The 133024-nt window shown below is 47.4% G+C and overlaps 2 protein-coding genes across 3 annotated transcripts; one reads left to right on the forward strand and one right to left on the reverse strand.

The window, feature by feature from the left end:
- Nucleotides 1-27582: 27582 nt before the first annotated feature.
- BLK (BLK proto-oncogene, Src family tyrosine kinase) lies at nt 27583-72401 on the reverse strand. 2 transcript variants are annotated; one of them, XM_062638556.1, is made up of 13 exons: nt 71948-72401; nt 53947-54046; nt 51807-51855; nt 45951-46044; nt 44923-45021; nt 43606-43709; nt 37832-37981; nt 37201-37353; nt 36123-36302; nt 35469-35545; nt 31673-31823; nt 28703-28834; nt 27583-28337 (listed from the first exon to the last, which is right to left on the reverse strand). In XM_062638556.1, the coding sequence occupies exons 2-13, from the start codon at nt 54043-54045 to the stop codon at nt 28129-28131; spliced, it is 1497 nt and encodes a 498-aa protein (XP_062494540.1). In that variant the 5' UTR covers nt 54046; nt 71948-72401; the 3' UTR covers nt 27583-28128. The 2 variants fall into 2 exon arrangements, with proteins under 2 accessions (XP_062494540.1, XP_062494541.1); XM_062638557.1 differs by lacking the exon at nt 71948-72401 and adding an exon at nt 62031-62228.
- Nucleotides 72402-78235: 5834 nt separating this feature from the next.
- Nucleotides 78236-98056, forward strand: FAM167A (family with sequence similarity 167 member A). The gene is made up of 3 exons (XM_062638558.1): nt 78236-78689; nt 87118-87654; nt 96760-98056. Exons 2-3 carry the CDS (start codon nt 87280-87282, stop codon nt 97021-97023), a joined length of 639 nt encoding a protein of 212 aa, XP_062494542.1. The 5' UTR covers nt 78236-78689; nt 87118-87279; the 3' UTR covers nt 97024-98056.
- The last annotated feature ends 34968 nt before the right edge of the window (nt 98057-133024 follow it).

A 133024-nucleotide genomic window follows, 5' to 3' on the forward strand; every position in this document is an offset into this window, starting at 1 on the left:
AGGGAGGGAGGGCTGGCTGGGTGGTGGAAGGGGACTACCAGCCTGAGCTGAGCAGACCATGTGCAGGCAGCAATTTAATGAACATAATTTCTGCTCCTCCTCTCCACACAGTATTTTTAACTGGATCATAAAATGTTGATAAATGTCCTCTCTGGTTCCTTCTGCAAGCACCAGAAGGTGCAGACTTGGCTTTCTGAAGCTGGACTGGCCCACACGCTGCTGGCAAGGTGAGCATGGGTCATCCCTAGCAGCACTCTCCTGGGCAGCTTTTCACTGGATTATACCCTAGTTGAGCTCTCACTGTGTTTTTTCCCTCATTCCCCATCCCCCTCCCCCCCCATCTCTAGACATCTATTTTCACAAAAAAAAAATAAGCATCCCTAAGTGGCCAAAAGCTTAAAAAAATTCTTGGCTTGAAAGGGAAGGATAAATGAAGCTACCTGCATGAAGTACTAAAATAATTTGACCTCATGGGCTTTGCTTCCTGACATTTAAACCCTCAGGACCCATCTCCATCACAGCAACAGCGACAGTCACTTCAGCTGCTACATAGGAAGAGAAGCACATTGAACATATGTCAATACAGCAAAATGAGGTATATGGCCAGGTAGGATTAAGTGAGTTAGGTTTAGCCTATCCGGCAGGAGTAAGAGCAACAATGAGGTTATCATCAACCTCATTGATATCAATATCCATCTGGAGCCATACCTGAGCACCATCCTTGATTACTATGGCCTGATTTCACTTGTCTACTTCAGCCCACATGGCAGCATTCATGCACAACCATCCTTTGGCCAAAGTCAGCATCACCCGTATTTACAAACCCACTGTAACTCCCCCTTGGAGCAGTCTCTGGTGTAAGGGAGTGGACTGCTAAATCTCTGCTTCTTCCTTGATGGGATTTTGTGCTTACCCTGTCTGCCCAACCCTGTGCATGGGGGTAAGATCAGAAGATGTTTGCAGGCACATATTCCAGCTTGGGTTTCCACTGCTTATAATGAACTTGCTCATTTCCTATTTCACTTCACTCAAGCCCAGTAGGCTGGAAGCTGCAGCTGCAATACATCCTCATAAACTATGTACAGCCGCTTGTAGAAGCTGTACAACGATTAATGGGTTATTAATAAGAACCTGGTATGACTCATACTTTGGCTGTTTCACTATTGCCTCGCTCACGGAGTAACCAAGCAGAGGACAGCATTGATTTTAGACTTTGGGTTCAACTGCTGGGTGACTCACACCAGGCAAGGAGCTGCACTGCGTGGCTCTATATTGGTGTCTGTTGCACATCCATCACCCCAGCGGCTAGGCAGCTCTGGTGTCAGCTCAGCAGGCTTGTTTGATGGGGAAGGATAAGTAGTGTGTCCTACTATAGACCCACTTAATTGCTAGAGTCATATTCAAGGCTTTTCTGTGATACATAGAAAGAGTCAGCGGAGCTCCGAAAAGCCACTCAGGACCCATTTGCATCCCTTAGGAGTTTATCCTTAAGCCAAGAGGAACTTAGAGTGAACTGAACCCCCCGGCAAACTTTCTGCACACATGTGAGCATTATCCTCTGGGCTCTTGCCTAGGGTGTGACAGACACGGCTCTCCAGCTGAAGCAATACTCGCACACAGTGTGCTTTCCCCAGAGGATAAGCTGACTGGTATGTACATATGCATCATGCAGCAGTTTGCATTGAGGTCTGGTGTTGGAAATTACCTCATACATGGTAGAATGTCCTGTCTACCACTAATTCAGACACAAACAACAGTACTTTTCGTTCATACATAGCTGGCTTCAGCCTGGGACTTCGGCATTTGCCTACCAGTACTTTTGCATCTGTGTTTGCATACCCCAGATGTTTGCATGTTGACCCCTGGAGAAGTGTGAAGACCACAGCATGTTTTACTTGCAATGGAGAAACAAAAGCAGATATTTCTGAGAAGACCTTCAGAGTTAGCCTGATTTATTGCTCCTTTGTACAAGATGGCACCCATCAGATTAGTGGGAATCCCGGTGTGATGGGGACTTGACAAAACTGGGTTCGAAATGAGTGCTTATGTGGCAGTTCTGAAGTGCTGATGAAGGGAAATCAAGAGCAGAAACAGAAATCACAGCATCCAGAAAGAGTCATGGTAAGTGGTTACTGCCCATCCCCAGCCACGTCTATGGTCTGAATTTGCTGCTGCGTCCTCAGAACCCCAGATAAATACCTGGAAGCACTCATGAAATGGTGGTGCAGCAGTCCTGGAGGATTTTGGCTTGCAGAGGTCCTACCTGGGCCAGCCAGCTCATGCACCGATGCTGTTTGTGCCCTTGCTTCTTCCTCTTCACCCTCTGGCTGCCTGTGGTAGGGCTGGCTGCTCTCTCTGCCCATCAAATGGCTCCAGTTTCGTCTTAGTCATCATTTCTATTGTTATCTGCTCATTATCTGATCCTCTCCCAGGCCAGGCCAGGAAATATCCTTCTGTCTCTGTCTTCGACGGCGCTCCATCCTCTTCCTCCTTGGAGAAGACAAAAGCAAAACAAGCTCATAATGAATCAGTCGTTTCCCTTCTCACTTTGCCCCTTACTTCCCCCTCTCATTTTTTACACGGACCCATTCTGCCTTTTCCCTCCTGTTTGTTTGGGATGTGGCCTGCGCAGTTCCCCTGCGCTCAGCATCCCCAGGAGTCTGGCTGGCTCCTTTTGGTGTCAGCAGGAGTTCAGTGGCGGGTAAGGCTGATAGGGCTCCTCTGTCCCCCTCTGCCTCCTCAAACCTAACGTCTGCAAGAAGCTTGGCCTCATGACACCAGGGCATGGGATCAAACCCAGCAGCTGAACTCCAGCCCAGCTTGAGGTTCATGCACGTTCAGAGGAGTAACTAGTCAGTTGGGTGGAGAAAACAGTCTATCGAGGGCTGTTACACAGGAGATCAGCTCATCCAGCTCAGGATGTCACATGGCAGCAACTTGCTATATGGTGGCAGAGGCTGTTAGGGAAGCATTGCTCTGTCCTTGCCCTGATTTTGTATTCTTTCATTGGCATTGCTAAAGAAAAGGTGGGACACCAACTTTGCACTCTGGTGCAAAGCTCTGACCATGAAAAGCAGCACTCCTTGGCCTCTGGTGACCTTCTGTGTTTGCTGCATCCCAGAACAATGTAGGGTCTCACTTCCAACGCTCTGTGGGATGTGCATTTCTTCAAAGCCAGGATGGCCCTGGTCTGTCCTGGACCTAGTTCAGGTAGCTGTGTTGAGAGCCTGAAAATAAAGCCTTGCTGGTGAGGCCTTTTGGCTCACCTAATTCTTCCACACTAATCTCTATCTGAGCAACATCTCCTTCACCTTTCTCCACTACCCAACAACACTTTGGCTCCTCTGTTAATTAGCCACATCTTTTTGGGGGCCAGAGGCAACAGAAGAGCTGGAGACTCCTGCAGTCCAGGAGCAGCACTGCTGAGGGCAGGCAATGCCTGCTCACATAGGTCATGTCTTCCAGGTAGGACTTAGGTCTTGGGAAGCTCAACTGCTGCTTGGTCAAGGGCAAAGGCTATGGCAAAGACTTTGCTAACAGTCGTTTGGGTGACTGTAGGCCAGTGGCAATGGGTAATCCTGGCTCTATTTCCTTGACTGGTATAGCTACATGAAAAGAAAAAAGATCTGCAGGAACTGTTCTTACTTCTGAAACTTTCCCCTTTTTTTCAGGAAAGGTGAAAAGCAACAGTCCCCAGCCCCCAGATTTATGAGTTTCCCTAAATATAGGTTCTGTCATCCTATTTTTATTCTGATTTTTCACTGTAAACAGGGTGGAACAAATTAAAATATTGAAAAGGAGAGATGAAAACATCCTAATCACTTTACCTTTGTAAAACCTCCTGACTCTTTTCCTCTCATTGTGAACTAGGCCACACAGCTGAAAACAGAGACGTCTTCTCCCTGTGAATGCAGAGGTAGTCTGTTGCTAGACACTGCGAAAGCCACATCACTGCTTTAAAGAAGATAAAGAAAAATGAGAAAGGGCATGGAAGAAAGAGCTACAAAAATTACCTAAAGAGTGAAGAGAAAGCCTTAGCATGACAGGCTCAGAAAACTTACTGACTTATCAGAAAAGGAGATGGAGAGGTGACTGGAAAAGAATTGCTTGGGAAGCAAAATGCTTGATGCAAAAGGTCTCTTTAGTCTAGAGAAAAAATGGCCTTCCCACAGATCCAAAGAAGAGCCAAACCACCCAGGCTTATGGTTACTGCTGAGGGCAATTAGTCAGAAGGCTACCCAGGTTCTTCATCCCTGGATAACTTTAAATTAAGAGCAGATGCCTTTTGGGAAGGAATGTTTTAGCCAAGTGCAAACAACTGAGTTATGGGCTGTAGCTACATCTCAATATCATACTCATAGTGCTGAAATATAATCAGTTGAGTTATATGGAAGGTGAGACCATGGGGGCCTTGAATGCCATAATTCAGGAAAAGTGAAGGGAGATTTAGGAAAAGGATGTGGGCAAATTATCTTTTCTGATTTATTGTATTGATGCCCAGCTGATGTAAGGATTCCTGCTGGATTTGCCTATCCTGGAAGGGCTGTTGAGGAAGACTTGGCACCTACTTGCTGGCTGGTCTGGTAAATGCTTATGAGAGCTGTAAGATTCCCTCCTGGTTTGAGGGCACAGCCCTTACTCACAGTCATAGAGCTCCTGCTTGAGGTAACATTAACGGTTCATCAAATCAAGGTGATGGAGAAATTGGGGTAAAAATTTTCACCGGAAAAACTTGGAGTAATCCAGGAAATGTTTTCTTCTGCTTTTATACTGGTGTTATTACACTCCTGGTCTCACTGTGCTTGCAGGTCACAAGCAAACGGGAGGTCTCTGTGAGTTCGTACTTCATCTCTTCAAAATGGGCTTTCCCTTTCTCTATCACTCATTCTGCTCCTATTTTTTTACTTTTATTTCTTTTGTTCTTTAAAAGACATGTTTCGCTGCCAGCTGTTTCACTGTCAAGGTTCAGTTTTCTCACCGGGCAAGATCTCCAGGGCAAACTTTCACCAAATGATTCTCTGAGCTCTGCCTGCCATTCTGAGCAAAGCTCTTGATGGGTTTTCACTGGGAAGAGCTGCCAGCAGCTGAATAGGGTCTTAGACCACTTAGGCTATAGCCTGCAAGGTGTGGCCATCAGGAGGGCAGCTTCAGCAAATCTTGAGCAAATCTCCACCAAGGGAGGAATAAAAAGAGAACAAGACTGAAGGATGTTGTAACATATAGGAATCCTTGAAAAACTGAGCCAGTCCAAACACTCCTCCCTCAGCTGGATTAGGCCTCCATAACCTTTCTTCCTTGTGCAGCTTGTTCTCATAAACCGCTGGCGATGGAGACACTGTCCTTCTTCTCAAATGAGTCAAATGAAGTACGTATCACATTTACCCTATGTTTCACCTGTGAACTGAACACTCCATGTCCTTCGTCTGCTCCTCATTGTCTGTGTTTTCCACTCCCCTGCTCATGCTTGTTACTGTCTTCAGTATTCCCTCCACTTGCTCCTGTAGCCCTGTATGATGACCCAAGCTGAACCCTGCGCTGGGGTCCCCTCTGGACCTCCAGCTTCCCAGGTGATGCCCCAGTTTATACACCTCAGTGTGGAGTTAGCCTCCTTTGTACTGGCTGACTCACGCTCAGCTTCTGATCTGCAAAGCAGATCCTCTTCTGCTCCTGCTGATCTGTTGCTTTCCACCAATACTATCTCATTGTGTGCAGGATCACTTTACTAAAACCTTTTTTTCCCCCATATTCTCATAAATATCCAGGTTCCAGCACAGAGTTTCGATACAAAGAGCCCAATGGAAACACCGTGCTCTCTTCTTGCTAATTTTCAATACCCACAGAACCAGTGCTGACCCAGACCCTCTAGATGGCAGACTAACCACCTCCATATGAGATGGATGTGGGCTTGCAGCCCTGGGGGCATCAAGTACGGCATGTCTGTGTACACAGCCTTCAGCCTGGCAGGGAGGGGTTGTATGCTCTTGCATATAGACAGGCTGTGATGCCTTTCATTGCATGGCTGAAGAAAAGAAAGCACCTCCATCCATTTCTTTTGAGCAGGTTTTCCAGCCCCTCCCGTCTTGACCCTGATTGCTTATCAGCTGGAGTATGTTTATCCTAAATCTTTCTTTCCTCCTTTCCACCTCCACCTCTCTCTTTCCTGCTTTCTCTCCCCCTGTTCCTCTCTCTCAGCAGCCCAGATGCACACCTCCTTCTCAAGGCCAGCCCTGAGCTTGCAGAGGAGTGGCCCTTCAGACTAGGCTTTGATTTGCACGCTCCCTGTTTCAAGGGCATAAGGCGTTTGTTCTGCTGTTGTTCTCCACCGCAGAGCCGGAAGGTTCTGGTTTGTGCCACTGTCGATGGAGACAGCACCAGTGTAATTACAGCTTGTTCCCTCCCTCTGGAATTCAGCAGAGACCAGCTCCTTTTATAGCCTGTCCAGAGCCCCTTCGAGGGGACTGCTCCTGTGCCTCTGATAGTCTTTCCACACCCTGTGTCCCCAGGACTGATGTGGAAGCGCTGCAGTGTTGACCTCAAGCCCTGCAGGTCCTTTTGAGTGGTTCCTAGAAATCCCTCCTGGCACCTTGCCCATGGGGTATAGTCACCACTCTGCCCTGGGAATGCTGTGCCTGGCACTGGCCTGCACCTCTGCAATGTCCCTGCTGCTGCAGACACTATGCAGAGACCAGGTCCTTACAAACTGACATTACAGAGGATATAATGCGATCCCCCAAGTTGTGCACATCTCCAGGAGCTCTACATAGCTACCACTTCATAGATAAGTTGTGAGCCCTTTTCCTCAGTCTAGGTTTTACCCATCCAAGGATGCAGATCAGTCGTTAACCTCCTGGTGATTATCTCCTTCCAAAGCAATGGTGGTGGGTGTGAAGAGGCAAGTGGTGCAGTGAGGTAGGGGTTGTGCACTGCTGCTGTTTGAGAGATGCTTGTGCTGTGGGAAATCTGGGCCTCTCTGGCACCCTGGTACTCAACAGCAGTGGCTGGTCAGGCTGATGAAACAAGAAGGGAGAACACCACCCCAACCCACCAGCCTTTCCAAACGACTCTCAGCCCAACCCCCATGGAACTAACAAAGCGAAAATTAGCATCTTCTTCTCTCTGTGGTCCTCTGATTTGTTTTGTATTTTAATCCTCTTGCTGTCCCCATACCTACTTGTCTGCTGCTGTTTCTCCACATTCCCAACTATTGGACAGCATTAGCCCAAAGTCAAGGGAATGCAAGTCTTTCCCAATAGCTGTTTCACAAAGGGACTGAAGACTTCCCCAGGACCTTTCTATAATGTCTTTTTTTCTCTTTGTGTAAAGACACAGTCTGACTGCGAAGACATCCTGGAGTGTTTCTCCTAGTCTCACAGAAGCAGGATATTGCAAAATCCACAGAGGAACCAGGAGATTGATACTGGATGGAAACCAAGGAGTCTTGTTCTCCAGAACTGCTTGGATATTTTTATTTCCTTCAGGCCAGGGTCCATGGAGTGGGGACAAAGTATTTGCAGTGTATGTTGGGTCCTGTCCCTGCCTTCCCCAGCCAACCAGTTGGCCAAGTGAGACATTTAGTTACCCACTGGGTAGAGTGTTAGTTGGAAAGTGGGATAGGATTTAAACTCCCCTCCTTGCAGACTCTCATCATGTGTCTCTACGTGCAATATAGTGCAAGAGTGGGATGAAACAAGCTCAGCGTTATCATGACAAACAAGAACAAGTGGTTTTCTAGTCTTGGGAATGAGATGAGGATACAGCTCAAGTAATAAACAGCACCAAGCACAGATACTGGAACTTGATTGTCTATATTGTTAGCATGATGCTTGACACAGTTTTGGCCCCCACCAGCTACTGCCAACTTAAGCCATCCTAAATCTACTTTCACAGTCTAAGCATAGGGATGCTGCTTCACCCAGATGCTGTTCAGGTGGAGCACCCAGTCTCTTGGGGTGCCCCATCTGAACCCTCTCTGGGTGCAGCAAGCATGTGGCCACAGCACAGCTGAGCCTGTTGATGTATCACTCGTCTTGTCCTGCTTCTTAAACCCTTTACATAAACATTTGCTAGTGGCCAGGATTGGGAAAAAGCGCGTAAGCAGATAGAGCTCTGCTCTGACTCATTGCGGCTGCTCAGATGTTTTAGTCCTGCTTTTCATGTGGATGAGCACAGACCATGGCAGAGGTCAAACCAGCACGTGATAGCTTTAAAAAGCCCAGAACTGAACCAGATTGTTCTTCCAGAAACTGTTTCCTGGCAATTATTCTTTTCCCCCTCCTGACATACCCAGACCATGCCAGAGTTTCTGCTTGGAGCATGTAGAAAATGCAGCAACCACATATCAAAAAATGCAGAGGAAGAAAGAACAACAAAAGTAAAGGGCAGATGGCACAGGATAGTTCTTGTTTATCTCACACTGGGGCTTGCAAGGTTGCAGAGATCTTCAGGCTGAGCTTGCATGGGGAAGAGATGTCCATTAGCTCCATCACCTCCATTCCCCTCATAAAGCTTTCTCCCTCCTTTGCCACTCCAGTCCCCCCACAACTGCCCCTGGCCCCCATCCCATTAGGACCCAGCAGGCTGTCGGAAGCGTAATGGAAGAGAAAGCTTTCATCCATCATAGACCTTGAAGAGTTCAGCGAGGCAGAGCCATCACAGAGGAGAAACATTCCTCCGCGAATCCCCTCTTGTCTCTCGGGTGGGAAGGGGGAGGAGGAGGGAGAGATAAGGCCAAACTAATTTGTCTTTTTTAATTGGCTCAGAATACTTGAACGAAAGCTGGTTTGTTATCCTTGGCTTTGCTCTGGCAGGCGTCCAGGATGTAGGGCAGAGACAGAGGCTTCTGAAGAGTTAACCTCTTCTAAATATCCTATTAGGATCCTCTCCATTTAGTGTAAGGACGATGTAAGCAGAGGCATAGTGGGAGGGCCTCCTCGTCTTTCTTTTTTCCCCTTTTTCTATTAGAAACCCAGCCTTGGAAGGGACACAGGGACATGCAGAATAGCAAAGGCCCAAGGGTGAGTCTTCTGGTCAGATTTTGCCTTATGTGTTATAAACATCCATAGCTTAGCTGATCACTCCAAGCTCGCTTTGTAGTCACCGAAAAGAGACAGGGCACTTCTAAGGCTCAGTTTGTCTCAACCTAAAGCAGGCATCTCAAAGAGGTCAAATGATTCATGCCTGCCTGTTTGCAAGGGTCTGTAGTGACTGGAAAAGGAGCTTAGATGTTATTAGCTTGAATGGATCCATACATTTAGCTGCACACACATAGGCACATAGTGCCCTCCTAGATGTTCTAGGGTTTATCTTAGAGTCATAGAATGGTTTGGGTTGAAAGGGACCTCAATGATCGTCTAGCTCCAACCCAAAGACATTTTCATCTGAGGTGCTCACATTTATATGGTGTCACACAGCTATGACAACAGATCTGTGGGAGACCTATGCAGGTCTTGAAGAGCAGCTGGAGGGTGAAGACATCTAAAATGTCACTTGATACCTATTCATGGGCAACTGAATCAAGATGCTAAATTCAAAGCAGATGACTCGGGCTCTGGATGTCTGGCCCTCACTGACCGAATTTTGTGTATGTGTTTGGGAGGAAGTGGCTTCAAAGTCAAGCTTGAGACCAGATTGACTGGAAATCCATGGTTTGTGTTTCCATGCTGCAAGGGACCATTGACCGACACATTTGTTCTAGAAAAGAGGTCACCAAATGCTTTAAAACAAACTCAAAAGCATATTTACAAGATCATTTCAGCATGAACTGCTGCACTATATGTGTCCTTCATTAGTGTTTGTGGTCATGATCTCTGGCAAACAAAGCAGTCCAGTGTACTTCTTTGAAGGGTCCCAACTCTGTCTTTCATGGGAACAGATGATGTGTGCAAAGATGAGTCCAGGACCATGCAGGTGAGTCTTTAAACATTATAGGACTTTGCCAGGGCTCCTGACACAGGCTGCTGATGGTCCAGTGAAGAAGCAGTTATCAGGAAAACAGTGATGCTGCTTGCTTTTGTTTCCTCTCTTGCTCAAATGGGTGAATCCTTTGTCTGCAGATGGTTACAGTCCCAGGTCAAGGCCTGTGTCTTCCACATGTCTGGGAGCATCAGGATTTGCTTTGGTCTCTGACACCATTACTGCAAACTAATTTCTGTCTTTGGGCCATGAAACTCTAGTGGGCACAGAGGTGAGAGGCAATGCTCAGACATACAGTTTGCAAGGTCTAGGGTTAATTCTGAGCTCAGTTATAAATTTCCTTTTGTGGAGCTGCCAGGTCTAATTGATTTAGGAGCCAAATTCCCATTTCTCAAAGAAGACTTATCTGGACTTGTAAAAACTGGAGCTTGCTTTCAATCCCGAAGCAGGAGAGTTGATGTCCCTTCTAGACTGTCTGCCATCTTAAATCATCTTAATTAACAGTGTAATTTAATTCATATAAATGTCTGATTAGTTTTGGGTTGTTTTGGAAACCCACGTTCCTATCAAAGCCCATCATGTGGGCAGTTTAACTGCATTCCTCTGTCTCATGGAGAGTGCGAAATCCAGTTTGAAGGAGTTCTGTTTGTGCAAATAAAAGCCTACAAAGTGAGAAAGGGGAAGATATCCTGGAGAAATATGGCAAAGCTGGGAATGGTACAGCTAGGACTGTACTGGAAATCCCTTCCCCCTGTTTTCATTGACCAAGCCTGTTGGAGCTCACCCAGTGTGACTCAAGCAATGCCATCAAGACAGTCCCAGCCCCTGGGTTTTGCTTTTCTCAGATGTCTTAATCAGCTTGTTTGACAGATGCAGGCAGACAGAGGGTGGCCTCGCAGCCAGACACCGACATGGGCGCCTGCAGAGATGGGTCTCATTCCCTGCTCCACCCCATAAGTCCTGGGACGCCTGCGGCAAGTCACATTGTATGGCAGCTGCCACAGCCCTAGCCAGCAAGGGTCAGAGCACTGTGGGATTGGAAGGGGCTCTTTGAGGGCATCTCACCCATTGTCCTGCCTCAAGGCAGAGCCTACCTACTTATCCAATCAGAGGCTGTTGTGAAGGATGCTGAGTTTCCCAGGCAGTTTCTCCTTCCTAGGCTTCCCTGTCCTTGCCATTAGAAGTCCCTTCCCTCCCTTCTTCTACCTTTCATGAAGGAGCATCACTCCTTGAGTGTCTCTGCAGACAAACTAATTTCAGTGTTTCCTCCTTAATCTGCCATTTCTTTTCCTTTAGTCATTCTCTTTGCATTTTTGGGGCTGTCCCCAGTCTGACCCCTTTTTCCCTTAAAGCCCAGGGCACAGGAGGGGGTCCAGTGCTCCAGCTGAGACCTTCCCATCCCCAAGAAGATAACTTCATAGCTAACTTCAAAGATAATGTCATAACTCCACATTTCTCCCCAAAGGCTCAGACACTTTCCAGGAGTTGGAAAGAGTGGTTCCCATTACAAAAGGAGATTAGGGAAAGCTCTTGGTCTGCAGATATAAGACATCCATATTTTGATGCCCACAAATCCATCTGGCCAAGCCTAGATCTCTGTTGCTGAGTGAATCAAGTGGCTGTGGTTGCTCCAGTCAATACTGGGGTGGTATTTGGTCATCACATGGGTGTCTAAGGTCCTTATTGGGCAGAGATCCTGCTGCCATTCGGACTTGTGTGAGGCTTGTGCCAGATCTTCTGACCCTGTGTTGATATCTCAGGTGCTTTCAGGCATTCCCAGTGCCTCTGTTTGGCCAACTGAATCACGTTGAAGGGTACCATGGGGAATAAAGGGAATATAAAGGGAATTTGGACATCCAGCTCGCAGGGGACACTGGCCTGGAGAAATGTATTAGTTTAATCCATAACTGAGTCCTGACTTGGCATGACAAGTCTTACAGCCTTCCTTGCTCTGATTTCACATTAACCTTCTCAATTTCTGTCTCTTCTCCACATGCAAAGAGACTTCTCTTGCCCTGCTCAGTGGAGGCATTGCATGACCCCATCCCATCTACATCCCTGAGCATCCCCTGGGAGCAGGCACTGAAAGACCTGAGAGGGACCCCAACATTTGGGACTTGAGCACAGATGAAAGGGGTGGCAAAACACTTTCCCTCAACTCCACTAGCACTGTTGAGCCCTACATGAAGAAGGGCTGCCTCCTCCTGCATGGGGATGTGCTGGAGGCTGAGCAGAGCCCACCACTCTCTGGAAACCTCCTCCCCTTCCCCGTGCTTTGTAGAGCTGGGCACCCCCAGCCCCCGAGGGCTCTGACAGTAACCATGCCACAGTGGGCTGTCAGTCAATGCAACGTTGGGCAGTGTCAGCCACAGTTCGCTGTAATCTCCCTGTGGGGAGAGCGGTGCCAGAAGTGACAGCTACCTTTATCCACATCCTGGGGATATAAACAATATCATGCAATAATGACAGGGGGAGCATAAGCACCAATATCCTTCAGCTGCTTCAGCCCCCTCTCTCTGTCCCAGAGTACGTTCCTGAAAAGCCTCGTTTCCTAATACCTGGAGTTTCTTTGCTTATTAACCTTATCGGCTGGAGCAAAGTACCTTGGTGAAAGACATTTTTTTGGTGACGTTTTTTGGAATGTTTTCGTAATCCTTGCATTTATAGGCAAAGACAAGGAGATCAAAGCTGCCCAGGGTTTATAAAGCATGTCAGGCTGAAAGTTGGACATCAATTAAAGTGACATACACGTTGTCCGGATTTATGAGAAAACACTGATTTTGCCCCATCGCCTGCCTCCAAATCAGTGAGACTCTTTGCAGTGACTTGCATCTTTTTTTTCATGCTGCTGATGAGTGATTGGGGATCTGAGAGCAATGCAAAGGGGACCCAGTGCCTCATAGTTCTTCCTAGCTGCAAGTCATGGCCCTGCGTGCGCTGAGTTGGCTGGTCTCAGCTGCTTCCATTCACTCTACCCATGGCGTTGCAGCAGTCAGGCATTACTCACTTGAAATGTTTTTGGAAAGGAAAAGGGGGTACAAGACCAAGAATTCAGTTTTGATTCTTAATGTTTTTTTTGGGGGGGTTCTTCTTTTGCTTTCTTTTGTGGTAGAAAATGTTTTGTTATCACCAGAAGGAACACTGAAAACTGTAAAGCCTTCATATTTCGGCTGCAAATAGACAAATTCCCTCTTGAAAGGCTACTGAGGGTTTTTCTAGCAAGGGGGGGTTGGGCCTCCAGCCTCACCATGTTCACAAATAATGTTCCAGAGAGTGGATACCCTCTGTGTGACACGGCAGGAAAGGTAAAGGAGAGCCCCGTGGCTGGGCTGTTTAGGAAAGAAGATATTTCAGTTCATAGCCCCTCTCAGGCTCACGGAGACTGAAATCATCTGTTTCCCAGGGAAGAGCCATGACCTCCTCTCCAGCCTTCTTGCTGAATTTGGTCAACTCTATATCAAGAAATAAGTGACTGTTAGACCATGAAGGTAACGGAGGGGAGGGAAAGCTGGCTGTGTGTTTCATCTTTAGTGTGCTCCCCTGCACAGGTGGACTCTGCTGCTGTCTGTGCATTGGCATCAATGCACTGTGGGGATGGGAGCTGGAGTTTGATTTATAGGCACAGGCTCCCTTTCCCTATGGTCTTCTGAGTGTATTGCTGTTGTGCAGATTTCATCCACCTCTGGTTTCTGGCCATGCAGTACATGATGCAGGATCATTTTCCTGTGGGTGGCTGGAGTAAACATGAACAAAATCCTCAATATCTGAGAACTCAAAAAAAAGGTTCTGGATCTAAAAATGACCAAAAGGGAAAATGAGGGGTGTGTGTGAGGATAACAAATGCAAATTGGATAGCTCATCCCTAAATTAGGCCTTGCTTCCATCTCATTTCCCCTGCTGTGTTTCAGATATCCTCCAAGTGTTTCCTGGCAGTCCATCTGCATTTTTAACATCATCATTTTGTTCATTTACTCCAGCGTTCACTGCTCTTCCTGTGTCTTGTGACCAAGGGTTGATTCCAGTGAACATTATTCCTCAAGAACAAACCAGGAGCTGGTTGTCCCTTTAACCCTCCTGGAAACAAACTCATCCAAACAAAAAAATACTCCAAAAGCACCTGTGAAAACTAGGAATAGAGCTTGCTGGGTGGAAGGAACAAGCAGTGAAGGTACCACAAAAGGAATCAGAGCCTAGTTTCTGCTAGAGACATGGTCTAGGAAAGACCCCTTACTGCATCACAAGCTGATGAGCCTACACTTTCAGCTTCAAAAGTTTTTAGTCCTTAAGTGATGAGATGATAGCTGTAGTTTCCTCTCAAACCACTTCAGGTTTAGGGTTTAGGAACTGCTGAAGCATGTCTGGTGTTGTGAGGTGCTGCTCATGGTGGTGCTTAGGAGAATAAGCTGGGAGTGGTGTTGTGCTCTCCACCTTTGCTACAAACACAAGGAAAGGGAGCAGAGTGGTCTGTGATTCACAAATGAATGCCCACCACAGGAAGCCTGGCTTTTAGTCCCTTCATTGCCACTAGTTGCTCAGCTGCTCTGTGCCACAGCAGTGTAATGAACACAGCAGCTTCCATCAGCCACGGGGATTTTCCACTTCCTCTAAGCAAAACCCAGTGCTACGAGGAGCCTCCCAAATGTTAAGACACTGGGCTTCCTCCTACACATTTCAACACCTCCTCCAGATTAGACTCCAGACTAAGGATAAGATTTAATCATTTATTGCCTTTGCATTAAAACATATTGGAACAAAGCAGTTTCTCAGCTCCCCTTTGCTCATGATGGCTGTTTAATGTGTCCTATGACAGTCACTGGAGATGTTGTCCAGACAGTCAGCAGAGCCTGGAGGGGTTCAGCGCATGCTAAGGCTGACACCTTCATCCAGCTGAATTGCTCTCCAGGCCCCACTGACTGTATTGATCGTGATGAATTCAGATGCCTAAACATATGTGTTTAGCATTTTGTGGGATCCTTTGGATGTAATGCTGAGAGTCACATCCTGATGTAGCCGTTTGTCTGGGAAGGGGAGATGTGCAGTGGTATTTGATGAAGAACAGTCCCACAATCCCATGCATGCAACCCAACCTGTCTGACCATCTTTTGGAGGAGCGATCTGAAAATGCCTATAATACTGTGTGTTGATATGGCAGCTTTTGTGTCTCAGCATCAAGAGATTCATGACAATGGACCATAGTCAGCATTTATCTACCAAAAAACTGATGCGAGGATTTCCAGTACGGGTATCACAGGCTGAAAAAGACCCAGAATTCCCTATGGGAGCCCTCCTACTGCCCTTTGGCTAATATATGGAGCTATTTGGGACCTCAGGGTGCACAAGTTTTCTTGAAAGACAACCAGTAGTTTCTGCAGATACCGGGGATATTGTATATTATTCATGCAATTCTTGAAGGCAGAAGGGACCTGGTGTCAGAGTATCAGGCAGGCAGGAGACTGAAGGAGAGGACAACAGGAGCACACAAAGAAGCAAGCCATGGTGCATGAGCTACTTCACTTGGACATAACTGTATCTCCCAGTGGAGATTTCTTTGGTTTAATAGTGGCTGTGTCCACACAATTATCTACAAAAACTGGAGGGGAAGAGCTGTGGTCCCTGTCTAGAAGATCTGTGCTGGTAGGAGTAATTGCTGGTAGCTGCTATTTATACTGACACAGCTCGACTCTCTCTTGCTCAGCCTGTTTTGTTCAAAGGTTTAAGGTGTGCTTTAGCTGATATTTGATGGTTTGCAGTGCCTGTTTCCCAGTGTTGGGAAACCTAACATCCCCATCCAAGCAAACCTGGCATCCCCATCCAGGTAAACCTGATGGCATAACGGTGAGGAGAGCATGGGCTTCTGGCTTGGGGACAAATCCCTTTCTCCTTCCACAAAGAGTTCAGGTCGGTCTTTTCAGGCAAATGAAATGATACCAAATATTCCATTTGTTTTATTACTTAATCTCACAAGAAGTTGAATAAGGGAATCGTTGATTTATTTCAAGGCAAAGCCATTCCACAAAGAAGAAAAAGCATGAAATTTCATTTTGAAACAGAGGGCAAAATGCTTCACAGTTTTCTCCATTTTTCTTTTTTTCTTTTGGCTGAAACAGCTTGCCAAATTTGGCCTGAACTTTCAAGGAGACTTGATCTGCCAAAACCTGCATTTTTCAGTGAATTAATGATTGTCATGAAAAATTTCTGCCGGCTGAGACAAAATCCAGAGCTGTTTTGAAGTGATAAAGTTAAAATGGTGTAAAAGTCTTCCAGACAAGCCTTTATGGTTAACTTCTTAAAGGAATGCATGTACCTAACTCCCTCTCAAATGACGGAGAGTTAGTGCTTCATTCTTGGATGACATTGGCCCTTCATGCTTATATGGTGACGACTGTTTTAGACAGCAGAAAAGATTGAACCAATGGCCACTGAAAGCAAAGAGTTCACACTTGCTCCATCCCCCCTTGCACAAGGATTTTCACAGACTCTTACAGTGCTGTTTGAGCAGCATTTGGTAGCACACCAGTCAATGCTAAGCGATCTGCCCTTCTCCCTGGGAGCACATTTCTGCAGTTGGCAGGTTTCAAGCCCAGCTCTAGCTGTAAAATGCAGATTCTGTTGAAAAAACCCAGCGACCAGCTCTGCTCTTTGGCCTTGCTTCATTTTCAAATCAAAGAACAGCCTCAGCATCCTCCCTCATCCTCCCTTGTATTTACCTCTTGGCAAAAAGTAAATGCGTATATTTTTCCTAGGACACTGGTATCTCTGCCCAGAACATGCCATGATAGTATTTTTAACTCTGTTTTCTCATCCTTGTTTTTCTTTGTGGAAGAGCCTTGGAATCCCTTGTATTTTTTTTTTTTTTTTTCATCTGCACTCACATCTGCTTTGCCCTTCCCTTCCTCACTCCTCTTGATAAAAGACCCTGGTCTGATTCCAGCCGAGAGCCAAATGTACTGTGCACAGAGCTGGGCAGAAATACCTCGTCTGATTAAATCACCCTTTTTAAATAGCCTGAGCAGTTAATGTCAGCTCTCCCTGCCAAACCATTTCTTGCCTACCCATATCCGTTCAGCAGTGTGGTGGCCAACCTTTCTTGCTCTTGACTTGTGCTGGGAAAAGGCAGCTCACAAGGCAGATGACACATACATAGACGTCCCCTGAAACTATGGGAGGAGGTGTGAGCAAGCAGAAAGAAGCATTGTTGGGCACATCAGGCACTGCATTTCACTGAAACACTGTAGTTTCCTTGCTGAGTGTGGACCCAGTGCTGTGTGAAGAGCTTTAGAGGACTGACTGTTTAGTTGCAGTGTACTGGGGGCTGTACGTGAGTTTGGAGATTTGCTGTGTTGGGACTGTTATGGATAGATATAGGGGAATCTAATAGCCTTCTCCGTGGTGTCTCTGAGGAAAGGCAGAGGGGAACTTGGTGAGGTGGGAGCTACCTGAAGACTGGTGGTGAGGAGCGCAGGGCATAGGGCTTAGGTGGAAAACTTGCTGTTTGGAAGCCACAGGGCAGCGAGGTGTTTGTAGGGGATCAGATGTGTCTTGGTCACCACCAAGGTCCTGCCTTGCTGAGCTCTCAGGACCTTGCAGGTGCTGAATCCCAGAAGGAAGTTTGGAGAAGAAGAAGAGTTCCTCTGGGCTGGCTGTGGTCAGAGGATGACCAGGGAAGGAGAGGCTCTGGCTAAGAACCAGTTTTCTCTTCAGGATGGAAAAGTCTTTTTTTGATTTACCCCTGTTGATACTGATGAAGGATGCACCAGCTGGACTGCAGCAAAGGCTGAGGCATTGTCCTGTGCATGGTGTGTACAGGTTTAAGTGTACTTCTGCATCTGAACTGCAAGCATTGCAAGGCCTTAATGTTTCCTTGTCCTCCTTTGGGTGCAGGCCATTAGCACTAACAGGTGACTGAGCCTGTGGACCAGGGGAAATCCTTTCCCTAAGGTCACAGTGGGTTTACAATCCATATGAAAACAGAGTGGATGTTTATATGGATAGAAAGAGACCCGATTTTACAGCAACAAGACCTTAAAAAGTACACCAAGGCTTTGTAAGGGATACAATCCCTTATGTCTGAGGGAAGGAGATAAATGTGGTCTAGGAGAAATATCCCATGGGAGCTGCTCATCCTGCTGCTAAGGGTATCTGTCACCTTCCTTCAGCGGGTTGGCTCCACTCTCTGGTGAAACACCACCGTGGAGCCATCAGCTTGGAGAGGGGACTCTGGACCAGAGCATCCTGACCTGAGCCCCATTACTGCCCACTTGTCTGAAAGTTCAGCCCTTGCCTGTCTTTCCTGTTCCCAGGAAGAAGTCAAGGTCCCTGTGGCAGGAGAGCCTGACGCAGGCAGCTCCCCCCCCCTGCGATGCTCCTGTGCCTGGGTACAGAACATTCCCATGGGAGGCGAAGGGTGGCAGGGGGGCCATGGTGCAGATGAGAGCTGCCTGTTACCTTGAGCTCCGGGAACAGTTCCGTAGTGAGCAGGGATACAGTTGTTTTGCGCTAGGCTTGTTTTGCCTACTCCAAGCAAGAGGAGGAGGAGGAGGAGGAATGGAGCTGCTGGCAGGGATTGCATGGGAGTCTGCGTTGGAAATAGCCAGCACAGCTGGGCTCTGTCCCATGGCCTTCACCTTGCTGCTTTGCTAGGGGAAAAAGCAAAGGGGGAGACTTGGCTGGGGAGCCCTTTGATTTCTCCTACCTTTATACTTTGGTTTCTTCCCAGGTGGAAGGACTCTGATCCTGCAGCCAAGCAGAACATGATGGATTGGATCCATCCTATTAAGCTCTCTTCACCTTCAGAAAAGGATTCCCATACCCTTGGGAATGGTCCCTGGCTCGTGGTAATTCCTAAACCATGCCTGGGATGCATTTGAGCCAGTGCTAGCCAGACCAAACCAGACCTGTGCCAGACTAAGCAGGATGAACTGTTTGGAGGTTCAAAAGGGATTTTCCATGTTCCAGTGTGAGACAGAGTAATGTGGTGGTTTGCTCTCCCTCCATTCACCTTTGTGACCTCCTCCTGCTTCAGGGGGGACATTGGTTGGGCATTCCCTCTGTGCTGAACCATCCCAGCATCCCATCCTTTCGCATCCAATGGGGGCAAGACTGTGAGAAGCCCTCTGAGTAAAATACAGCCCCTTCCCAGGGCTCAGACCAAATGCATAAGAAAGAAACCAAGGCAGTGGTTTAGAAGCACTTCTTCTCTAGCACCACACACAAATCTGCGCATGTAGAGCACATGCATTAGTGCTTCCACCCCTTCAGTCTTCCCCACCCCACCGTAGCTGACACTCAACCACAAGCTGAGCCTCTCAGCAATTTTGGCTCCGAGCATGCCTCTTCTTCAGGCTGCCAATTCTGAGTAGGGGGATCGGGGGGAAGGGTGTAAATTGCTCACCGAGGATGCTATCACGTCAAGCCCACTGTTTACAAGCTGCTGCCAGGTTATTGAAGATCAGAGAGTCGCTGGGTCTAAACACAGCTACCTCTGGAGTGCAGCATGTCGAGGCTGGTTGATACATGTCCACCCACTGCCCTTGGGTTGACCTTTAAGACCTCGGAGTTATCAGAGGGAAGCGGCCATGCGGTGGGGCTGGAGGACCACCTACCGTGCGACGTGAGCTGTGTGGCGATCCTGCACAGCTCAAAAAGAGGAGATCTAGAGATACAGTCTACACTGGGGGCTCCTGGCCTATATAGATCCAGGGAGGGGAACCAATATGAGTAGCTAAACATGATCTAAATCATTACCAGTCCATAGGGCAGAGGTGCTTTTTGCCAGTCTATCAACTTGGGCTGATGAATCTCCTCTCTAGTGTTGGCCCATGTAGGGAGGTGGCTCTGTCTGCCAGATGAAAACCAGTGCTGGTTATTTCAGGCAAAATATGGCTTAGTGGATATATCTGTATTAGTAAACTCAACACAGCCAGGAATTTCATCATCAGCACTACTAACCTGTTGACATGCTCCCAGCATCAGCTTGGCCCAGCTCAACCATCATAGACCTAAACATTCCCTGGGCATGAGACTGGAGACAGCACACACCAGGGACCGTTCATAAAGCGTATTTTGGGTCTGTCCACCCTTTTCTGGAAGCTGAGAGAATTTAATAGTGTGGATATGGCCAGAGCAGGCTAGCTGGCCTCAGGATCAGAGAACAGGCCAGGGACTTCTTTTAGCTTACCAGCACAGCTGTAATGAGTAAGCTCAAAAGTTTAAGGTACTAAAGAGTCAACACCATCCAGAACAGCCCTACCAGTGTTAGTCTTGCAGAAGGGAGGCTCTTGAGGTCCTTGGTTGAATATGGCAAAGGCAAAGGTTGTTAGATGAAGATGCCAAAAGCATGGTGCTGGCAGAGAAGGACGGTCAGAGCACACCCTTGCTGTAGGGCAGAGTTCAATTGGAAGGACAGAAGGGCTTGTTGTGATATTAATTTCTGACCTCCTGGATGGGACAGGCTAGTCATTCTGAAGGTTTGATCTGGACAAGAAAGCCAGGGCAAAGGCTCTCACATTTGCCTGTTCTGAGTAACTATCAGCTGAACATCCCTCTGCTTGCAAGAGCACACGATGCAGTCAAGGTTTATCCCTATGGCTTGGAGGTTCTCTGTATTCTTCCTTTCTTCTTTGCAAGGGTGATGTCCTTTTAGCAATGGACACTGCCCTCATAGCTCTGGCTTCACCCTTCCTAATACATCTCTATGAGTGAGCTAGGGGCTTGGTTGAGACCCCTAGCTTGTGGAGCAGAGGAGAGCAGCACACCATGCGTGTAGGGATGATTGGGAAGAAAGTCTGTTGTTGCTCATATATCATTAGTATTTAGTAGAGGGGAACCTGTAGGCAAGGCCAGATCTTATTTCAGGGTTTCTTCCCAAATAAAACATGTGAGCTCAGCTCTGGGCTGGGTTCCTATATGCCACTCTCAACTTGGAAATACACTGAAATTCCTGCTCTGGAGTTCCTCTGTTTGCTCAGAGCTCCCCGGCAGGAACTCAAATTCCACAAAACCTGACTGCAGTCCCTATTAACATCATACACAAATGGATGCAGATATGTGAGCACCAAACGCCAGCAGAAGAAGATAGGTCCAAACTAGGTGCGCTCATTCCCAGACACCAAGATGACTGGTCAAGCTGGTCCACATGAACAGCCCCATTCTTACATGCACTGAAACTTCTTCACAGTGTGACCGTCTTACCATGTTAATTGTTTTTATCCTCCAAAGACTTCACTATGAGCTGGTAATATCATCCCACTTTCCTGTTATTGCCTGCTGACCCTTAATGGAGAAGTGATGACCATCACAATGTCTAAATCCAGAAGCAATAATGTTTCAGGCCCTCATGAGGCCAAGAGAGGTGTTTTGTTAATACCTGAGTTGATCATCAACATGAGAGCTAAGCAAGGTACCCCATGCTGAGGTCCACATTTGGCAGACTTGGCTGCCAAAAAGACTCAGCCCCTTGACTTTCTTCCAGGGAGTTTTCTTTTGCACATCACCCTGAAGAATTTCCTCAAGAGTGGCATCTTTGGGAAGGAAAAGCCAGAATGAAAGGCAAATCATCCATCCAAATCAGGTGTTTTAGGAAATGCGAGTGAATGAACTGTGTTCTCAATGTGGTGGGTCCTTGCAGTTGGATTATTTGTCGTCTAATGTGTCCTCCAATCTGAAGCATTTTCTGCATCTGGGACATTAGTAACATCTCTTTCAGCTCCTGTAATAAGGGCTGCGTTCATATTACAGACTTTCCCTGAGGAAAGGCATCCATGGGTTCCTTCTTTTCAGCTGCCCATTTCCTTGAAGTTCAAAGGAACATAATACCTCTGTGAACTTCACCCTTTTGGACAGAGGATTGGGGCTACAGCAAGAGACATTTTCCTCCCTCATGGGGTGGCCTGAAGCCAGCTTCTCTCAACCTCATCCTTTCCAGCCCTTCCCCTTTGTGTAGGAGAGTTGTAGCGCAGGAGTTTCACGACAGTGGCTATTCTCCAAGGCAGTAACCACTGGGCTGGGTATTTAGCATTCCAGTTATCCAGGGTTTGCCCCAGGAAGTCCACCAAACCTGTAGATTTTGTGTTATGAGTCTGTCCTACCCCTCCTTTGTGGCTGTTTGTTGATCCCAAGAGTGCCTGACAGCTTCAAGTGAGCATATTTGCTGTGAAAACGACTGGTATATCAGGGAAACAAGGAGTTTTCCTTGGGACCAAATTTTGGTGCATATGTTACAAAGAAACAAGCTACCTGAGCATCAGTGCTGCACAGGGCAGGGGATGCTTTCTTGGGCTATGTACCAAACTGGGATTGGGGCCCTGATTCCCTTTCCTGGTGGGCAGACCAAAGCATGCCCAGCCGATGATAAAGGACTGACCACAACAAAGCTCCCATCTCTCTGCTATGGCTGGCTTTCTGCTATCTCCACCCTGCGGCTTTAGCCAGCCCTGGAGAAAGAGAAAAGAAAGATAAGAAGGCCAAGGGGAGGGATCAGGTGAGGACGAGTTTAATATAGATTTGAAAGGCTGGGTGAACTCTTTTGCTGTCACAATTATGACCAGCAAAACATCTGGCTTGGGTACAATGGGGCATTCAGAAGCTGGTGGTGGGAACTGGGGGCTCCAGGGAGATGCTCCTCTTTCCCACTTTGCAGGTATAGAGCTGGAGCTCAAATTTAAGGCAGAAAGGGCGAGCTGGCTGCAATCCCTTTCCTTATTACTGTAAGGATATCAAGCACAGGATCCCTCACTTCCAAGGGGAGCTGGATTCCCTGACGCCATCTCCCAGGACCACGAGCAGGCCACGAGCTGTCCCTTCTCTCTAATGCTGAATAAGCTGCTAATTTTAACTGGGAGTGACCTTGAACATATCATCGGGGAAAGAAACTATGGAGAAAAAAAGTCTGGAGGCAGCCTAGAAAAGGAGCACCAATGCAGATCACAGCCCATCTCCAGTGATGGGCAATTGCAGATGTCATGGGCAGAAACAGGGGGTAGGTGCAGCAAGCGCCCTGGGAGAGCAGAGGAAGGAACTCAGCAGGGATGTTGTTGTAATACCTGGCTCAAATCACTGATGGGTGAGCAACTATCCAGACTGTTGCAGTCCTGATGCCTGCAGCCCAGCAAGACGGAAGGGACACATCCCACAAACCTCTCTGGAGCAGCCATGGGCCCTAAACATATAAAGAAAATGGTCCCCTTGAGCCTCATTATCCATGGAGGGATTCCCTGGCTTCTGGAAGAGATTGGATGTTGCACTGAGCGGCTGGTTGGGATGGAGAGATCTTTCCTTGGGCAGATTTGCTGAGGACTCTGCTTCACATCTCTGCTCTCTGGTACCCACTCAGCCTGTCTGTGACACATGGCCTCTCCTTCAGTCAGGGGGTGCTCAGGGATGTCCATCCACCCTTTCCAGACCCAGCCTGGAGCTTTACCAGCCCTTGGGGATGCTCTGAACCAAGACTTCTGTTTGGAAGAGCAAGCCAGATGTAGTCTGCCTCGGCTGTAAGCCAGCTGCCTGGCCAGGGATGGGGCCCTCCTGGTGCAGAAGTGGTGACTGTTTCCTTTGGTGGGGCAGCTCGGAGACCAGAGCTCAGCGTGGCAGGACACTGATGCCCTTGTTTGCTCTGCAGTATTTGCCAGGGGATATTTGCTCTGCTGTATGTGGGTGGAGGTAAAAGAGCAAGGTAAGGGCTCCTCACCACCTCCCTTCCCTGGGGGCCCTGCCTCGCTCTTTGGTGATAGCGTGGCAAGCTCCAGGCACCCTGTTCTGTAAGGAGCAATGGGGACACTGGGATCCTAACATCATCCTGGGAGAGGTGCTGAGCTCCTGGCAGTGGCAGCATGTACTGTTGGTGAGGCTGTGCCTGTTCTGCTCAGGACCAAACAACAGCCTACCATGGGATGGCTTTGAAAAAGCTTATTTCCCAGGCCATGGCTTTGATACATTGCCACTTTGCTTTACACCGTTGCCAGGGTCCCCTGCTAAAGTATGCAGACCTCTCTGTGATGGGCAGCCTTCTTCCCAGAAAGGAGAGCAGCTCCCCAGTTAGCCAGAGATCTGGGAGTGTAATGGACTTTTCATCTTTACCTCTGCCCTGGATGAGTCCTGCACACACAGGGTTGCAGTGTGAGCCGAAGTCACAGTCACTGGGTGTTAATATAGCATAGGGAGAAAGAACAGGGTAGAGGAGCCTTACTTGAGAAGCCCTTGGTCTTTATGCCATGGGTAAGACCGTACACTCACTTCTTCTCCCTTCTCTGCTCTTCCGTTTCAGCTAATCTTGTCCTGCTCTGATTTGAACCCAGATTCTGAAAGACATACAGGAAAGCCTATAGTGTATGCTATGCTTAGTATTCTATTAGACATGAGAAAATCCACTTTGCTATGACTGCCTGGGTTATGGGCAAAGCCTCAGCTGGAGCTCACACCCTACGAGACATCAGAGAAGCCTCCTGATTTCCTCAGTGCTGATGCTCCCGGCACCCTTGCCCTCTCACTGGTTTTCCTTTGCTTTCCCTCTCACTCCCACCTCTCACCCCTGAGCACCTGCTGATTTTTCCATGCCTGTCTCAGCCCGTGGCCGTGGCTCCAGGTTTCCAGGTGCACTCTCTGCTTTGCTAAGGTGTCACTGTGTGCAGCTAATGCCTGCAGAAGGTTTTGTGCTGCAGCCATGGGGCTATTTCTAAATCTGTAATGTGAAGAACTAAGAAATACCACAGAAACCTTCCCTCCAGAGCCTCAAACCATTTGCAAACAGGGTGTTACTGCAGATGAGCTCAACACCAACAGAACACCAGGCATTAGCTGCACAGCCGAAAGAGGATGGGGCATGCAAAAGCTGTAGCAAAGACTGATAACAGAGGCCTGTGTCTTTCTATATGAGAATTGGAAAGAGCGTTCCAGTGGTCTTTAGAGAGACCACCTGGCACCTGGAGGTGAAATGAAAGGAATGTCATGGTTGTTATGCAAGATCCGTATCATTAGGTATTACTTTTAATCCTGGTCTGGGCCATTCAGAGAGTTCATACTCTGTCTATGCCAGGAATTGCCTCTTAACTGTTTAAAACACCTTGCACAGCCCAATGCCTGCACAAAATAAACATCATGCTCTTTTTGGGTAGCTTCACAGAGTCCTTGTAGCTGAGCTGTTTGCATGAGTGATAGGGTCCCTGCTACAGACAGATCACAAATCACAAACTGAATTTGAGAGCCTGCATCACTTTTACCACCTTTCCCTTGCTCTAAGACTGGAGCTCACCCATGGTGAAGAGACACCTCTAGGGCTGCCAGAGGTATGGGGATAAAGGGGCTCTTGCAGAGCTTGCTGGGGCCAGAGACATCCTCAACTACAGCTGCATCCTGTGCTGCAGGTCACAGGAGGTAGCATCTCACTCCTCCCCTGGGTTTCTGACTGAAGTCCTTGATGTATGTGTCAATAGGAGACACTGGAGTACAGGTCCTTTTCTGTCCAAACTCTGCTGTAGCAGAGCCATGGGGTCCTTTTACTAGTGGGTTTGGTGGCTGTTGTGTGAAACCATGGCTGCTCAAGGAGCTCATGGTACCTCTCCAACCCCTGGAATGCCAGTGAACAACACCCAACAGATGTTTGTGCAGCATGCACAGAAAAGGCTATGGTGGCCAGTGCTCAGTGTGCACAGCTTGCGGCCTCTTTGTTATGTCCACCCTGGGCTTGGCCACTTGTTTCTATTGGCCATAAAATTACCCATTTTCTTTCTAAATTGAGCTGCAATATTTGACTCTTTGGCCTTTGGTGATAACGCAATGCACAAGTGCTTAGCAGACACCCTATGACTCTTCCTCCTGGTTTGTTCCAGCGCAAATTATCCAGTTTTCAGTTCAATCCCATTTTTTACAACAGAAGCCAAGGAGTCAAATATCTTTCAACTCTTCTCAGTAATAGAAAACTGCAAATCCTGCATGGAGTTCCTGGTACATGTGAGGGTGATTTCTGATGCCTCACAGAAATGCTGTGGTGGAACCTTCATCTGCTTCCACGAGGAGCAAAACTGCCCATGGCTCTGCTGTGGAAGGCAGTTGCAGATCAGGTGTGTTATGGGTGGGATAAGAAAAGAGCTCTGAGACACCTGGGGTTGATTTGCCTTCATGTTTGGATGCTTCAGGAGGCTGAAATCCTACCTCGTGAACACAGGAGCCTAATGCTCTTTTCCACATCCTGAGGTTTCCCATCCAGCTCCAGTGCAGTCCTAGAGGGATGCAGGCCTCCAACCACCAGCCCTGTGAAAACATCCTGGATAGCCTAGGGTGTCTCCACTGGATCAAGGATTTCTGAGGCTGGATCATCTCACACAGTTCCCTTTCTCCTGCGTCTGGGATACTTGTTTGCTGCTATTAAAACCTCCTTCCCCCCCCGCCTCCTCAGGAAGCAAGGAATGACATTTCCAAGCTATGCAAACCAGCCATCTCCAGAGACTTCGGCCTCCTGTTAATGCTAAACCTGTTCCCTACATGCTCTTTCTCCCAGCTGTGGGTCTGCGAAGGAGGGATAAACAGCATTTGAAGCCAGGCAAAATGCTGTTCATGCTGGCACAAGTACATTTTCCCATCTGGAACACTTGAGAAGTAATGCTGGCATCATGGTGGGGGATTTTGTCTCATCAAAGGTGACAGACAGGGGCATTACAGACTGAAGATCAAGTCCTTGGACTGAATATAGCTGCCAATAGCCCAGTTGTCTTTACAGATTTGTTATGAATCTTCTCAAGGCCAGGTTGATGAGGTTTGGAGCAACCTGCTCTAATGGAAGGGGGTTGGAACTGGATGAGCTGCAAGGTCCCTTCCAACCCAAACCATTGTGTGTCTCTATGATTCTCACTCCTTTTTCTTCCTAGGCAGCACTGGTGTGCACAGGGCACTCTGTGTCATGTGTTCGTGATGGTCAGGTATTTTTTCTGGCACACAGGTCATCTCTACTGTTTCTTTCTCATAGCATCCTTGTCACACTGTGGAAAGCACCCTTTACAGAAGGACTCAAAACCTGGTTTATGGGGTAAAAATCAGCACACGAAGCATCCTGGGGAGATGCTGCTCAGCGCCATGACCTGAATGATAGTCCACCTGGATCCCAGCCTGATGCTCACTCCTGTGGTCCTAACACCCCTTCAAGTGTGCCATCTGTACCTTCTTTCTTCATCCTTCCCTCCACAGACCAGTGCAGCTGCTGACTGGAGACCACCCTGCATCCTGATGTAGGCATTCCCCCTGGAGATGTGGGTCAGAAATGCACCAGAAACCGGGAAAGTGGCATTTGAACCCTCCTGGTGCTGGGTGTGGAGCAGGACCCGGCATGGGGCTGGCATGATGCATCAGAAGCCTGTGCAGTGAAGAGCTCGGCCAACCAAGGAGGGTGTTTTTCTGTTTCGAAGTTATTTTAATACGTGTATTTTGCGTTCCCCCGCAGCAGTTGGTGCAGCCGCCACCCGGATTTATGGGGAAGGAGGGACATCTCGTGGCCACACCACGAACATCTCTCCTACCTCCGGGCTCCAGGGACACGCACCCGGGCATCCCCCGTTCCCGCCCCACGGTACCACCCCAGCATCCTCCCGCGCTGCCAGTGGAGCCCCATGGCCTCTCCCCTTCTTATCCATGGGCTGGGATGGGCACGGGGAGCACCCTGCAGCCTGAACGAAGAAATGGGAAATGGTCGTATCCAGTTGTTTATTATTGACTTAGGGCAGAGGGGTGGCACCACCTGGAGAGATTGCACCAGAGCTTGAGGACCTGGTGTGGCCCAAGGAGGTGCAGACAGGACATGATCCCACCCCTGCCCATGGTATGAAATAGGCTGTAGTATTGCCACCAGTGGCATCAGAAGGAGGGGGGAGATTGTGCACCCCCCGTACCACCACCCCGACCATGTTCCCCTCTTCCCAGGGCTGCAATTGCAGGGCTGAGGGTCTTTTCTGTATCCAGGTGTGTCACAAAGGAGTTTGCTCCCCTCTGTGACAGAAGCAGTGTCTGCAAAGTGGGTACAGGCCTCCAAGGTGGATGAAGAAGGAGCTGCACCATCTCTTAGCCACCTCCTTTGTCCCTGTGATAAGCACAGAGCTGGCAGCATCCACCTTCTTTGCGTCCCTCCTGATTCCCTATCTCCAAACGCATTGTGGTGGCACACAGGAGAAAGGGAAAGGCCTGAACTGAGCCATCGGAGGGTGCTGGTTTTCCCCCGGGTGCTGGCAAGACGGTGGGTTACTGCTGAGGCTCTGCTTCGTATTGCTGCTCTGTGGAGGTATAGAAGTCCTCAAGGACTGACTGCAGGTACTCGAAGGTCGGGCGCTCCTCGGGCTTGTTTCGCCAGCATTTCAGGATGATGTTGTAGAGCTCCCCGGGGCACATGTCCGGGCAGGGCATGCGGTAGCCCCGTTCCAGGTTGCGAATCACCTCGGGGTTGGTCATCCCTTAAGAGGAACACAGCCGAATAGGAGTTATTCATCACCCTGAGGGTGAATCTCAGTGCTCCTGGAGGCTCACATCCAGGCAGAGATGGAGGGGTATGAGGGACTGTGATGCTGGGCCACAGCTGGGAACCATCCCTTCAGGGCTGCAATTCCCCTTCCATCCCCCTGTCCCCTCCCTGACTCCCTTCTCTAAGTCGTATCTACCTTAGGTTCATGGAGCTTAGGAAAGGAATCCCATCATGAAGAGACAGGCGTGCATGCCTGGGCACACGTGTCTACACTTGGGTATGTGCCTTCAGGCATAAAGCAGTGCTAGATACTTTGAAGACAACACACACTCCTCCCATATTTGCCATGCACTATACCTGGGTAAGGGATCCTGCCGTAGGTTATGATTTCTGTCAGGAGGATCCCAAAGGACCACACGTCAGATTTGATGGTGAAAACTCCAAAGTTAATGGCTTCTGGTGCCGTCCATTTGATCGGGAATTTTGCACCTGTCCAGAGGAAGCAAAGCAAAATAGCAAGTGGAGGAACAGCATCTCCCTCTGCTCCCACAGGCATGGGCAAGCTGTTCCTCAAAACTGAGCCCTGGGTCCTGCAGGTTGTTGACTGTGTCGGGGGGCTGTGGTGGGACTTCTTATTGAAGGAACTGTGGCAGTATGGAGATAACATCACAGTTCCTTCTATTTATTTTCCTTCTAGTATTTAGGTGAGCTCCTAGGCAGAAGCTCTTCCCTGTGAGGGTGCTGAGGCCCTGCACAGGTTGCCCAGAGAAGCTGTGGCTGCCCCATCCCTGGCAGTGTTCAAGGCCGGGTTGGATGGGGTTTGAAGCAGCGTGGTCTAGTAGAAGGTGTCCCTGCCTGTGGCAGGGGGTTGGAACTGGGTGAGCTTTATGGTCCCTTCCAACCAAACCATTCCGTGGTTCTATGATTCTGTGATAGGGCCAGAGGGAGGTAATTGTTGCCTGTCTCCTGTTTTCACTAAGATGTCATTTCTACTTAGCATCTCTTTGCCTTTCTTGGTTCTTTTTCCATTGTAATCAAGGCTATTTCATCTTAAAATACTTTTTCACATGTATATGCTCATAAACATTCCTCGATACCAATACACAGAGGCCAAATAATGAAAAAACTTAGTGCCTTATGTAACTGATAATGCGAATACTAAAAGAACTCTAGGTAGACTATTTTGCTGATGAAGTTAGAGGAATATGCATTCTTATAACATCTTTACATCTCTTGTGTGTTTAGTGATGGGGGATCTCAGGAATAAAGCCAGGAATGGAAGGATAGCTGACCCATGCTCGCTGAGGGTACGATGCTGGAGCGATCCATGCTTGCAGCAGCCCTTGAGCATCCATCAGCACTTATGACAGACCCATCACTCTTTATGTAGAATGATGCCATGAGGAACCAGTGGGTTTCTGTGTGTCTGTGTGTCTGTGCTATTCAAACACACAAACTGTGTGTCTGTGCTATTCAAAGCTAAAGCCTCAAGCAGCTTTATTTGAGGATGACAGTAGGACTTTATTCTGAATGAAGGAAGGAGTCTGTTTTCAGGAAAAGTGCATAAACAATACAGCAAGTATAAATTCTCCAGTTCTTAAAGCTTCATGCATCTATCAAAAACAAATGAAGCCCCATTTTATTTTGTGCACTAAGTTCTTGTTATGCACTCTGCGGACAGCAATGACCATTTTGCAATGGCCATTTCTGTTCAGCTAAGGCCAAAAAAACCTCAAACCCAAATGCCTTTGATAAGTAGGAACTGAATGTGTTAAAGGCTGCAGAGGAAATCACATTTTTATTTGTATATATACTTTCAGGACTGAAGGCCTAAATGCAGTGTATGAAATAAGTGCCTTTGTTCTTGCACATCATTCTCTGACAAGTACACTGACGAGGCTTGGAAATGCAATCTATGAAGTGAAAATTGTTCAAAGTAGATAGAGGGGCAGTTGTTTTTTCAGATTAAAGCTAGCTGGAAAAATGCTGATAGGAACTGTTTTCCACTGGAAATGTAGTTCCTTTGGGTATGTTAACAGAATTATACTGATTTCACCAGAACTCCTCTTAAGGATAAAAACTGCCTTAAAAAAATCACAGTAATCTCACAGTACTACTTCATGCCATTACACAAGTTACATTTTCAAGCTTTTACTACTTTGTAATAAAGCAACTAAGTCTGGCATAAGTGGCATCTACTAGAAGATTTTCAACTTTTGGAAATCTGTCCTCCTCTAGAGTTGGGATGAAGATAAATCTTCCTATAAAAAAGTACTCTGTGGTAAGGAAATTGAATAGATTATTTTTTCTTATAAGATAGGAAACTTTCCATTTGCTGTCCCAAAATACTTTATGATACATGCATTTCAACATGTAAAACTATTTCAATCATTTCTGCTTGTTTCCCCGATGACCTATAACATCTCTTCGCAGTCTGGCTTACGTGATCTCCTAACTGACCTTAGAGTCAGAGGTAAGCACAGAGAGAAAGCTGCTGCAGAGGAACTCGACTTAACTCTGTTGTCAAATGGCTGTAGATGGACTTCTGCACCACCCAAAGCAGCTACCACCTCTCATGGCCATGCTCTCCTGTCCACCTCCCAGTCAGGTATTCAGGCCCAGCAAGGGGCTTGGCCTTGCAGGTGGAGTTATAAGGAGATTTCACATTAACATGGGAAACACCTGGTTTTGTGTGCCTTTGGTTTGGTTTGGTTTAGATGCTCAAGGTACTTTGTTCTGACAAGAAATACCTGCCCAGCTGCCAACCTTCTCCTATGTTTTGTAAGTTGTCCCTTTGTTATTGAAGGGACCTGGTCTGGGCTGGGTTTGCCTGGAACATCTGGAAGCTGCCATCAGGTCCCGATTTGTGGATCCAGCTTCCCTCTGCAGTGCAGTGACTGAGTTACACTGCTATTTCCTTCCCTTTGGGCTGACTCACTGAGAACACGTAGGCACAGGCAGCAGATTTTGTTAGTGGAGGTCAAATTTCTGCAGTGACACAACCTGAGATTCAACAGGACTGCCCCAGACACTGCCAAAAGGCTTTTTTTCCCTTTTCCTTCTGCAAATCTCACTTGCTCTTTATTGTCCCTATGTACTGCTGCCTCTCATAGGGCTCAATTTTTTGGCTCTCTGTCTTGCTCTTCCTGCTGCCTGGGTGCTGACAATGGCAGCAATGGGGGCTTGGGTCTCATGCCATTGGCAGTGGTGGGTGCCCTGTGCCTGGTTCCAGCCCTTGGATGCCCCGTATCCTGGCACGTTTTCATGGCAGGAGGATTAGAGCTAAGGGCAATGTGCTGGTGAAGCAATGCTGGGAATGACACCCACCTTCTTGTGCCAAGTATTCGTTCTCGATGATCCTGGCGAGGCCAAAATCAGCAATTTTGCAGCAAAGTGTCTCTGAGACAAGGATGTTGGCAGCTCTCAAGTCACGGTGGATGGAGTTCATGCGTTCGATGTACGCCATTCCCTCTGCCACCTAGGAGAGGAGGAAGAGGCTGCCTTCATCAGTCACCTCCCCATGACAAGGTACCCACCTTTATAAAACCAGATCATGTGTATAGGGCTGCTCATATGCCTCCATGGGCATAGACATGCATGCTCCATGGATGGATGGATGGACAGATAGATCAGCAGAGAGATAGATAAAAAGGTAGACAGATACATACATACATAAATAGGTATACCCATGTATGTGTATGTTCAGCTCTACCAGTATACACCTGGCAACCAAAAGCTTTAAGCAGACAAGTCAAGCAGAACAGAAGCATCACTCTCTCAGAAGTTACAGCCCTGAGTCGTGCCTGCTGTAACACACAGAAAGTTGAAGGAAACCTGAAACCACATCACTGGATTCCTGGTTTCTGCCACAAGACTCTCCTCTCCAGTTGGTATTTTCATCACAAACAGCCCAGATTAAATATGCCAATTAAAAAAAAACCTCTCACTCATCCACCCCTCAGTTACAGTAGCAAAGTCCAGATCTAGGACAGCTAGATGCTTTTCAGTAGCCTTCTCTGTTCTTCCTCACTGTTCTGCTTTGGGATGGGGAGGACACCCCTGGGGATCCCTCCACAATAAAACTGAGACTTATATTTTTCTTCCCTGTGCTGGATCCAGACTAGGACCCAGAGCACAAAACAGTTCTCCCCTCTGATACCTACAGGATGCATTAGAGCAGAACACCCAGATATCCATCAAAATCTGACTGGGATAGACAGTATTCCAGTTCTGTTGTCTTGGGCATGCGCTGCCTTCTTTAACCATCTCCAGACTTTGCTTTGGGATGTTCTTTAATCATCTCCAAACTTTGCTTTGGGATGTTCTTTAACCATCTCCAAACTTTGCTTTGGGATGTTCTTGCTCCCAAACTCATCTTGTGGTGTTTAGCTCCTTGGAGCAGGGAGCAGCCCTGGGGCGGTGCCTGGTGTGTGATGAGCCTGTATAAATGATGACAGCAATCCTTTATTGCTGGGTGCTGGGACATGTAGAAAACAAAGATTGCAAAGTTGCTCTATCAGTCAAGTCTCAGATTTGGGTTAGGCATTTATCAGGAAGGTGAGTGGATGTGTGCAATCTCTTCTAACAATGGTTAATACTCATTAAAGATTTTATGTGTCTGTGGGTGAGGGCAGAGCTATTTTCCACTTCATACAGATTCACATCAGCATCTAGACTTACATGTGGTTTTAAACAGGATACCAACACATACTTTCCAGTGCTGTGTTTCTAACCTGTGTCAACACCCCTTCAGCGCAGTGCTGTTTGCTTCAGTGGAAAATGGAAGAATTGATGTAATTTCCTGTCCTGATGTTAACGAGATAGTACCCTTCGATGGGCCCGTTCCAGCCCAGAATGCTTTTGAGCATGCACCCTTGAGATTGGCCACAGGATCTAGTGCATCAGCCCAGAGATGTCTAATTTTAACTCTGATGGATACTATTGGATCCAAAATTGTGCTCAAGAGGGTTGTGTGTCTGTTGGGCTGTGATGTCAGCCCAGCACCGCAGATGAACTGATTGCAAAATAGCCCAAAACTTGCCCTTTTCCTCTTCCTCCCCTGGGAGTTACTTTGTGAGTGTTGGAATCCCTGCCCTGAAGAGGCGGTGCTGGTGAGAGGGGGAATGGTGAAAGATGTCCTTCCGATTGACACCCATGCCTTGAGGGATGGGTAAAATCCTTCCTATCCCATGATCTGTGGCTGGCTTCGGTGGGTTACTGTGTTGTTGGGGTGTGTGAGTTTGGTCCGTGTTCAGCTACTCCAGGCCAGGATGCTGCAAAGAGCATAAAGGGATGTGATAGGGGTGTGCAGGGTGAGTGTATCCAGGTGACCATGGAGAGGTGATGTCCATGTGCAATTGCTCAACTCTAGTGATGATGCCCGCTGTGGGGACTATTTGGGCGTTGTAGTGGGTTTCTGGCCAGCTCAAGCCATGCGTGCAGTTACATTCAAGGCTTCAACCCTTGATTCAGAGGGGAGGTTTGGGTGCACAAAGTTGCCCTGGGATGGGTTTCTCCCATGTGTTCCTGCAGCCAGCGTGTTATCAGACTTCTACTACCCTCATGCCTGGTACAGGGAAGATCATTGACCTCTCCCCAGACACTTCCATACTCCTGCCTCAAAATGCTTCATTACTCCACATGCTCAATGCAACTCCCAGTGTTGAGTTAAATAAAAGCATGAATATTCATACTTCTGCTGCTGCTGCCTCAAAGCTCGGTATAATGTTGGCAAACAGCTTTGCTCTGGGTCATCCCTGTGACCACAGCTGAGTGCAGGTTGCTCTGGCTATGGCACTTTCCTGCTGCATCAAAATGCATCAAACCAGTCTCTGTGGTAATGATGTCACTAAAACCAAGGGCTCTGTAACACAAATGGATTTGGACCATTCTGCTTAGCATCAGGAATTTAAAACAAAGAGTAGGAATGAAAGAGTGAAAAAGGGAGGAGGGAAGTAGGGAGGTAAAGAAAGAAAGTGGGAAGGAAGGAAACAGTTAAGGAAAAGATACTAAACAGTGAGAGTGCAGTTGGCCCCATAATCTCTCACAAAGATAAAGCTGCAGATAAGGAAGACTTATCAGTAGTGAAGAGAAAAGGTACTGAAACATCTTCCTCTGCTCACTTCATAGGGGTGCAGAGGAAAATAAAAATGGCAGATGGGGACATTGCTTTAAAGCATTTAAATATTTTCATCCTGGTTAAAGCAAGAAGGAAAATTTTTTGCTGCCATATAATGTTTGCTCCAATCTTAAGATTCTCCATTTTTTAATACGCTATAAAATAGGTCTGTATGATGGCTGGAGCCAAGCAGCCAGCCTTTACACATTGCTTGCTGCCAGACCTGCACATCAAAATAGCTGCATTCAACCATGATGCCGACGCTTTGTGGCCTTTTCCCAGTATTTCCAAAATTATCCTAACTCTGCTCTGGGTGAGCCAAACTCTGTCAACAGGAGTGGAGCCAAACTCTGTCCACTAGGACCAAAGTGGAGTGATTTTGCCAATCTCAGCCTTCATGTACAACTTGTTGCCAAGATGCCGCCAGTCTGGGGTTTCTCTGATTTTGACCTGTTTGAGTTTAGATGTACTTTTAGACTGAAATATTACAGTGCAGGTGCAGCTATTAACATTTACAGGCTGGGGATGCTCAGAGTGAACAAACTCTACAAAGTCAAAGTTTGTTCTCATAGGAAGCAATATTCACAGATCAGAGTGTCAGAACATCCCTTATGCCTTATCAGGAGGGAAGAACTGCTGAAAGCCATCATGTCTCTACACTGAAAGTCTTTCCCTTAAGCTTTTTCTTCCTTTTTGGTAAAAAGAGAAGCAAACTTACTTCCTGCTCAGCAAACCAGAAAAACAAACCAAAACCAAACCCAAAACCTAAAAACCAAGCCCCAGTTCTCTAGCACTGCATTAAGTTCCCCTGAGTCTGTCCTAAGGGCCAGCAGAGCACTGCCGAGCTGACACGCACATCAACACGAGAGGGCTGAGAGAGAAACCCTGCGAAAGCACACCAGGAGGTGCTGTTTTCCTCCATGAAATAGACGCTCTGTCAGACTTGCAAGCGTTTCAATAACAAATCATGGCCTTGAGCCTGTTTCCCAGAGACTGTTCACTGACCTGAGCAGACATATCAATGAGTTTGGGGAGGTTCAGTTGGCTTCCTTCTTCTGTCTTCAAGTAATCCAGCAAACACCCTGCAAAAGAGGAAAGGCTGCTGTAACTCTTCTGAGTAAGTCTACACATTTGCTTTCTCTGGTGCTTCTCAGAATATATGCAGCCAATCTGCCTGCATCTTAGAGAAAATACAAGGAATCACAATGGTGTCTGCTGGAGAATCTTCCATTAGGAAAGTTCCCAAATGGAGGTGATTTTCCCCCTTTATTTTGCACAGACCTTTTGCAAACTGCTGGGCATTCATCACTCAAAGCCTTATAGACAAGAGGAGCAAAAGAAAGGACAATTTCACCATGAGGGGAGTAAAAATCTGAAACAAACTCCCAGGAGGAACACTGGAGAGGAGAACTTTCCTCTTCAAACGGAGCATCATTGTCTTGTGAAGTAGCTTTTGAAATATAAGACCTCAAGATGCAGGATTTCATTACCCAGAAAGTCCCTCCCAGTACTAGAAACAGACTTCTGGATCACTTAGTCCTTCTGCTTACAGACAGGAGGCAATGCTCTCCTCCCACCCCTATTATGCATGGGAGTACCAGCTAACTCGTTGACCTGATTTTACAGAAACCCAACAAAAACCTCAGTGAGGCTCTTTACCATTGGCCATGTACTCTGTCACAATGTAAATTGGCTGCTTTGTGACTACCGCATATAGCCGGACCAGTTTGTTATGCTGGAGCCTCTTCATCAAGTTTGCCTCTGCCAAGAAGGCGTCAGGATCCATGCTGCCCTCCTTCATGGTCTTCACAGCCACCTTGATGTTGTTCTTGTAATAGCCTGTAGAGAAATAATGATGCATTGAGGAATTTTGGCATCTCTACTGGCTCTATCAGGCTGTGCAACAAGGATCAGGCAGCAGAAAAACACAGCAACAGCATTCAATCTCATAAAGAAACACATGGTAAAACTTGGTGCCAGAGGGTTCAGACAGCAGGTATGAAAGGAGAAGGGACAGACACAACACAACCATTCATCTGTGTGGCTTCATTGGGGACCATCCCTGCTCTGGGTTATGGACACCCATGCAATGAGCCCATCCTCACACAGTCCTCCCAGCCTTGCAAGACTCTGGATGAAATCCCTGGGTCCCCCCAGGGATTATGTTCTCATAATCCAAATGCCATAGAAAAGCCAGGACTCTGCAGTCCACCAGTAGACTCAGCCTGGTCCTGTCCACAATCTCAATTGCCAAGGCAAAAGCTGACCACAAAGAGGACAACAAAGGAAGCTGACCTCACCCCACTTCCTCTGCCACCGATTAGCAGTGGGCAGGAAGGCATAAGGGATTCAGATCTAGGTTATAAAGTGGGACAGGGAAGCAGAAAAAGTGGGATAATGTCACCAAGCTACCCTGCTGTGTGTAACTGAGGATGCTACAACCAAGCTCAGGATTCCCAGGAATAATGAGATCACGTCTCAGGAGATGAGTATATAGTTATTTCAACACCCATCACATGTATCCAGCCTGCAAAACCCTTGCTCAACCACTGATCAATGCAAACACAGCCTGTCTGGTCCTTCCCAGGAGTATGGCATCTACTGCTGTATGTGTACTTATAAATATGTGTTCATACTTTAGGATTCCCATGACCAGACTAGTCTTGTCTTAAGGAAAGAAGACTTTCCATCTTCTCTGTTTATATACTTCTTTCCTGGAATGGGGAGTTATACTTACCCATCCATACTTCCCCAAACTGCCCACTGCCAAGTTTCTTCACAAGCTTCAGAGATTCCCGTGGGATCTCCCATTCATCCTGTGCCCAGGGTCTCTGGGGAACCAGGGATATGCAGGCAGTTGTGAGGCGCTGGCACAGGCCATCCCCTTTCTCTGTGTGAGGACAAAGTACAGGATGTTTCAATGGGATGGCAGAGCTAACCTCCTCCTCCATCTACACATGTTAGGAAGAAGTCAACCCATGGGAAACCTCCACAACCACACAAATGTTTCAGCCATAGGGACCAAGGGATGCAGAATGGACCCAGTGAAAGGAGAAAGCTCAAAGGGAGCCAGAGAGGAGCAAATTCTCCTGCCCAGCTAGTTCAAACCCTGCTTCCCAAGCATCCTTCCTACATATCCCTTCAGCATTCATCTCTTTCCTAATGGAAGACACTGTCTGGTTATAGGGTTGGGGATAGACCTCACACTCACAATGCTCTAGGATGAAAAGCAGGACAGAGGTGCCCAGGTTCTTCTTGTAGGAGAACACCTGGTCCATGGGAGTCAATGGAGTGGTGGTGGTGGCTAGCAAGCCCATCCTCCCTCTACCCACATGCCCATGTTCTGCTAAGAGACAAACCCAGCTTACGGCTGTAATGATGGATTAGCTCTGGTAGGCTGGAGAAAGTCATCCTGGGGGAGATATAATACCCCCCACCATCTAAGGAGCGGATCCTGTAGTGTTTGATGATGTCCCCATGAGCAGAGTCGCTGTCTCTCACAGACAAGGAATAGGCACCTGGAGAATCACCAGAAGAAAGAACTGTGAGAACAAGCAGAACCCTACTCGGGGACCAGCTACCTCCCAGCCTACAGCTGAAGATACCTCTCTCAGCCCTTGCTGTTGCCTTCCCAGGCTGCAAAGCTACAATCTTCCCTCTCTCAGACACAGGTGGAGAAGATAAAGGTTCATTAGAGCTTAATTGGTCCTGTGGAGGCTTCATTGAGCAAAACTTGCCTAACCCTTGGCCAACAGCCCCAAGGAATCAATATAAATTAATAGCACATCTCCAGCCAGAGCAATCAGATACTTATGTTGTGATAGTCCTGCCACAGCTCTGTATCTCCCACCTGAGCTCTGTCAACAGCATCACCTCATCTGGATGAAACAAGTGACTGTAGGCTCACCAGCCTGTAGAAACAAGGAGCTGAACCACCCTACCAGCACAGCCAGGGCTTCAGTTAGTGGGAGAGGTAAGGTCAAGGGATATGTGCTCCTTCCCAGCTTTATCCAAGGTCCCTGTAACCCTGTTATCCACTATAACCCCTATACCAAGGTCAGTGGTTTACCTGGGAAGTACAGAAGGGGGATTCAGGAGAATTGTCTTGTTCAGCCATAAACTTGTGACTGTGGGTAAACCACATATAGAGATTCACATCTAGATTTATGTGCCTTTTGACCTCAAGGGAGCTGCTTAATGATCTGCCCCTCCAACCTGCTATTCTCTCCTTGTAATGGGTTTATAATCTGAACCATAAGATTGGGGGTTTTGTACACAAAAACATCACCAGATGTTGCTACAGAGCAGCAGCTTCCAGCCTGTGTCAGTGTCAATTTCAATGCAGTTTAGCAGGGATTCTTTTTTTTTCCCATTGTCTGGATCATATTTCCGGAGTAAGCTGTTACAAGCCTGCTGGGCTGTTAGAAGTCTAATACGTCACCCGGGTAGATAGGCTGCCTTTTTAATGCTTGAAAAGGCAAGGCTATTTATGTTAAAAAGTATGTATCTGTCATGTAGGATCATAAGCAGAAGTGGGGCCTTCCACAGGGACTCTGAAACCATAATCCTGACCGTGAGGAGAAAATCCACTAAAACGTAACTCTCACTTGCTGCTGTTTCTCCATAGCAGCACCAGCAGTTCCTTACACTGAGGCTGCAAACCTCTGTTTTAAAAGTAACAGAAGAAAACTACCTCTGTGGATATTTGCTTTGTTGGTGAGGCACTGGAACGGGTTGCCCAGGGAAATTGTGAATGCTCCATCCCTGGCAGAGTTGAAGGCCAGGTTGGACAGAGCCTTGGGTGACATGGTTTAGTGTGAGGCATCCCTGCCCATGGCAGGGGGGTTGGACCTTGATGATCTGAAGGTCCTTTCCAACCCTAACTATTCCATGATTCTATGATTATAAATCTTTACAAGCAGAATTTGGGATGGTCTAAAATTTTTCCAACCACTAGGACATCATCTGGGGGACGGAGACCAGACTGGGAGATAAGGTGGCCTAATGTTCATAGAAGATCTGCTGGATTAAATGCAGTTCCAGGGAACCTGAAGACAGGAAGCATACAGCCTCAGCGTGGTGGGGTCCTTCTCAGCAGAGGATGAAATTCTTTCCTTCACCATGAGTGTCAGGCAGAAGACAAACTGAGAAGCCCTTTTGGCTCTATCGGTCCTGCAGCTCAACGTCTTAGATGCATCCATGAAGAATCTTCAATGGGCAAGAAAAAAGTCAAGGGAAGGGTAAAAGAATGGCTCATTTTTGCAGCCTATGTCTCAGTGACCAAAGGTCACTACTGAGCTAAGTATGTCTTTCCCAGGGAGTGATCTTTGGTCCCTAGTGGGTGCAGAAAGATGCTGCTAGGGCTAATGTCCACATTGCTCAGCACAAGTCCTGCTAGAGTTGATCAGCAGCATTCACGCTCCCTAGCACTTGGTCCCAGACCCCCTCTGGCTCCTCTGTGGTACCTATGTGTGCAAAATTATTATTGTTATTAATGTCCATTATTCATAGAATCATAGAATAGTTAGGGTTGGATGGGACCTTAAAATCATCTGGTTCCAATCCCCCTGCCATGAGCAGGGACACTTCCCACTAAACCATGTTACCCAAGGCTCTGTCCAACCTGGCCTTGAACACTGCCAGGGATGGAGCATTCACAATTTCCCTGGGCAACCCATTCTAGTGCCTCACCACCCTTACAGTAAAGAACTTCTTCCTTATATCCAATCTAAACTTCCCCTGTTTAAGTTTTAACCCGTTACCCCTTGTTCTGTCACTACAATCCCTAGTGAAGAGTCCCTCTCCAGCATCCTTGTAGGCCCCCTTCAGATACTGTAAGGCTGCTATGAGGTCTCCATGCAGCCTTCTCTTCTCCAGGCTGAACAGCTGGAGAAGAGAAGATTGTTGTTGAGGATGCTGACATTATTTTAATTTCAAAATGATTGAAATAATGTGCAGCCCATCAGATCTGAGCTTCTATGGCACAAGTCCAGGAGGGTGCTTTGCATGCCTGGGATGTGGCTTAGGGTATGTGTTTGATTTTTACAAGGCAAGGCCTGGTAGAGGAAAGAGCCAAACATGGTGTGAACCCAGCTGCACTGACAACACACAGCACCGCAGAAGGGAGGGCAAGAATTAAGAACTAACACATGTACAAGGGAGTGCACTGGGGATGAGAGTCAGGAGGAGAGGAGACCTGGTCTGTTTGGTAGTGTGGTTGCACCCAAAATGCCTGCTCTCCACCTTTCCAGACCCCACTGACTCTTTAAACCCCTTTCCATCTTTCAAACCAGTGATGCACAGCATGCAGCAGTGACAGGAGCTCCAGACACCTTCCAGCCCAATCTATCAGCTGTCTACTCCCAAAGTGAATACTTATTCTGTCATTAGAGTTAATGACTGTATTTTACCCCAGGTCAGAGTTTAGTTTTCTGGAGTGAGTGTGGTAAAGCTTTCCCTGTCATTCACCGTGGACCAGTACAGTTCCCTTGGGAGCTGCAGTCTAAAGCCAAAGCACTGCGGCTGAAAAGCTTCAATTCTCTCTTCTCCCAGGAACAGCAGCAAAAGAAGGATGTTAAGTGGAGCCAGACAGATAGCAGGACTCCTAATCTCCCCCAGTGATAGCCAGAAGGAGTTCTAGCTCCTCAGCCAGAAGGGACATTCTCCTGTCCCACAGCCCTGCATCGCATCCTGGCACAGACCTGGGCTTGACAGCAGCTCAGAGCACAAACAAATCTTGCTCTGGGCAGCTCTCGGTGTCAGACCCTCCTCTTCTGGGTCTGGGATCCCTGAACCATCCTGCAAGGGGTCTCAGGTTCTTTGTTTTCAAAGTGTGGCAGTTTTGTGTGGAAAAGAACAACAGAAGATGTAAAGGGTGAGATTAAACTTGCATCATACTGAGGGTTGACTCAGTCACCTAAACATATGAGTCAGGTACTGCTTGAGGTGCTCTGGGACATCTGCATGGGCTTGGCAGATATGGTGCAAAACCACATCTCTGGTGGAGAACCTGGAGATGACCCTAAGATGTTCAGGTTTTGGCAACCAAATAAAGCCCCACTGGCTATGGTGGGAGTTCAGGCAACTGCGTGATACATGAGGTATCTGCATTTTGATGCCTGCGTCTCAGGCCAAGTCCCAGCATGTGGGGCATCTCCTGCTCATCAGGGTCTTGAATCCTTCCCTATGGGAAACACAGGAGCTCAGCTGAATGCAGCAGCTGAGCTCTGAGACCTCTCCTGCTGGGAGCATGGACACAGCAGTCTTGCTGCTTGCCAGGGCTTTGTGGCTCGGCACAGCAGTGTGACTGTGCTCCTGCAGGTTTCAGAACGAGTATTACTGAGGGGAAGATTTGTGTATTTCCAGTAGCTTCAGCAAGGCTATCTCTCTGCCCATGGTTACACTGCTTCCCGCACTCTCTTGACAAGGACCGGTCTTCCCAGATGCTGAATGAGCCTTTAATGGCCTCTGGAAAGGATGGCTGAAAGCAAAGGCCCCAGGTTGCAGAATTTGTGTGCCTTTCATCATTAGCAAAATGAGACATTGCTTGGGATGGGTTATGAATAGGTGCTGCTCTTAGGCAGGGTGCAGAATGCGTCCCACTGTGGCTGAGACAAACCAATATGAGACAACCACCATGCAATGCATACAGCTACAGGGGATACTGCCCTTAGCTCAAGTCAGCGCTCAGCCCTGAAGGTCAAGTGTTGCTGGTGCAAAGTGAAAGAAAATACAGATTGTGGAGGAGGAAAACAGGAAGAACCTGTGGAGCTCGAAGGCCAGGCGTGGCTTTGCTCTGGACATCTCATGGTAGGTCACAGATGCTTTACATTAGTGATCTTGACTTCATGGCACATTTGGAAAAGAGGGGTTTCTCTTTTTCCCCTTCTCTTTAGAAAGGAGGAAGCTGTGGTTAAGGCAGATCAAATGGTGTCACCATGGCCATTCAGGTAGTCTAAAGCATAGGGTATTCAGGTAATAGCTGATTGCATAGGATGATTCAAACGATGAGGTGTTTGAAGGAATAACAGCCATATTTTAAGACAGAATACTAGATATCAGGCAAGACACAGGTGAGACTCGTATTTCAGAGCAGAGATGACCTCTCACTATTTAGGACTAACACTGGATTTTCATGGAGTGGAACAGGCCACATCTGCTAATGCAGAGTATCACATGCCTCCAGCTAAGTCTGCTTCTGGACAGCAGAGACCAGTGACTGAAGACTGGCTCTAACCTGACCTAGGTCTAACCTAACACTGATGCCAAGTAGGAAGGATGCTTTCCATGAGGATTTGCAGCTTTCAGAATTTTTAGGGAACATTCAGTCAGGAAACACCGAAGAGACTTGTTTCTAAGTGTGATGGTTGAGTCACCATCCATAGGGTGATTTAAAAGACATGTAGATGTGACATTTAGGGACATGGCTTAGTGGTGGACTTGGCAGTGCTCCATGCACTGGAGGGACAACCTAAACTAGCTTCCAGACTGTCCTCAGATTAACAGCACAGAACAAAGAAACCACAATTACACAGTTAATTAGTATGGTTAATGACTGTGTCCACTGCCCAAGAGAAGTGACCACAGTGCTCTGTCCTCTCCATCCTCATTGAGTCATGTCTTTGTATGGAAAGAAAATGGATGAATTCCACCTTTTCTGCTTCAGCCAGTCTGCTTCCAAAAGTTCTGGTTTGCATCAATTCTCCCTGCTACAGACTATCAGGAAAAATTTGTTTCTACTGGGAAAATGTTCTACCAAAAGAGCTTTCCCAAAATCCTGCAAGCTTCTGCTGCAAACAGGAAAAAAGCTTCTTCCAGAGTGCATTAAAGAATATCTATCTGCCAAAAAAATACCATTTCTTCAGTCTTTCCTGCTTGTCTGTGCTCCTGCATCTTTGCCACAACCTGTGGTGGCAAGAGCCACCCTTCCCACAGCCTGAACTACACACACAAGTAGCACTATGAGCAAATCTTTGCCCTCCAAACCGTCAGCACAGTTCTACAGCCCTCCTGAGCCTTGCAAGCAATGTTCTGCTGAGCCAGATCTAAGCACCACTGACACAGCTGAACTCACAGCTAGGGTCTGAAGGATCTTCCCAGCCATGGCAATAATGAGGAGTTATCCTTGCTCTGCAGATCTCACCTTTACTGGTTTCACTCTCTCGGACAAGGAAAGAGCCAACTTTGTTACCAGAAGACAACAGCAGCCGTTCAGCATCTTTTCTGCTCAGAGCTTTAAAATACCACCTGGGAAACAGAAGCAAAGGCAAAATCATTGCTTGAAAAGGAAAAGATCTTTATAAAATTCTTTCCAGTTACTTCATTTTTCTTTTTTTTTACCATTACACTCTGAAACTGAGGGTTATTTTTATCAGCAAATAGTTTTTTATCTGCTGGAAAGTGGCAGCAATAGACTGCTTTCAGTAGATTAACGTCAGATTTGGGTGACTCTGGGCTTGTTTCATAGCCTAGCAATTCAGCCAGAGCAGAGAGTAGATTGTACACGCAGTACCCCATACGTGAGAGCAGTGCAAGCTCATCCAGAGAACAGCTCTGAGGCACACAAGGACCCAGAGCTCACCTGGTAAGTGGGTGAACCTTGAGCTGTGCCCTGGCAGGCTGTGTATAAAGCAGATATATGTGCTGCAGGCTGAACACAGGCTGCCCACAGCCATTTAAATATACCCTTTGGGTACCAAGAGCATTTATGTCCCAACCACATTTCTGTGTGCTGCTAAATATTTGCTGAATTCAATGGTGGTTGGGTCCCTCCAAGAGGAGCTTGTAAGTGGGACTGGTCATTTATAGCTGAATGCCACAGAGGAGAATAAGTCATGGAAACAATTTCTTCTGCTGCTTGTATTATAGGCATAATAAACCCTTCTGGCTCCAGTCTTTCTTACCATCCTCCTTGAAGGAAGCCAAACAGGCAGGCTGTGTCTGGGCTAGTGAAACAAACAGCACCAGGCTATGGGTCTGGGCACTGGCACTTAGGTGTCTGCCCTGTTAAACAGTTGGAGTGGTCCCTGGCATGTCCAAGACCTGGATCAGTGCACCTTCTCACAAGGGATTTCTAATTTACATGCAGATGTCCTTTTAGAGGCTGAGGAAGTTTAACACTGTGTATGGGTAGACTGGCCCAGTGGGACCAGAGGATGTTTCCTGGAACTGCTAATTTACCAGTGCAAATATAACCTTTATGTTCTTCCTCCAAACCCTTGTTTTCCATGGTGGGTGCAATTAATGGGACACGAGTCTTTGCTCACTTCTCCCGTAGCGACTTCACTTCCCTCCTGCCCTGCACCCATACGGTGCTTAAAGCTTCTCCTGAACTTCTGAGCAGCATCTTGCCATCCAGCCCAGCAGTGACATCTTCCCAATGTCAAGTAAAGCTGTTCCCTTTTCTTGCTGAGACAGGGCACTGCATCAGTGTTAACCATTCATAAGCTTTTGCACTTACTTTTCCTCTTCTAAGCTGTCCACTTGTGCGACAAAGTTACTGGGGATGTAGCCTTTCCTGCCGCTGCTGAGGGATTTTGCCAGCCACCAGTCCCCTTCACTGCAAAGCAAGCAGGAGAAAAAGCTTGAGTGCCCAGAAGAGGTTTCACGACAAGCTAAGGCTGTGGTGACAGCATGGTTTATGGGGTTTCGAGCACTACAAATAGACTAAGGCTCCTTAATCCACGGTACAGGTCTCTCTCGATTTCCTATGACCAACACCAGGCTGAAGACTGTTGGTCTCTCAGGGACTTCTGGAGGTGACAGACTCTTTCCATAAATGCAGAGTGAACAACGAGTGACCACAGATTCAAACCTCTGCTACGTGCGCCATGTAAGAGGAGAGAAATCTGGGTCATCATGGGGTTATTTTGTGTCTTGCATAGAGGGATTCTTTTTTTGCTTCTTCCTTTTTCTGCTGGATACCGCACTGCATACAGCATCTGTTTGAGAGCTGTCTCCTCTGGAGGCCACCTCACAAAGCAGTAAAGGATGGAGCAGGGTCTGTTGACTGGGAGACCCAAGCCCACCTCTGCCCTGTTATGGTCCGGCCAGATGGACTGTCTGTCCCCCTTCCCACTTGAGAAGAAGCCGAAATGAAACCACATGTCTCTCTGGCTCGATTCTGTCCTTTCCTCTGACTACACCCAACCCACATCCTTTGCAAAAGCACCATCAGCACAAAATACGAAAATAGGAGCTAGGTTATTGCTGTAATTTGTGCTACTTCTGCACTCATGGACACAGCAGTGAAGAAGGTCCCAAAGTCCCAGGTAAGGACACCGCCCAACCCCATAGTATCTGTAACCCATGGAAGTGTCACCTTCCCCACCTTGCAGAGAGAAGAGTACCCATAGTCACACTCTGGAGCAAAAATAGGGCTCACGTTCAGTTTTGGTGAGCTCAAACTGATGTCTGACCCCAAGGTACCCCCTTCCCTAGCCTCGCCATGCCCATGTATGAGCCTCCCTCTGGCAGTAGATCACTTACTTGGAGAGGACTTGGAGTTTCTCCCCCTTGACCAGCTGCAGGTCACGATCACTTGAGGCAGGAAAATCATACAGTGCGATCACAATCAGGTTATCTAAAAGAACCAGGAGCATCATCGAACCTAGCACTGTTGAATTCCCTGCCAGATGGGCGATACACACCCAGGTGGGCATTTCACCCACACACAGACAAGGGGCTGTCCCCTGCCCTGTCCCCCCAAAAGCCAAGCTTTCCACCACCCCACCTTTCCGGCCAGCCACAGCCTCTGCTCAGGGACTAACACTGATTCACCAAAGTGTTTCCTGTGCATGTTTTTTTAAAGCTCTCCAGATGCCTCTATCCACAGAACCCAGTGTGTCAACAAGAAAAAAAGGTTTTTGTGGAATAAGAAGGGTCATATATAACCTGTCAGTGTTTGGCTTGAGTTTTACATGGCTGTAAGTAAATACTGCTGTAGTAAAATTTCCCAGAGTGGCTCTGGGATTTGACTCAAAAAGATGAGGCTTTCTTGATCGAAAAAGGTATAAAGTCATCTCAGCCTCTGTTATTTGAGCCCATTGCTAGGATTTAACTCACCTTCCAGCTGCTCTAGACTCTGCCTGTATCCTGCCGTCCCTTTACATCCCTTGCAGGTGTGCCACCACATTTAAGTCACGCTGCTGCTTTTGACCCAGCACCTCTATGGCACGTAGCTGTTCTGCTCAGCTGAAATTCCCACAGGGGTGGCAGATGCTCCAGGATCCCCTTCTCTCTCCCTGGCCCCAATGCACAGACGCTCCAGACCACAAAACCAGTGCTCTGTGTCTCCCATTTCACTTGTAACCCACCTGGACCAAGGCTGTGAGCAAGTGTGCATCTCCATCCCCTGCCCTACCACGTTACTTTTATTCCAGCCATATTGGGTGATCCTGAATTTTGGCATAGCAAAATGGACTTTGTCTCTCTGGTGCACGTGAGCCTTGCTGTGTGTGGCAAAGCTGCTGCCTGGTACATGCAAACCCACCCCAGGGAAGATATCTGTGGGCTGGAGCTGCATTGCTACATTTGCATGCTGGGGTTGTGCCAGTGCTGCTCTTGGAGACGTTGTGCAACTGTTCACATGTGCTCTGCATGCTCACAGCTACTGAAGCAGAAATAAGCAGCTATTTTGGGACAGATCAGACTTTATAAAGAGGATTGGCACGCGCATATGAGCACAAAAATCAAGCCAAAAACAATGGTAAAAAAGAAGGAGGAGGAAGATGAGGAGAAAAAGGAGAAAAGGAAGATTAAAAGAAAAATTAAAAAAAAGAAAATGAAAAGGAAAAGAAAAAAAAAGAAAAAGAAAAAGGAAAAAGAAAAAAGGAAAAAGAAAAAAGAAGAAGGAAAAATGAAAAGAAAAAGAAATAGAAAAAAGAAAATAGAAAAAGGAAGAAAAAAGAAATAAAAAGTAGAAATAAAAATAAAAGTAAAAAAGGAAAACAAAAAAGAGAAAGCGAAAAAGCAGAAAGAAAAGTGAAAAGAAAAAGAAAAAAGAGAAAAGAGAAAAAACAAAAAGAGAAAAAAACAGAAGGAAAAGAAAAAATAGAACAGTAAAAAGAAAAGGAGGCCATTTGCTGCAGAAAGTCTTTAGCTCATACAGAGCCTGATTAATGCAGCGAGAGCAATGAATTATTAGCATTTTTCAAAACTGACTGTCAAGCCACAGTCTCTGTGTGACCTTTTCAAATAATGCCACCAGCAAGAGTGCCAGACTGGCCTTTTGTCATCACAGATAACATGTCTCTGGGGCAGCTTTGGGTTTTGTGTGTGCAAGGCCTGGCTGCTGCTCTGCTGGCGATTTATTGGAGAGGAGGGAGGAGAAAGGGTCAGTGTGAGAGGAAATGTAGCTTTGTAAACCAAAGCCCTGAGCGGTTCCCTTCAGGAGGAACTTGGAGATCCTTGAGAGGTTTCAGCAGAGCCTCACTCTCCCCTGTGCATGGGGAAAAGGATGATCATGCTTTGAAGTCTTAAAATAGGTTGCACAGCTGGGGGCCTCCCCTTAAGGGATCTCAGAGAGTTTCACATTAGCAATGGACTCAAACTCTCATTGCCTCCTTGAGAATGTTCTTATCACACAGCTTCTCTGATGTGGAAGGGTTTTGGACATGTGCCTTCTGCAAAGTGTTCACAACAAACATGCTCATCCACATGCACCGTCCTGCTCCTCTTGAAAATAAACTAATGCAGTGGTCACACTTCTGTTTTGGAAAATAGAAGCAAATGTGTAAATATCTTCAAGCACAGAATGGCTGCGTATCCCAAGAGATGAAATGAAAAATGTAGTTTTGATCTTGAAGCAACTGACAAAAGTACATATAAACAAAACAAAGAGGAGGAGAAAGAGCAAATACAGTAAGGACGAAAAGGTTTTATATGTTGAAAACATACTGTGATCACCTCTTATCCCCTGCTCAAAATACACGCTGAGAAACAGTGCACACTTAAGTGAGCCAGAAAAAAAGCTCTCTCTGCTCAAGCCAGCAAGACTTGCCATCTCATGATGAAAGTAACTCTTCCTGTCTCTGAGTTTGTCACCTCACTAAGAAACAGCATTGATAATACTTTCTTGGCCTATTTAATCAAGTTAGGTCATGAGTGACTCTACAGTAGAGAAGCCGTCGGGGCTGCAAGGAGTGACTGCTTTGCAGATAATGCTAGCAGCCTGGAGACTTTGATTGTGAGCCAAATACCTCTTGGCTCAGAGCTGCTGTCAAGAAAGTTAGATACTAGCCCGGTTTGCATAGGCTGAGTGCCAGTTTGATGGCTTAATAGAAATGAGTCAACCAGTCTTCTGCCCCGTCGTGAATGGAAGGTCTTTGAAATGTCTCACGGCTACGGAGCAGGCTGAGACTGTGCTGGGGTCCCCCAAAGGGCCATTAGGTGGTTTTGAGCCATGCTATGATGGTCACGGGGTAAATGACAACAAATATTGCATCTCCCAGCTGGTCCACAAGCCCAGGGGTGACAGCATGGGAGATGTCTCCTGGGACATCCAGACTTGCACTGCAAAAGTTTTTCTGCCATGTGTTTTGACACAGTGAATGTTTTTGCAGATAATTTCTGGTTTTTATATAAAATCATTGAATCCCAGAATCCCAAGTTGGAGGGAACTTCAAGGATCATCTGGTCCAACCTTTCTGGGCAATGCATGACCTAGACTAGATGTCCCAGCACCCTGTCCAGCCGAATCTTAACAGTGTCCAATGCTGGGGAGTCCACCACTTCCCTGGGGTAGATTATGCCAACAGCTGATTGTATCAGACCTAAACTCATAACATTTTTATTAGAAAATTTGAATATTTTGGGCAATTCCCTCTCATTTTCTTCCCTCTCTTGCTTTTGATTGGAAGTGACCGTTTTTTATGAACTTTTAATTTCTCATTGATAGTCAGCCTTTTCAGTGAAACAATCCCTCCTTTTCCCAATTAAGCTCAAAACCACATTTCTGACAACATTCCTTTCAAACTCAAATCCATATCCAGAGAACAGCAATATAAAAGACTAAGAGCTTCGATGATAATCTTGAGATGCCTCAAAAGACTTCAATTTCAAGAGCATGCTAAGCTCCCACCCCCCGAAAATCAGTCCTATTCATATTATGGTTAGCCGAAATCAAGGGAAGAGGTAGAAGTGCAGTTTCTCAATGAGAAGAAATGACCTTGCAAAGAGACCAATTCTTTGTGCTGTCGCAGCTTATTATAATGCCTGAGGACAAGCACCAAAACCAACCAACTCTCTGTGTCAGTAGTACTGAAATGCAGCTGTGAGCAGCTGCAAGGCAAGGGCAGGGGTTATTCTACCTATCTGCTATGTCTTATCTACCCAATGCAAGGGAACAGCAGCAGCTGTAGCACTGGAGCTGTTGGGTTTGGGGACCACCATCCTGGGACAGGACTTTGCCATACTGGGGGCCTTAGAGGTGCAGAATTAAACAGAAGTTTTGACTCTATACAGATATAGAACTGACTGTAAACACATCACAAGTGCTTAGGGAACCATGCTAAAATGAATGAGAGACTCACAGGATGGAAGAACCCACCCCAAGTGGAAAGTGGATTGGTAATGCTGCCAACACTGCAGTTGAGTCCAGAGGTTGGCACTCCTTGTCTGCCTTTGTGTTATTTCTATTAAGATAAATAGCATCAGGAAGAATTAGGCTTTTGTTAGGCTAATATAAAAGAAATACATGATTTCTGAGACGGTGGTGTGAAAATTTGAAACTGTGAAACAAGTTGCATGACACTGAGATAAGCAAAAAAAAATAAATATCAAAATGCCAAGAATTCAGAGAAAAAAGAAAAGCAACCCACCACCACCTAACAACAAAAAGAAACAAGGGAAAAAGAAAGTTGTGATTTTAGATTCCATGCCACACTTCCATAGTCAATAATTTTGCCTGATTGAATTTGAACTGCCCCCACAAAATTTAATTCAGCTTTTCAACTTTTTTGTATGATTGAATTGTCTGGATTTTGTGCTTTCTCTATCAACTCAATTGGATTTCCTTCTTTCTTGAGAATATGTCAGATATCTCAAATATCTTGCATGGTTCCTATCAGCCCATTTTGCCACAGAGGACAGAATCAGATATAGCAAGCATCATTTCTGTAAGCTCAGGCACTGGCAGAGAAAAATAAGAAGTGCCTGAGCCTGTCAGTGTGAATATTCCTCCAAAACTGGAACTGAACCTTACAAACCAAAATATTTTTGAGAGCTGAAAATGGCTAACATGGTGCTTTATGCGTTTTATAGCATCTTTCCACTTCTGCCTTCTGGCATGAAGCAGAAATAAAAGTCGCCTTCTGTTGTACTTCCCACCAGAGGGAGGAGGTTGATAAAAACCCTGTTAAAAACTGTCAGTGCCCGCTCAGTTGTGGAGGCAGGAGAGCACAACTGCTTAGGAATGATGAAAACAACTTTGAAAAAGAAAGCATGGTTTCTCAAAAAAGATGGAACTCCCATGGAAACATACTTCATTCACATGGTTGAGGAGCTACACCTCCCAGAAATCTGGTCCCATAACAAATGTCAGTTCTGAAAAGCATTCTGACTTTGCAGGAGTTCCTCTGTCTGCCCCACAGTAGAAACTCCCTCATCATCCTTTACTCATACCCTGTCTCCCCTAAACTACACTTTTGCCTCATAAGGAACGGCCATGTGTTGCTAACTCCTTTCTTCCAAGCTTCCTCTATTTTTTGCCTGCTTCTAATTTTCTCTCTCTGTCCTTAATCTGCAAAATGTCTTTAAACAGAAACGTATAGAAGTTGTTGTCAGAGGCTGGGCAGAGGTAGCAGTGGTTTCCCTGCTAAAAGGCAATCATCTACCAACCACCATCTGCGACCTGCAGATAATTGCAGAGGTAGAAGAAGCCAGCAGTCTCCAAGCAGGGGCTCTGCGCATCCTTATTTTATACTCTTTCATTTCTTCTTGTTCTCTTTGTAGTCTCTCTGGGTTTTCTGATGCCTGCTGTTTCCTCTGAAATTTTCAGCTGGCTGGATACAGCATCCAGAAGTTGTCACACTGCAGACAGGGCAGCAGACAGAGAAATCTCATGCAGTCGATGTCTCAGATCTCACTTTGCTCAACTGGTGAAGGAGTGCTTTTCCCTCTTAATTTCTTTTATGAGCAGGGGAAACTGGCAGCTACAAACAGTCAGTGATGTAAACTAAATCTTCCAAGGCACACTGATAAACTCCCCGCCTGGCAATGCTAAAGATACAGAAACCACACACCTGAGACATGACGGCTTGTTCTCAAGACTTGCTGCTGGGGGACCACCACCTTGCAAACCCCACGGGAAGGCAAAGAAAACAGTAACAGAGCTAAGAGTCTTACCTTGTACAGAGGCTTGGTTTAGATGGGGGATGCTGATAATTTGTCTGCCCTTAGGTAGAAATAGAAAGAGAAAAGACATTTATTACTTCGCTGTGTTTGCAGGAAGACCTGCTCTCAGCTTCACAGATGAGCAGGAGTCTGAACCAGAGCCCTCTGTAGTCAATCAACAGCTCCTGCTCCTGGCTGTGTATGTGTCGTGATGGCTTTAGCATATTTTACCTTGACATATTCTTCAACATCTTAACTGTCAGTTTGAATAATCCTTGGCTTCCCTCCAAATAAAGGAATAAATCTGCTATCTGCTCATTTGGACCATGGTCTATCTAACTCTTTTTATTTCCTCATGCCAGATTTCAGATCAATGGGCAATGAGACATGAGTGATCTTGTTGAGAAATGACAATTGTAATATTATTTGAAGCAGAAAACCGGGGATATTCTTTGCCATAATTGTCCCAGTGATTGTGGAATATCCTTTGCTCAGGGATATGTTAAAAAAATAGAGGCAGTGACTATATTGGCAAATTAAACAGCAGCAAGTTACTGCAACTCATCTGGGCACACCCTTAAAATGCTGACATGATCCTTAGTCTGGCTTGGCCCAGACCCTGAGAGTGGCCAGTTGACCATAGACCACTCTTAATCAACAGGTGGGATACAACCACCTTGTTTTGTGGGCTAAGAGATTTATTGTGCAAATGGCTCGGTGGGCTCCATTTGCCTCTCTACTCAACTTCAAACACCAGTCCTGTGATCAGGACCTAGTGACTAGAGTGGGCATTTGACCACTAACAGTATTTTTGTACATGTGCAAAAGGAGTGAACTACAGATGCTGAATTAGAAGTATCAAGTATTTCCTGTCCACACCACTGCTGGGCTCATACTTAACATCAGGGTGCAGTGGGAGAGCTGCTCACCCACTGCCCTTTCTAATTTAACTGAAAGAAATATGGACTTCCCCTGACATGTGAGAGCTTAGTTCCTGTGGCAAAAAAAAATGAGTATCAGAAAGTGATTGATGGTACTGTATTTACACTGAGAGCAGTTCCTCTCTCCAGTGAGCTGGAGAGAAGGAAATGAAGGAAAAGAACATCTTCTTGTTCAATCTGACATCTGCTGTCACGAAAACTGGACTTCATAACCAAGGCAGAACTTGGGAACTAAGCTAAAGGAGTGAAAAACATCTCCACCTGCCATCAAAAGAAATTATAGACAATTCCTCCCCCTCTCAGAGCTCAAGACCCAAGAACGTTTTCACATGACACCTGCACCTTTTATGCTGGCTGCTGGATGCAGTGCTGACAAGGGCAATTAAGAACAACTTGATGTCTTCTGTACAGCAACAGACATAGATAAAACGATTTCCAAAGTTTAAACAAAGAGTTTGTAATTCGAAATCTCCTAAATCCTGACCCAGTGCCTTCCTGATCTGTGCCCATGCAAGCAGAGGCCACATGTGTTCAAAGGGAGCAGCAGATCCTCAGCATTTCTCATTCTCAGCCCACCCCAACACAGATTAGCTGTAGAACCTCGTTAGAGAACCTGTTGTCCCCCCGATGGTAAAGTTTCCATTGCGGTTTGCAGCTTTGAACCTTAGCTTGAATCTGACCCATCTTTGTGCTGTTTGCAAGTCAGCAACATCAACCTGGGCTGCAGAGTGCTGAGGGCACTGTTTAAAAGATATGGGGCTCAACTTGATGGACTTGTGACCAAGGGATGCAGAACACACTGCACCTTCACTTGCTGTCTCCTGCCCTGCACTCCAGTCCAACCCACACAAAGAGTAGTGCCAGGTTTAACATGACATACTCTTTCAGACCACCACCATCCCTAGCCCACGCAGACAACTCATGGCAACAGCATATCCCCAAACAGAAAATGGCATCCTTTTTGACAGAGTAAAAACCCAGAGTGAGAAAGGCTCGTCTGGATAGTTCATCCCATATCAAGAAGCTCTTAGGAGGAAGCCAGGCATAAAGATCTGTTTTCTGCCCTTTGGATGACATTCCCAGTTGGTGACCAAATTTTAGGACATAGAAGTACTCAAGTTCCTGCTGGCACGCACAAATACTGCCTGCATCACTCCAGACACTAAGTGAACCTGTGGAGGATCAAAAAGGACACAAAACTGCAGGCTTACCTTGGGTGGCGCAGAAGATTTACTCTTGCTTTTGGGGTTGCTTCCAGAGGCATGTTTTTCATTGGACATCAACTGATTTTTGCTCCCGAGCAACCCCATCCTGGAAGGAAGACCAGAAATTGCTTTTCAATGAGACTGCTCCTGGGAAAGAGGCAGGCAATAAGGGGCAAAACCATATTCTTATTCATGAAGAACAAGTTGGAGATGAGAAGTCAGGGAAATCAGGCAGTGAAGAGTCTAAAATCATCCTGTCAACGGTCCTCCTACCACCTTGGAACTTGCGTTTGTATTACTGCGCAACTCTGGTGTTTCACACTTTGCAGGTGAGGCTCAGACAGACACTATAGGTCACCAGAAAGAAACTGGAACAAACGACTGCTTTGAGTATGTCCCCTCTCCAATGCAGAGATCTCCATCTGTCATTGAGCAGACTTGCTCCAGAACTGAGTGACGCCACATGCGGGCACTGCTGGAGGGTCGAAGGGGTGGTGCTGGAGAACCTGGGGCATATCCCTGTGCAGTTCATGTGTACCAGTTCTTCAGGAGGGTCACACAGACCCTGGAACAAGTCATACTCGTGCTGCTCAGTGCTGTCCATGCATCATGTCGTTCCCATACAGCAAGAGCAGCACACAGACGTGGTAGCTATCTACATAGTACCATCCTGCCGTTCCTCATGCTTAAGCAGCACAGACGCAGACTCAGCTTGTCTACGAAGGCATGGGACTTTATGCAATACGTTGGAGGACTGCAAGAAGCTTAGGGAGTCAAATGTGGTGTAACTTGTATCCATCCTGCCTGTAAAGTGTGGGCCTAGGGCTTGACTCAGTCATCCACATACAACGCTCTAGTACCTTTTGATGTGCCCTAGGTTCTCACAAGATGTAGGTCTCCCATACATCGTGGATTATGTTTCCCAACCCCATGTGAGTGTCTCAGGCCTGCTGGACACTTCAAGGATCACTAGGCACAAATGAATCAAACCCTTTCCATGGACAATCCTCTGGTCCACACTAAGGTTTCCACACTCATGCTTGAGGGATCATTTAAATTGCAGCCCAGAAATGTAATTTCAGTTCTGGTCAATAATTCTGACATAATACTGGGTCTGGATAGTCAAGATAGATAGCCAAACCATGGAAAACTCAGCCTGTTCTGCCACCTGAAAAAGTAGGGAACAGTTGAAGCCAGCAGTACTTAAGTGCTGCTGCCATGAGTATATGAGGTATCTACACCACCAGCGCTAAAGTCTGCACCAGACCCTTCTTTGAACCAAAGGCATTGAAAGGTGTGGGCTACATGTCTGAAGCCTGAGTACTTGTAGCTGAACAAAAACTCGTTGGCTCTTATTCTTGCCAAATTACCTGAAAGTCTGCAATGAACATGGAGAATCCAGGACTGGAGGTCCAGGGATCAATATGGTTAGTCAGTTCCCCCAAATGCCAGCCTGGCACTGTGTTGTGATAGTCAAACTCCAATAGATGTGTTCAAAAAAGCTTCCAGCAAACCAGACTTGTGGGAAAAAATATTCCTGTAAAAGCAACTTTTTTCCTTTCTAGCACATTATCTAATATTTCAAAAACTGGGACTCCGAAATGAGGTTTCTATATATATTTTTTGAAGTGTATTTTTTTGAAATTATCTTCTCCCTTCTGTCTTATTTTCATTTTCACTGGCAAAGTGAGCAAACTGGGGGGAATTGGTGAAATATTTCTGCCCAGGGAAGTTGTGAATGCTCCATCCCTGTCACTGTTCAAGGCCAGGTTGGACAGAGCCTTGGGTGGCACGGTTTAGTGTGAGGTGTCCCTGCCCATGGCAGGGGGGTTGGAAATAGATGATCTTAAGGTCCTTTCCAACCCTCACTATTCTATGATTCTATGAAATATTCCAGGATAACCCAGTACACATTCCCACCCCCCCCCCCCCCAGTAGAAAGGTTTTCAGCATCCAAACTTCTCTGAGCTTTTCTTTAACCTGAGTTTACAGATGGCCCAACCATGTATACCCAGGTCTCAGCACCACTCTCAGCACTAAAGTCGGAGGGGAAGTTACCCCCACTGAATCAGCCACAGCATTTCCTGCAGCAAGTTAATTTTAATTTGGCAGCGTCCCTTACAGGTTGCAACCAGGGTTTGCTTTACTTAGAACACCCGGTTGTCATGAGATGGCACGCGATTCATTAAGTAAGTGAGCTTTTCCCGCTCTTTCACTTGCAAATTGGTAGAAGATACCCTTTCACCAGGATTTCTGATTCTGAATAGTGTTATTTGCCAGGATAGTGAGAATATTTGGAGTTCCCTTTCCATCCAGGGAACTGAAAGGTATCATTTTAAGTCAAGGCAAGGGAGATACAGATTTGGCAATTGCTGTCTTTTCGGCAGAGTTAGAAGATCTGACGTATAGCACAAGTCAACAATATGTTTTGACCATCAGTCATGTCGTGAGGATGATCTTATGAGAGGACAGATGGACCATCTACGTGATGATAGATGCATGTTTTGGGGGTTTGTGTTGCTCCCAGTTACAGCCCTGGTGGGGCAGAATGGGAAAGGACATGGAGGAAGGTCAACCTCAGCAAGTGCCACCAGGGGTCTGTGGCCATCTCAGCTCCTCTGACAGGGTTTGAGAGGAGTGGGGACCATGTCCTAACCTAGGCATCTCATAGAATCATAGAACTGTTAGGGTTGGCAAAGACCTTGAGATCATCAAGTTCCAACCCCCCTGCCACAGGCAGGGCACCTTCCACCAGACCAGGTTGCTCCAAGCCCAGTCCAACCTGGCCTTGAACACTGCCAGGAATGGAGCATTCATAACTTCCTTGGGCAACCTGTTCCAGTGCTTCACCACTGTCCCCACAGCTCTCCTGTGTCCATGAGGACACTGCAACCCTTTCTGCACCATGCTGAGTCTGGAAACACCTCTCTGCATGCTTACACAAGCTGAGCTTTCACCCCACACGCTTGTGTCTAAGACACATCCGTGCAAAGCGGCACAGAATCATGGACGACAAGTCCCAGCATGGGTGAGAAATGGAACCAGAGAAAAACCTCCCCCCGAGGCCACCTGCTCCCACCCATACGCAGAAGTCATTAGCACAGCTCTGGCTATTCACAGTCCCTATGAAATCCACTGGTCACACTCTCCACGTTGCCTCTGCAGCCTTTGGCAGCCAATGTGACCATCCTTCATGCCGGCAGCTGGTTTACAAACTCCCAAAATAGTGCTGCAGACAAATGTTGTCAGATGTGGAGAGCTGCTGCCGAGCTCCCAGCCCGCAGCTGATGGAGCTTTCTTATTTCTTTTAAAGTAATCTTTTTCTTCCAAAAAAGGTGGCTGAGTTGAACATATGTGGCTGAGTTGAATGTATATGGCTGAGTTGAACGTAAATTGTTCCACAGTGTTTCTGCTTCTGATTAATGCTTTTTAAAATTAGTTTCACAATAAAAAAGAGAAAGCTGATAGTAGTTCTCCCAGATTTTTTTGTTTTCTTCTTTCCAGCGGAAAAGAGCACTGAGGGAAAAAAGTAACTTGGAAAAGCATGAAAATTTCCGTTTGAGAACTTGCAGTTCTTCACATCTAAAAATGTTGGTTTATATGTAATAATGGAGAGTGGGGAAGCTTGTTTCCTCAACTTTACTCAGGTTAAAAAATACCAAAACAGAACAAAAAAGATTTAAGGCAACACAAAGTTTTTCCATACACTTAAAATGTTTCATCAAAAAATAGTCCAGCTTAGCTGCTGATAAGAATCATTAGGGTTGGAAGGGACCTCTGGAGATCATCAAGTCCAAACCCCCTGTCAAGGCAGGGCTGCCTACAGCAGGTTACACAGCAACGTGTCCAGGAAGATTTTGAGTATCTCCAGAGAGGGAGACTTCACAACCTCCTGTTCCAGTGCTCTGTTACCCTCAACTTAAAGATGTTCTTCCTTATGTTGAGGTGAAACTTATTGCGTTTTAGTTTATGGCCATTAAGTTTTGAGTAAACGTATTTTATGCAGAAGTCTTCCTGTGAGACTCAAGCAAGCCTTTGTGAAGAAGGCAATAGGCACCAGGACAGTGAGCTCAGTGTATAATCCAGCTCTGAAGTGTGTGGGACAGATGTGTGTTAGAGGAACACTGGATGCTTGCATAGGACCTCTAACACAAGCTGTGTGCTCCATGTTGCAGGATGAAAGCAGGTAATTTCAGTAACCTTCAGAGAGGCAGTTTGAGGTGACATTTCAGCTAGTGAGAGCTGGATGCAGGTACAGATGTTCCTGCAGCAACAGGCCCAGGGGAGGTTTTCTGAAGATCCCACCACAATGCCCTGCTCCGGTAACACTTCCGCTGGCATTTGGGCAGCATCTTCATGGTGGATAGCAGAGGATATTATTAAATGTCCTATCATACAGCTGCCTTCAAAGAGGGTTGGAGAACATACCCTACAGGAGCAACTCATCAAGCTTAACTTGGAACTCCAGGGACCAAGGTCCAAGAGAGAAAGACACAAGTCTTTGTTGACCAGAGTTTGGAGACCTGACTTGCCCCTATGCTTGGCATGTTTTGAGTGCCAGGGTGGGCTAAACCAACAGGGCAGTGTCAAATTGGACCTGCCCATGCACTTACTCTTTTTGTTGCAGCACATCAGAGGTTAGGGTGGAGGTACTTGGATAAAACCAAGCACTGCAAGCATTTGCAATCTCATCTTTGCGATAAGCAGCCCTGCACCATACGCGCACCATCTACTGCGGCTGGCTGGTTTCCACTACCAGAGCAAGAGAGCTTAAAAGCTGTTTCTGACGTGCATGCAGCAGCATCTTCTGCAAGAAGGACGTAGATGACATGGACAAACAGCCTTGGGATTGCATGGGCGGATGCGGGGGAAAAACAAGACAGAACCTCGCAGAAAAGCAGAAGTCTCAGCTCGTCAGTTGTCTCACCCTCATGAAACTGTGCCACGGAAAAATAGGTTAAGACCCAAGCAAGCCAATAGTATTTCACTGTGAAGGCCTCTCCAAAACCACCCTCAAGCCCACTGAAATCACAAAATGAGCCCCCTTTCCATTCACATTTCAGGGTGGGTCCAACAAAGCATTTTCACAGTTCACCAAGATCAGATATCTCACTTCATTATAAAACTTCAGAGTGTCGTTTTTTTTAGAAAAAACTTTTTTAGAAGGAAGTGCCATTAAAAACCCTAAAGGGAATACTTTGAAAATGCAGATATAGCCAATTATGAAGAGTTTTAATTGCTGAATTTTTCTTTGCAAATCCGCCCCCTTCCAGAAAGAATTGCCGAAGTCAACTCACTTTGGATACAATAATAAAAGTATTCCAGATTTACATTTCTGCATCAATGAGGAGCAAACAAATGCAATAGAAAAAAAATCCCCCAGTTCTAGGCACATCCCAGATGCATTTAATTCTCTTTTTTTCCTCAACAAAATAGCTCTTCAATACATTTCCTGGCCTGGCAACTTTGGATTACTTTGCAAGACACAGAAGAGGAGAATTACTGAAGATCTTGGTGAGATCAACTACTTACATAGGAATGAAGATTTGCTACCAAAGCATTTTCTATTGTGGCTGGTTTCTGCTTTTGCTGGGTTTTGGTCAAGTTCTTTTAAATCTTTGTAATGTTTAGCCGCTTTGTTGCTAGGAGGTGGTTAGAACACAGCTAAAACAAGTGTCTTGTTCCATAAACAGCACTGACCATGCAGAAGGTCTTCTGCAGAGGCTACAGCCACCATCCTCTAGGACACAGTGGCCAAAGTCTTGCTGAGGATCTCTGCCTTTAAACAGGAGAGCAACGAGACCTCCCGTGAGTACACACAGCACTGGGTCTGCAGCAAATGTCGGGTGGCTTTCATAGCTAAAAGATGCTGCTCAGTAGGACCAGGCTGTGGAGGAGCAATTATAGCAATGCAGAAAGTCCCTGTGAAGAGCTGGAGAGCTGAGAGCAAGAAATGTCATGGTTTATGCTGAGGAGTGAAGCAGATGTCTGCTTTGCATGTTGCATCCTTGCTGGAGAATGGGAAATATCCTACAGGCAACATTCAGATCCCATCCAGTCTTGGTCCTCATTAGATAAATACATCAAGTTGTATTTGTGCTTGCATTGAAGCCCCATTAAAACACTCTAGCCTGTCTAAATCATCACTAAGGGAACACAAAGGCCATCCCCCAGGACCATCCTGGCTCCTCAGCTAATGATGGTGAGGTGTTAAAGTCAGTACTGTCCTGATGCAGTCTTTAACACAGCCAGTGTGGCCAAATGGGTCTGTCCTCTGCCAGTCAAAGGCATATAGAGAGCAAACCTACCCCCTCCTCCTTGGCAGGGGGTATGCATTGAAGAAATGAGATTGGAGCCCATTGGCTTATTTGGGGATCTTTTCCTGCAACTCTAGCCAGCTTGCCCTTTCTGCCCTGAATCTACCACCTGTCTTAGGCCATGCTTTGCGGGTGAACCTGGCCCATGCAAACTAAGCGGAACATCTGGCTCTTTCAGGACTTTCTAAAGAGCTGGGACACTCCATGGGAGAAAGCTGTGTGTGAGGCTGGGGGGTGGGAGTGCACAGATTTACACGACCCCAGGTTTAAGCAGATGTAAAAAGTTTCTGACAAGGAAAAAAAAAAGGAAGAAATGAATTATAGTAAAAGTTTCTTGCTCTCTCCAGAAGCAGAATACAGCTGCCTGTTGCCAGAATGGTCATTCACTAATCAAAACATCTGTCTGGAGGAAAAATGGCTGCTTACATTGAGCATTGCGCCCTGCTGGAACCTGGCAGATGCTCTGCTGAGCTACAGGATGCTGGCCAGGAAGCAGAAGAAGGGCTCAGGGTCCCAGAGGGAGGAAGAGCAAGAGGGAAGACTGCTTATCCCATCTCCCTTTAACATGCTTTCCTCGTGAGCTCACCCCAGATGATGCATCAGTCTGGTGGGATGTCTGATGGGGATGGTTCTGCAGGGAAGCAGAACTGGGAAGAGGGGAAAGAGGAGGATGGGGCCAAGAGGAGCAAGCACATCTATTAGTGTACATGGAGCATCTCTGGGGTTCTTCAGGTGTGAGAGGTTTTATCACAAAACTGCATTGATCAACAGAAACTTCTGCAGTGGCTGGAATTTGAACTCAAACCTACCTGCTGCCAAACGTGGCAGTGTGGGCTGCACGTGCAGAATAGGCTATGGGTGAGTTGAAGCACAGTAGGGAGAAATCCCCTCTGCAGGACACCCCTACATGACATCTAAGTCCTATGGAAGTGGGCACAGGCCATGTTTGCTTGGCCAGAATCCCTGATGCTCTGCTTCATGGCACTTCAAGGGCTCTGTAAGGGTGTGGGAAGGTCCTGGCCATCACAGTCCTGGCAACACTGAGGAGGTGGATGGGATGTTCCTTCACATCTCTACACATCTCTGCCCCTGGAAAAGGCCCTTCCTGAAGGCCCTGATTCCCAGAGGCTGCCTTTTCATAGCAAGAGGATATAATTTCATTGGACCCTTTAGCAATGTCTCAAGAGGAGCAGTGAAGCTGGCAGCAGGCTTGTGGTCAGGCATTTGGTGCTGTCAGAGACCTCCTCCCTGGGTCAGGTCTCAGAGGGAATGATGTTTCTTCCCACCATCCTCATGTGAAGCAAAAGGCTGTAAGGAAAGACGTACATCTCCAATTCCCCACCTGAACACCTCCAAATGCATGCCAGAAATAGCTGCTGGATGCCAGAGCACTTCCCCTACTCATCACAGCTGTGCCCAGCTCCAGCCAGCCTTCCCCACACATATTATCTCTCTTTCCCCAAGGCCCTAGGGAGGCAGGAGAGGATGGGGGTATCAGGCTGTGCATGCCTGGCACTTACTTGTCCTACTCTCCATTTGCAGTAAACCAAGGGAATGGCATTCTTGCAAACCATCCCTCGGGGCTGGATCTTAGCAGCCACTGGGTACTGCCCCCATTATCTCTCTACCCCACAGATCTTAGGCAAGAAAAACAGAGAAGGAGGACAACATGTGAAGGAGGGATAGGAGAAGGGAAGAAGACAGAGAAAAACCTTCTGGGCTTCTCCCCACCCTCAGGGGGACATGGATCTGGGTGGGATGTTCCCTACTTGCCTGCTTCCCATGCAGCTGCTCCGGGAGACGCAATCCAAGGACGGACGAGCCACCGGTCCGACCCATGACAGATGCTCCATGGGGCTGAGGACCCTTGCAGAATTTCTCAGTTAAAGACCTCTGGCTCCCACCACATCCACACCGTCCACGGGACTGACTGCTTTGAAAGTTACAACCCCAGGTTGCAGAAGCAGCCTGATTTTGCAAATGCATTTAATGGGCTTTCTTTTTTTAATCAGGTCTTTGTGTCAGAACTGGCTCTTTTCTGCCCCCCAAGGATTCCTTGCTCTATTTTGAATATAAAACTGATCATCCAGGAGGGGGTTGGAATTGCACTTCCTAGACAACCTCGCCAATGAAAATAGCAGTGAGGAAGGAGAGAAACCCAAAAAGCACCCAGACACAAAACCCAGCAAAAGCCACAAACTATTAACAGCCATCATTAAAAATAGCTACAATGACTGTGAATGGATTGTGTTTCCACTATGCAAACCACCAAATTTTAGGAAACAGCTGAACAAACTGGCTTTGCAATGCTCCTTCCTTTCTGTGATTAGAAAAAGACCCTTTTAAGATTAAATGCATCTCATTCCAGTGAGCCCCAACCCCCTATGAACCTGTTCAACCATAGCAGTGTGGTCTAATGAATGAAGACCTGGGCAGGGACTTGTGGGTGACTCTGAGGAAGTCACTTTCTCACTCTGCCTCAGTGTGTTCAATAGGAAAACTGAAATGCTTCTGTCTTAGGAGATGAATGTTGTAAAAGAAGCAGGATTTGATTCTATCAACTCCTGAGGCTTCCCATAGGGTGCATGAAGAGCTGGCTTCTCTTAGGTGTTTTCAATATATTTCCTTTGGCTGCTGCAGAGATGAGGCCCCAAAAAACCACTGTGTAAACCTCTGTGGGTAACTACATGACACCATATTTGCATTATATGTGACAGCAGGAGGGTCCCAGCCAGCTTGAGGCTGCAATGACCTCGCAGAGTTTGCACTGAGAAGGACAAACACGAACTATCATCCACAGAGTGTGATGCACAACCTAAAGGTTGCCCACACACTGATCATGTTGTTTACAGGACAAAAGGCTTTGCAGAGCACATCTAAGCTGAGGTCAAGGCAGAGGACCTTTACTAAGGACGAGATGAGGCTGGCTGAGGACATGATGCTGTGTGGGATGGGAGCACCAGGGTGTATGTGCCTAGTGCCTCAGTACCACTACCATACACATGGCATGGAAATCAGCCTTGGCTCTGCAACTGTGCTCCGGGCAAAGGAAGAAAACCCCATGGAGGGCTGAAAGGCTATCTGGGCCATAAGCAGGGTTCTGCTGGGGGGTTGCACCATGCCTCTTACCCTAGGGGGTCAGCACAGGGTGGCTGTGAAGACAACCAGGACAGACACCCACCCCATCACCCCTCAGCCAGGTATGCTGGCCTCCTGTTTGCATAACAAAGAGATACAGAAATGAGGAAGCCCTTGAAGGTTCATCAAACTTGCATTTTACCTGCTCAACTGTCCTCCAGCTAAGGGCAGAGGAGAGGCATGGAGGTGGTCAGGTTGCAGCTGGGGAAGGAGAGATTAGTTGAGTGCTTTGAGCTTTAGAGCAGTGGCTCGTCCATTGGTGAAGAGCACATCTGAGGTACCTGACCTCTAAGGGAGCTTCACTTCCTATTTCTATGAAAAGGGAAGTTGCTTTTTTTTGGAAGCTGCTTGTCATCCACTGCTGAGGTAGAAAGAGGAGCTACAGCAAGGCGCAGCAAAGGCTTAGAAGTAAGCCAGTGGCTGCCAAGTAATCCTGAGGAGCAGGGCAACAATGTGGTTGCTCCAGACAGAAACCTGCTTCTGATCTGAGACATGTTCCCGGTGCTGACAGTGGGGAAACCCAGCAGCTGCAGCAGAGCTGCTGCAAAGACCCTTGCAGTGAGAGCCACAACAAGAAGTAAAAATAAAAAGGATTAGATACGGTGTGGTTTGGCTATTGCATCCCACGGAAGATTTCTGGTATCTAAGATATAGTGGCTGTGACTTTGCATGTCATCTGGGGCAAAACCCTTCATGCTTGTATCCCCTCTGTGTCCTCCAGGCTGGACACCTCATGGCCATAAGGTGAGACCCAGAGTCAAGAAGCCTGAGCTGAGAGAGCCCTTTTGCAATTTGCTTACTCATAAATCATGAAGCGACAGCCCAGGGATGTCCTTTGAGAGCAGTTGTAGGGAGACCACTGAGAAAGCGTGTGAAAAAGAGCGCTAAAAAGAAAGTCTCTCATGTGCATCTCCTGGGTCACTCCAGATGGGCTCCATCTGCCCCTGCTTCCCCAACCTGAAAGCACAGGCTGTAATCTCACCCAGAGAGTAAGGTCTGTCTGGTAGTGGTTTCCAACTTGCTTTCATGTCAGTTCCCAGATGTTCTCCAGCATCTTTGCAGGCCTCTGCACAAGAATGCAATCCTGAGGCTGGCTTGTCTCTGCTATCTTTTACAGTTCCTTACAAGACATTCATGAAGATCTGAGGTCCAGCCCACGTGTAAATGCCCACGGGCTCTTAGTCTTGCCACAAGAAAAGCTTCTAGGACCCACCACTCCACAGGATGAAGAAAAGGACCAGAAAATGTGGCAGCCTCCATCCAGATGACCCACAGCCCACTAGGATGACTCCACAGCCAGATACCCACACTGCATAACCTCCTTCTGTTTCGGAAGTCCAGCCTGATTGCTCAGGTTGCACTATCCACCTGTTGGGTCTCTGCTTTCCAAAAGATAGGCAGTCCCATTTCTCCTGATTGATTATCCTAAACACATCACCAGGTTTGGGGTGCAAGTCAGACACAGACATGTTGGGTAGTCCCAGATACCAAACCATCCCAAGTGCAGGGTGGTGATGGGCTCCCTCTTCTTCCACTATTGTTATTTATTGTCGAATCCCATGGACTATCTTGAGGGACTGGAATGAAAATGCAGCAGTAGCTCTGGCTGATGGTAGCTGAGGGGTGTTCTACTAGTAGGGACCTCAAAGAGATTTTGTCTGGCTCCAGTTAGAAAAAGTCTTTTTGGAGGGATGAAGTGACTTTTTTTCTTTTTCTTCTCACACTTAAATAAATAAGAGAACTAATGAGGAGAAATGAAAACATTTTAAAACAAACACCTTTCTGTTGACCTCATGGAAGTGCGATTTTCCATTGCCCAGAATCAGTGCAACTGCTTGCAGAAAATAGCCACTGGAAAAGCATCTTACACAGTCGTCTGCCCTGAGGCAGTACCAGTCCTCACAAAACCGTGCTGGAAGAATGTGTGGCCCTTGCTCCCAAGAGCCGGACCATGCTAGACATGGTGATGCTGATTATTCTGTCCTACCCAGACCAGTCTTCCCTGCCAGGCAGCTTCTACACTGCTCGTATCATGCTTATGCATGGCTACTTGCAGCAGCCAAGACCCTGCCCCAGTATTATTTCCCTTTTGATGCTAGTAAAGAAAAAAAAACCAAACAAACAAAAAACAACCCCCAACACCACTTTTTAAAACCTTATTCAAAATTAAGTGAGCTTACCTTTCAGAATTAAAAGAACATTTAAACTTAGCAATGGAGCTTGAAAGAGATAGAGATGTGGCAGAACAAGGCCAAACATTGTAGCCAGGTCTACTGCAGAAGTTATCATTTACAGCACAGAAGTTATGGGGATGATCCACCCTCGGGTTTCCTTATCTTTAATTTGGTCTAATTCTATTGTGTTAGAGCCAGGATAAATTTTATTTCCTCAAGTTTCTTGCTTTGCCAGTGCCCATACTGACATTTAAACAGCCATGGTTTCTTCCTGGTCCTGGCTAAGATTTCTCCTGTACAGATCCCTATAATCATGATTCCCTTCTGTGCACAGTTGTTATTCGTTGGCAGCCCACCCAGTGACTTTTACACAGAACACTTTTTCCCCAAAATTTCCAGGGAAAAAAAGCATTCCATGGGAAATTGCCACTCTTAAAAAAAAGTCCTGTCACAAAAACACCGTGCATATTGGCATCTGCCACTGGAAAAAGACTAATTCCCCATGCAAGTTTGCTGTACTAATGTCTCAAGCAGCTGTGGTCTTCTTCCTGTACTTCCAAAATGGTAAAGGCTAAATACTAAGAGACAGCCAGGAAAAAGTCTTGAGATAAATGTCAAGTTAAAGTTTTTATATCAATGTCTGCATTTGTTTAGTTTGACCTTCATTTTCCACTCTTCCATCATGTATTGGAGGTGACACCTCCATTTTTCCATAGATCAAATTTAACTTCTATTCAAAGACCAATTCTTAAGCATCGTCCTCCCATAAAAATATTTTTAAATGTTCTGCCCTAAATTTTCATGGTTCCAAGCCATTCACCATAAGCAGCTATTCATGTAAATGTGGATGCCATCATTATGATCAGCCACTAGAATAATCTTCCCAGGGAAGTGGTGGATTCCTTAGTGCTGGACACAAGTTTCAGCTGGGCAGGGTGCTGGCACATTTAGTCTAGATCATGCTTTGCCGAGAAAGGTTGGACCAGATGATCCTTGAAGTACCTTCCAACCTTTCCATTCTACGATTCTGTGATGGCTTGGGTTTTGGGCAAGCAACTGGCTGGGCTGAAAGAAGTCCTGCAGCTCCTCTGCCTGCAGCATTTTGTCAAGGTTTTAATTTCCCACCCCAGGGTTTCGTGAAGAAGAGGGTAATCTCCTTATGAGGAGACCTCGTGTGACCTGACAGTCCTTTACCACTAGCCACCATAACCTGAGGAAGCACAGAGATCTGAGAAGCAGGGAAGCTGTAACCTTCTGTGTACAAGGATACACCATAATGTAGTAAATTGGGACCCCAGTGACCTGGACTCAGGACTAATCACCTCTTTTACCTCTTGGCCATAGGGACCCTTAAGCAGATGGCCCAATGAGTTTTTTCAACCAGCCTTCATTCACAAAAATTGTTACATATTCAACCATCAGTAAGGCAGCCAGGATACCCCAAACAATGGAATAAATTGGAGAGACATCAATTTGATGGATGGACCACTCGGTGGATAAAGAACTGGCTGGATGGCCCCATGCAAAGAGTTGTGGTCAATGGCTCAATGTCCGGCTGGAGACCAGTAACGAGTGGTGTCCCTAAAGGGATCGGTGTTGGGACCGGTCTTGTTCAACATCTTTGTCGCTGACATGGACAGTGGGATTAAGTGCACCCTCAGCAAGTTTGCCGATGACACCAAGCTGTGTGGTTCGGTTGATATCGCTGGAGGGAAGGAATGTCATCCAGAGGGACCTTGACACGCTTGTGAGGTGGGCTGATGCCAACCTCATGAAGTTTAACCATGCCAAGTGCAAGGTCCTACACCTGGGTGGGAGCAATCCCAGGCACAGCTACAGGTTGGGCAGAGAAGAGATTCAGAGCAGCCCTGCGGAGAAGGACTTGGGGGTGTTGGTTGATGAGAAAATGAACATGAGCCGGGTTCAGTGTGCGCTTGCAGCCCAAAAAGCCAACCGTACCCTGGGCTGCATCAAAAGGAGCGTGACCAGCAGGTTGAAGGAGGTGATCCTGCCCCTCTACTCTGCTCTCGTGAGACCTCACCTGGAGTATTGTGTGCTGTTCTGGTGTCCTCAACATAAAAAGGACATGGAACTGTTGGAACAAGTCCAGAAGAGGGCCACGAGGATGATCAGGGTACTGGAGCACCTCCCGTATGAAGACAGGCTGAGAAAGTTGGGGCTGTTCAGCCTGAAGAAGAGAAGGCTGCTTGAAGACCTCATAACAGCCTTCCAGTATCTGAAGGGGGCCTATAAGGATGTTGGGGATGGACTCTTCGTTAGGGACTGTAGTGATAGGACAACGGGTAACTGGTTAAGACCTGAACAGGGGAAGTTTAGATTGGATATAAGGAAGAAATTCTTTCCTGTTAGGGTGGTGAGGCACTGGAATGGGTTGCCCAGGGAAGTTGTGAATGCTTCATCCCTGGTGGTGTTCAAGGTCAGGTTGGACAGAGCCTTGGGTGACATGGTTTAGTGTGAGGTGTCCCTGTCCATGGCATGGGGGTTGGAACTAGATGATCTTAAGGTCCTTTCCAACCCTAACTAGTCTATGATTCTAAATTTTGACACTTCTCCTCTCATTAGGTAGCAAAACTTTCATTTGCAAGCCATGTTTTTTCTATTTGTGCTCAGTTTCCTAAGTGCCTGAGACACAGGACCGGAGGGGTCCTGCATGCTGCTTTTTGACCAGTAACACTTTTCACAGCCTCCAGAGGAGCAGAAATCAGTGATATTCGGTAAAATCTGGGGAATAATTTCATAAATATGTAAATAAATAAAGAGAGGGAAATGCAGGAGTGAGATTTTGAAAGGCACATTTCACTTCTAAAGCCACATATGTTACACAGGATGGCAGAAATGGATGTCTGGCCACTTGAAGGTCGATCTGGTGGACCTACATTGCATGTGAGAGACTACCTAACTTGTGCTTCAAAGCTCTCAATAATGGAGATTTCCACTGCTCCCCATCAGTCTATCACAGCTCTCCAATTCCTATAGCCTTAAAATGACTTCCTAAATATCAGCACTAATCTCCATCACTGAAAGACCTACAACTGCTTGTCTTGCCCATGGTCGACGATATTTATACTCTCCTTCTTTGCAGTTGCTTCAGCAAATGAAGCAACAAGACTTCTTGCAAAAATTCCTCATATCATTTCCACACCTTTGCTCAACTGTGTCCCCCTCCTTCAGGCATTTATAACTGGGTTTGGAAGTTTGAATAGGCAAGCCCACAATGTTTTCCTAATTAAAACTAACCAACATTAGTAAAGGCAAAACTGCTCTGTAAAACCGCAGAAACATTGTTCTCCTGCTCAGTTGCAACTTTTTCTTGGAAACAATTATAATTAGAGACCTATTTTTTATTTCAACACAAGGGTCTGCTGTGGTTTGAGTTTTGTTTGGGGGAGAGGCAGATTTTTTTGGCTGGCCAGTCAAATGAATTCACATAGATTTAACCTCTGATGTAGAAGACAGGATAACCCATTAGAAGTAAATGGCTTGTCCAGCATGAAATACTGAAGGGCTGGTTTATGTTTGTATTGCATATGTTGTCCCTTAGCATCTCTTTTTAAGTGATAACCATGACCCTGTGTATCCTGTTTCATACAGTGATGTACTTTGAGTTTCACAGCAATGTCCAGCGGTGCAACCATTCCTTCCGCAATGAGCAGCAGTACCCTGAGGATGTAATTTGTTACAAAAACCTCTGCCAAGGCAGAATTGCATCCTTTTTTATCCCCTCAGCTACTTCTAATCTTGCAATGTGGTGTCGACCCAATGAGAAAGCTGACTTGCACCACATAAAATGAAGACGTGAATGGAAACTTCGGGGCTGTCAAAGGCTCCAGTGGGGTTTAGCCCCAGGTATCTTGCTAAATTCTTGCCCATGATTAAACCCTGTGGGCCTGCAGGAAATAATTGACTACAGGGGAGCTCACCCACATGGAGTCAACGCTTGGTTGCCCCCAGAGTCTTGTCAACCGTGGAAGAGCAGCAAGGAAACTCCCTTTTTAACAGAGAGAATGGAAAGAATGAGGGGAAGGAAGGAAGACAAATAATGATGAAGTAATAATGTGCCCAGGTGTTCCCACTCTGCCCAACACAGTGCTGTGACCCCCGTGAAAACCATGGTGACCTGACCAAAATGACAAAAAGCCTTGTCTGCACATAAATACAGCTTCAAGACATTTTAGAATTCTCATGTTGTAACAAAACTGCCACAGAGAATTAGAAGTTGAAAGGTCAGTCAGAAAGAAAGTCACAAAGCAGAAATAAAAGAGCTGATAGACTTGTCTGAAGGAGAAACAGAGCCCAGACTGTGCAGAAGTGGTATGCGCAGCCTGGGATATCTTGGGCTTATTTAACAAAGGCTAGGGAGCACATCATTTCAGCTGAAATCCCAGGGTATTAAAGCATCCCTGAACATGCCATGAGCATGGCAGAACATGAAAGTCATTAGAAAAGCAGACAAAGAAAAATCAGTATCATCTTCATGAAATTTTCACTAAAATATGTCTTGGGTCTTTCCTCCTTCATCAGAAAGTTCAGCCTTTGAATTCATAACCCTCAAGGCACAGTGATAGCTCTACTTTGGTAGAACAAATCAAGAATGGGCCAAAAGTTTTGTGTTTTTTTCACAGAGTTTTGTGCATCAGTATAACGGTAATCATAGAAACACAGAATCACAGAATCACAGAATGGTTTGGGTTGGAAGGAACCTTACAGATCATCCAGTTCCAACCCCTGCCACGGGCAGGGACACCTTCCACTAGACCAGGTTGCTCTGAGCCCTGTCCAAGCTGGCCTTGAACACTGCCAGGGATGGGGCAGCCACAGCTTCTCTGGGCACCCTGTGCAGGGCCTCACCACAAGGGAAGAACTTCTGCCTAAGAGCTCATCTCAGTCTCCCCTCTGTCAGGTTAAAGCCATTCCCCCTTGTCCTTTTGCTACAGACTCTTGTAAAATGCTCCTCTCCAATAATGCTTCAGGAGGGAGGTCTGGGAGAAAAAACAAAATGTGGACAAGAGATTAGAAGCTCTGCAGCCCTCAAGACTTCTTATAAAAATTATTTAAACCTTGACAGAATGACTAATGGAGCGTATTACTGAGGGTGCCTTTGCTGCCCTACACCTATCCTTTTTTTCTTCTTCATTTCCATCTACCTTCTCTTTTCCAGCACATACCAGAGCAGGGATTGTGTGCATGCACTGCATGCTGCAGGGGCCCTCTCTGCTGACAGTGTACGCACCTCATCCTGCCGTTGCACTTTCAAAATCAATTAAATATCACAGCATTCCTGCAAGAAAGGCAAGAGATACCCCCATTTCTCTAGTGGGATAACTGAAACACCTTGAAGAGCATTGCCTTGCCAGGCACCACTGGCCACGAGGCACCGAATACCAGAGGAGGTCTGAGATGCAAATACCATGCAACACTGCAACTGCTTTTCCTTCCCAGAAGTGGCATAGCAAGCAAGATGGCTTCCGAGAGATCCAGGCTCCACGTCAGAGCACTGTGGAATTTTGAATCTGGCCTAAATTTTAATCAAGAATGAAAGTTATGAACCTAGTGTAGACTCTGCATGCATGGGGATGGGAACTGACCAAAGGGCAAAACATAAAGTCCGTCCTCCCCATGACTCCGCTGGAGATCTCCAACTTGCCAGAAGCTTTGTCCACAACCAGCTTTAACCTGACAATGGCTTTACCAGCCTGAACGGAGGAGCTGATGGAAACAAAATATTACCTCCAAGGAGACCATCCAACCCATCAGCAGGGCAAAAGACAGCAAAGATCCTCCACCTCAAATGGGCCTCTTGGCAGAAAGGGAATTAAAGCTTCAGCCTTCCTTTCTACCACGTGCGGCACCCATGGCTCCAGCTCAGCAAAGACTGCCAAATTGGAGCCTGAGCATTCAAACTTCCACTTCCCCTTAAAATCAGAATTAGGTTCCTGATTTCACTTTCTCCCGTCTCTTTCACCATTCCAATGAATTCAGCTGGAAGAAACTCATTCACGCCTTGCTATTTATCCATCTACTTTTATGCTTTTTAAGAGAAAGAGATTTATCTGTGCCCAAGAGGGGACCTGCAGGGCCAGTGGATGACTTAGAGCATCAGTCCCACCTCAACAAGCACCCCAATTTCAGGACTGAAACACCGCCAGAAGGAAAGAAAGATGTGCACCCTGCCCCAATCCGTGGCAGCAGTGTGGCCCATTGAATATCCTTCACCCAGTCTTTTAAGGGCTTCATTACCACTATCTCATAGATGAGCCAATGATCTAAATGATCTAAGGGGATGCACCCAACGGAGCACCAAGCAATAATCAGGCAGCAGGAATGAAGCAAAATTGCTGAAAAACTGTTTGCACTTACCTGGTGGGTCCTATGTTCCGATTAAATCATGTCCCACTTGATCCTAGCTGTCCATAAGAGTTCAAAAATCCCTCTCAGGGTGCACACTTAAGAACATAAACAGTGTCTTGATAAGTTTTAATCCTTAAAGCAGGTAGAAAGAGAAACCCTAATTTTAATTGGTGACATCAGTTGACTGCTGTTAGTGGTTTCCTGTCGATAACAGCTGAATGACAAATCAAACTGGTTTGTTATAGCAATTAAGAGCTGGTAGTATAACCACACTGCTCCTTTAGCGCTAATGTTAGAACAGTGTCTACCTTAGAAGAGCCGTTACCCACAAAGGCTCGGTAGGCTATAAAAAGTACTGTCCTGCTACAAATGATGCCCTGAATCACTGTCATTCAGGCTGATGTGACTTGAAAATCATCCCCTTGAGCCACAGGGTGTAAAACTGGTCTGCAGATGGGAGGAGAAATATGGGGTTTTGAGTTTTCTAGATTGGCCCATTCACAGCTAAGATCAGCCTGGGCCAATAGGAGGCATGGAGATACTTATTGCATGCACTTAATCTCTGGGAGAGCTTATCTGCAGTCAGGTTCTAATCTGAGCAGTTTCCCCTTTTGTAGTCAACTAGGTTACGGGGCTGTAATCTCACTCACTTTCCATTTTCAGGTTCTATTTCTGCTTAAAATCTCACCTAAAGAGCAACTTCATCTCACTCTGCAGAGCTGGCTGCCTTTCAGTAATGAGTACAAGACAGCTGATGCCATTGAGGGCATGGGGGTAAGAGAGTTACGGGAGAGAGCTGACAGCACATCCTCATATCTCTTGATCACTTGTATGTAATATCTTGTAAGATCTGCCTTTACTCTGTTTTGTGCAATCAGCTACTTGATGTATTGCAAAAAGCTTTGCCTGCGCTGAGCTCCCAGTGCCCACCTGGACCTGCTGTGGGCAGAGACCAGCTCAGATCTCACTGTGCAGGTGCCTTTTGGTGCCTGCTATCCCCAAGGGTCTTTGAGCACCATGCAGTATTCCATCACTCTCATTCCCACTCTCATCAGCAGGATTTCAGACCCACCAACCTGGCTGAAGGTCAGGAAGCTGGTGTGTGTCACCTACTGATCCTGCTGGATTTTGGATACAGCCTCACCATGTCAAGACAAGAAGAAAGGCAAGCCAGCCAAAGAGGACAATAGGAATCCTGCCTAAGACTGTTTGACCAACAGGCTGCTTGTCAACTCTTTTTTGAGATGGGTGATGGCAACTTTATGTAAGAGAAGTCTGAATCTTGAGTCTCAGTCCTGCAGTTCTAGGTAGCATCAGTGCCTGAGGTAGCAGCCTGCTGCTAATGGGTGACTAGGGGATGGAGACAACCTCCAAAGCATGGATCTGTCTGGGACAGTGGTTACTGGGAGTGCTCTGTAAAAATCTGATTTAATGGCTCATTCCCTAGGCTGAAAAAGCAGCAAGCAGAAGAATGTAACAAACAACAACATTTCACTTGTTTTCATTTAAATGTCCCCCCAGAGGGTCAGTTTGATCTAGGAAGATGAAAAAAGAAGTTGCTGTGCTGACAAAAAAGGTCAAACCCAATAATTTGTCTTTCATTTTTGGCCCTGAGCTGAAGCTGTTGTCCAGATTAAGTTTGTCTGGCCACAAAGTGTTGAAGTGAAACTCTGTTTTCTGACAATCAGTTACAAATCCTGTAAATTTCACCCAGCTCTTGACATGAAAGTGAGTAGAAACTGACTCTGGCACCAAAGGGGATGACAAGGACAGGGGTGCTGCAGCTTTCTATTTCATTGTTCATTCATCCTGACTTAAAGCAGGTATCTGAAATGGGCTTTCCTTATCTTTCCATTCCTCGGCTCAGGAAGCCAAGGAAATAAATTGAGAGTAATCACAGAATTTCTGAACTGAAGCTTGAGGAGATGGTGTCCACCCAAGATACCTCCATTCTTGTGTTTTTCAATGAAGATGCCTTGACAAGGTAGCCAGGTAGAACTGGAAGAGGAATTTTTGGCTCACTAGCAGTCTTGGGAAATAATTTACAACAAATATTTTTGGTGAAAGTGGAACTCAAGTCCTTTTTCCAGCAGAGAAGCAATAAAAGCTACATATCAGTCCTGAGATTTTAAATATCCTTTACTTTTATGGGTTACTGCAACAAACCGGATTAGAAGGTTTATCAAAGGACAATCATTACAAATGAGCCACTTCAAACCTTCAAAAAGGTTTTGATTTTCTTTGGAAATGATTTCTAGTTCTTCAGGGCTTGGGAACTTTTTTGGAGTTGGAAGGAGAGATAACCCGCTAATACACACTTGCAAAATGAGTTCTGGATTCAGGAAACGTGTTTCTTTTAACCTATGAAAAAACAAATGGGCTGAAAATTCCCACCATACTTTTGATAGGACTTCAGGCTCAATTGCCCTTTGCTTTTGTCTTGGATAATGCCTCACCTGGGAGAAACCCTTAGAGAAAATATTGCTGATACCCCAAGGCAACAAACAACACAAAAACCACCACGATGTTCCATTACGGTGAAACTTATGAAATCTGATTTCCTGTTGATGCTTTGGTGTTTAATACCCTGTCGTGCTCACCACGAAGCTTTTCCTCTGGTGGACTTAGTCTTCTCATGCCTTTGCTCAGCAACCTCTTTGCATCTTTGAAACATTTCCTTCTCTACCAAACTCAGCTAGAATTCACCTGAAAGTTTACAAATTATTTGATGGGAGGGGTTAAAGGATGGACCAACAATACAACTGGTTTGGAAATTCATAGGAAAACAAAATATATATATGAATATGTAATATATATAACAAAATATATGTGTATGAAAATACATAAGAAAGAAGCATAACAGCTCACAGGGATGGCATTTGCATGAGGAGGGTCAAGGTTAAGAACTATTCCAAGTAGTGGTAAAATATTTACAGTTCTTTGCCTTGAAGCACTTCACATACCTCCATCTTTCCCCTGCATCCCTACATCACCACTCTTCCTCCACCTGCCTGCAGGATATATGGCCCAATAGCCAATTTACATCTTGCTTGAACTTGTATTATGCTGAAATAGCCTCAGCACTCCCTGACTCTTTATTCTAGGTTCCCAGAACCCTATTCCTCCCCATGCCCCATCCCAGTAATTGACAGCTAGTATACAGCAGGTTCAGTCTGAAGGTGGGGTCAGGCAACCCGTTCCATAGGAAAAGCAATTCCTCAGTCCCAGCATGCACATCATGTTAGCAGGAAGAGCAGTTTATGCTCAGCATCATCCAGAAGCAGAGCAGCACCGAACGCATGGGTGCAGGGGCTTGTCCTTGCAGTGGGTTATTTCACCTGTGTTGCTCAGAAACCTCATGCCATCCCAGCTGAGAAAAGCCAGCTGAAGCCGTTAAACAGCTGACCCAGACTAAACAACAGAGCACTACTGAAAAAGGCCAGCCCCGGGTCCCTCAGTGGTCCATAATCAGGAGCAGCCAGGGGACCACAACCCTCTGCCGGTCTTCTCTAGTGGCATCAGTTCCCTTGGGGTGACCAGGGGACGGTATTAGCTGGAGACCTACTGCCCTCTGTAGGTGCCTCTGCCACATTTCCAGGATGATGGGCTCCCAGGTGGCCCTCCAACCATACCAGAGGAATTTCCTGGTACAGGTCCCTGTGCAGGGAGTGAAGGCTGCACTGGCTATGATATGATGGTGATGGTTGAGATCTACCCATCCCAGCCTGGGCAGGCTGAGCCCCAGGGGCTTGCTTTGGGGTGAATGTGTTTATTAGTAACTGAGAAGCAACCATGGATGCAAGATGCTCCCACCTCATGGTCCCACAGAATGGCCACACACCCCTGATGGGAGGTCCAGGTCTTCCATGTTCTGTTGACAGGATGCCTGCAAGGAGAAATCACCCAAAGCCAGGAGCCAGGGCAAGAATCAGATGGTTCAAACACAAGCTGTGTTGAACTGCTGCCATTATAGCAGAGGAATGGCCATTTCTGTCCATTTCAGGTGTTACAGAAGCAGCTCAGAAGGTCCAGATAAGATTCAGCTGGCTATAGGGCACATCTACATTTACAGCATTTGTGGTGCTCAGACTGGCAAAGGATATTTGGGTTCCCAAGAAAATCTGGAGGGAATTGTCACTACAACAAGCAATTCCCAGCTTGGGCTTTGCAAAACCACATACTAGCAAGGACCCAGGCTTGGATCCATGTGTTCCCAAGTATTCAGGAGTCAGCTGGAAAAGCTGCTGTTTTCAAAGGTGCTGTGGGGTGTAGCCCTGGGAACTAGAGCTCTGAGTGCAACAGAAAGGCCTGACTGTATCTGAGCAAAAGAAGAAAGTCTGAGCTATAACAGTGTTGGTGTTGCATAGGTTTATTTTGACTCGTCACACCTAATCTCAGGTGCCCACTCGTTGGGGTTAAAGCCTCATCACTGGGAGCATTGTGGATCTTCAACAGTTCCTCACTGCAGTTTTTTTGGGTGAAGACAACTTAAACAAGATAAATACAGGCCAAAAAACACTCAAAACCCATGAAGAGACCTCAGAAGGACGTGGCTCCAGCCTTTCACTGGTGTCTCATGGCAGCTCGTTTGAAATCCATTACACAACTAAATTAAAAATAAACATTTACAGAAGAGGGAGCGGGTGACAGTGTGTGGTCTGTTACTGCAATGAGATAAATGTCCAGCCTCGGAATCAACACCTCTGCTAGTAAACTAACCCATGCTAGACCTGCTCCCTGGCCATAAGGCCGACTGACCCTGTCTGGCTACATCCATGCAGTCACAAATGCTCTTGGCTATCAAATCTGGGTGGCTGAATCCAGCTTGTCTCTCGGGAAGGGGCCCTGATGTTGCTCATTCCTGTCATGAATCCAGCCATGTCACAATCCCAGCAATGTCCTGGGATTGCTCATCCCACATCAAAACCAGACCAGGGTTTTGTGTCCTGTGCCTGTGCCCATTCCTGGCACTGTTTGGTTCAACAGCACAGACCCAGATTTTGTTTTGATGAGGTGTTGCAGGAAATGCTGAACCATCCATTTGCTGCTAAGAGCTTAAATGCAGCTGTAGATCAGCATCAGATGGTTTTAGCATGAAGGCAACAGCTCTTCCATCTCCCTGGTCCCTTTCCATTGCCAGCATCCCCAGGAAGGGCGGGTGCAAGCCGGCGGGTGCCTGCTTGCAGCACAGCAAGAGCTGATCACCAGATTTGAGCTTGCATATGCGTATCTAAAATCTGACAAAAAAGGGTGCTGGCAAAGCAAAAAACATAAATGAAAACATTTAAACTACTTCTGCATCAGAAAGCGCTGTTCTTCACTCTTTGAATCTGCATTGCTGCATCTCGCAGGTGCCCGCTCCCCTGTGCTCAGTGCTGTACAGGCACAGCCTCCAAATTAGTGGGGGGGTCAGGAGCACCCCACTGTCTGCCTGGCATTTGAAGGGAAATCCCAACCCTGTGCTGTGGTTTGTAAGGCCCTTGTTGGGACACCAGAGTCCGAAAAGGGCTGTAAATCTCTCTCTGATGCCAGGGAGGGAGAGAAGGGATGGTTTAGGCAGGAGAAGAGAAAGGTAAAAAGACACAAATGGAGGCTTCAAGGGGGTTTCTCTCACAAAAGCTGAATGTGGGAAGGGGCCTGGATGGTTAGGTATCGATTGGCAACACTTAACCCTTCCCACCCCCAGGTTCACAAACATGGCCAGTGGTTCTGAGACACCAGATGTGCAATAGCTGCATTCGGGGATGCTTTTGAGAACTGTTCCCAGACATAAAGGGGTTAACCTTCATCTTCTGGTGAAGGAAAGAAACCCCCCCTGCCCCTGCCTTTGCTTCTGGCCCCAGCTCAGCCAGCAGCTGGGGCATGTGCCTCTATCAGTCCCTTCCTGGAAGCAGTGAAAATGGTTTCCAGCCCCACCAGGGGAGCCGTGGGAGCAACAGGCGCTTTCCCAGGCCAAAATACAGGCAAAAGCTGGTTTCTGAGCTGTTTTCTGTCTGGGGATGGATGGTGCCAGCAGGCGGGTACTAGCCACAGTGCCCTCGGATACCCACCTCAGGGCTTCCCGGAGATGCTGATGCAGCCTTGCAAAACTCCCCTCCACACACACGCTGACCCCTGGACAAGCCGTGGCATCTGGAAAACGTTATCCCAAAGCTCTCCCGGGTGCCAGCGGACCCCAGAAGGGCTCATAGCTCTCCGTGGCAATGAACGGGAACAGCCGCAGGAGGGACACCAGCCCGGTCTGTGTCGGGAAGAACCACAGGCTCCTTTGAGAGTAAAACAGCATCTCCTGCAAGCCTCCACAGCACCCCTTCATCCCTGTTACCCGCGCCGACAGCATCGCTCCCCCCTCCTCCCGTGTTTGGGTGCTGTTGTCGGAGGATGTTTAGGACCCAGGCTGCGCAGCTCCTCCCTTTCAGGTCTCTCTAGGGTTATTGCTTGGTGGGAGGTAGGTTGAGGGCTTGGTGGTATGAATGAAAGAGAGAGAGGAGCTCTGGACTGAAAAGCTCAAACTGGAATAGCTCGCCTGTCTCCAGGCAACAGGCCTGACGCAACCGCTGGGGGGGGAAGAAAGAGTCCCTTAAATGAGAGAAGAGAGGCACACACAGATTTCTGAAGCGAGGCAGGGAGGAGGATGAGGCAGTCTCCTGGAGGCACTGGTGGCACCGCTCTGCAAACACCAACTCGGAGACCCGCGGCGCAAGGAGGGAGCCAAGATGTCCGTGCCATCTTCCCTCTGACTCCGTCCCCGGTAAGTTAGTTGCTCGCGTTAGCGTGGCTGTGCTGGGGCTGGAGGGGAGCACGGCCACCCTGGGGACACCCCGCTGCGCCCAGCACCGGACCTGGCTGGGGAATTCCCGGTGCTAGAGGGGAGCCCTGGATATTTTAGCCCCTTGGAAAGGGGTAGCAGCACGGATCGGCTCCCTGGGGAGCAACGGGGTGGGGGTGATGGGACCCTATGCACCGTGAAGTTCAGCACTGGGGTCTGGAGTGCTGGCTGCGGCATGGATGGGCTGGGGGCTTGCATGCTCCCCCCGCAGTCACAACCTCCTGCCTCGCCAGATTCCCTGGAGATGGCCAGCATGGTGGCTCCCGTTGACTGGGACTGGCTGGAAATCAGGGCAGAGTCCTCCTTTACGATGAGGCTTTTGTATTTTGCAGGGAGCAGTGAGGGCGTACCCACCACTTTCATGGGGATTTTCCTGCAGTGGGTGAGGTGTAAGAGGGAAGAGTCTGTCCGGTTTTTGGGACAATCACCTGTTGCACCCTCTGCCCCTTCCCTGAGAGCCCTGTTAAGGTTTGCTGCCTCGTGCAGTGCAGACATAATGGGATGGAGCGCGGTGGCCTCACAGGGCGTAGTTACCTTTGGATTCTGAAGCAGGCACTGTGTGCTGAGCAGAGCAGGTTTCCACCTGCTCGGGTCTGGCCCTTGCAGCTCACGTTAACACTGAGCTGGGGGGGGGGGGGGATGTCAAACCACCCAGAACTTCTTCAGAGCCCTTTATAACAGCCTGGGGCTACTTGCTAAAACAATACCCTTCCAGCACAAGCATTCGTGCAGCCCCAACCAGCACCCCCCAGTGCGATGCACACCACTGCACCCACGTCGTGCAGCCTGAAGCTTCCCCAGCCTGTGCACGCTGACACCTTTCCCATATCAGAGACCCGCACAGGGCCAAGGAGATCCATCTTTATTTCCCTGTGATGCTCCCCGTGCTATTTGGTATTGCTCTGCCCTCCGAAGCTTTTCTACAACAGGGACCTCAGTAGAGCAGGGGTTAAAATGGTTGAAAACCAAGTGCCTTGTTTCCAGTGAGGAGCTGTGTCCAGCCGATTCCTTCGGCTTTGTCTATTTATCCCCTGCTATCATATGCACTCCCCACTTTCCAGTGGGAGCAAGCCTGTTTTGGCTGCTGTGGGTTTTCTATGTGCCAGCCATCGTTCCAGCATAGCAGGGCTGTCACTGTTATTTTCATCTCAGGTCTCCCCTGCTTTTGAGTGCCTATTGCAGTGGTACCTCTTCATGGGGGCATCTGTTCAACACAGAAATCAAGCAGAATGGGAGGGATCCGGCTTCCCCCGGGCTCCGGGCTTGCGATAGCTCCGCAGCCATTAGGTGTTTGCAAAACATAGCAGGGACACTGCAGAAAGGAAAAGCAGAAATAAGCATCCTCACAGTAACACCGCCTTCCCGAGGCTTTCTGTCTGCAACCGGCTCGCTTAAATAGTGTTAAATAACAAAGTGCAGCTCAGCACGGGGAGAAGGCAGGGCTGAGCACAGGGTGAGCGCTGCTCGGGCAGCTGCCAAGGCGGGTAATTGGATGGGACAGGGAGCGTGTAAACGGGATTAGGCGATCACCGCAGGGCTGACCTCGCTCCCTGGCTCACTTTAACTCTGAGCCTCGGGGTCTCCAATCGGAGCTGGCCTTGGCACTTGTCTTTGCAGGGGGGAGCTCAGTGCGGGCAGAATGAAGCCCAGCAAAGGCAGAAAGAGGTGTTGTTTCTTGTCTGGAAACACACCCGTCTGCCTTCCATGCTGCATCCAGGGGAAAGCAGCTCCCTGTGCTTGTCTCCTGGTAAGAGAGCGGGTCTCAGCCTGGCCTGGCTCATTCCCAAGGACCTTCACATTACCCTGGCTGCACGGGCAGAGACCCCTGCCTGCTCCGTCTGCTCTTCCCTTGCTGAAACGTGACTGTGCCTGGGGTGGCAGCAAGGAAAATAAGGGAAGGAACTGGCCGTGCAAAGCCATGGGTCCTTTGGGGACATGTCTGGGGACAAGTTAGGTGTGTCACCTCCCATATTAGGTCCCCAAACCTGCTAGGATCCTGGGGCAGTGCATGAAGAAGCCACCTTTGCCCATAATCCATAGCTCCCTTCACCTCAACAGGCTTTATTGGATGACTGGGGTGGACGGTGTGTCTTCACCAAGAGCATGTAAACTCCTTGTTACTGCTGCTGCTTAATCCCTAGGAATAATCATACCTGGTTTTGGCTGGTGGGCTGAGAGCATTGACTGCATCCAGCTTCTCAGTCTGCAAATATTTCCCAGTCATTTGGAAAACTGGTTTATAGGAATGCCAAATATCTGGCAGTGCCCATCTTCGTGCAGGATTTCAACACAACTGCTGGAAATATGCTGACCAAGTGGGAGTGGAGCTGGTCTGAAAATGGAGCTGCTAGGGTCCATCTGAAGCAGGCAGCAGTTTGAGTCCTGCTTCCTCACAAGGAGTCTGCTTGAGTTTGTGCAGAGGACACAGGAGAGATCAGGTGTAGGTAAGCAGGAATATACAGATGTATTTATCGAAACAGGTTGTTTCATCATCTGCTCATCATCTGCTAGTGATGCTGGAGGTTAGCCAGGGAGAAGTACCTGAGGGCAGGGAGTGAGTGCAAACTGGTCCTCTCTTATCTCTGTGCTTCTGCTCCACTCCTCCTGTCAGGCTGGTGGGTTTGCTGCAGCCCTCCAATGCTCTCCCCTGCACTGCAGTGCTTAGGGGTCTTCCTGGAGGTTATTTGGGCAAAAAGACATGTCAGGTTGAACCTTTCCCTGCGCCAGGTCATACGTGAAAGGAAAGCCCCACTTCTTCCCTCTTTCCTCCATGTATCTGTGAATGCCATGTGCACATCCAAAGGGCTGAAGCAGCAGGAGTGGTTGTTTCCCAGCTTCTCACCTTAGCATTTGAGCTGTCTGGGAGATCTTATGGGGATTTGTTCATGGTAGTAAATGGACAGGAATATCCAGTGCACTCAGGATCCCATTAATATAGGTGCTGTACCCCTATCTCAGCCTGCTGCATGGGGCACTTCTGTGACCAACTCTCCAAACCCCTGCAAAGGCATTACAATCTGGATCAGCCCAAGGATATATACTTGGTCTCCTCTCTGGGCTTTTGTCTGGTATGAGGCTGGAAGTCAGGTCTGTGTGCATGTGAAGGGACACAGCCAACATAAACAGCTCTGCAAGGAGGCCTGAAGGTAGGGTCATCAGACACCCATGCTTGTGATGCTCAGCTTGGTCCCTTCAGTGTTATTATATTGCCCCTAGAAGAAGGGACACGCTTACAGCCCACATGAGTGTGGCCAGGAGGTCTCCATGGGCACTGCATCAAATGGGCACTAAAGGCTCTGACATAACATCTCCAGCCATACATGGACCCCCTTTCATCCTACCCCAGCCATTCTGAGCAGGCAGAGAGCATCTGATCCTGACAGCACGTTTCAGGAGGGAGACCTGGCTTTGGGATCAGGCAGATCTTTAGGCTGCTGGAGTCTTCTCTTTTTGGAGGGAGGCTGAAGGTCACTTTGGGATAGGTGAGAAAAGCATTTGGGAACCAGATCAGTTTTCTGCGGGAGCAGTTTCAGGTGCTACAGGAAGGGATTGAGTGGCCATGTGCTGGATAATGTAACCCAGGAAGATTGTCTCTCCTCCAAGTCAGTGGGCTGGCTGGGGGAGCTATTTGGTTTCTGTAGGTGCCGTGTGAACAACAGCATGATGCAGTCATGCTCTTGGGGGGCTGTGGCAAGGAACCCCAGAGTGAGGAAAAGCTTGAGCTCACCAGAGCCCACACAGCACAGCAGCTCTCTCCCAAGTCATTTTGGCATGGGAAAGAGTGATTCATGTGCAGCCTCCCCAGAAGGGAGCCACTAGCTCCAAGGAGCTGCACTGTTGACCTAGACGGGTCTCTCTTCTCACCCGCTGCCAAGAGCCTCAGTATCTCTGCTGCCCAGAGGATGCTCAGGAGCCTCCATCCAGCACCGTGCTGCAGCCAGTCCTCCTTCACTCCATTGCTATGGCAACCTCCTTGCACAGGCATCTCCTCCTCCCTGCCCCACTAGCAACCTGCTGCAGACCTTCAGCGGGTCAGCTATCCCCACCCCGTTCCTGTCTGTCTTCTTGTTGTGCTGAGAAGGAAAGCAAACACAGATGTTTCTGCATGGCATATGCATTCTGTGTACCGTCCCCCCACCTCTTGGTCCATCCTGGTATTTCCTCATCCCGCTCTTTCCAGCACAGGGTCCTCCTCACCCACTCGGACCTGCAGAGCTCGATGATGATGTTAACCAGGTGTAATTTACTCTGGGGTTTTCTATTCCAGGATGCAAACTCTTGGAGCAGATGCCTGCAAATGGTCAGGGAAACTGCATCCCAAACTCCATGGATTATAGAGGGTGTCCCTGTACCAATTACAGCAAAAACATGGGCACTCAGGTGAGATGGAGGGACCTCAAGATACCAGAGGTGAATTCTGTACATCTCTGAAGATCCTCAGAGCTTTTCCCTTGAAGACCAATTGCATGAATTGCCTACTCAGTGAGAGGAAACTGAGGCATAAAAGGGGCTGAAGTGCTTTTTGAAGGTCATTAACAGGCTGAGCCATTTACCCTGGTGAACAGGCTGCCCTGTTTACCCCATGCCGTAGGTCTCATCCATGGGCACCTCTTTACCCTGCAAAAGGGCTTCCCTCAGCCTGGGCTTTGTCTCATACTGGGGCTTTTTTTCTTCTTGGAGACTAGATGACCAGCGTAATATAGACTTTTACAATCACTGCTCCTCCTCTGCAATAAAAAAATGGTGTTGCAGTAAGCTGAAGTCCACCAGGAATAGTGAAGGGAGAAGAATAATTTGCTCCCCACACCTCTACCTTGGCTGATCGATTTATTCTTCTTTATCCCTCCTGTTTCCATCCTGTGTGTTTCTCCTTCTTTTTTCCCCCCTCTTCTCCTAGACTTCTTGCTCCCCGGAGTGTGACCTTCTAAAGTACTGTGTGCCCTTATTTATAGCCTTGAATTTATCAGGCTGTACCTGTGCTGCGCTAACCCAGTACACAGCAATCAGTACTGCTTCAGGAATGCCTTATGTGCAAAGCTGACCAGGGCACACAGAGCTGATGGGGAAGGTACAGATGTATAAAACTTCTCAGGCACATAAAACCCCCTCAGGGTAGAAGGCATCATTTTGTACAATCTCCCTTTTGACAGCAAGAAGCATCTGAATTCATTGTTTTCCATCATCAGTGATGATAACACAAAGCTTTTCTCACACCCCTGCTTGCCTCCTTACCACATCATACATGGTTTGTCAGGGGATTTTCACATGGCTCTCCTGACCCCCTGCTCTAAGGCATGGGCAGGGATATCAGAGGGGTGGGATGGAACAGGTCTGCATCCGCTTCAGGATTGGAATGGCTACAGTTGTGGTAGTAGACTGTGCTGCTGGACCTGGTTTCTTAGAGGATAGGGCACACAGTGAGCTTCACAAGGTGTGGCTGGCATAGGAGAGAGCAGGATTTGCACCGCTGACCTGCAGCCATGCAAAAGCCAAGCCTCAGGACATGCCAGCTCCGTGAGTCTTGGCATGGTAGAACTTCACACACAATCCAGGTTGACAATCCTGTTATTTCTCTATCCTGGACATGTGCTTCTGCTAATCCCTTTGCATACAGCTTGCAGGGTAGGTCGGTTAAGCTGACTTTGCCAATGGAAACCTAACCCAAGAAAAAGTTTTTCTTGTCATTGCAGTGACCTGATGTGCGCTGTGCCTTTGGCATTGCTAGGATTCATGTAAGAGCCTGAGCAAAGGGTCTTAGGGAGATGGCAGCAGATCCTCACCCCATTTTGGTGCCAAACTGTTTCCCCTAATGAGGCATGTTCCTGAGCCTGGCAAGTGTGATAAAGAGGATAAATCAAGGGTTAATCACTTACATTCCCTTTCACAGGCCAGCCTAGGGGGAAACTGAGCCTGGGGCAGGGAGACTGCGGTATGTTGGTCTGAGCCAGAGGCCAGGTTTGTTCCTGGGAATTAGGTAGCTCCCAGGCTGCAAACAGGTTTGTATTACAGCCTTGCACACAGACACTTTTCACACGCTTACCACTTTCACATTTTTTTTTCAACAGGAGGTCTTTGACCCAAGTCCAAGGTACTGATAGGAAATTAGAGCCACTCCTTTCTGTCGTTTTTGAGTTTGGAAAGGCTGGGGAACAGACATAGCTATGTAGGGATGTCCCAACAGAGTGAGTGAGAAGTTTCCTTGTTACACTGGGGCGGAGGTAAAGGATGGGTTGGATTGATGCCACTGTTAGGAGGAAAATCAGCTCCCTCCAAAGCTGCTGGGATGCTCTTCCAAAGCTACTGGGGAAGGAGAGATGGGAGTGGCATTGTGACAAAAGGGATGCTCCAAACTGCTTTTTGTGGTCCATGCTATAAATGCTAATTGAGCCGTACCCAGGGCTCAAACAGCAGGAGTCTTTTCCACCCTGAGGATTCTATGCATGCAGAAGACACAGAAGAGTTTGTGAGGGCTCTGCTTTGTAGCTGTGGCATTTGAAAAAGTCAGTTTTACAATAACCATGTGATCTTTGCAAGGAGTTACCAAATCTTGTAGCTTAGAGCTGCAGGAGACCCTATTGGGTTGCTGGTTTTGGCCACCCCCAGCAATCTCCACCTCAATGGTAACGCAAAAAGCTCAGAAGTGAGGTGTTTAAAGCCATTAGGTGTTTTCCTTTTTTGATTTCGGTAGGCTGGAGCTGGAGACAAGTGAAATTCATTGACATGTCCTCAGCTCTGCAGAGCATCCATGTAAGAGCTGGTGGCAGCAGGGCCTGACTCTCCAACAGGGCATCACTCTGCTTTCCCCTCCAATACAATCTGTTTCCCAACAGAAGGAAAACTGTCACTGCTACAAGTATGAGAGCTGTTGGCTTCAACCTGATGTAGTATCTGTGTTTGCTCCTGCTCACCGTAGAACTCTCATTAACATAAGTAAGAGCAGGAACAAGACCACAACATGACTAATTCTCCACCCCCAGACTGTCTGTGTGTATATTATCAACTCCTCCCTCGGCTCATGTGCCTGCTCACAACTGTGGGATAAATCTTGCTTTCTGTTGGTGTTTATTTTAAATTGAATCTTCTTACTGAAAAGGTTCTAGAGGTGTAATTATGGTCTGGATTTCAGAGTTACATGCGTCTTTGTGGGTGCAAATAGCAGGGAGAAATTTGACTCAATAACTCACAGTGCTGTGGTTTGGTGCATCCTGCTAGAAAGCTGCATACGTCCTGGCTGGTCTTTCTGGGCATGTTACCAGGCATGCAAAGAAGTATTTGTTTTGTGTTTGACGTGTAGACTAGAGCTCCGAAGCTATTCCTAGCTCAGCCATAGATGAGCATACGACCTTGAGAAAGTCTCTTATCTGATCCTACCCTCAAATGAATGCAGAAAGAGCCTGAGCTTAACTCTTGCAGAGTGGTTTGAGTACTCTGTCACTGCAGGTCCCATGGTCTGGTAGAGCAGCTTTGGGCACAGCTTCCCTGAACACACACGTGGCGGCAGGAGGAGCAGGGAGGAAGCTCCTGGCCCCTCTGCGCTAGTCCTCTACCAGGGTGTTTTCAAGGTGACCACTGGGACCATTCCCATGGGCAGACTGGACATGGCCAGTGATGGAAACCACAAGTTCAAGTCTCCCTTAGCACAGGCATCTGAATCCGGACTGGTTACTCCCACACTTGGCTGGGAACATGATCCTGCCCTGATCCTGATCGACAGGAGGGAGCTGAATGTTATGGCTGCAATTTGGCGTCTTTAGCAAACCTAAACCTAAACACAGATTTGTAAAATATGGGGGCCCCTTTAGGACTGGAAGGTCAAAGGTTTGCCTGGAGCCTTCTCTTCTCCAGGCTGGACAAGCCCAGCTCTCTCAGCTTCTCTCCATAGGAGAGGTTCTTCAGCCCTCAGAGCATCTTTGTGGCCTCCGCTGGACTCAGTCCAACTTCACCTGGCCCTATTTTGCCCAAATGGAAAGATGCAGGTTTGCCAGTCAGGAAATCAGCAAAGTGGTGTGCACAAGCACCTCAACACCTAGCAATAGCCATTGCTGTCTTCTGAGGATGTTTGTTTGTGTGAATGTGTCTTGCCCTCCCTGGCAACCCTTTCATGGCCCCCTAAGTTAAGATTGGAGATGTTGGTAACCAGAGCTTCCCTAAAAGCCAGAGCCTGTCTGTTCCTGCCCCAAAAGCAGTCTGATAGCTGACACTCCCCAGCAGCTGATAGCAGCCAGGGAGCTGACACTCCCCAGGAGCACCTTGGCACCGTGCCTCTCCCAAAGCCTTCACTCCCTCCTATCTCTTTCCTCACTCTCTTTTCCCTCTCAAACTGGAAACCAACCCTCTCTTTTATTTCTAGGTGTTCATCCAAGGCCAATGTGGTGCTTGAGCAGGAGCTACCACTGCTCTGGCTGTCCACTGAGGAGCTGCGTTTGACACTGTGATACCTGGTCAAACCTTGAGGGTTTCCCATCCCTGGTCCTTTGCAGCCCACCCCTATGCCTTTTGACTCCCAGAGAGGATGTCTCTACCCAAAATCCAAATAGAAGAGGTGCTGGACAGTATGGATGCTGGCTCTGGAGGTGCTCCTCCTCCTGATGACCACCTGAGGACCCTCAAGGCATTGACAGAGAAGCTAAGACTGGAAACCAGGCGCCCTTCCTACTTGGAGTGGAAGGCAAAGCTGGAGGAGCAGGCATGGAAGAGTCCTCAGCCAGAAGTAGAGGAGGAGGAGACGGCTGAAGCCAAAAAGGCCATGGGAGAGACTGTTCCCTTGAAGAAGGTGCAGCTGCACCTCAATGGGAGCCCTGCGCAGGACAAGGTGACTCTTACCTCAGGGAGAGTAGGTGGCTTTGAGAGCATCGATGAAGCTTTGACGTGGCTCAGGAAGGAACTGGTAAGTGGTTTCCTGCCCCTTTTATATCACCCACTTAATCAACAGGGAAAATAAAGAACAAGGAAACAAGTGACTCCTTGTTCCTACCTACCTGTTCACCTGCCCAGGTGAAAAGGCAACAAGCAATCACTGCATTTTCTGTGGCTGGCAGGAGCAGCCCAGGGAAGGGATGAGTGCCAGAGCATCCATAACCTGAGAGGAGCTGAGCCAGTCTCAGCATCCCTTGGTGAAATGGTTGCTTGTACTGGTTAGGACTTGTTTGCAGTTTGCCCTGTCCCCTGCTTTCTCTAATTACATCTCAACACTCAGATGAATGCAACACGTATGAATACAGCATGGATACATGGGCAGTGCTGGTGTAATAGTGCTTCTCCTGTGGGTATCACACTAGATGCTTCTTCAGGGCAGTAAGAGGGGAAGCATGTCTAGATCTATCCCCTAGGTCTGCTCTTGCACATTGTGGCTGTTTAGGAACTCCCTCAGTGGGAGGCTGTATGCTGACCACTGTGTTTAACAATCATTAGTGAATCTGACCTCAGAGTGTTTGCCTAATTCCCCCTTTTTTCTTCAACTCATAACACTCTATAAGTTCTTGTGCTTCCCCCAGGTCATTTCTGCATGGTGAGACCAAGTGCTTCCTTTTGTTTCAAACTGTTGTGGCATCCCCTTGTGCTAACCATGTAAAACCTAACAACTAATATTCCTTTTTCTGCTGTATGCATGATGCCAGAACCTTATCTCAGCTTTTACAGGTTCATTGTTCGTTGGCTCCTGCTTCATTAGAAGCTGGTCTACATTTCTGTCATCCTCCCATCCCAGCCTTGGGTCCAGTCTTACACATATGTTTATTTCTCGTAGTTATGAATCGGTAGTTCCACAGAGAGGAAGAGAAGACAAAAATGGTACACTTATGCTGGGGAAACACACAGAGCCAGTGCATAGGTGCTGTAATTCATCTTGTAGATGTTGCGTTACTATCTGTCATGGTCTTTGGCACAAATCTGGCCTGGACCAACTAGTGCTGCCCAAAACAGCTTCCAACCCAGCTCAGGAGTTAGTACAGTGTAGGAATCATTCCCAGAAGGAAGTGTGGATACAGCACATCTTTTCTGAAGGCCACAGGAAGTCAATAGAATGGACATGACAGGATCAGGGCAGCTGCTTTCAAGGCTGGAGAATAGGCCCCAGTGCTCTTCAAGTGTATGAGCAAGCAGACACCAAGACCCCACTTACAAGTGATCCTTCCCTTCTCCTCACTGGAAAGAAGTCTTTATTGTTTGGCCCACATAACTGTACAAAACTCTGGTGTTTGTTTCTGGTGGCTAATTGGAAGCTTGCCTGTGAGTCCCACCAGCATTTGCAACTGTATTGACAGTGGCATCATTTGCAGCATCATCCCCAGGGCTGGGATATCACTTGCAGTTCAGATGCACTTGTGAAAATGTTCCTGTGCACATTTTGTTTGGGATAAGCACCGAAAGTCTTTGAGGAAAATTTCTTGTGCACGACAATGAGTAACAGTTTTGCAACTTTTGTTTCAGATAATATTTACTTTCACCTTTTTGGTGCTCCTACTGTATTCGCCCAGCTAGATTGGTCTCTGGAGAAGTTATTTACAGAGGTGGTTTAGGATGTGAACAACCACCAGTTGTGGTGTTTGAGCTGTTTCTCAGGACCATGGCTTTCAGAAAGCAGCTTCAGTGCTATCAGGAATCCAGGACTGTTAGGAAGAGTTTTGAGCTCATCTCCTAAAAATCACTCAGCACTCTGGAGAATCTCATCTCCAGACCTGAGACCTGAATTGCAAGCCCGTGCTTGCATCTCTGATGCAATCTTAAATTCACATCACACTTGATGTAAGCCCCAAATCTCAAGGTGCCCAGGCAGTAAGAAGCAGATTTTCCTTCTCAGAGCCCTGGATTTGAAGAGATTTGTTCTTTCAGTTTCTGCCCATGATGGAAGTATAAATTGTCTCAAGAGTCTGATTCTACCCTTTTGACTGGGGTGTGGTATATAAACCACTGTCTGACGAAAACTGAAACTTTAAATTAAAGAAGAAAAAGGGCAAAGTAAACCCTAATTGTTCCTCACTTTCTATTTTCTTGCCTCAATTATACCGGTCTTTTCTGGATCTGGACGTGACTTATGTAATTTAGAACAATTTCCCCCAAAAAGAGAGCATGTATTTGACTGACCACACAGCTAAATAGCTATGTTGGAGGCACTATTGTTGGGTAAGAGCTGCCAGCGAACGGCAAGAACACAGTGAGGCCAGCTCATCACAGGATGCTGGAACAAAAGGATGAATTTCACATTACATTTCAAGGGTGAAACCCAGTTTCTTTGCAAATAAGCGAACAAGCTTCCACATATCCCAACACCCCCAGGATTTCTCTGTGTTTATCCTCATGTTGTGATAGTAAAGCAATCAGGAAGGCTTCATAGAAGGATATGGTTATGCCTAAGTGTATATATTTATTTAAGGCAGGAGTAAAGGCCAGAAAGTGCACCATCCCTCAGACAGCACCATGCTTGCGGCAGCCAGGCAGGACACCAGCACTCTACAGATTGGGTAAGGTCACCTTAAGTGGGAGATCAATCTTTCTGATCTGATTTAACATAGGAGACCATAGACCTGGGAGCACCACGCAACCCAAGCAAGTGTTAAGTATCCTGGGCAGCTTTCTGAAGGTTATCCTAAACAATCCAGTAGTCATAACTGAGGTGAAATCTGCCTCTGCCATGCTGTACTCTGCTGCACGATGAATTCTCCCCTACTCTACACAGTCCTTCATGCAAAGTCAATTTGGGATACGCAGGATTCATCTATCCAATTAAATGGCAAAAGCTGGTGAATGTAGAGATTTCTATCCAGGAAAGAAGTACACCAGCCAGTGTCCTTACTGGATGTGTGCAGCTCCATCACTCACTCTGTGCAACCCTCACCACAGCTACCAGCGTGTTTAGGCTGGGTTATTTCAGTAGCATGGCCCCAGCATGGTTTTGGCTTGTACCAGATAGCACCCTGCCAAGCAGTTAGAGCTTCAGGAGTCTGCACATGCTGGTGACTGTTCTCAACAAGCAATTTGTATTGGACCACCCAATTTTGGAATTAACTCTATCCCAGCCGAAACCAGTAGAGGTGGCAAAGTGACTTCAGTAGCATGTGTATGCCCATGCATGCCCCCGGCCATGGTGGCATAGAACAGGCTATGGCATGGGTTAGTTGTGCAGTGAATTAATAGTCCAGGAGTTCCTAGCTTCAAAATTAAAGTTATCTGTTAAACCTGAATCATTACTCCCATTCTACACAAAACACATCACCTGCTCTAGGTCATGCTTTGCCTAGGAAGGTTGGACCAGATGGCCCCTGAGGTCCCTTCCAACCTGGTGCTCTACAGTTCTGTGATTCCATGCTGCAAGGAATTTGCCTCCGTGTCTCCAGGGTCTGCTCGGGTTCAGCTTTTGGCAGGTTGAGGCTCCTCACGTTCAGAAGTGAAGGGCAAACCCAAGGTCTTACTGTGCATCTGCTGTTCTTGGTCTTTCACCCCACATGACCTGTCCCAGGACCTGATTCTGCACATCGAGTCCTGGCCCTGCTTTATAGGACTGACATATGCCCACTGAGCTCCAGCCAGCTGCGTCAGATGGGGCCTGCTGAGAATCTGGCCCTGAGAAGCTGATTTATTCAGCCATGCAAATTCCTGCTCTTGTTTTTGCGCTGAGAGGCTCTGTGTAGGTGTAGGAGCAAATTGCAGCACTCAGCATGTGCTGAGCTGCCTCAGGGCTGCAGCACTTCCCTCCCCAAATCCTCCTGCCTCTTCTTTGCCTACATGTTTGCCTTTCCACTGTCAAGTGTGGCTGCTCTTCATCAGTGCTGGAAGTAGAGCCATCACCAGCTAGGGTATGGTGACAGACCCAAGGATCAGAGCGGTCAGACTGCACTTTCCTCTTTGGTCTTGAAATTTGACAGGTTTTACGAGTTCTAAAATTAAGCCCTCAAAGTCTTCTTCCTCTCAAATGTGGTTAAAGAACAGAGCTGTGAACTGGGACATCTTGGAACAGTTCTGACTTTGTCCCAGTAGGAAAATACTTTTTCCATCTCAAATTCACCAGTGTTTGGCATTGAAATCTGAGCCGTTTGAGCCAGAATGCAGGGAAGACGCTTGAAAAGGGACACAAATGCCTGATGCATTCTCCTGGGAAAAACGTAGAACACCCATGCCCTGTTCATCAGATACTTAATATTAAGTATTAACTACTATTATCTCCTTTTGGGATACTGATATTTATTGAATAAGTACTTAAATTAACTTAAACAATGATGCAGCACCAAAATAATGCTGACATGAGCCTCACAGCAGATTGCTCTGTGGTTGTTGGGAGGTGAAGAGTAGGAGGATTGTAGGGGATGGATATGGTGGTGGAGACTGTCCTGCCTCGGGAGTCCTCTGTTACATAGCAGATCCTTGAAAGATTTGTCTGTATTTGTATTTAAAGCAATGAAAGGACCAGAGCGGGGTCATCTCTACTGTTAAGTTCATAGAACACTGAATAGTTTGGGTCAGAATGGACCTTAAAGCTCATCCAGTTCCACCTCCTTTGCCATGGGCAGGGACACCTTCCACTAGACCAGGTTGCTCCAAGCCCCATCCAACCTGACCTTGAACACTGCCAGGGCTGGGGCAGCCACAGCTGCTCTGGGCAACCTCTGCCAGGGTCTCAGTAGCCCCTCAGTAGAGAAGGAGATGAAAGAAATACCTCATTTGGGGCTGTGGGTTGCAGCAGAAGGGCATGAGTATATACAATTAGCCATAGCAGGGTAGTATCTGAGCACCTTTGAAGATGAAGCCTCAGACCAAAACACACACTTAACTAACTCTCTGAAGTGCTTGGTAAGGGCCTAATAACTGGCCAGTGCTTCTCCATGCTTGAATCCAAGTGGCTGCACGCAGTTTGGAAAACACCAGTTTAGATTTAAGTTTCTTTTGATCTTTTGGAAATCAGAAGGATTAGCTCCATGGGAGCAGCCACTTCCCTACAGACCTGAGCTTCATGACCACAGACTAAGACTTTGTCCATGGGACAATTCTCTTTCGGGAAGAGGTCCCAAAGAGCTCCACATCTCCATGTCTTGGGGTACTTGCTCTCTGCTGATACATCTCCTCATGGGTGGACCACTGGCAATGGATCTTCCTGTCTGACCATATAGATAAGGCGAACTTGAAGACAAGTCTGGACTAGGCTACTGAGACTGGACAGCAGGCAAGGATGCATCCCTGTCTGTTATGTCCCTCCCCCATGTTAAACATCCCTGGATGTCTCAGAGGCTCATTCCAAACAGAAAATCCTTTGTGGGCTCATAGTACCCTGTGGTCCAGCTTTGTGATTCAGTCTAGCAGTTGCAGTAGCTCCTCTGCCAGGAAGGACCTGAAACTGGCAGCCTGTCCATCCCAACAGCATGCTCCGATCATGCAGATCAAAGGCAGCTCTTTGCCTGGGTTAAAAAGTGGTTGGTGTGAGCAAGACATACCTAAGGTTCTTCCTTCATTTGGCGTGTGAGACTTGAAGGAAGCAAAATGCATGGCTTCTGCTGGGTGCTCCCTGTGGGTTTCCCCAGGACATGACACAAGAGTGCGTGGGATCATGCTGTCATCCCACACAGAATAACTGGTTCATTGAGTTACTTTGTGGTGACTGACCCTGTAGATGAACTGTGTAAACTGAAAACCCCATGGCTTCCCGTGATGCGGGCCCTGTAATCTCATTATTTCTTTGTGGAGCTCTGCTGACCGGAGAGTGCTCCTTTTAAAAAGTGACCATTCATAATTCCTAGCGATGGCTGGCTCCTCAGCATGGGACAGATTGAATGTTTCCGGGACTCCTGTGGAGCCTCTGGGAAAAGGGAGTGAGGATTTCTGGATTCTGACCCAAATTATGCTAATATTCTGTGTGGTTTTGAACAAAGCAAGGTTTAATGGGACAAGTCCATGGAGGGGGGACAGGGTTTTGCATCTCAAGCCAAGCTCCAGTGATGAGTGGGAAGAGTGAGAGACTGATAGCGTATAATCTGACTGGTCAACCTTGCTTCCCCATTCAGCCAGCAGCAGAGAGACAGTTGTATCCAAGACAGTGTCACACTTAGGTGATCAGTGTAGATGGGTGGTGGGTTTGCTCTATGCCATGTTGCTCCCACCCTACAGGTAGGCCATCAGGCCATGTGGCTGGCTCAGTAGATGTCAGGGAGAGCAAGTCTGATGGAGGGAAGGAAGGGTGAGTGGAGATTGAGCACCCAAAGGACATGTCCTGGAGGGATTTCGACTTCCAGCTTGCATGAAATCAAGACAGCTTCCTTAAAAGACAGGGGAAGCAAGAACAGGCCAAAAGTGGAATGCTGGCTCTCAAGGGAAAAACAGCAACCACCAACTCACATCCCTCTCCACAATGGCCTCGTAATTAATTTTTAAACCCTTTGTGGCAGTGGTGACTTTTTTAATCTCACATTCTTGAAAGCATTTGTTGACATTTCTCATATATCTTGATAAAGTGACAAGAAAGAATGACCACGGGTCAGTTTAATAATGCCCACGATCGCCTTCCTGATAAAATGTCAAGGCGCAGCAGTGGTTGTGAAACAGGGAAAAATATCAACAAAATAAGGACGTTTTTTTCATTGCAACTGAGATGGGAGAAGAAAAACCTGCCCAGTGGTGTTACTCTGCTGGGGGCACAGGCTATGAAGTCAGCAAGGAAATAGTGTTTTTTTGAAGGAAGCAAATGGCCACAACTCTGCCAACAGTTTGAAATTCCCTGAGACAGAAAAAGAGATTCACTCAGGGACTGGTAAAAAGGTGGCCATACCCTCTCCAGGCAACTAAGCTGGAATCCAGTCGCTGACTGAGAGCACTAGGCAAGGTCCTCCAGGATGTTTCCATGGTCCAGGATTGAGAAAAGCCTTGTTTGGCTTGGATTAACTTTCACTATACACACATTACCTCTCAGTTTAGGCTCTGAGCACAACATTGCAAAGGGTTTCCTGACAGCTGCAGAAAACAGCTGGAGCGGAGTGAGGCTTCAACATCATAAGGTGGCTGCTTCACCTCGCTGTGAGACCGGAAATGTTGCAAGGGGTGATCCAAATGTCTTTGGAGGCATTGCCTGGGCATTGCCTGGAGGAGGAGGGATTATGCCACAAGCTAGAGCAATCCTGAGATTGCTGTGGTTCACATCCTTGTTGTAGCAGCCCATGCATCAGGCATCAGAAAAGCCTCATGCAGAAATACCAGAGCCACCTGTGGAGCCTCTCAAGGGGAATTTTCCCTCCTCCCTTCCCTTCTGCAGCTTTATGTATGAGTCACCAGATCAGGAATAAATTTACCCCCAACCCCTTGAGCTGCATCTGTACTTGTAAACTAAACAGTTTGTTTTTGTGCCTGGAGGCAACTTGTATGGTCTGACTGAATCCACACTGTTAAAATCCAGACAAGGGGCTGTAACCCAAATGCCTGCTGAGGATGAATCTCTCTATGTTAACTCCTGAAGAATGCCTGTGGTGAATAGCTTGGGATTGTGAGAGCTGGCCTCAGCTCAGAGGATGTCAGGACCTTCCTCACAATTGAGCAGAGAGGAAGACTTTGTTGCAATGTACTATTTAATATAATAAATAACATTCAACATATAATTAAATAATATAGAATATATTAAATAATATTAACTATATTAAATTAATATTAATATATGAATATAGATGGAGTCTGGGTCTGTTCCTGAGCTTCTCATTCAAACCACAGGGAGCTGAAAATCAGTGATGCAAGTCAAAGGAGTGACGTAAATGATGGATTTGGGCTCAGGGCAGCTCCACTGTGCAGCTTGAGGTGCACTCAGGGCATCATCTCATGCACTGAGAAGCCAGCAAGGACAGGACTTACCCAGGAAGCCACTGGGAGGAAAAGGAAAACAAACCCACAAATAAAAATCAGGATCCTTTCTTCCAAGAGGCTTCTTCCAGTGCCAGTTCATGTCCTGAAGTGGAGGCAACAACAGGGAAAGAGGCAGGATATCACATTAGGGGAGATGCAGGACTGTATTCCAGGCTTTTTCCCTCCTTGTTTCTAGCAGTTACAGAGATTTAAGCCACAAGGTTTGCTCAGAGCTGTTCAGATTCTCTCCCACCACCTTCTTTTCTTTGCAGCTTACATGGCTTGTGCTTTTCTGTGAGGAGGGATGTGGGGTGAGAAGTGGGGATTGTGCTTTTGGCATCTGCTGTTCTAGCTGTGCCTGCTTCTGTTCCCCAGACAAAGGCTGATTCTTGCACCAAGCATTCACCTCTTTCCATCACCACTCCCAGTATCCTGTGGCCATGAATTTTCAGCTTTATTATAAGTTGAAATTAAAAAAACCACCAAACTCCAAGCTCTTTTCTTTCATCACTTCTGAATCCTTCACCTTCCAAAGATAGGTGCCAAGGGAGGAAAAAACCCTCCAAAACACTTAGCTCATTAGCCTGCAGGATAGTTGTTCTCACTCCTGTGTGGAACTGTGGATGTCCCATCCCAAGAGTTCCTTCAGATAAATGCCATGGGGGATGTGGAGGCCTGTGTTCCTGGCTGTCATGAACCAGCCCTGATTTATGCAGGCTGGAAACATGAGCCAAGTATCTGGGGATGAGTTCTCTGGGGTTCTTTTAATTGGTCCTTTCCACCTCTGGTTGCTCCTTCTCTCTGTGGCTGCTCCCTTATGGGCAAAATTAATTTAAGCTTTGCTTAATGTTGAGATGGAAGCTCTGAAGCCTGCTTTGACAGATACTCAAGCCAACAGCCTTAGCATGGCTGGCTTTAACTCCTGAAAAACCTGGGCAGGCACAGACTTCCTGGAAGCTGAAAATTCACCATCCTGAGCTGGTACGTGACAGGGATGCACTGCTGGCTTGGAGGATGCTTATCTCCTCCCAGTTCTTTCCAATGGTGTAGCCTCTCTCAGAGTTTCATTTCCAGTGATTTAGCGCAGCCGCTGTCTGGGAGCTGATATCACGGTATCACGATGACCAGATTTGATGTTCCCTTGCCAATACCCTCTTCTCTCCCCACCCTCCATCTTGTGTTCCAGGCAGAAATGCGCCTGCAGGACCAGCAGCTGGCGAGGCAGCTCATGCGGCTCCGCAGCGACATCAACAAGCTGAAGATCGAGCAGACCTGCCACCTCCACCAGCGCATGCTCAACGACGCCACGTACGAGCTGGAGGAGAGGGACGAGCTCGCTGACCTCTTCTGTGACTTCCCCCTTGTGAGCTCCTTCAGCCTCTCCACGCCGCTCAAGCTCATCGGGGTCACCAAGATGAACATCAACTCCCGGCGGTTCTCGCTGTGCTGAAGGAGGGAAGAAGAGGGAAGGATGGGGGAGAAAGAGAAGACTGGGCAGGGCCAGGGCTCTTTCTGCCTGGCAGCTGGGTGAAAAGAGGCCAAAGAGGAACAGAGGGAACAGGAGAAAACAGGGTACCCACAGCTGGTTCTTGGTAGCAGGGTAGAGCAGTGGAGCTGCACACTGGGGTGGCCCAGAGATGCTCATTGAGAAGACACATCCTGTATAAGGGAATTGTGGGGAGCATCTGAACCCGAGATGTGCACTTAGGCTGCTCCTTTGCAAAGTCCGTTTTCCTTCTCTTCCCCACACAGTTACTAAGATGACGCAGCTCCAGTGTGGTTGATTGTAGCCAAAAATCACAGGAAGGAGTCAAAGATCAGCCACAAAGTAAAGCAAAATCCCTTTTGCTTTCCCCTTTACCTTCCCCCAGGCTAGAGCTGCCTCTTCAGAAAATAAATCACTCTTCTCCATGGATGTCACCTTAGGCAACAATCCTCAGCCTCTGCTGGCCCAAGCACAGGGCCATGGGGCTATTTCAGGCAGAAGCCGATTGCCAGTGGAAAGGAGCCCTCCCAGGAGGGAGAGGATGGTGGGTAAAATCGTATGCAGCCCCAGGAAGTGGTGAGAAGATGTGTTTGTTGACTTGCTCCATTGAGTCCAGTGTACTCTAGTTTCATTTTGCCTGTGGTATAGATTATGGACAGATTATGGACACATTTGCATAGAGACTCCAGTCAGCCAGAAGTAGCTTGTGTGCCCTAGAAGTTATAACCAGAGCAATATATGATTATGATCTTGTTGTCAGCAGTGGCCACAAGACACCATGTGGTTACCCCTGCAGTAAGGCAAAGGAGGTAACTTACGCCCAGGACATCTCATATGAGAGAAATCACCCCAGGCTGACGTTACCACAACAGCAGCACCAGCAAATCCTGGATCCTCTGTAGCAGCACACATCCATCAGAAGAGGAGAGGAGAAAAGGGACTTTTCTGTGATGAATGTAAAGTGTGACTGTAAAATTAAAGGGAGAAATATTGCTGCGATGAGCTTTGGACCTGCAGCAACCCACGGGATTCCCTCCCTGCTTGGCAGGATGTCAGATGGATGAGATAGATTTTTGTGCACATAGCTGCACACTTGCCTCTGCATGGCACAGAGGGCAGAGACACCTGTGGTGCTGCCCAGCAAGGGCAGGGATTCAAGAGGTCTTGGGGCACCTGGCACCCAAAGCAGTCTGACTAGACCAAGCCTGGATGCCTCTAGGCTCTTCCTCCTGTGCCAGCACTACTCCTGACCATGTCAGAGTGGTACAATCTCTCAACCCATTGCCCCAGCCCAGCTCTGCTCCCCTCCACATGCCCAAGCAGAGCGCTCTGCGGCTGGGTGAACGTGACTGTGTCCACACAACACCAGCCCAAGCCCTGGGGATGAGCAGGAGATGCAAGTCAGCACTGAGCTGAAAGCTGTGTGGCTGTGTCGACGTGCCTGTACCTGACTGTGTCTGTAAGCTGTGTGTGTGCATAAGTTAATGTGTGTGTGCATGTGAGCCCACAGGATGCCTCTCTCAGGAGGTGGAGTGGTGGTCCCATGTCTTTGTTCTCATATGTGGTGTGAACCAGAATCTAATGAGACTCTGCCATGCCTGGGAAGATGCAATGAGGCATCGAGACTTGGGGTTTTCACAAGGAGCTTAGGGCAATGCAGAGAAGGCAAATAATTCTTCTGCCTCCACCGGAGGAATAAACGAACATCATGAAGATGTTCATGGCCACATGGGGCTGGGGAACTGGTAGGGGGCTCTGGAACTGAGTTCAGTCCTCTGTCTCCCATAGTACGTAAACGCTCAGCGATGCCTCCCCCTCCACTTTAAAGCTCATTGGGTATCATTTCTAAGGAAGGAGGTATTTGGGGCACAGCAGCTCTGTCTATACCAGTAAGTTAATCAGTGCCGTGGTGCTGCCCAGGTAGCAAAGGTTCAATAGGGTTGTGGCCAGAGTGTCAGTTAGCCTCTGGACAAGACAACCAGCCACAATGTTGTTGTGTTTACAGCAGTAGAGAAATAGCCTTATTTCCCCATGGACATCTGGAAAAAAAAATTCTCATTAAAATTCTTCTTTGATTACTTTTTTAATGAAAAAAAAAATCAGTTTATGTCCCACATGTTGATTTTCGGAGGCTTTTTTGCTTAAAACATAGCAATGACAACTCTTCAGCAAAACTAATGCCTTGGAAGAGGGAGGCTAGTTCTCTCTAGGATCAGTCAGAGTCAACAGTAGGGTGGACCTGCCTTTGGGCTCTTGTCAGGTAGTCGAATGCAGGAGGTTAGTACAAGCACAGTCTTAGGAGTTCCTTATATGTGGCATTAGAAATATCAGATGTCTGGGTTCCAGACATGTATTTTCTGCATTAAGTGGGATGAGGGATGGTTGTATCTGCCAGCTGTTTGTCCAAATGCACAATTTTTTAATCATAAAGTTACGTCTGTATTGATTCCTGCCTCTGGTCTCTCACTGTGTTCAGTGGCTCCAGCTCTGCCTGGAGAGCAATCGGGGAAGCACAAGTCTTGTGTGCTCAAGGTTTATAGGTGTGCAAGGTTTCCAGTCAAGTTTTTGTATCCACACGCATCACTGGTTAGAATTACTGATGCAGCTTCATCAGTAATTGCTGCTCCACCTTGCAGTCTGAAGGAGATGGGGAAAAATTAAGGTGGGAGCATTTATTATGTATTTGGGCAAAAAAGTGTGGAAAACAAAGCCAAAAGGCTACTGTTTTACATGAGTAGCTGTTTTGTTTGTTGGCCACTGAGTCAAAAGTGGGTCCAGCCACTTAAAAATACAACAGGCTAGGGAAAATTGTAAGTAGAAGTACGTCTTGATTTTTGTTGAACTTTGTTTAAAACAAACAAGTCATCCAAAGGTTGTGAGGGACTTGAGAAACGTAAGTACAGGTCACTGGTCCCATCACAAAGTTCCCAGAGGAGCCTCCTGGTCTCAGCAGTCTGCAGTGAGATGATTCATGCCTCCAAGTGCCTTTACAAGTGCAAGTGGCTTATGGCCACATCCCCTTTCCTAGGTGACCCGTGATGCCTGCAGTGAAAGGCTGGTAGCTGTTAAGTTTGACACTTCTGCGGTCCGTCCTGAAAATGCCCTCTAATGTGACCACATGTGTGGACCATCTAATCAAGGCTGTGGTATCTCCGTCTGGAGTACCAGTGGCTGCTGATCCACCTATTTGAAGCAGGGATCAGCTGGATGATGATTTACGGGTTGTCCACAGCCACCCAGCAATGAGACATGTTCCTCACTGAAATTAAAGAGAAAGTTTGAGACTAGTCCATGTGAATAATGAACTGCATTGTTATTTTAGATGGGTACACTGGAAGACCACAGATTTCTCCATGCTAACTAGAAGATCAAATTTCAGATTACTTCTTGCTCCAAAAACCTCAATGCAAATTTTGGATGTGGGGGAATCAGGCTAGCATTTTAATTGGTTATGTTTTGCTTTTACTTAAAACAGTTCTAAAATTTAAAATAGAAACTGAAACCATTAACACCTTGTTTTTATTCATGCGATGTTTTGTAACGAACAGTCAAAATATTTTCCCTTAAACATCCTTAATGAAACTTTTCCAGTTCCTCTTTTTCAGTGAGTATTGGACATTTATCCAACTAGACCAAATCCCTGAAGTTTTAATTAACCCGAACCTCAGCACAAAGAATTCAGTTAAATATGAATTGGCCCAGCTTGATTTCTGACTTCCTTTGGGTCACTTAAGAGGAAGCAGAAAGCAGTTTTACACATTTTAACTTAGGGTCAACTGGCCATTTTCCCAGGCATGGTCTGCCTCGACCTACTAATAGACAAGACCTTGCTCAAATGTCACAGCCCCAGTGTAGCAACAACGAAAGGGGTCATTGTTCCTAGGAGAGTGTCTCATTACTTGCTCTTTTGGCACTGGGAAGTGCTATCGTATAATCGGGGAGTGATTTGTTTTTTGACATCCCCCACAAATATCCATATAATCCTTCATGAAATTCAATTGAGATACCATAGAAATGACCCAACAGGTCCCATTTACACCAGGAATGCTGGGGAATGATATGTTTAAGGACTTAAAGGCGGAATTGCAGATTGCCTCTGTTATACAGTATTTCAGCTATCACGGTCTAGCCTCTTTTTATATATATATGGAAAATATATATATGGAAAAAATCCCAGCTGGAGTATTCCCAGCACCTTGTGGTTTTCTCTTCACAGACTGACACTGTCTGTTAGTGGGTTTTATTTTAGATCAGGGAGACAGAAGGCGGGGCGGGGGGGAGAATAAAAAAGGATTGCAAAGAGGAAGTGGCAGGCTACACACCAAAACCAGAATCAGACTCACCTCCTTTGATGCACGTTTTACAACCAAGTGTTGTGTCTGAGGACATACACACAAGGGAGCAAAGCATCCCAAAACCCTGGGGTGAAATCACGCCTTGAGTATTGCTTACAAGCCAACCAGCATCCAGAGGAGCCATGCAGCAGCCCAAAGGGGAAGTGGCACTGAAAGATGTGCAAACCACTCCTGAAATCCTCGCTGGTGCTACCTGGGAAACCTGTAAAGCTGACACCAGCACCTACCTGCCCTCTCCAAGCAAAGAATACCCCTAAGCCTCAGATGACCACACTCACTCATGGTGAAGCGTATTCCAGGCTGCAGCGGTTGGATGTGGATTTTAAGATAATCAGTGATCAGATTTGGGGTAAATTCATGATTGTAGGCTTTCGTCTCTTATATTTGCAACCTGTTTTATGAGGAAGGACCAAGGGACCCGCTCCACGCACCCATCATTCAGAGCAGCTGAGATCTGGACTTGCCCCATCCTTGCAAAGGCAGATGGTGCAGAGTCCCTGTGGTCCAATCCCTGGGGCAGCCAAACTACCCTCGTCACTGCCTTCAGCATCAAAATGTGTTTCAAAACTCTCCAGGTCAGCCACTGTGAGAGGTCTGCAGTGCCCAAGCCCTGAGGTGGTGACAGAAGATTCTCAATGATTCTCTGCTGCCCTTTCCCTCGGTGTCTGTCTCAGCCCCCCTTCCCTGCCTGCCTCTTGAGGGGGGAGCAGGAGGAGGAGAGCTATTACACAATGTTTTTGTTCCACTGATGGTTTCCCTCTGCCAGTTGGAACAGGGTGCTCATAAATCGCAGCTTTCTGGAGGGGTTTCAGGAGCTTTGCATTCTTAGATCATTGTCTCTCCTCCCTGGGAACAATGAGGATAGGAAAGAGTTGCTACAAAAATGCCATGTGCTACAAGGGGGTTTCTTTAGGATGGGGATTGCTCAGGGAGGCAGATGGAGTTTCTCCCAACTGCTTTAGCTTGCAGCCTGGGTAGTCAGGGAGGCTACTCAATAGGAAGCAGGAATGCTGCTAACAGCCCTCTGCAGAGATCTGCAAAGTTCAGCTCCTTCCTACCACCACAGAAAGGTAGTTAGAACAATTATCCTCTGATTATAAGGTGGAAAATGAGATGCAGGATGCCTCAGATAGAGCCAAGGACCTTTTGGACTTCCAGATGTGAGCACATTGACAATGCTCAGCATGTCTTTGCCACCCTGGAAGCTGCTGGGACTGAGCTTTTGGAAGAAAGCCTGTCCTGCAGGTGAATTAAGGTTGGAAGCTGGTTGCAAGGCTTCTAACAAATCAGAGGGATCAAGCTCTTAATGCTATTAAGTCCTCCTGTGAAATCAGCAGCTTGTTAGACTGCCCTTTCCCATGCTGCCAATTCCAGTGAAAGCTTTGCCTTTGGCATATGGTTTCCCAAGGGTTATCTCTGCCTGCTCAGTTGTCAGTGTGGTCCCTGGCATGATGTTGGTACAGTCCAGCTGCACTGACCCAAGCAACCAGCAGTTATGGCTCAGGAGTTAATATAAGCCAGGGACCATCCCAAACTGGAATGCAGCTACCTCTTTTGGGGTATGAGTATTTAACCATATGAACACGTCTGCACCACACCAGTTGGTCTCATGAACAGAAGAGAGTCCCTGGTTCTCATCAGTTCACCAACAGAGCTGCAACAACTGCATGAAGAAGCACAGTCAGGACAGCGTGCAATAAGCCTTTCTTATAAAGCAGCAATCACTAATGACTTGTAAGTGTTGTGAATGGACAGATCTCTAGTGCATGTTTAAGCCTAGGCTGTGGAGATGAAGTTTTCTTGATTCACGCCATACAACCCTCCCATCCAGAGGTAGAATCACGTGTATGTATGAGAACACCAAGAGCTGCATCTTCACCAGCAACCAGGACCCACTCTCTAACCAAAGGCCAAGTAACAAATCTGGCCACGTCCTTATTATTAACTACAAAACAGGGCAGCTACAGCCAGACTACATCTTAGGAATGGTTCCTGATCCATGCAAGCTCCCATTGTTTGTGGTTTCTTCCTTTTTTCAGGTTTCTTGCAGAAAAGAAAAGGATTTAGTACCAGAACTTCAGTACCAAGGGGTTTCTTTGTACCCCTGAAATTCAAGCCTTCTTCTTGGCTCCAATTTAAATCATTACCACCGAAGAAGAAAAGCAGGTTCTTTTGCATGCTTTTTCTCACCCTGATCTGTTTCTGCAGAGCATCTTGTACACCAGCCTCCACTCCATGTCCTGTAGCTTGGAGTCCCTGGGCTCCTGTCTTCTTGCTCTTCATATATCCAGAAATTAATTCCTAGAGGACACACTCCATGATCTTTCTAGGGCTAAGGTGAGGATGACCTCTGCAGCTCTTCACATTGTCCTTTTCCCCTTTCTTAAGATGTTTATAACTCTTGGAAACACCCAGTGGGGGGACAGAGGCTGGACACTGTGGGGTTTTTGTAGATGACAGGCAACAGCCTCATGATCACATCAGAGAGCTCTATCAGAGCACTGGGATGAATCTCACCCAGTCTTATGGATAGAAATACATTTAATTTCATTATGTAGTTCTTAACCTTTTTCCCCAAAGTTGGCTGTTCTCCTTCCCAAATGCTGCTGCTATGTGTAGAAGCTTGGAGCAAATCTGACATATATAAACTGAGGCCAAAAAAAGGCATTCAACCTTTTCCATAATCACCCATTGTTAGGCTATCCCCCACCCCAACAATCAACCCACATTTTCCATGGAGTATGCTGCTGAAATACTTACAAACCCCCTTTTTGTTACCCTTAACATCTCTGGCCAGTCTTTGCTCCAGCTGGTTTTCAACCCTTAGCTTTCATCCCTAAGTACCCCAGCCATGCATTTGCACTCTTCTTTCATTTCCCCTCCTTATTTCCATTTCTTGTATGCTCCCTTTTAGCAGCTCTGTTCACTAAGAAGTGTCTTAATTAGCCAGGCAGGCTTTGTGCTGCAATTCCTGATTTTCATGTGCAAAGGCAGGGTTTGTTCCCAAGCTCTGAATAAGTTCTCTTTAGAACAGCCCAGCCAGCTGTCTTGGACACCTTCTCCCCCTCACAGCAACCTCCCAGTTTCCCAAATGAGCTGAAGTCAACTCTCCTGAGGTCCAGTCCTCAGTCTACAGCATGTCTTCCCAAGACAGATACATCATCTGGAGAGTCATGTCATCTCACATGATATCTCTAGAGCCCAGTCATCTCACAGCTAGGAGAGATCAAGGTGCTGCCCCTGACCATTGCCCTCTGTTCTTCCACATTTATGAGCAGCAGGTCAAGCACATTGATGGATGTGGACAGGCAACGATCAAGGACATCTAAAAGCTAGCAAGAGGAAGGCAAGGGTTGTAGTTAAAGGTGGATAACAGACCCTGATGGTGCAAGATTGTCTTTCCTGGAAAACTGGGTTAGAAACAGGGACAGTCCTGCTCTCGCTGGAACTGGCCTGGATCTCTTCCAGGTGCCAACCTACCTGCTTGCTTACTACTCTCCACCCTTGTTTCCTTCTGTCCCCTAAGATGACGCAAGCATGGCAAAGTACCCTGGATTGGCTTTATGCCTCAGGTTTTTTGCACGGTTTAGCCATATTAGTTACGACGTACATGAGTCCATCACCGCAGCTCTGCACATGGCTGCACGAGTGTTAGGAGGGTTAGGAAGGAGATGACAAGGGCAGGAGCCCTCAACTTCTCAGCACCAGCTTGTGCTCTTAGTGGAGCTACACACTGTGCCCATCTCTCAAAGAAAACAAGCCAAGGGTGAGTGCCACAACCAGCCCCATGCTCCCTAGCGCATACCAACAGTGCTTTCCCAACAGCACCACGGAGCTGATGCTAGCACGGGCTAATCTCCAGCAGCAGTCTGATATAGATGCCCTGCTGGGAGAGGAAGGATGTTTAGACATGGTATTGATGTGATCACACAGGTGGCATCATCTATACCATGCCACATGGTTCTTGGGGCTGAGGGTGGTTCCTGACCTGTTTTACTTACTAGCATAGATGTAGTTGCAGAGCCTGAATCCCAGGTCATGCATTCATGACAGGTTCAGCTTCAATGCTTCAGTCAATTCTTACTCCAAGTGGGATCTGCAGATGCGCTCTCCCCAGCCACCAGACCAGCCTGTGTTTCCTTGGCTTGGCCAGACATCCAGCCTGGCCTGCCCAAGCCCTTAAGTCCTGTAAGAGCACTGGGGCATGCTTTTCCCCTGATATCATGCTGCCTTCCTCTCCCTTTGCTCTAACTGTTGTAAGAGTCTAACACGTCAAGCCTGGCTGCCAGCATTGTGGCCCATAGGAAATAAGGCTTTGGATGAGTTCAAGCCCGGTGGATCTGAGATGCTCAGCCTCCCACCCCTTTGAGCTTAGCTCGCCTTTCTTTCCCAGTGGTGCCCTGTTGAGTGTTTACTCCTGCCTCCCCACTCCCCTCTGAGCTGCTTTGTTTCCATTTCAGTGCTCATCGGCTGCAGGGGTTTGATCACCTACGGCTTATTAATTACCATGTTCAGCTCTCCTTCTCCTCTGTAAAAAGCAAAGGAAGAAAGGTCCCCTTTTAGCTTCTCCCTGGGGACTCGTTTTGTCTACGGGCCTCCAGTACCCTCGGAGAGCAGCTCTGCCCCATCCCCTTGTGCATCCTGCTCGTACAAAGCCCTCTTTGTGCTGGCGCTGGGCTCCAGCCAGCCAGGGCTGCAAGCACATGCTTATCTTTAAGCAGAAGCAGCGTTACCGGCTCGCATACCGAGACGAGGAGTGCATCATGCCAGACGTCTGAGTTCCTCCTGCAGTGCTCCAGAAATGCCCTGCCCCAACACCCACTGCAACCAGTCACCCCTTTTCCAAGCTGCTATTGGGGTCGGGAGCATGAGGCCTCCAAGCAAGGAGATGCAAAGGGGATGATGATCCTGCTGTCATGTCTGCCATCACTTATTGGCATCAGACAGCAAGATTCTGGGCTGCTTGGCCAGACTTTGGGGGGCTCTTGCCAACACAGGATTCCTCAGGCGCTCACCCCAGTCTCCCAGGGTAATTGCTAAGGGAGAAGGGGGAACTGAAGGAATCTCTGGCAACAGCACAGTGCCAGCACTCCTCTGGGGATGCAAAGATTCAATTCATCACGTCCAGGTACCTGCAGGGTTTTCATACATAGCAGAGGAGGATGTTTCCCTGGGGAAGCTGTCTGAGCCGAGAAGGAGATGGGTATATTCAAGGGCTGCTTCTAAAAAGAGCAAAATAGTTTTCATATCTGGAGTGGGCTCAGTAAGAGGAGTTTCAGAGAGGGGCTTGGGGGAATTCCCTGTTTTTGCTTGGAAAGGTGGTGAACTCCCTGTTCTTACTGGTTTGTCCTCAGCAGGCTGCACTTGCAGACCTCCAGCCTTGTGTGCAAGTCATGGACTCCAGGCTTGTTATAGCAGGGCTGCTCACAAGTAGCAACCTGAGCACAGGCTCTTTCTGCTCCTTTCTGTGTGTTAGAGAGGAAAACACAGCTTCACTGATGCAGGAATACCCTTAACCTCAAAGATGAGCACACCTGTGTGCTATTGTAAGGTCTTTTCTAAGGGGAACACGATGTGTAATTGCCAGGTTGCTGTTGTGAAGATTTGTGCTGTCACAGCCTGATCTTGTTCCCACTGGACTGCTTGCAGGTGGAAATCATCAGCTTGGGGATGGCAGTCCAGGTTATTTACCCACCTTCAGAACAAGCCTTGAGTCCTGATAGCATAAGCCCTTGCCTAGCTCCTTACAGAGAGGTTCCCCAGCAGTTTTGCTGGCTTGTTTTTGAAGGCTCATATGTACCCGTATTGCTTGCCCATGCTAGCTTGTTCCCAACGAGTACTTGCGCATGTTGCTGGTGGGTTTTGTAATGCTTTTGGAGTGGGAGAAGGAGCAAAGCTGCCTCTTGCAGGTAAGTCTTTTTGCAGGGGTGGAAACCTGCATTTTTTGTCCCCAGCCAGCACTGCCAGGGGGGAAAGAGAAGAGCAAAGCTGCTCCCTCTGAAATCAAGGAGAGCAAAAAATGAGGGCTTGAGGGATGTGCCAATAGCAGACAAAGGCGCTGAGGAGAGGGGAGGGAGTGAGGAGCTGGCTCCAAAGCTGCCGGCCGGGTTGCCATGGATTTTGTGCTAATCGTCCCCTTCCTTGCCTGGAAACATAGGGAGAAGGGAGGGTTTTGAGCATAGGGGAGCTGCCTTCATACCTGAGGTGTCTCCTGTGACCATCTGTCCAGTGGCTGTGCCAGGCTGAAGGGCTAGAATTTTCCAGTATAGGATGTATTAGGAATAAAGAGGTGATGTCCCTACTCCACAGCACACTGCTGAGCTCCTGGCTGCAGTTGGACCTGGCAGTGCTCCAGCAGGAATGCCTGCATGCTCTGGGGCATGCTGTGTTTGCAGTGCGAGTGATGGGAAGGGGAGATTTGCAGGAGTAGATGGGGAGTGCTGGGATTTTCAGGTGCCCATGTGAGCTGTGGGACATACCAGATCCCATACATAGCTCCAGAGCCATCCTGTTCCCCTGCAATGCAGACATTAACACTCCTCCCTATGAAAATTGCTCTCCTCAGATTTCATCTGTCTCCAAGTCACAGGGTATATGTTCATGAGCATATTTCTCACCTTGACACATCCGGGATGCTGTCCTCTGTGGACCATGAAGAGGGTGTCACATCTCTGCCAAAACTCCCTTCCTCCAGGTGATGGCTTTTTGTTAAGCCCTGGGCTTGAGAGCATTAGGAAAGCCACCCCAATAAAGCTAAATGCAATGCTGGCTTCCCCGAGAGCACAGCTGCCTTTGCCAACACAGGTGAGGATGCTTGCAGTAGAGTATGAGGAGTCGGAGCTGACACCAGGCATTCAGAAAGGCAATCACGTGTCACAGAGCCTGGGGCTTTGGGGGCTCCCTGTACTGTTATAAAGGGATTACAATTTATTAACATGGCTGCCAAATCCCATTAATTGGCCTCAGACATGCAAAGAGATCTCTGGCTGTAGATCAGCTTCCAGGAGAGTGATATATCTATATTCCTGTGTGGAACGGTGCGTGTGTGCTGCTGTGCATGTGTGTGTTGGCGTATGCCTGTGTGGCACAGGTATGTTCTTGCTCATTGACTATGCTGAACGTGCTAACGTGTGTAACAGACTCTCTCGTGTGTATGTATGCAGGTAACCTGTTCAAAACACGATCAAGCAATAACAACCTGTGTGCGTTTATCGCAGTGCTCGTGCACATGTGTGTATTGCTCTGTGCTGAACACAGCAGTGTCTGTGTATGACTACTGTGATACATGTAGACCACAAAGCATGTGCACAACATTCACATGCCCTTATGTATGTGCAAATGTGTGTGTGCCCCATGGTGCATCTGTGTGACCACAATACCATGCATGTGGCTCATGGCAGCTCATATTAATATTTGTTTTCAGGATGTTTCCTTGAAGCGCTCTGAGGGGCACAGCTGGGATCCAGAGTGGCACACAGCAAGCGTGGGGCTGCAAACAAGTCCTCCTCCACACCAGCCTCCCAAGCCTGCTCCTTGCATTGCTATTCTCCAGCTCCTCTCCCCTCCACAGCATCCCCTCCAACCTTTATTTCCCTGAATTGCCCTCATTTGTGGGACTGAGGTAAGGGCACCACTTGGAAAGAACACAGATGTTCTTCATTCAGTCTTACCTTCCAGCTGGCTGCCAGCATCTCCTGTTCCAGCCCCTCCAATAGATAAAGGATAGTGACAGTGCCATAGAAAGCCCTGTTTGAATAAGGAGCTGTTTGCTGGCTCATGTTTCAGTTTCTCCTTCCCTTGCATCCCAAACAGTCAAATATTTGCCTTTCCTTGCAGCAGCTCTTTGTAGAAATAAGGGAGGAGGGGAAGAAAATGGCCTCAGCTCACCCAGCCCATCTGCCCTCTGTATCTGTGTAGGTCTCATTAAAAGAGAGGGCATAATTAAAGAACAGATAAGTAAAAGCTGTGCTGGTCCTGCTTTATTGTTTAGCCATGTTCCCAGATATTTATCTGCTCAGTTGTTGGTACTCATCCTGCAGTGGCTGTATCCAAGGGATGCCTCCTCTTGACTTCTGTGGGGTTTGGGGCACTATATACAAGCAAACCTCAAGTCTCCTGCAGGCAGTGGCTGATCTTTCCCCTGCTGCTTAAGGATGATGAAGGGTAGAGCCCCAGCTGCCCTCCTGGTGTAACTTTCTGAGCAGAGCTGGTTCACTGTGTCCACCTCAGGAGATCTGGACAGTCTGCAGCTATGCATCACTGCTTCCAGAGCTGTTCTGGGTACCACCTTCTTTGTTTTCCTGTGTTTTTCACACTGTTTCTTAAGATACTTATGCAGCGCCACTGCTGCAAAATTCAAAGCTGATAAGTGTGTTGGATGGGCTTAAAACCTGCAAGCCTGAGCTTGGAGGACCTCTGGACTTTTTAAAACCACAGCAAAGGCTCCCAACACAGTCATTTCTGTGGGCATCTGCTTTTTACTCTGAGGTTGTGGTGTTTAGGTACCAGAACCCATAAAACAGAGGTGTAGCTGGTTTGGAGCTCCAAGATCCCTTACACAAAGCCATGGTGCCTCATCCAGGTACTGAAGAATGAGTATGCTCACCCCAAGAGCCTTTACTGGCCCATCAGTCCAGGCAATGGCAGTGGCTATCCTTATCACAGTAAGGGCCAAGTGGGCATAGTATTTTGGTGGGAAAGGATGAAGGCACCTTGCCTTTCTCAGGATCTCATCTTGAGGGTGCATCTTCATCCTGGGCCACACTTTTAAGCTTCTGTCATCAGTGTAAGGTTTTTGTGAGCAAGACTGTGTTCAGTTGCTACGGATGGTTCAAGTCCACACAAATTTCTCTTACCCCCATCCTTGAACCTCCATACCCCCTGAGCTCGGCAGGGGAGGATGCAAGAGCCCAGGAATCAGGGGGATTTCGAGGACTCCCAAAGACTTATGCTTGAGTCCAGGCTGGGAGATGTGTCTGTGCCACATGCTTGTGCCAGTGCTCAGCCATCATGGGCAGGAGCAGCCATTTCCCACTGTACCATCATGGTTTTAGCCCTGGGATGAGGTTCATTGCACTCTCAAAAGATGTGTGAGCTGGTAGGAGGACCTGAACCACTCTGCCTATTGAAACTGCAACACCATTTCTAAAGCAAGGAGCTTTCAGCTCAAGTGAAAACCAACCACAGACAAATCACCTTCTCTTCCTTCTCCTGCCTCCTTTCACCACAGCAAGGCAACCTTGACCAGGGGTTTTGCTCTGGGGAGCAAAGGGAGGCAGTGAGGGGGGTTGCAGTCTGACACAAAACTGGGTTAATTCAGTGTGGAAGGTTCTTTTTTTTTTTTGTCTCCCTGTTGCTTGCTTGTCAAGGGAAGAGCATGCTTCTTCCCCTCTCTATTCATATTCCAAGCTCATTTGCTGCAACAGGAGCTGTGTGGCCTCCGGTTGGGCTGGGAAGCACATCTGCATTGTGATGTAGTCAGAAACTCAGGGTCTCCAGATCAATTACTGACCTTCTGCTGATCCAGAAATTGTTCAGGATGGATTTGCACGTTGGCTGTAGGGAGAGAGAGAAGCTCAGCCTCATTTTCTGCCTCTCTGCTTCTCCAGCTTCCTCAAAGGCAAAGCTGTGATCTATTTGGCTGATATGATTAATTACACCTTGTAAAATAGCCCCGTTTGTCCTGATGTTCCTTCTCTTGGTATCAGTTATGATTGCTGATGCACAAACTGGTTTTGGAGTGGGTGTTTTTCCACAACACTTATGAATGATGCAGATTGTGTATCCCTGTTTGTTGTCCACCCCCTTCTTCCCTCCAAGCAAATTTGTAACCTCCTGATCCCTGCCACATTTGACAGAGCAGTGAACCTCAAAGATGCCGCATTCCCACAAACGTTTCTCAAGTGGTGTTCCATCAGTGTATTTATGCAGCAGAGGACATGCTTGAGACTATGTCCATACCAGTGAATTAACCAGTGCCTGGGCTTGTCTTCCATCCCAAGGCACCCCTGGCCATATCAAGTGACCATGAAGGCAGTGGGTATGACAACTGCCAACCCACCTTTCCCCAAATCCTAGGGAGCAAGTGATGAAACCACCAGGGATTCAGGTTAAAACAGATAACACAAATTAGCTCTTGGCACAGTGGGCATCAGAATGCACAAAGATGCTGGGGAAACAGCAAGAAATAGATGTGGGAAGCAGGGCCGCAAATGTATGTTAAAGACTGGGCTGGGATGTCCTCCCTAATGTCCTAACCCCAGGGGAGGAGGATGCTATGGAAGCACTAAAAGACTGGTGCATGGAAAGCTGCTGGGTTCAGGAGCTCTCCCTAAAAAGCATCTCTTTGGCCTGCTGTTGTAGTTTAAACTCAGTAAGCCACACAGTCTCCTTCTTACCCCCCTCCACTTCCTCCCCCCGCTCCCAGAGGGATGGGGAGGAGAATCAAAAGAATGTAACTCCCACAGGTTGAGACAAGAGCAGACCAGCAACTAAGGTATAACACAAATCACTGCTGCTGCCACCACTAATAATAATGATAAGGGAAATAACAAGGGAAGAGAATACAACCGCTCACCACTCACCGACAGATACCCACCCCCACCAAGCAGTGATCTAACCCTTCTGGGTAACTGTCCCCAGTTTACATCCTGGGCATGACATGCTGTGGTATGGGATACCTCTTTGGTTAGTTTGGGTCAGGTGTCCTGTCTCTGCTTCCTCCCAGCTTCCCCTCCTCCCTGGCAGAGCATGAGACTCAGAAAGTCCTTCATCAGACTAAACATTTGAGCGGTAACTAAAAACATCGGCGTTATCAGCGCTGTTCCCAGGCTGAAAGTCAAAACCACAGCACTGCACCAGCTACTGAGAAGGAGAAAAATGACAGCTACTGCTGAACTCAGGACACCTGCATAGTCTCAAGGGGCCATGCTGTGACCCATGGAGATATTTCCTACATCCACCTCTGCTTGTACCACCCAGACCCTCACAGTTCCTCTTGGGACTGATGCCCCTTGCCCAAAGTGCTGTGCAAACACACTCCGAGGGAGCCCACAGTGCAGCTGGGAAGCAGAGAAGCAGATGAGGAGGCAGAGAGTCACAAGCCCCAGAGGTCCTGCAAGGACAGATACCATTGAAAACAGGAAACTGGGGTCTCAGGAAAGGATATTTTCCCCTGGGAGCAGCTCTCCATGCAGAGCAGAGCTGGGAGTGCCTGAGAGCTGAATGCTGGGTTTTGCTGAGCCATGAACACACAGAGGCTGGTGTCATTTGTCTCAAACTGGAGAGGTATTTGTGTTTCCTTGGCAGCGTCATGTGCTGGCAGGAAATGGAAAGGGCAGAAATGTCAGCTCTTCCCACATGTAGAGAGCACATGGACAGCCAACTCTTCTCAACCATCCACAGGGACACTGAGGAAGCACATGGAGTGTGTGCAGTCACAGCCAACACTCGGATCTGCCTAAATTAGAGGGGTGTATTTTAGCCTTTTCAAGGGAAATAACAACCAAACCAAACCAGGAAATCTAACCCTGTGTTCATCTAGAAATCCTTATACAAGCTAACAAACGTGCACACACACAGTGTCAATAAATAAGTAAATACAGGAAGGCTGCTTTAGTTCTCCCAGGGCTTTACCCTCAGCTCGCTGCTGGAGATCAGACCATCTCCTGAATAAAATCAGTTCTCAGCTTGAATTCCCAGCAGGCCTTGAGGGGGCTCGGGAGCTGCTCCCTTCCTTGGATAAAATATCAGCTTTGGAGGAGGGCTCCAGGACTTGATTATTTCAGTTTCTGTTAAATCCTCTCATTTTCCTGTTTGGTTAAGGCTAATGGGGGGTGAAAGGGATGGTGGTGGGAAATGCCTCCATCAGGTGAATCCAGTGTGGGAAGATGCAGGCTGGAAGGGAGTATTTATCCTGGAAGAGAGGGGTAAATAATACAGGGACCAAAGCACAAAAGGATCCCTAAAACTTCATGCTAGTCCCATCCCTCTGTGGTGGGAATCCTGTATCTCTCCAGTGTTATTGCACTTAAGATCCCCCCTGCTAACTGGGAGAGCTCACTGAAGTCGTTCAGATCTTCCCCTGCATTCAGATATCCCCCTTACAACTCTTCCTCAGGGGAATCTGGAGGTACCAGGACACTCCTGGGGTCCTCTGAGCTGGCTCAAGCAAACTGCTGAGCCCCAAGGAGGCAAGTACAAAGCAGAGATGGCCGTTGCCAAAAGCAGTCTGGGGAGGAGGAACCTTTCTGGCTTTGCACATCACATTTCCAAGGATCACAGTTTCTACCAGCACCTTTGAAGGAGGCGGCAGGACATCCATTCCTGCAAACAGATCAGATAAAGGGCCTCTGCCTGCAGAGATGAAGAAAGGCAGAGGATTCACTGAAAGGGTTTCTGCATCCCCAGCAGCCTTTGAAAGATGGGCTTTCATCAGGAAAAAAGGCAAAGAAGCTCCATGCAATGGATGCGTTTTTACAGTGCTCAGGTTTGTGTCCCACAGCTCCTAGGCTTCTCACCCACTCACACAAGACTTCCAGATAATCCCACAACCTTCATTTCTCCTTCCTATGTCCCCTTGATCTCCCAGGTGCTACAATTCCACTTCCTTGTCTCCCCTATCCCCCTGTCTCATACCCATTCTTGGCTTTCTGGCTGTGGATATACCATACCTTGGCTTTGTTTGGCGCTATACAGGTGCTGAGCAAAAGGGCAGTGGCTCTACCTGTCTGCTGTGTCTGTGCTTTAGTGGATACCAGCCAGTCAGAGGCTCTGTCACCACTGCCTTCCCTTCAGTGCCAACAGTAATGCATCTCCTGTCCTTCAGCCAGCAAACTAAAACACTGCAACAACCAAATGTCTTTGAGACCTGCATCCCTAGCTCAGATGTGGCTGTGATTTGTCATGTATTGCAAGGTTGACTGACCTTGCAGACAAGTAGATGGCATAGATCTGCATGGTCATGCAAGCCCCTTTAGAAACCTGAACAAAACAACATTTCAGAGCCCTGAGTTGGCTGTTGACTGTGCTGTGGTTTCATTTCCTCCAAATGTTGCTGTGTAAACACTAATCAGTCCAAATTATTCAAATCACAACTGTCGAGCATGGAAGTAGCATTAATGAGGAAAAAGAGGGAACAGATTGGTGGAGCAGAAAGTGTCCTTTGGCTGGAGGTCAGTGGCTCCCATCCAACACATGCAACTCACACCCCTTCCTCCCCCATAGCCCCTGGAAATCCCTCCTCCTGGGAGAGAGCTCTGGGCCACGTTGTCCAGCCCCAGGGTTCCTAAACACTAGGGAATATCTCCCATGGAGTATATAAGCACCTTGGGGGCTGACTCCAACACGAAATATCCCAGAGACTGGAAGGGCTCTGTCCTGCTCAGCTGACAGGTTTCCAGTGCGCGCAGGACCACTTTGGGCGGCTACTGCAAAACCAGGCTGGGTGTGAGTGCAAGGCTCTGTTTTATCCTTCCAGAGCCCCTGAGCAGGCTCATGTTTCACTAACTCATTTCCAAACCCAGCTAAGCTTCAAGGCACTCTTAACACCTATGGTTTCAGCCACAGCCATGGTGGTTTCTGGAGGCAGACTCATGCCAGGTCATGGTGCCTGGTGCAGCTCAGGCTCATCTCTGGCAGAAGAACTGGTTGCTGAAGTCTGTTGCAATGCCAGATGAGCCCTCCCTGTGGTTTGGAGACTACTTCATAGAAGGAGAAAAGGTTCTCATCCTGCCTCAAAGCTTTACACAGCATGGCCAGGCCCTTCTTGGCCTCAAAGCACCAAAACATGGCAACATGGACTTTGATTACTCATAACCAGCACATTGCTACCTGCTCAATACCCCATGCAAACGTTACAGCTGAGGCCAACAAACACTGTGCCTATGCCAAAAAGGGAAGGCAGATGTTGCATCAGGTTGTTCCGTGTTGGTAAGACTGGGGAGTGACACAGGGTGGGTGCTTGAAGGTTTCTGCAGGCATTTGCCAAGGGCAAATGTGTAAATAACACTCACAGCTCTGTGACAGACATCTCACATCGTGCTCACCCTAGTTGTGAGGCTGAAACAGCCACAGTGTGGACACCACTAGCAAAACCCCTCCCAAAGCAGAGGACAGGAGTGCAGACCCCTGCAAACCCCTGCCCCAGGCTGGCAGGTAAGCAGGTTGCTTCTGCTATGCCAGCCTGTGAAAGGGTTTGCTAGAAGGCAATATCTTATGGTAAAGGAACAGAAACAAATTCCCAGAGAGGTTGTAAGATCTCCATCCTTGGAGGTATTCAAGCTGGATGTGGCCCTGAGTGACCTGATTTGATCAGACCTGCACTGAGCAGGACATAGGACGAGATGAGCCCTGGAAGTCCCTTCTAACCAGAATGGTTCCATGATCTTAAATTTGTGCTGTGGTCTGTACTAATAAACTAATGTTTATTAATGTACTAATAAACTAGTACCAGTCACCAGGAATCTGTTTCAACTCTGGGGGCTACATCTGGTGGAGTTTGATCATTTGGGGGTTTTATTTAACTTTTCCAGATAGCTTTTGGACATCGATGACACCAATCCCTGCAATAGATGTGAACCACTCGTCCAGAAACATCACAGCAGAGCCGTGCCGGAGCATCTTCAAAAGTGGGAATGGGGATCTCCTGGGGGTTGTTCAGATTCAGCATATTGGAGCAATTTCCCGAAAGCAAAGCAAGTGTTACATGTGGAAAAGGTAAACCAGACTCTGAGGAGAGGCAAATTGACAGCGTCCCATGGAAAGCTGCTGATCTATGGAGAAAGCCAACCAGAAATCACCTGCGTCCAGTGTGACATCCAACTGCAGCATATGCTAAAGCAGGAAACCATCAAGTCAGCCATTGAAGCTGGTGTTTAAACTATTTGGAAACTATCCCAGACATTAAACAATTGGAGCTGTTAAGAATAAGGTCAGAATAAGAGAAATGACTCTAGGGAAAGGAAGGAACGAACCCATCCATCTTCAGCCTCAGGAAGAGCAATCTTAAAACCTCTGTGGGGCAGAATTTCAAATTCGGCTGGAGCACCATGGAATACTGCACCTAAGGTGTTTGGGTTTCCCTCTTTGCTTTGTTGGCAGTCCTGTTTTCCACCTGTCTGGCCCAGACATGGAAAATCTGGGTCTTTTGCTTTGTGGCCCTGCTCCTTTCTCCGCTGAGGTGTGAAAGGATCTGTTATCCCCATCTTTGCTTCAAAGGCAGCAGCGTTTTCTACAGACAGAAGCCAATGCTTGTGCCCAGAAGCTGGAGGAGGTGTCTGTATTTCTGAGACTCTGTTTTCCACTCAATTCAATTCAACTTGGAAAGTGCTTGAAAATAGATTTGTCTACCAGAACTGGGGGACCCCTTGCTGCAAGACATTGGTGCTGCTAAAGGTTGGCATGAAGTTGGTGGAGACCAGGTTATGTTGTGACAGTGAAGTTCAGTGTTGGTAAATGGAAGGACAGGAACTGCAGACAAATTCAGGAATACCTTGAGGCACATCTGAATTTGAAACAGTACCTTGGGAAAGGTACTTTAGCTTTGCCTTATCCTCATGGTATCATGTAGGCATCAGCTTCTGGACACTATAGGGACTCAAGATATTTATGCCCAGCTGCATCCTACTTACTATACAGCAAGCTGGTTTTCAAAACATCACTGATGCTGTGGGTCAGAGCAATGACAGATATATTGATATATTACCTGCCTCAGCTCACTTTGCCTGGACACAGTTTCAGGGTGACAGAATTAGCATTGCTGATCAATTATGCACGCAAGATGGAGCAGGAGGAGGAAAAAAGACCTGTGTGGTTTGCAGTGTGAGCCACTCAAGCGTTTCACAAGGAGATGGAGAGCAGCAGAGTGGGCTGAGCCCCAGCATCACACAGGAAACCTGCTCTGAGCAGGGACATGCTTGGGGCCAGACCTGGCATGGGGCTCATCCTGTGGTAAATTAGTTGAAAGCACCTTCCACTCCTCTCAGAGGAGTTATCCCTAATTTATCCATCCCCAGGTTTGTTAGACATCCTCTCCACTTTTTGCAGGGTGCCGCTGAAGCTAAAGGGATGCATGTAGCATCCTAAACACAACACACATCCCAGCAGCTGTCATGGACACTTGGTGAGGGCCAAGGGGCACTTCACAGCACCCACCACCCAAAGCCAATGACCTCTGAATTGCCTTGGGGACTGTAGTCTTCAAGGATGTGTTTCAAAGCCCCCTCTCAGGAGTAATGGCGTACCTTCCAATCTAAACCATTCTATGATTCTATGAGTTCCTGGCTTGGCGAGCATGCAGACCCCTGGCAGAAGGACCTCTGCCACTCATAGATCATACATGAAAACACTGCAGAAGAAGTCACTGTTCCCCGTCTCTCCACTATCCTACCATTAACCCTTTCTCTTCCAGATTTGAGATAGAAATTCTTCATTTTGTAAACAGTGGGCCAAACCGTGAGTATGGCAACCCAGTGGAGGTGGCCATGGTCCAGTGAGCGAGTCCACCGTTTCCTGGCACAAATGCAGCTAATGAAACTCACTTCAGTCTGCATCCCTTTGCACTTGCACAAAGCCTTATATGAGATTGATGTGGCACTTCACCTCATATTGACTCCATGCTCTTTCATGGGAATGTAGAAGGGACCCAGAGTTCCTCAGGGGCCAGGACACAGTTCATTAGTGTTTAATTGTGTGACCAATTACAGCAGAAAAGTTAAAAGGCACCTAAACAGAAGGGTCAGCCCCAACCGCAAGCTACTAGGCTGTATCCAGGTCCTTGCACTGTGCATACAAGATGCAAAGTTTGATGGCTCCAGGAAGTGTAATTAGCTTGCAGTGATGAGTGGGAGATTGAGAACAATATTAGATCAGCATATATCATCTCCTAAATAAGCCCTCTTTATTTATGGCAGGCTCCCATGACCTGTTTCCTGAACTTAAACCTCCCTCTTTGCTCTCTTATCCACTCATCTCTGGGTTTTTGCATCCCTGGGTGAAAGGGAAGGTCAGTCTATTGGTTAGCAAGCTTGCTTGCTTCTTAGGAAATGCAGATTGTAGATCTGGAAAGTGCCTTGAGAGGTTGTTCGGATCATTTTCCTGCCCTGTGGGAGGAGAAACTGCATGTAAATCAGTGCTGGCAGCACCTATCTGATGGTCTCATCAAGTAGCTTGTGTACATCACCTTGTGTCCCGTTTGCCCTGGGTTTTCTCTGCCTTAGATTGCCTTTGTCCCTGCTTGGTCTAATGTTTCTGCATGCCCCAATGACACTACTCCATCCCTTAGGTCTGTTCACCCCAGGATGATGCTTATGACATAGAGATGATGGTAGCATCGTTCTGCATCTCCATCCAAGTCCTGGTAGTGTCTTCTACAAAATCCTCCTTTCTCCAAAAAGCCCATTTCTTTAGTCCACCACCACCACATCCACATGTACAGTGCATGTCTGGGTCAGTAGGGCTCATCCTGACCAAACCTATGCCCACAGCCAAGTGGGTGAGTGGGTGCACAGCAGGAATACAGCTCTGAGCCTGCCTGCAGCACTTCCCACGCAGCTGAAACTAAGTCAACTCCTCAATTATGCCAGGTTTCTCAAAAAAGGAACAATTTTCTAGGGAATGTGCTTAAATATATGTTTAATGTACATCTTGAGGCAAGCACTTACAGCAAAGCAGGCTGTGTGGCAGGAACAGTGCGACCTCACAGTGCCAAGTGAGGGATCTCCAAAGGGATGGGACTGGGGCAGGGTGGGTCCTTGGTGGTTCTGGTACAAGTGACAGCCATGGGTTAGGCCCTACCACAAAGTATGCAAATATGCCATAAATAAACACAGTTTGCTGCTGTTTTAAAGGCCTAAGTGAGGTCTTAATGCTAAAGTCCCCATAAAGCCAAGAAGAGTGAAGAATGTGCTGTTGCTGTCAAGAGCGGTCCTCAGCATGGTGGTGCACAGGCTGACCCAGCGCAGCTTTTTGCCAAGGCAGAGCCCCTGTCACCATGCTTTGGCCTGGGAAGTGGGTGCCCAACATTTCTGAGGGTTGAAGTCAATTCACCTCCTCCTTGTTGATGAGCCAGTTCCTTGCCATGCTTCCCTTTGACCTGCTGCATCTCCCTGGGAGGTGAGTCCTGTTGAAACGGCAAGTCCCTGGGTGAGAACTGGAGACTGGGAAAAGGTTTCTCACCAAACAGCTCATTCAAGAAGGAAAATTCCTTAATCTCCATGCATTTCTTTAAAGTAGCCCAGGTAAATAATTGCCAGGACGAGTTTAGGTGACATGATCCTACCTTCGAGCAAAGGCGTGGGAATGGGAGCTCTCCTGCCAAGTCTTTGATGCTGTGGTCACCCCCAGACCCAAAATAGTGTTGGCAGCAATAGCACAAATCTCATTGCAAGCCCTTCCTGCTTGGCCTTAATCTCTGCCCCTAAGAGAGCAGAACAAGTTGGTGTATTCCTCTGTGTTTGCCTAAGATCTGTGCCATGCTCAGCTGCGGTGAACACAGGTTCCAGAGCTGGGAGGGTCAATCAGTGTCCTTGTACTCGGTCTCAGAGTCCATCTTGCAATCAAAACCATCCTGCTCTTATTTACATGCTGGTCCTTTCCACTGATGCCATGGAGTGGGACTTCCACCAGCTGAAAAAGGGAGACCTCATGCTGGAAAGGACCTTTGGCCAAGCTATTACAACAAACCCTTCCCATAAACCCAGCCATGAGCTGCATATGTGAAATGGATTATTGAACAGCTCCTTTACTCCTGATTTGCCTCCCTAGGTGGGGTCCCCTTGGTCTTCATGAAAGACTCACATCTCCCAGATGATAGCACTGGGTCAGTGGGAATGAAGGGCTCCCGCCATAGCTCAGAAGGGAGAGCAAAGCAGAGGAGAGCAGCAGGGCCCCATGTTCTGCTTTCCTTTATAAGCAAAACATCTCCATAGCATAACTACAGAGCCCCTGAATGAGGGCTGTGGGAGCCAAGACAGTTTGCAGGTACCACCATTTGCTGCAGCTCAAACTGTGTTTTTCAGAAAGCACTGCATAGAGTTAAGCTTGAGGGCTTGTGCCTCTGACCTCAAAGCCATAGGGAATTTGTGCTCCTGTTTTGATTGGGACTTGTAGTTTTGAGGAATGAGCATTAATGCACTCAGACCTCCTGGAAATCACTGAAGCCATTTTTAGACCGTGAATAGCTCTTAAAGCAGAGCCCACTAATACTGAGCTGCTCTCTGGTAGTGGGCGAGCCCCTTTGCTGCCTCACTGTGCCTCTAACCCATCGTTTTCTATATCCAAGCACAGACACGGCCCTTTGCATAAGATGAAATCTGGCTTTCTCTTATCAGCCAGTGTTCAGTGTTTTCTCCCTCTGACCTGCAGGCCCACCAGCACTATGGCTGTGGAGGCCCCAGAGGGTGACATGAAGAAGATCAATTGCCTTCTCCTGGCTCCCAGCACAGCCTCCACCTGTACGAGTTGGGTTTAAGACCCCTCAGATAGCCCAGGTCCTCCTCAAGCCCCTTTCCCTGATGGACTGCAATGAGGGTGGCCACTCTGTTAAACCACCCCATGCATTCAAAGCTATCCAGGTCCTCCACTGACATTTCACAAGGTCCCTGACCATCCCTTGCTTCCCTCCACCCTCCCAAGTCTGCTCAAGTCAGAGCAAAATCACAGAAAGAGAAAGAAAATCTGTTCCAAGCTCCAGCCCATGGGGAAAAGGTTTGGGGAGCTAATTATAGGTTAATGCATCAAAGCCATCAATAATTCAGGAAGCTCTGAAACCGAGCTGGAGATGAGATGCAGGACAGTACTTGCTCAGCCCCTGCAGCACCCAGTGCTGCTCTGTCCCTGGGGCCATGGTAGCCAAGCCATGGGTGCACGCAGGGGACACAGCAATATCACTTGTACGTTTCAAGGGGTAGACACCAAACTCAGGCTCCCCAGTCTTTCTGCTTTTACACCGACAAATGGAGGTGGTAGGATCCTGCTTCTCCCCAGGCTTCAGGCCATCGGGCTCCAGCTTGCTGCTAGGCTCTCCCTCCCAAAAAAGCCTCATTTATCATCTCTTCCCACATACCTCCATGCTTCTCTGTACCCTGAGTAAGGTTTTGAGCTTAAATAGCCCAAGTCTCATGCAATCACCACACACACACTGGGATGAGCTCTCAATCACACCGCACTTGGTGCATGTCTACATGTGGCCCCATGGCCACATGCATGTACCATGGCCACACACACGTACCAGTGCATGCACAGCCACATCACCACGCACTGACACACACAGAGGGACACACCAACATGCTCAAATACGCAGAATGTATTTATGGGCAGCTGAATGCAGGTTCCTAACACTGTAGGAGAGGAGGGAAGGAGAAATCCCACCCAAAGCACATAGCACTCACATCACTCAATGCAATTAAAATTCAAGTCAAAACTCTCAGAGGCTTTAAAGCTGCTGTCACACAGGGCACTGGCCCCTTCTGCTGATTTGTCCAGACTTGCTCAGCCAGGAGAGAAGAAGGATCTGGCGAGAAAATAGAGCAGCTTCCAATGCCTAAAGGGGCTACAAGAAACCTGGAGAGGGGCTTTTGACAAGGGCCTGTAGGGACAGGACAAGGGGGAATAGCTTTAACCTGACAGAGGGGAGACTGGGATGAGATCGCAGGCAGAAGTTCTTCCCTGGGAGGGTGCTGAGACCCTGGCACAGGGTGCCCAGAGAAGCTGTGGCTGCCCCATCCCTGGCAGTGTTCAAGGCCAGGGTGGATGGGGCTTGCAGCAACCTGCTCTAGTGGAAGGTGTCCCTGCCTGTGGCAGGGGTTGGAACTGGATGAGCTTTAAGGTTCCTTCCAAACCAAACCATTCTGTGATTCTATGGCTACCTCAGGATGTGTCCCTATCATGGTTTAACCATGCACACAGCACTGTATCAGCTACTAGGAAGAAAATTAACTCTATTCCAGCTGAAACCAGGACAGTCTCCAGAAATTAGGGCCCTGATGGACCTGACTTGCTGGACTTGCTCTGAGCATCCTGAAACGTGAGGGATCAGCTCCAAATTAGGGGTGGTTGTGTAGGCTGGAGTGCCCCTGTAGCGGTGAAAGCCCTCCCGGCAGCTCTCGCAGCTCTGAGCTGAGGCTCTGGCTCCCTCTCCTGACATCTTTTGCTGGTCCAACCATCCTCCTAAAAGCCGGTGGGGAAGGCACTGGCGCTGCTTATTGCCCATCAGTACTGGGTCATAGGCATGAAAAAAGCCTATTTTTGCTTTTTTCTGAGCAACAAACCAAGTTGCTCAGACATCCCTCAAAATCCAGTTTTGTTGATGGCTCACCCACAGAAACCTCTGAAGGAATTACTGGGTGCAATGCACTACAGCAAAGCTTCTTCCAGAAAACCTTAGTAAGCATACTGAACCAAACCAAAGCACCACCAGCACCATGCCAAGCATGGGCATATCCAATACACATCTCCCCCTCTACTCTGCTCTGCAGAGATACCTCTGCAGTCCTGCATCCAGCTCTGGGGTCCAGCAAAAGAAGGACTTGGAGCTGTGGGAGCGAGTCCAGAGGAGGCCACGAAGATGCTTCGAGGGCTGGAGCACCTCTGCTATGGAGACAGACTGAGAGAGCTGGGCTTGTTCAGCCTGGAGAAGAGAAGGCTCCTTAAGGGGAGACCTTAGAGCAGCTTCCAGTGCCTAAAGGGGATGACAAGAAAACTGGAGAGGGGCTTTTGACAAGGGCCTGTAGGGACAGGACAAGGGGGAATGGCTTTAACCTGACAGAGGGGAGGTTGACATGAGATCTTAGGAAGAAGTTCTTTCCTGTGAGGGTGGTGAGGCCCTGGCACAGGTTGTGCATTCCATGATTCTATGATTCTATGATAGTAGTGGCCAACAGAAACAATGAAAGCCTTCTGCAGGGCAAGAAGTTAACTTGCAAGGCTGCACTCAGTTCCCTTCTGATCCAACTGGTCACCCTGGGGTGCCATAATCAGCACAGGGCTCAGTCCTCCCAACCTGCTTCTCCTGGATGTCCTCTGCCCCTGCTCCTCTGATGGGCTCCCACCAGTAGATGGCAAGACAGGCCCACATTTGGGGTGATGGCAGCCCTGAACCCCAGAGTGAGACCTATGCGAGGGAGGGGCTTCTCTGGTGTCTAATACGGGGTTCAGCTGACCCTGGGACATCTCTCTGTCACTCCTTCTAGAGAGAAGGTTGGCAGACTTAGCACTTGTCTGTAGCTCTTGGTGCAGCCTGGTTGAAATCAGTCATGGGATGCAGTTATTGCTGGGGAAGAGCTGACAGGCAGGCAGGCAGTCCAGCATGTTTCTTCATTTCCTTAGGAAGTAAGCTAAAAAATGCCCATGGCACTGGAGCCTGGGGAAGAGCAAGGGAGAAGGGCTGGATGTCAAGTACTTTAGAAAATAACTGGAAAAGCAATGCTGGACCCTTGCAAACCCCCTCACAAATCACCTGGCTGTGTTCCCTGCCTGAATTTGGCCTTCTTGGGAGAGACTTTGTTCACACATCTGGGATTTATTCCAGTGACCACATTCCTCTCCTTCCATATGCTTCCCATCCTGCCTTCCTGCTTATGAGGCCACATGGGTTTCTGAGGCATTGTGGATGGCTTAGGGCAGGAAATCTCCTCTCCCCAAGGCCAGGGACCATGCTGCTCACCTCTCCTAGCCCAGCATCAGCATGGCACTTGCTATTGCCTAATAGAGCCTGGAGTCACTTTGGGGGTTGCAAGAGCCACAGTATGACTGGGGCTCCCCAGGTTATCACCATGTACATGGACCTTATCATACATCCACTTTAACCTCACCAACATGTAGAAGAGATAGAGGGGGTAAAGAAAGCTTAAAGCAAAATGCATTGCATTGCAGAGTACCTGCACTGCTCAGGTTTTAGAGTAATGTCGGATTCACCCTGAAATGCTCATTCACAGTTAGGCAGGGAATATCTTGGTAAAGTTAGCTTTATAAGTTGTTGGGAGGGGGAGAGCAGTTTTCACATAAACTTGCACATCCCACCTCTGCATTACCATCATTTTCCCTTAAAAAAAAAACCAAAATAAACAAAAAAACCTCAAACAAAATCAGGTATTTGGGAAGTTTTGCATCATCAGGCCCTGCAACACATAATGCACACGGCCTTCAAAATCCAGGTGTCGAAGGGAGAGGATGTGGCAATGCAAAGCAGCATTTTTGGCCTGGGCTAACTGAGAATGGAGAATCCCTCACCTTCCTGCTTCTCCAAAATTGCTCCTTGAGCAGCTTCTCTGGGGTCACAGAAGAAACCTGGGTCAGATGTACCTCTGACACCAACCATGGCCATGGGAAAGCCTTTTCCAAAGGCTACCCCTGCTCTAGCAGTGTTGCTTGCTCCATACGCAATCACTGCACACCCAAGTGTCTCCATTGCTCAGAGAAGCAGAGCATTCACCACCTCTGGTTCTGTCTTCCTGCCAAAACCAGCACTAATTAATTAATGGCTTCTGGGGAGATGACAAGTCAAGCCTTAAATTAAACCTTCTGCTTCAATGGGCATCTCAGCAGGGATGGAGACCCCTGCCCTGGCCAGACGACAAATAGAGCTGAGACGCGCTCCGTGTGTCTTGGAAGGGATGGAGACATTGCTTCTTGGGGCATGGCAGGTGGCTACAGTGGGAAAGGATTTGGAAACTGGCATGCGAGCAGCTCATGCCTTGAGCTCAGTAAATACCTTATCACCATCCCTAGGGAAAAAAGCCACTGTGAAGAAACATCATCCAGAGCAGTGAGCAGAAACACCTTGGCAGGAACTGCAAGGTGTTGGAAGAGTATCCGGGTTTTGAGTTCCCCAACTGGGGCTGCCAGCAGCATCATCACCAGTAGAAGTGGCACTCCTATTGCTGTGTTTTTATCATTGCGTTCAAGGAGTTAAACAGGGGCTTTGTTTCAGAAATGCTGCCTGGTCCTGAACTCAGATGTGAGTACTTTTAAGAAAGAAAACTATCCCTGAAAATTTTCACTTATTAACTTACTAAGACCCTGCATTTCTTTATTTTTTAATAGGAAAAAATATCCTAAACCTTGTTTATTTGTTTGTTTATTTAAATTCCAGATTTTGAAGTAAATCCATAACATCAGAGAATTGAAAGGAAAACAGCAACCAGCCAGCATCAACATCGTATGGCATCTGTGGTGGAGCTGGGACACCATGTGTGGCTGGTTTTTGGGAAGGACACCTGGCAAAGAGCTCTGATCACCCCATACCACCGGTCATCCAAAGTCCCAGAAACTCCCTGTGAAGGTCTCAGATCATAGAATAATAGAATTATTGATTGGGTTGGGTTGGAAAGGACCTTGCAGCTCACTCAGTTCCAACTCCCTGCCATGGGCAGGGACACCTTCCACTAGAGCAGGTTGCTCAAAGGCCCGTCCACCCTGGCCTTGAACACTGCCAGGGATGGGGCAGCCACAGCTTCTCTGGGCAACCTGTGCCAGGGCCTCACCACCCTCACAGGGAAGAACTTCTTCATAATATCTCACTTAAATCTGCCCTCTTCTAGTTGTATTTTAAAGTGAAATCCTTATGTTCTCTCTAGACAGTATTCCAAGGGAAATCCAAAATAGCAGGGCAGGGACAGATAACCAAATTTCACGTCCTCTCACCTCTTCGCATTCCCCTCTAGGTTCCCAATTGCACACCCGTTTCAGCTGTGGTCAGCTTCAGTATTCCACGTTATCCAGGCTAAATGGGGCCTGCACACCTTCTCCACTTGGTATTAAAGAGTAGATCTAAAAGGTAGTCCACTGAGTACTGAATGGTTTACAGAGAGCTTTTCCCCTGTAGGTTTGAGCAACTGGGAGACCTTGGTTACTGTGCTCCTTTCAAAGCAGGTGGCAGATAGAAGCACACCAGAGTGATGTTTGAGCCCCAAAAGGGTCAGCCAAGGGCAACCCGATGATGCTGGGTCACAGCCTTCAGCAAACAGTTTAGGGAGCGTGGAATGGGGTCCCTCATCCTCCTTGGATTCCCAGCCCAATGATGCCTTTTTCTCCTATGCACAGTGCACAGGAGATGTGCAGCATCACAGTGCAACACCACTGTTCACCATGGCGGCTGCATCTATGTTGCAATCTCTAGAGACTCAAAACCCCTCCAAACTGCCCTGGACCCTTGCACTGACACAGGGTCTGGATGGGGCCATAGTGTGTCCCCATGTACCTCTATTCCTGTGCAATGCAGATCTTGCTGGGCCCTCAGTTGAGGTCACCAACAGGCGTACGTGTCTGGGGACGGGTGGGAAGCATCCCCCTCTTTGTCCCAAAGCTCTGTGTTATCTTAGGCAAACGTCCCAGCTGCTGTTGCCAGGAGGGGAGGCTGGAGGTGGAAAATGTGCTCCTGGCACTGATCCTGGGACACTCTGCCAACAGAGCAAATACCCCTGGGCAGCCACAGGTCATCAGCAGTCCAAACGTCAGTGCTACCATCTACTGTGTGTGTCTTGAGTGAGACCTTGCTGTTCTTGTGCATAGATTGGGCATGTTTTCCACCTCTTGAGAAGACAGCAAGCCTCAGGATGAGCTGGGTGAAGAAATAAAGGTGCTTATTAGTGTTTTCCTGGCAGTTCATCAGCCAGCCAGCAGAGAAAGCAGTTGAGCAAACCCCTGGGTGGACACTGTCCTCTGCTTTGCAAGTTCTCTGCTATTAATGGAAGAAGCAATATTCACAGACAAGTGCTGAAGGAGGTGGAACCACAGTGCAAACCAAGGGATGAACCTTAGTCATTGGACATGGGTTGCTGATGACCACAGGAAAGTTTGAGCATGCAGTGCCCTGGAGTCACTAGTGAGCACTGGGCTCCTGTTGTTCCTGGCAAGAGCTTAGATGTTGCCAGAGCTCGTTATCTACCCACATGCTATACTGACTTCCCCGGTCCCCATCAGCACACTCAAGCAGTAGCAGTGCCTCTGCTGCATGGTCTGGTGGGCAAACCAGGAGGTTAGCTGTTTTGGACTTGGATGAGCAGGATCTGCACCTCATTGACTCATTCTCCTCCTGCCCTCAGCACTGGTAAAGGTGGCTGTTACCTGACTGAGATGTTTGGGGATGTTTTGTATATATATATATATATGCATGTATGTATGTATATGTATATACATATGCCAGTTTTCATACAGCGTTCAAGTGGGGAAGAGATTGCAGGAGGAACTGGAGTTATTCCCAGTTTCCAAAGTGTGTTTGGCTTCAATAGGGTGTATATGACACCTTTTGGACCCTGACACAACTTCAAACCTGCTTAAAGCACACATAACCATGGAAAAAAGAGAGAAGATGAGAAAGGAGGAGAGATGATGTAAAACAGGAGCAACAGGAAGAAACAAAAATTGCTCTTTTATTGACCCTTCCTCCCTTTGCATTCCTTAAAGACAAGTGCAATGGGGAAGAGCATGGAGAGTCGTGTGTGTCTGGCCATGAGGAGTTCCTTCAGGCTGAGGGAAGGAGCATCTCTTTGCAAAAATAACACTTTTTATTTCATTATTAGGCACTCACATCAATCAGCTGCAAGACACAAATCCATACCAAACCAGGCTTTCCTAGTGCTGGAGCTCAATAAACCACTTATTCCCTGAAACAGCATCCTTGGGGTGGTGTTTCTGTGTAACTAAACACATTCAGACACTCTGTGATGAGCTCCGTATAAGACACTCTTATAGAAAATGTGATTTTAGCAATTTATCGCCGTTTAGGAAACGTTGGCAAGCCGTTATTTGAGCAATAGCAATGTAATTCCCGTATTTACCAAAAGAATGTATGAATATTGCTGTGTCCATAGAGGGAAAAACTGTGAGTCCGCAAAAATAAGTAAGATAATAAAAGTATAATCAATTATTGTAAATAAAATGGTAATAAAACATCAAAACTCTGCACTTTTAGAAATTACAGATTTTTGGGCTGCTGCAGTTCATATTAATTTTCAGAAGATTATTTTTTGCCTTTAATTCATAAAGATTAAAAAGGTATGGACTGTTACAGAACCTCATATGAGCCTCTCAGAATTCAAGACTCCAGGAGGTAGGGCTTTAAAAAATGCACCAAATCTCATGAATCTTGGTTTTCAGATGCAAAGAACCAGCAGCGTTGGGTGAAGGGGAAACGGATAGTCAGTGGACAATGTCTGGACTTTGCTTTCTCTCCTGTGACACATTGCTTTGGCAAAAGTTCTGATGGTGATGGGTCTTTACCCTGGCATTACGTAAAGGCTGGGGAGATTAGGGACCTATTGCACCAGATAGGTAAGGAGAGATCGTCCTTGCAGCAACGCTCCTTTCTTGCCAAAAATGATCAGTTTGCTGGTGTCCTTGGAGCTGCAGTCTAGAATCCCCTGCCAAGAACCTCCTCTATTCAGGATTGGTCTAAAGGTCATCCCACCCATCCAGCTACACACTGTGACCTCACTGTAGGAGGGGAATTACTGGGAATGTGTTTATCCCACCAGGAGCATGGTCCTACCCTTTTCCCCTTAACAAGGAAGGGGCTGAGGAGGCCCACAAGACTGGGAGCAAAGGCAGAGACATGCTGAGGAACCAGCAGCAAAGGAGGACACATCTGTTGAACTTCAGAGGGTCAGGGGACATGTGAATTGATTACAGGAAGATATTCAAGAACCTCCTCATGCTTCTTCCCAAGTGTGTCTGGATGGCCAAGTACCAGGACGCTGGTGGAAAGGAGATGGCCACATCTCTCCTGCTTCTTGGTTTCCTGTGCCAGACACTGAGACACCCATATGAAGGACTTCATGACCAACCTGAGCAAAGCCTGGGCTCTCTCTGGCTGGCACAGCCTTTCTGTAACCGTATATTGGATTTGTTTGCTCTCCAAAACAGGGTCACAGAATCAAAATTGCCTGCTGCATATGGTTTTGCTCTGGGCTAATCCCTGACCTATTCTTATTCTGCTCAGCAATAAAAGCTAAGAGGAAGGAGAAGGAAGGGGAGGAACTTGTTATTTACAGCATTTGCCTTCTGGAGCAACCACCGCACATACTGAAATCCTTCTTACCAGGAAGTGGCCAGACATCACCTGCTTATGGGAAGTAGAGAATAAAATCTTCTGTTTTCATCTGCATCCACACACAACCTTTGCCTTTGCTTTATTGAACTGCCTTTATCTTGACCCATGTGGGTTCTTTTCTATCTTATATTCTTGTCCCCTGTACTGCTGAGGAGGGAAGTGATGGAGTGGCTTGGTGAGCACCTGGTGTCCAGTAAGGGTCAACCTTCCACAATCTCATTTTCTCCTCTGGGAAAGTTTGGCTGAGTAACCTGAGGTTATGTCTGCGCTAAGAAACAACCCCTCCTGCAGATGTTTTCCAATCAGCTTTACATTAACTTTCAGAAGAGCTGTGGAGATGTGCGGAGATGTCTTCAAACCATCCAGCTCTATCTGCCTCCAACCATAACTTTAAGTCCACTGTCCTGTCTTCTTCCATCTGTCCAAATCTACCTCTCGTCATGCCATGAGACTTTAAAACTCTAGTTAATTTGAAACAAGGGGGCACAAATCACACACTTTCCAGCCTTTATCTGCACAGTGGTGTGCATGCTCCATCAGCACTGGGACCTTGAAAAGGAGCAGAGCACCTTCCTTTAAAGCTTTTTAGGGTGTACCTACTGATAACCATGGCATGAGCATTGCTTCAGGTCTGTGTGTTCCCCCTTACTGAAAACAGCAAAGTGAGGACAGCAAAGCCCATTGCTGCAAGATGTAAATCTGAGAACTGAAAGCAAACAGGTTAGGGGGCCTTTGTTTCTGCTGCATCAATGTGATTACAGTGTAAAATATTCTTATGTCTCTGATGGAGGGAAAATAGGAAAAGTGGAATAGTTGTTTTTTGTAGGGACCTGGTAATGTTGGTCCTCTCCCCCACTACAGCAGCTTTGGATGAAGCACCATCACCTATTGCACTTATAGAAGCCAGACTGATCATGTATAAACTCACTATTAAACTGAAGCAGCTGGGAAGAGGATGGTGTTGTAACACCCTCACGTACTCTGCAAGAAACAATGGTTGCAATAGTCATTGCACTATGGTCAAGTGGAATGCTTCCTCCACCAAAAGGTTTCCCATCATTATTGAGGCATAGGAGGAGGAAAAGGGTTTAAAACCTGAAGAAGAGTCAATTCATCAATTAACAAGGCAGGTGGGTCATACAAATCATTGAGAGTCACTACACAGACTGAGAGGGCTGTATGTTTCTCTGTGCCTACAATCATGCATCGCTTCTGTGGCTGATTAAAACGCTTCAGCACTAACTGAGATTCTTCATCACTGCTCTTACATGCTCTAAACAGGGATAGCAAAACAAGATACATCTGTATAGGATTTTATTAAAGTAGGCATCATCCACAACTGACAATATTTGAAAAACAAAATATTAACAACTTTTCTTTCCTGAATAGGTAATTTAAACAGCTATAATGCTCAAACGTCATGAGGGAAGTCTCTGCCCAGAAGTCAAAATTCAAACTGGTAGCAAAATTAGACATTTCATACCACACCAAACTGGTGTGATACAGAAGATACTGTAACATAGAATCATAGAATAGTTAAGGTTGGAAAGGACCTTAAGACCATCTAGTTCCAAGCCCCTGCCATGGGCAGGGACATCTCACTCTAGACCATGTAACCCAAGACTCTGTTATAACAGAAGTTAATGGGGAAGGTATGAAAAAAAATGCATGCATCACAGGTTGAAAACCAGGATTTCAAACAGGAATCAGACCTTCCAGACCTATCTAGACACATCTAGCCACAGTCCTGATTAACACTGCACTGTTACCTCCAAACAACTCTCTATTGTAATATGGTTTATCTCAGATTTGCAAAAAATAGGTTTCTCAAATGGCTGTTCCTAAACCAACTAAGTGAAGTAAGGAAATGGAGTGAGATCTATCAACAACTATTTTACACATCTGGTGGAATGGAGGCAACAAGGAGTCCTTAGGATCTGAACTGAGGCTGGAATGGACAGGACACTTGAGCTCACATTAAAGGCCTCCACCTGACAGCTCAGCGTAAAGTTCACTAGGAGAGATCTGGCAGGGCACAGGACAAAATCTGAGCCAGTCTTTCCTGGTAGGGTACAAATGGAGGGCCATGACGTTGCTGGCCCATTGAGCCAAATACTACACTTGAACAATGTGATAGCTAGAGCAGCAGCCAAAGTTTAAAAACTTGTCTTTTCAAAAATGTAAACAATATAAAAATGTTTCAATAACAGGCCAAAAGCTTAGGGGTTTTTGAGCTTAAGGAGCTGGTAAATGCATACTTTGCCAGCAGCCAAAACAGTAAAATATGTAACAAACCTGAGAGAAACAAGTTTAACAAACGCTTGAAATAACTGGGTTTCACCACAGATCTTTGTTTGAAGGTGGCTTTCATGAGAAAACATATTCCCTGCAGCATGCAGACTCTTTCACAGAGAGACAGAAATCTGGTCATGTCACTTATCCACTTACTGAGAAACACCGCAGGCTTACAGAGAGACTAAGACTCAACTACCAAAGCATTGTCACAAAAAACACAGCAAACAAGTTGTAGGTAGAAAAAAGACTTTAACAGGTTTACCTACACACACTATTGGAGTATACAAGACAAAAAAGATGGACAGCTTCATATAGGGAATTTCCAGTCATTTTGAAAATGAAAGATATTTTTTCTTTGAAAGAAACAAAAGTTCCCAGATTCTGCCTCTCAAGGCATGCTATAGCTATAGTAGCTGATGGCTGAGAGTCACATCCATGGAAAAGGATATTTTACCTAAATGGCTTTTCTGTCTCTCCAGTTTGTCATTCCTCAATGTCTCCTAAGTAGTACCTTTTGAATCAACGTATCTTCCTTGCATGCATCTACTAAGACACCCTTGTTAATCCCAGAATCTGTTGTGTGTGAAACTCAATGAGCAGAACAGCCCTTAACTATAGCTAGAAGGTGGTTTCAGCTTCTGGATCCCTCTCTAAAGAATAAAAGCATATGACAGTTAGGCATAAATAGCATCTACAAATACACTTACAGTGCACAAGGAAAATGTAGTGAACACAAACAGATTACAATGGCTTATGGGACTCTACCGTAAGGCTCCATCATCAGCCCACCCTGGAAACTTGCTCCAGGCAGTATGTCATCACGCTAGCACAGCAAACAACTGGGATAACCAAAAGTGTTGCCAATTAGTAATAAACCCATACATAAGCATTGCCTGCTTGAAATACGCCCAAGATTCACATACACATAACAACATAACAACTCCTCACATTTCAGATCTACCTCCAAGGGTAAACTGGAGGCAGCAGCACTTTCAGAGTAGGACAAAGCTTAGCTTGTAAACCCTGGGTTTTTAAAGCGTAATGAGAATTCAAGTCCTATTCCCCTTCACATTCTTAAGCCTTATAAGAATAATGTTACCTTGTATGCCCTATAGAAAAATGTTTACAGCAATATATATACACATATATATAAAAGAACTATGACCAAAGTTTGATTTCAAACAAAAATTGCAACAACCCCTGCAATATAAAAACATGAAGTAGCTCTTCTGATCTCTCTTCTGTCAGCAAAGAATAGAAAGGATGGTAT

Source organism: Pezoporus occidentalis, unplaced genomic scaffold, assembly GCF_034315485.1.
Source record: "Pezoporus occidentalis ecotype Australia unplaced genomic scaffold, CSIRO_AGI_Poc_V1 ctg57, whole genome shotgun sequence".
In the NCBI taxonomy this organism is placed as follows: Eukaryota; Metazoa; Chordata; class Aves; order Psittaciformes; family Psittacidae; genus Pezoporus; species Pezoporus occidentalis.

Bases quoted from the DNA above. Each gene is read 5' to 3' on its own strand.
- BLK (XM_062638557.1), bottom strand. From the start codon at position 62,110: ATGGAGCATCTGTCATGGGTCGGACCGGTGGCTCGTCCGTCCTTGGAT. The intron at 43,710-44,922 runs GTAAGTGCAAAA...TCTGTTTCCCAG, and splicing joins GACAGCTTAGAAGAGGAAAA to GTGGTATTTTAAAGCTCTGA. The intron at 37,982-43,605 runs GTGAGATCTGCA...GTGATTCTCCAG, and splicing joins AGAGAGTGAAACCAGTAAAG to GTGCCTATTCCTTGTCTGTG.
- FAM167A (XM_062638558.1), top strand. From the start codon at position 87,280: ATGTCTCTACCCAAAATCCAAATAGAAGAGGTGCTGGACAGTATGGAT. The intron at 87,655-96,759 runs GTAAGTGGTTTC...CTTGTGTTCCAG, and splicing joins CGTGGCTCAGGAAGGAACTG to GCAGAAATGCGCCTGCAGGA.